The sequence below is a fragment of the Cervus elaphus genome, chromosome X, assembly GCF_910594005.1.
Source record: "Cervus elaphus chromosome X, mCerEla1.1, whole genome shotgun sequence".
NCBI classification, from domain to species: Eukaryota; Metazoa; Chordata; class Mammalia; order Artiodactyla; family Cervidae; genus Cervus; species Cervus elaphus.
The window spans coordinates 88,599,841-88,744,019 of NC_057848.1; the positions used below are offsets into that span (position 1 = coordinate 88,599,841).

General features: G+C 36.9%; 1 protein-coding gene across 1 annotated transcript; it reads right to left on the reverse strand.

Annotated features, from left to right (window-relative positions):
• Positions 1–112,716: 112,716 nt before the first annotated feature.
• On the reverse strand, positions 112,717–113,814 carry LOC122690151 (lysM and putative peptidoglycan-binding domain-containing protein 4-like). The gene has a single exon (XM_043897166.1). It carries the CDS (start codon positions 113,785–113,787, stop codon positions 112,894–112,896), a length of 894 nt encoding a protein of 297 aa, XP_043753101.1. The 5' UTR covers positions 113,788–113,814; the 3' UTR covers positions 112,717–112,893.
• Positions 113,815–144,179: the final 30,365 nt, after the last annotated feature.

Here is a 144,179-nt window from a genome sequence, read left to right on the forward strand (position 1 = left end):
GGATTGCTGGGTCATATGGCAGTTCTATTTCCAGTTTTTAAGGAATCTCCACACTGTTCTCTATAGTGGTTGTACTATTTTGCATTCCCACCAACAGTGTAAGAGGGTTCCCTTTTCTCCACACCCTCTCCAGCATTTATTGCTTGTAGACATTTGGATAGCAGCCATTCTGACTGGCGTGTAATGGCACCTCATTGTGGTTTTGATTTGAATTTCTCTGATAATGAGTGATGTTGAGCATCTTTTCATGTGTTTGTTAACCATCTGTATGTTTTCTTTGGAGAAATGTCTGTTTAGTTCTTTGGCCCATTTTTTGATTGGGTCATTTATTTTTCTGGAATTGAGCTGCAGGAGTTGCCTGTATATTTTTGAGATTAATCCTTTGTCCATTGCTTCATTTGCTATTATTTTCTCCCATTCTGAAGGCTGTCTTTTCACCTTGCTTATAGTTTCCTTTGTTGTGCAAAAGCTTTTAAGTTTAATTAGGTCCCATTTTTTAAATTTTTGCTTTTATTTCCAATATTCTGGGAGGTGGGTCATAGAGGTTCTTCCTGTGATTTATGTCGGAGAGTGTTTTGCCTATGTTCTCCTCTAGGAGTTTTACAGTTTCTGGTCTTACATTTAGATCTTTAATCCATTTTGAGTTTATTTTTGTCTATGGTGTTAGAAAGTGTTCTAGTTTCATTCTTTTACAAGTGGTTGACCAGTTTTCCCAGCACCACTTATTAAAGAGGTTGTCTTTTTTCCATTGTATATCCTTGCCTCCTTTGTTGAAAATAAGGTGTCCATAGGTATGCAGATTTATCTCTGGGCTTTCTATTTTGTTCCATTTATCTATATTTCTGTCTTTGTGCCAGTACCATACTGTCTTGATGACTGTGGCTTTGTAGTAGAGCCTGAAGTCAGGCAGGTTGAGTTCTCCAGTTTCATTCTTCTTTCTCAAGATTGTTTTGGCTATTTGAGGTTTTTTTGTAATTCCATACAAATTGTGAAATTATTTGTTCTAGTTCTGTGAAAAATACTGTTGGTATCTTGATAGGGATTGCATTGAATCTATAGATTGTTTTGGGTAGTATATTCATTTTCACAATATTGATTCTTCCAATCCATGAACACGGTATATTTCTCCATCTATTTTTGTCCTCTTTGATTTCTTTCATCAGTGAGAAGTTTCTTTTTCTTTTCTTTTCTTTTTTTTTTTTTTTTGGTAAGATATTGGCCTATATAATCTTTATTTTATTTTTTCATTTATTTTTATTAGTTGGAGGCTAATTACTTCACAACATTGCAGTGGGTTTTGTCATACATTGACATGAATCAGCCATGGATTTACATGTATTCCCCATCCCGATTCCCCCTCCCACCTCCCTCTCTACCCGATCCCTCTGGGTCTTCCCAGTGTACCAAGCCCGAGCACTTGTCTCATGCATCCAACCTGGTCTGGTGATCTGTTTCACCCTAGATAATATCCATGTTTTGATGCTGTTCTCTCTAAACATCCCACCCTCGCCTTCTCCCACAGAGTCCAAAAGTCTGTTCTGTACATCTGTGTCTCTTTTTCTGTTTTGCATACACGGTTATCATTACCATCTTTCTAAATTCCATATATATGTGTTAGTATACTGTATTGGTCTTTATCTTTCTGGCTTACTTCACCCTGTATAATGGGCTCCAGTTTCATCCATCTCATTAGAACTGATTCAAATGAATTCTTTTTAATGGCTGAGTAATATTCCCTGGTGTATATGTACCACAGCTTCCTCATCCATTCGTCTGCTGATGGGCATCTATGTTGCTTCCATGTCCTGGCTATTATAAACAGTACAGCAATGAACATTGGGGTGCACATGTCTCTTTCAGATCTAGTTTCCTCAGTGTGTATGCCCAGAAGTGGGATTGCTGGGTCATATGGCAGTTCTATTTCCAGTTTTTTAAGAAATCTCTACACTGTTCTCCATAGTGGCTGTACTATTTTGCATTCCCACCAACAGTGTAAGAGGGTTCCCTTTTCTGCACACCCTCTCCAGCATTTATTGCTTGTAGACTTTTGGATAGCAGCCATCCTGACTGGCGTGTAATGGTACCTCATTGTGGTTTTGATTTGCATTTCTCTGATAATGAGTGATGTTGAGCATCTTTTCTTGTGTTTGTTAGCCATCTGTATGTCTTCTTTGGAGAAATGTCTGATAATGTTCTAAAGCATCAAGATGCTCTATGAGAAAGACCCTAATGAGATGTACTAATAATTGTTTTGTCACAATGATTCAAAGCTTTTTACATTACTGTATCAAAGTTAGTCTTGACTATAAAATAAATGTTTGCTTATAGATGAATTACCAGTGGAGAGCGATTAAGAATTTCGTTTTTCATGGAAGTATTCATTGCTATCAAGATATTGAGATTCATTCTTTTACCTCCTATTTATTGTAAATGAAGAAGATGCACCACAATGCGTAATATTCCTTTTTTCCATTTATTCATTCACTCGACAAATACTTGAGTTCCTACTGTTTATCAGGCAAACTAGAGATACAGTGTCAAGAAAATAATGCACAACTCCTGTCCTCGTAGTATTTAAAAATAAAGTGGTGGAGATCAAAAAAATCAACTAATTACATAAATAAAGCAAAGTTACAACTCAGATAATGTCTAGAAAGTTTTTCACAGACCTCTGAGAGCAGTTAATGGTGGATTTGGCCCAGGCAATGACACTGAAATGACAAGAGTTAAGTGCACAAGTGAGGGAAGAACATTCTATATAGAGGTCAAGTGCATTGCTCCATTAGACAAAACAGAAAAAAAAAAAAAAAAAAAAAGATTATGAGAGGATGAGACAGGGTCATTGTGGTTTGAGTATGGTATAGTATGTTGCTGGCCAGTAGGTAGAAACCAAAATATTTAGGGATTTTACACCTAAGTGCAACAGTTCTCTCTTGAAACTAAGAGCAAAGGGAAACCAAAATCATCCATAGACCATTCTCCTGAGTTTCAAGACTGACATACTTCCACATCAAAATGGCAATGCTCCTCAAAAACTTATCAGGGAAACCTCTGGGAAATTGAGTAAGCTTATCAGCTTGAAAAATGACAATGACAAATAATAGCATGGAACTTGCTGTTGAGGTACTGTTCTAAATGTTTCATATACATTAATTTAATCTTCTCAATAATGCTCTAATATAGGTCCTATAATCATTACCATTTCACAGATGAATTGACAAAAGCACAGAGACATTTAGTAAATTGTCTCTGTTCACAATGATATTAAGTTGCAGAATTTGTCATTTGAACCCGAGTGGTCTGTCTCCTGAGATTCTGTTTTTAACAATTATGCTTTTTAAGCTCTTCATACAAGTAAATGTATTTTGGCACTAGTATTCAACAGCACTAACATAGTTGTCTGGAGAAGGAAATGGCAACCCACTCCAGTATTCTTGCCTGGAAAATCCCATGAATGGAGAAGCCTGGTAGGCTATAGTCCATGAGGTCACAAAGAATCGGACACTACTGAGTGACTTCACTTTCATTTTCAGCATGTATGTCAGTTTATTACTGTTTTTGTACAAAGAGGATGATGATACAAGAATCTTTGGAACATGAATTTTTCATGCTCAGCTGCTTTGCTTCCAAATTTTGAAGTGGATTAACATCTAGCATTTAAAGAAATGCCTGTGATTAGTTGAAACAGAGACTACATGAAAAATAATACTTCATGGGCACATTTAAAAAGAAGTTAAAAGCCAGAGTAGCAAACAGATGAAACAAATACATTTCAACATTCATAAAATTAATTGCTTGTGATAAGATTAAGTTGTACTGAGAATTTAATAAGTTATGAAAATGTATTAATATGTAGTATTATCATCAAGTATCTAATACAGTGAATATGTGCAGAACCTTATTGATAATGCTTTGCTATGTTAAGTGCAGTTTCAGTTTTGTGCTGATATTTTTGAAAAACAGTTATATAGGTTATGGTAACTGTCTTTCCATTATCATGTTATCTGTATATTATAATTAAAATAATTCATATTTTCAGAGCACCACAATGATTAGAAAGTAGAACCTAGAAATCTGTTTATCACAATTATGACAATACAATTGCATTTGGATTTTAACCTGTAAAATTGGTTTACATGCTCACTTTATAAGATAGAAGGTTTTTTTTTTTAATTGGACATTAAAAACTATAAACTATGCTATTTTAGATAACATTTTAGTGGCAGTATAGAAAAGAGATCTAGATCACATGTTGATTAGTTTACAGAACTGACACACACCAACAAAAATAAACTCTGGTACCCAATTATTTGGGACTGTATGGTGGGAGATTTCTTGACTGTATTATTGTTCTTTCTTTCACCAACCAAAGGTCTCATTTGGGAAGAAATTTCATGTCAACTACTGATAATCAGTTACCTTGGTGAAAATGGGGGAAAAAAAAGATGACCTGCTTTCACCTGGTAAACTTACAAGTGCTGTATCAATGTTTGGGGGGGCAGGGTTAAAGTATGAAACATTATGAAATGAGTTTGAGCAAGCTCTGGGAGTTGGTGATGGACAGGGAAGCCAGACATGCTGCAGTTCATGGGGTCTCAAAGAGTGGGACACGATGGTGTATTGAACTAAATTAAACTGATGAAACGTTATATTTTTACTGCTTTGTTCTGTCTCTTCCTCTGTCTCCCTATCTCTGCAGTTGTTCTACATGGTGGTAAGTTATGTGTAACTATATTTTAATGCTGCAACACATTGGATCAATGGTCGAACAGATTGGTATGAACTGATACCTGGTATGTTGTGTTTAAATATATGAATCCCTAGAGATCTATACTCTAATTGCTGCGAAATGTCTTTGAATAACTTACTAGTTATTCATGAAAATGTTCTCACAGTAAAATGTGTAGTTTACATTGCTACATAATAATCTGTACCTATGGATTATCCAAGAGTGTTTGGAAATGGAGACCCAACATAAGGGTGTCATGGATCTTGTAAGATGCTAAATGCCAGCTATGCTTTCTCTACTACATCATTATGGAGAGTGCAGCCTCATATGTCTTTCAGGTGTCTCATCTCTCAGCCACATGCTTGAGTCCTCCACAAACTCTTGTTCACAGCATCACATCCTGAGTTCTGGCAGCAGGCACCAGTCCAGATCAGCAAAGGAAACGGAGTCAGAAACTGTATTCATTTCTTCCTTCCAACTGCCGCTTTCATTAAATTGCAGCCTGTGAAGCCTGTCCTACCTACACACTTACCTGCTCTGGGGTCTTGGTCTAATTCCCTCTGTTCCCATGCCATTTCCAGGGCTTGGGATATATTTAGGAGAAGCAAATTTGGAGGCAACTCTGACCTAGGGAGTATGAGTGAGGTGAATTAGTCCTGACCCACTAATGTGCTCAACAGTGCCAACCTTCCCACAAGTGATAATGGAATCAAAGAAGTCGTGAAAGTGGGGCAGAGTTAGAGAACATGGATAGCAACCCTGTTGCCAATTTTCTTCTCTAAATTATCTTCCTCCAGTTCCTCTCCCTATATTCTAGAACATTAAAATCCTGTTTCATTAAATTCATGAATATTGGAAGACAGGGATTCAAGTAGAACCTTTTATAAAGATAATGTAACATAAGGGGAAAATTACATTAGATCACATGAACTTGATAAAATTTTGAAATATGTCAATTATATAATTCTCTCCAAAGGGAGATTTTAGACAAGGACTATAGACACTCCTTTTTATATTTCCCTTTGTTGTTTATCTTGCTTTTATCTCCTATAAAATAGTATTCATTGTTTAGATAAATTAAGCACAATGTGCTAGTCAATGACCAACAACCCATTAGAAAAACATCCATAAGAATGAAACTAGGACATTTGCACTAATTAAAGAAAAATAAGTAGTTTGAAACAACCCTGAATAAAAATCAGTTAAAAGACTTAAAATACATTCATAGTACCAACTTTTTTTCTATGTTTTATATTTAATATGAAACTGGGGTTGTAGAAAAATTCTGAATATAATTATTGAAGACAAATTGTTTACATTCTCTTCCTCTAATAATGTGGTGTGGTGATCACTTGACAGTGCACATGTAGTAATGAACAAATGAATATTAATTGATCAACTATGTGTGCCCAGCACTATTGGTACATTTATGAAACTTATGCTTTGAGCAAAGAGATAATACATACAATAGGTAATAATTAAAGTAAATAATTAAAATAATTAAAGTAAAGTAATTAAAACTAATTTAATACACTATACTCAGAGATTCTTAATTATAAAGTGATCTTTTTAGGAAGTTTGAGTGAATTTGCAGGAAATTGCTTAGAGTTTCAGGGTATTGTTAGGTCAGTGGACATGGCTGTTCAGGATGCTATGAAATTTGTACTCTATACTGAATAACTTTTTATAGGTGAGGAGAAAGACACTCCCTGGAAAATCTAAGGCCAAATATTTTTGGAGTTGATGGGAAGTCACAAAACAAAATTGCATAGTGAAAATAGCATTGAACCAAGAACTTGAAATTTTGGGTTCTAGTGTTTTCTCTTTTACTAAATATTGTGGGACTCTGCATAAATTATTTTTTCTGTGATTTCAAGAAGGTATTTTGAAAGTTTCTGACTTACATAATGAAGTATTCTAGAGAGAGCAGTGTGGTTACCAAGCTGGCCTAAAAATGGCGTGAGAGTCCAGGGAAAGGAGTTTGGCTTGGGGTTTTTATGTGATTAGAGGTCGAGGTACGGGTTAGGGTTCTTACAAGCAGTTCGGGGTTTGTGTCGTTTTAACTTCCTGCTGGCACCAAAAGGGAGAGAGAACTCCACTATTCTCAGCTTGCTCAGATGTAGGACAGAAGGACAGATGTAGGAAAGAAGAATGGTGGGACTTGAAAGCTGTCAGAATTGAAACATCAGAAATGATATCAGCCTTTTTTATTACACAGAAGAATGTGTGCATGCTGAGTAGTTTCAGTCATGTCTGACTCTTTGTGACCCTGTTGCGAACCTGTAGCCCACCAGGCTTCTCTGTCCATGGGATTCTCCAGGCAAGAATACTGGAGTGGGTTGCCATGCCCTCCTTTGGTGTATCTTCCCCTCCCAGGGATCGAACCCATGTCTCTTATGTCTCCTGCATTGGCAGTCAGGTTCTTTACCACTATCACCCACACGGGAAGTCCACACAGAGGAATGGCGCACACTAATGTCATGCAACTTCAAAGTGCTGAATTTATTTTTTTTTTAATGTTTTAACTTATATTTCTATAGTATTTTGTCTACATGTGGACTTTTTAGTCTCATCTCCTGATTTTATAGATGATGATACTGAGTATTTAAGAGGTGAGTTTCTCATCTATAATCATAGCTAGTATTATAAATGTATCAAGCACTTATTACAAATGCTCCTCAGGTCTGGAATTATTATGTTTGTATATGCAAATATTACATTATCTAGAAAACAAACAAATATATAATTTTTCACCCAAATACTTTAGTTATAGATCTAAGCAACATGCTTTTCTACTTTTGCAGTTTATTTCACAGTACTTTAATAAAATTCTATTGTATTCAAAGCACTTTGCTAGGTGCTGAGGGAATACAGAAATTCATAAAAAGATACTTCTAGGAGCTTATTATATAACACATTGCTTGAATAATCATTTAGTGATGAATTTTCTTAGTATAGGATACAAATATAGATAATCCAAGCCCACAGAAAAGATCCTATTATGTTAATTCGTCATAAATTTAGTTAAATTTAGTTTTTGATTCCACATTACTTGCTTGGAGTATATTGATTACAAGGCCTATGCCCACGGTAAATTTGCAACCCAAATATTTTGAAGTTTGAGTGAAGCCACAGTTAATTATTAGAAACTGTACTTTATATTACAAATTATAATATAGTGTTCAGTATAATGGGCTTCCCTGGTGGCTCAGACAGTAAAGGATGTGCCTGCAATGTGGGAGACCTAGGTTCGATCCCTGGATTGGGAAGATCCCTAGAGGAGGGCATGGTAACCCACTCCAGTATTCTTGCCTGGAGAATTCCCATGGACAGAGGAGCCTGGTGGGTTACAATCCATGGGATTGCAAAGAGTCAGACACAACTGAATGACTTAACACAGCATTGAGTATAATACAGTCTTAATTTGTTTGTTTCAAGAGATAGATATTATCTGATAAATCATTTTAATTATTGTCTGCATTTTTATGGTAAATGTTAATCTATATTTCCAAATGACATTTTGATGACAAATGAAATACAATAAAACTCTTATTTTTTTTTTATCATTGCCATTTTGTTACATTTATTTATTTATTTTATCATTGCCATTTTATTACATTTATTTATTTATTTTTCTCTGCCAAAATAAAATTTAGGACCAAAGTTAAAATGTTCTTCATGATATAATTTGGATTTGTTTGCCACTGGCAAATTAAAATACTAACACTTAAAAGAAAAAAAAAATAAAATACTAACACTTGTGTGGTGCTAAAGAAGCTTTCTGTAATAGACAATAGAGGAGTTGTTTTAGCAAAAAAAAAAAAAAAAGAAACTATCAAAAAAACTATACATAAGAAATCAAAAGTATCATAATTGATGCTTCTGTCAATCTAGTCTAGTCAATAAATATCTCAGACTGAGGATGTTGCATGACAATCCTTACAGTGTTTTAGTTTGTATGAAAGAGAATTGCACCAAAGTAACATGAGATTAAATCATGACTATTCACAAGGAAAGATATTAAAATAACATTATTATTTCAGTATTTAGGAAGTTCTTAAGGCAGAAACTTCCCATTCTTGGAAACTTCAATAATCAAAAGTAAAAAATAAAGTACATATTAATTTAAATACAGTAACAATACAAGGCAATACCATATTTTATCAAATCTAGAATTCCACCAATTAAAAGTTGCATATATATTTACACCAAGAAAGAAAAAGATTCATCTTGCTAAACTCTGATATACCGTCAATTTTAAGGGGCATCTTGATTTTGGGAATACTAAAATGTGAAAAAAAATCAAAGAAATATGGTTTATCCTGTAATTTTAGAACATTTTAAAGTTTAGCAACATCATGTAATGTAGCTCTGTACTCGATCCTCTACAGGGTTTGATGATGATAGTACCATATGGATCTTATTAAAGTAAATATTTCTTGCAAGTCTGTACAATACAACAATGTTCCAATTAAATTTTTAGCGTAAACAAGAATGGGATTCATAATATGGTTTCATTGTATGTTGAAAATCTTGCTTTCTTTCCCGCCCCCATTTCCTTCAATAGTGGTTTTTCATATTATAACTTCTGAATAGATTACTTGAATTTGCTTTAACTACTTGATTTATAATTTATCTTTTCTACATTTTTGGTATGAGATCACAGCATATGCTCTTTATGCCCCTAGGCTTTAGAAATACAAGGAGAAGCAAGGGGCACATGAGTTATGGCAAAAGTTCACTCATTATGATGTGATAATTTTACAGGTTAAGGTTAGGGTCTAAAGGGAAGAAAACATAATAGAAAGTAATGAGGAAAGTTACATCTTCTTTCCTCTCAAGAATTCTCAGACTGGATCTCAAAGCTATGATATTTATTGAATGAAATGATCACTAAGGAGTATGTTTCCAGAAGTAATATCTGTCCCCTACACAATGACTAGGGTAGAAATTGCCTGTTTCCTGGCCCCAGGGCAATTAGGTTACAATCTATATTTAAATAATATAGCTTTTATTTTTTTTTAGCATTTTATTTTATTTTATTTTATTTCCAAATGTTTCTTTTTTTTTATTTTTGGAGTTACATGTGTTCCCACAGAATAATATAGCTTTTAAAAGAAAATTAATTTGAGAACTAATTGGTTTTTAAATACGGATGTTCACAGTACAACTTGTAGCTTTTCTAGAGGTAAACATTGAATCCCCTCTGGCTTAGAAAAAGAACAAACTCAAAAATAAGAGGTTTTCAGAAATACTTAACTCAAAAAAAAAAATGCAAGAGGAAAATGTGACAGTTTCCATTTTATGTCTTTGGTGTAGGATATGTATCATTTTTCATAGCTTATCTTTCTTTTCCTTTCAAAGAACTGTATTCTCATGTGACTTTTAGGAAGACAAAAAATTATAAGTATAGCCCATTTGAATATTAGAGGTGTTTATTATGTATGCTATCATTTTTCTCTTTCCAGTGGTAGCCCATATGCTATACTATCAGTGTCATTTTATGTCTTATTTTTCAACTGAGTTTACTATTGAGTTGAAGAGATTATGCAAAATGAACTGTGAAAGGAAGCAAAATGAACTGTGAGAGGTATAGATCTAGATCTCGCAGTTCGTGTAGGAAGCAATTTGAAATTAAAACCACTAGGGACTAGTAGATATTGAAAAATAACTAAGAGAAGAAGTGAAAGAATATAAAGGAAGGAAAATAAGTTTCTCGTTGCAACAATATAGGAATGATTCTCTACTGTTCATTTACTGATGTTCCATGCATCCCTGGTGGCTCATATGGTAAAGAATCCGCCTGCAATGCGGAAGACTCGGGTCCAACCCTTGAGTCGGAAAGATCCCCTGGAAAAGGGAATGGCAACCCACTCCAATATTCTTGCCTGGAGAATTCCATGAATGCCTGGTGGGCTACAGTCCATGGGGTCCCAGAGTTGGACACAACTGAGCAACTAACACTATCTTAAATAGAAATGTCTCTTTTTGAGGAGGTGAATCATGAAATTGCAAACATGAAATAATTGTCCCTTAATGAATTTTATTCCTTTAGAGTTTTACTGAAATATAACTTCTATTTCTGCTGTCCCTAAAGCAACACGAAGTCTCTTGTTTTGTTAAAGACAGCTAAGCTGAGGACATTTTGTTCTCTGAATTTCATTGCTACTGTGCTCTTTTTTTTTTTTTTTTTAAAGAAACATGCCAGAGTTAAAAATAACATGGCCACAGGAGAAGCATTAGATAAAACTGCACAGCTGAAAGTAAATTAAAAAAAATAAATAAATTATGAGCACAACATAATGCTAATACCCAGTATCTGTTTCTATACTCTGTGCCATGCCTACAGGTGAAGACCAATCTCTTTTTCAGCCTGGTAGTTCCCCCTGTTCAAATTGGGAAATGAGTCTCCTGTGATGTTACCTAGAAATACCATCACCCTTCACTTAATTATTTTTAAGGCATCTTTTCCCTCCTGAAATGACGTCTGCTGTGTCCTTTGTTACCAATGAGCCATTGAATGACTTGCCATTCTATTATTTCCTGATCAAAGAGGAAACTGTGTATGTCAGGGTGTGTTGCTCTCAAGAAATCATTACAAAAAAACTGGAGCCTATTATACAGAGTGAAGTAAGCCAGAAAGATAAACACCAATACAGTATACTAACACATATATATAGAATTTAGAAAGATGGTAACGATAACCCTATTTGCAAGACAGAAAAAGAGACACAGATGTATAGAACAGACTTTTGGACTCTATGGGAGAATGCGAGGGTGGGATGATCTGAGAGAATAGCATCAAAATATGTATATTATCAAGTGTGAAACCAATCGCCAGTCCAGGTAGGATGCATGAGACAAGTGCTCAGGGCTGGTGCACTGGTATAACCCAGAGGGATGGGATGGGGAGGGAGGTGGGAAGGGGTTTCAGGATGGGGAACACATGTAAATCCATGGCTGATTCATGTCAATGTATGGCAAAAACCACTACAATATTGTAAAGTAATTAGCCTCCAACTAATAAAAATAATTGGGAAAAAATACTCAGAATTAACTGCATTAGAGGATGTTAAATAAATATATCAGATCACACACTGGCCAACTTTTAGACCTGTCTTTCCCCAGTGTTTATGAGAAAAAAAAAAAAAACACTTTTTATATAAGGTCAGACTCATATTTAGGTTTAATAGACAGCAGCCTTCTTACATTTTGAGTTGCACAAAGGAAGATTCATCTTCCAATTACCCCTCATAATTTTCCTTAACTTTGCTATGCTGTCTTGAAAATTTCACATAATCTATTTGGGGTGAAGCACTGAAAGCTAATGTCAAAGTACAAACCATATAAAACATGGGAAATATTTTAAGCCATTATCAAACAATAATTTGCCTTGTATGAGGTTTGATTTCCAAAATGGGGCAGAAGATAAATCTGTATTGATTGGGAAAGAAAGTAAGTCCTATAACTTGGATTAACTGTTGTAAGTGAGGTTTCTGGATGGTGGAAAACAGATTAAAAAAAAAAAAAAAAAGATTAGAGGGAAACCTCTCCTCCTCAACAATCCTGCCTAGGGCTAATCTTAAATGTGCATGTGTTAAAAACAAAGCACAGGCTTAGCTAATTCCCAGGTTTTCTAAATGATCAATGATATTAACCTAAAGGGCACCTAAAGGCCAAAATACTCCAGGGAAAAATAGGTCATAATGAAAGGCTGAAACTGAGTGCTGAGAACACCAGTAAGTGGGATGGGAATTTCCTACCTAATCATAAACCTATCTTTAACCTATAAGAACACATACTTGAGTTTATAACATGTTTGTAAGGGTTATTTTGTAGATATGGCTAATGCACCTTGAGTTGTCAGATTGAACTTCCTGTTCTCTAAGTGGAGATGAGGGTATTTCTGCCTGAGAGCCTTGAGAGTTAGTAAGCATTCTCTCTCTCTTTTTTCTTTTTCTTTTTTAATTGTGGCTAAATATATATAATGCTTCCCGGGCAGCTCAGATGGTAAAGAATCTGCCTGTCAATGCAAGAGACACAGGTTCAATCTCTGGGTTGGGAAGATCCTCTGGGGAAGGGAATGGACCCACTCCAGAATTCTTGCCTGGGAAATTCCATGGACAGAGGAACCTGGCTGGCTACAGTCCATGGAGTTGCAAAAGAGTCAGGCATGGCTTAATGACTAAATAACAACAACAAATATAAATACATAACATACAATTTACCAATTTGACTGCTTTTAAGTGTGCAGCAAGCAACCTCCCATCCCCCTAACACCTAACCATCACCATTCTACTTTCTATTTCTAAATTTGACTGCTCTAGACATTTCATATAAGGTACAGCATTTGTCCTTTTGTGATTGGTTTATTCCACTTACACTAATATCTTCATAGTTCATTCATGTTGTAGCACATATCAAAATTTCATTCCTTTTTAGAGATGAATAATATTCCACTATACATATATAATATATTTTATTCATGCATTCATCTGTTCAAGAACACTTGGGTTGTTTTCACCTTTTGACTATTGTGAATAATGCTGCTATGATTGTGATTGTACAAATATCAGAGTACCCGCTTTCAATTCTTTTAGGGTATAGACTTAGGGATAGGGAGGCCTGGTGTGCTGCAGTCCATGGGGTTGCAAAGAGTTGGATGTAACTTAGTGACTGAACAACAACAACAACATAGACTAAGTGGAATTACTGGATTATATAATAATTCTATGTTTAATTTTTGAGAAACTATCATACCATTTTCCATAGCAACTGTACCATTTTACATTCCCACCAGCAATGCATAAGAGTTATCATTTCTCCGTATCCTCCATATCCATTTCTCTGTACCATTTCTCCAATCCTTCATATTGCCAACACATGATTTTCTGCTTTTGTTGTGGTGGTAGTGGTTGTGCTTGTGGTTGTTTGGTAGTAGTTCTCCAAATGAATTTAAAGTAGCATCTCATCGTGGTTGATTTTAACTCCCCTAATGATTAGTGATGCTCAGCAGCTTTTCATGTACTTATTGGCCATTTGTATATCTTTTCAAGTTCTTTGTCCATTTTTTAAGCATGATGTTTTCTATTCTGTTGTTGAGTTGTAGGATTTATTTATATACTGTAGACATTATCCTCTCATTAGATATATGGTTTTCAAATGTTTTCTGCCACTCTGTGGGTTTCCTTCTCACTGTGTTAATAACGTCCTTTGATGCACCAAGCTTTTAAATTTTGACGAAGTCAATTATCTGTTTTTTCTTTGGTTGCTTGTATTTTGATGCAACATCCAAGAAATAATTGCCAAATCCAAAGTCATGAAGCTTCCCTGTCTTTTCTTCTAAGAGTTTTATAAGTTTTCACTCTTACTTTTATATCTTTGGTCCATTTGAGTTAATTTTTATATATGGCTTGCTCATCATGCACCTTGAGAAAGTTATTTGGGAATATTCTAATGGTTGAGCATTTAGTGTATGTTGGACATTATGTTCAACACCTTATGTCTATGATCTCATTTAATCCCTCAAATTGTCTTATTAGGCAAATATGGTGTATCCCAAGTTTGGAAATGCAGAAAGTATGCAGAAAAGTTAGATAAGTTACCCAGAAACACAAACCTACCTACTAAGTGGAAGAACTGGGATTCAAGTCATTTCTGTTTAACTTCTAAGACCATGCATTTAAGATGTATGATACATTGATAAAATATACATAAATTTAACCATATATATATTTATATGCCTAGATTTTATTTATAATTTTTCAGCTTAATAGTGTTGCAGGATATATCTTGAGACAAGTATGTTGTTTGGCTTTCCCTCACCTCATTTCAGTCAGAAGACCAGAATTTTGTGAAGCAGAAAGAACCTCAGCCATTTGTAAAAGTCTTAATACACAAATAATAATATCAGTGCCCCTAAGTGACAGGTGTGATGGAAAAGTGACATGTAAGTTCAAAGAGAAGAGGAAAAGAGATTCCTGGAAATTCATATCAAAATCATGAAATCCATGTACAAAATGATAGCAGCACCTTTAGGGTGTCATAGCAACTGGATGGGTTGGATGCTTAGTACAACTGGAGAAGTTGAACTTTAGGACTAGGATGTGAGTCTCTTTCATATCCATATGCCACAAATGTGACATTGAAAAAATATAGCCCAAAGACATGAATCAGGCATAAAACTAGCCCTATGGGCAGTAATCAGTAAAAATTGATATGAACAAACACTGTTAAATTTGATGCATAACCCACCAAAGCCTGCAGATACCTAAAACAAAGGCAATGGACACTTCATCTCTACAAATCTCAGTGTTCTCCTATTTAAAATATGAATAATAACTAAATCATAAGACATTGATGAAGATAAAAGACATACAAAACACCTAATGCAGGTCACCTGTAGGTACCATTAATGTTCATACTCTTCCTATCACCTCTTACATCCCTACTGAGTTTGGGCACTCTCATCTTATAGAAAGACAGGGAAACACTGCTACTTTCAATATTCCCAGTCTAAGAATCTATGTAATTAATTCTTTTAGAATGTAGTCTGGGGAGAAAATTTGCTCCTGGAGTGCAGGCATGTTTCCTTTGATCAGACCATGAATATTATATAATTGCTCACACTTCTCTCTCTTTTATTTGCCAAGAAGTTCATTTAAGCCTAATACATACTCACAATGATTATATTCACCTTTGCTAACCTTTCTTCCATATTTAGTATATGTATCTACTTTCATTTTAGCAACAGTATTGCACTGAGTTACATTTTATTACTAGCTTCCTTATGTTATTTTTGGAATAATCAAATACAACTACAGTTTTTTTTTTGTAATAGCACCAATAATAATAAACAAAATGCTATTTGAAATTTTAAAAAAATAGAAATTTAGAATATTAGCAAATTGATTGATTGTTGTTAAAGAAAGGTAACAAAAAGGCATGCAACTTTAGTATCCAGAAATCTGATCCACAATAGTTATGGTTTGATTTTTATTAGTCAAATAACTGACTTTAATATCCCAGATGTCATATTCTACTTGTTGTTGTATTCCTAATTTAAAGTAGCAGTTAGCTCTGGGCCATTCCTTTAGGAAATAAGAGGAAGTGGAATTGCATGATTAGAATATGAAAGTATAAAAGTTATATCTTGCCCTTGGCTTGATTTTTTAAGCACTTGTAAAATCAAATACTTCATAGATAGTACAGGTACCTTATTTTTGTAGATCATATTGTTCAACTTCCTCAATTTGCAGTTGAAAAAATAAAGTCTCAAAAAGGTGAATGTATTACTAAAGACCACATTGCTGATTGGTGATAAAATCAAGGTTAGATTTCATAACCTAAGAATTGGAAGAAAGCCAAAAAGTTCATCCTCTTTATCCTCATAGTACATTTATTCCTATATGGTACATTTCTTACATTAATTCAGCTTTTTAAAATGTGACCAACAAAATGAAATGAAACCATGAGGCTGAAGAAATCAGGCTCTCTGGCTTCAGACTATACTACAAAGCTATAATAACCAAAACAATATGACATTGGCACAAAAACAGATACATAGATCAATGGAATAGGATAGAAAGCCCAGAAATAACCCCCCAACACACCTGTGGTCAATTAATCTATAACAAAGGAGGTAAGACTATACAATGAAGGAAAGACAGACTCTTCAATAAATAGTGCTGGGAAAACTGCACAAGCACATGTTACAAAATGAGATTAGAACATTCTTCAACACCATACACAAAAATAAATTCAAAATGGATTAAAGACCTAAATGTTAAGACCAGATACTATAAAACTCTTAGAGGCAAACATAAGCAGAACACACTTTGACATAAATTGCAACAATATCTTTTCCAAGCCATTTCCTAGAGTAATGGAAATAAACAAATGGGGCATAAGTAAACTTAAAAGTTTTTGTGCAGCAAAGGAAACTATGAACAAAATGAGAAGAAAACCTACACAATGGGAGAAAATATTTGCAAATGATGTGACTGACAAGGGTTTAATCTCCAAAATATACAAACAGCTCATATAACTCAATAACAAAAAAGCAAATAACCCCATCAAAAACTGGATGAAAGACCTAAATAGACATTTCTCAGAGTAAGACAGAGAGATGTCCAACAGGCACATGAAAATATATTTAACATCATAATCATCAAGGAAATGCAAATAAAAACTCTACTGAGGTATCATCCCACACCAATTATAATGACTATCATCAAAAAGCACACAGATAATAAATGCTAGAGAGGGTGTGGAGAAAAAGGAACCCTCATTGGTGGGAATGTAAATTGATACAGTCACTAAGGAGAACAGTAGGCATGTCCTTTAAGAAACTAAAAATGCAGCTATCATATGTTCCAGCAATCTCACTCCTAGGCATATATCCGTGTTGTTGTTCAGTCGCCCAGTTGTGTCCAACTATTTGTGTTCCCATGGACTGCAGCAAAACAGGACTCCCTGTCCCTCACCATCTCCCGAAGTTTGCCCAAGTTTATGTCCATTGCATCGGAAATGCCATTTAGCCATCTCATCTTCTGATGCCCTCTTCTCCTTCTACCCTCAATCTTTCCCAGAAACAGGGGCTTTTCCAATGAGTCAGCTGTTCGCATTATCTATTCACAAAATACTGGAGTTTCAGCTTCAGTATCAGTCCTTCTGACAAATATTCAGGGTCGATTTCTCTCAAGATTGACTCGTTTGAACTCCTTGTTGTCCATGAGACTTTTGGAGTGTTCTCCAGCACTACAGTTAGAAAGCAGCAATTCTTTGGCATTCAGCCTTCTTTATGGTCCAGCCCTCACAGCCCTAGTGACCACTGGGAGACCATAGCCTTGACTATATGAACCTTTGTTGGCAGAATAATGTCTCTGCTTTTCAACACACTGTCTATGTTTGTCATAGTTTTCCCAACAAGAAACAATTGTCTTCTGATTTCATGGCTGGAATCACCAATTGCAGTGATTTTAGAGCCCAATTAGAGAAAATCTGTCACTACTTCCACCTTTTCCACTTCTACTTGCCATGAAATAATGGGGCTGGATGCCATGATCTTAGTTGTTTTAATATTTAGTCTTAAGTCAGCTCTTTCGCTCTCCTCCTTCACCCTCATCAAGGGGCTCTTTAGTTCCTCTTCACTTTCTGCCACTAGAATGATATCATCTGACTATCTGAGGTGGTTGATGTTTCTCCAGCCTATCTTGATTCCAAAATGGTTGTCTGAGGAAGCCTTACAAATAGCTGAGAAAAGAAAAGAAGCTAAAGGTAAAGGAGGAAAGGAAAGCTATATCCATCTGAAAGCAGAGATCCAAAGACTAGCAAGGAGAGATAAGAAAGCCTTTCTAAGTGAACAATCCAAAGAAATAGAGGATGGAATAGGAAATACTAGAGATCTCTTTAAGAAAATCAGAGATATGAAGGTAATATTTCATGCAAAGATGGGCACAATAAAGGAAAAAAAAATAAACAATATGGACCTAACAGATGCAGAAGATAGTAAGAGATGATGAAAATACACAGAACTATACAGAAAAGATCTTAATGGCCTAGATAACCATGATGGTGTGACTGCTCACTTAGAGCCAGCCATCTTGGAATGTGAAGGCAAATGGGCCGTAGGAAGCATTACTACAAACAAAGCTAGGGCAAGTGATAGAATTTCAGGTGAGCTATATCAAATCCTAAAAAATGATGTTGTGAAAGTGCTGCACTCAATATGCCTGTGGATTTGGAAAACTCAGCAGTGGCCAAAGGACTGGAAAATATCAGTTTTCATTCCAATGCCAAAGAAGAGCAGTGTCAAAGAACATTCAAAAAACTGCACAATTGCACTCATTTCACATGCTAGCAAAGTAATGCTCAAAATTCTCCAAGCTAGACTTCAACAGCATGTGAACTGTGAACTTCCAGATGTTCAAGCTGGATTGAGAAAAGACAGAGGAACCAGAGATCAAATTGCCAACATTCGTTGGATCATAGAAAAAGCAAGAGAATTCCAGAAAACAAAACAAAACATCTATTTCTGCTTTATTGACAACACCAAAGCCTTTGACTGTATGGATCACAATAAACTGGAAAATTCTTCAAGAGTTGGGGATACCAGACCACCTTACCTGCCTCCTGAGAAACCTGTATGCAGGTCAAGAAGCAACAGGTGGAATCAGATATGGAGCAACGGACTGGTTACAAATTGGGAAAGGAACGCATCAAGGCTGTATATTGTCACCCTGCTTATTTAACTTATATGCAGTGAAGATCATGCAAAATGGATGAAACACAAACTGGAATCAAGGTTGGCAGGAGAATTATCAACATGCAGAGGACACCACCCTTATGGCAGAAAGTGAAGAGGAACTAAAGAGACTCTTGATGAGGGTGAAAGAAGAGAATGAAAAAGCTGGCTTAAAATGGAATATTCAAAAAACTAAGTTAATGGCATCTGGTCCCATCACTTCATGACAGATAGATGGGGAAACAGGGACAGATTATGTTCTTAGGCTCCAAAATCACTGAAGATGGTGACTGCAGCCATGAAATTAAAAGATGCTTGCTCCTTGGAAGAAAAGCTAAGACAAAACTAGACAGTGTATTAAATAACAAAAAAACTTCACTTTGTCGACAATGGTCCATAGAGACAAAGTTATGTTTTTTCTAGTAGTCATGTACTGATGTGAGTGTTGGACCGTAAAGAAGGCTGAGTGCTGAAGAAGTTATGGTGATGTAAAAGACTCTTGAGAGTTCCTTGCACTGCAAGATCAAGCCAGTCAATCCTAAAGGAAATCAATCCTGAATATTCATTGGAAGGACTGATGCTGAAACTGAAGCTCCAATACTTTGGCCACCCGATGTGAAGAGCTAACTCATTGGAAAAGACCTTGATGCTGGGAAAGACTGAAGGCAGGAGGAGAAGTGGACAACAGAGGACGAGATGGTTGGATGGCATCACTGAATCAATGGACATGAGTTTAAGCAAACTCTGGGAGATGGTGAAGGACAAAGAAGCCTGGTGTGCTGCAGTCCATGAGGTTGCAAAGTGTCAGACATGACTGAGAGACTGAACAACAATCTTGATTCCAGCTTGTAATTCATTCAGCCCGGCCTTTCTCATGATGTGCTCAGCATATATGTTAAACAAACAGGGTGACAGCAGACAGCCCTGTTGTATTCCTTTCTCAATCCTGAACCAATCAGTTTTTCCATACAGGATTCTAACTGTTGCCTCTTGACTCGCATACTGGTTTCTCAGGAGACAGGTAAGATGGTCTGGTATTCGCATCTTTTTAAGAGCTTTCCATAGTTTGTCATGAGCCACATAACCCAAGGCTTTAGTGTAGTCAGTGGAATAGATGTAGATATTTTTCTGGAATTCCCTTGTTTTTTTCTATTATCCAGCAACTTTGAATGTTGGCAATTTTATCTCTGATTCTTTTTCCTTTTTGAATCCAGCTTGGACATCTCAAAGTTCTTGATTCACGTAATGCTGAAGCCTAGCATGAAATATTTTAAACCTGACCTTGCTAGCATGGGAGATGAGTGTAGTTGTTCAATGGTTAGCATATTCTTTAGTACTACTCTTCTTGGGAATTGGGATGAGGATTGACCTTTTCCAGTCCTGTGGCCACTGCTAAGTCTTCCAGATTTGCTGACATATAGAATGCAACACCTTGATGACATTACCCTTTAGAGTTTTGGATAGCTCTATTGGAATTCCATCACATTCACTAGCTTTATTAACAGCATTGCTTCCTAAGGCCCATTTGACTTTGCACTCCAGAATGTCTGGCTCTGGGTGACTGACCATACCATCATAGTAATCCAGTTCATTATGACCTTTTTTTGTACAGTTCTTCTGTGTATTCTGGAACATATTATATGTTCCAGCAATCCCATTCCTAGGCATACTTCCATAGAAAGCCATAATTCAAAAATACATTCACCCCAGTGTTCATTGCAGCACTATAACAATAGACAAGACATGGAAGCAACCTAAATGTCAACAGACAGATGAATGGATAAAGAATATGTGGAACATATATACAACGGAATATTACTCAGCCATAAAAAAGATGGAAATAATGTCATTTTCAGCAATATTGATGACCTAGAGTTTATCATACTAAATGAAGCAAATCATACAAGACAAATACCATATGCTATCACTTATATGTGGGATCTTTAAAAAAATGACACTGATTAATTTATATACAAAATAGAAATAGATTCACAGACAGAGAAAACAAATTTATGTTTACAAAAGAGTACAGAGGGGATAAATTAGGAGTTTGGGATTGACATATACACACTACTATATATAAAATAACCAGCAAGGACCTACTGTATAGAACATAGATCTATACTCAATATTTTGTAATAACCTATAAGGGAAAATAATCTGAAAATAGTATATATGTATATGCATACATACATATATCTGAATCATTTTATTATACACTTGAAACTAACAACACTGTAAATCAACTATACTTCATTTGAAAAAAATTATAAAAAAGTGACATATCTTTTTAAATTCAAAATGAACTCACATAGAACATATCCAAAATGGAATATATGCTATCTCTACTGCCAACTTGGTTCTTTTCAGTATACCATAACTCAGTGAATGGCACAATTGTTCACAAAGTTCTACAAATCAAAAAATTCGTGACTTTCTGGGAAATTTCACTCATATATTCAATCCATCATCAAGTCTTGCTGATTTTACTATTTAAATTAATCCACTATTTTCAATCTTCACTGCCATCACTCTAATCCAAGTGAACATCATTTGTTCCCTGAACTACTGTAATAGCCTCCTAATTGGTCTGTCTTTATCTACCTTACATCCTCACAATGAAGTTAATGCTTTTTTTCCAAAATACAGTGAGCTTTACACACACACACACACACACACACACACACTTAAAACCTTCCATAACTTCCTATTTCCATTAAGACAACAGCAAATTTTTAAATATTTTGTTCAAGGCCCTATATTGTCTAATCCTTAACTACATTTCAACCTTGATTTTGCTCTCTGCTATAACCAACTGGGCTTTCCCATTCATTCATATTCATTATTCTTTTCCCTTCATGGTATCTGTACTTGCTTTTGCATTTTTAAAATCTTTTTTCCTCTTTCTCTAATTGGTATCTAGTCTTCTTCAGAAGTAGGACTCCTCTGTGATTTAATCATATGATACCACACAGTTCTCCTACATGGTGTTTATTACATTTACTTGTGACTGTGATTTGTGATTACCTTTATTTGTCCTTGAATTTTTGCCTCTAGAGCTAGACGTTAAGTTACATATAAGTAGGGATCATTTGTTGTTTTCTTCAGCTTTTACTCCCAGGCACAGCATAGTGCTTAACACATAGTAGGAACTCAAGATTCATTAAATGGATGGATTCATAGATTAATAAATATCCTAGGTGTTAATAATGGCTAGCACCTATTTATGTTACCATGTACTATGTTAAGTACTTTGGATGACTACTTTATTCAGTCATCATAAGAACTCTATGAGGTACTGTTATTATTCTTCTTTTCCAGATGATGGAACTAAGACTTATGATGGTAATAAAAGTATCCAAAGTTACATGATTAGCAATCAACAGAATCACAGTTAAAATTCTGGTGGCAAACAACCTCATTTTACACCTAAAGCAACTAGAGAAAGAACAAACAAAACTCAAAGTTAGTGGAAGGAAATAAATCATAAAGATCAGAGCAGAAATAAATGACAAGGAGATGAAGAAAAAACAATAGAAAAGATCAATGAAACTGGTTCTTTTAAAAGATAAGGAAAATTGATAAACCTTTAGTCAGACTCATCAAGAAAAAAAAAGAGAGCTCAAATAAGTAAAATTAGAAATCAAAAAGAAAACATTAAAACTGACACCACATAAATACAAAGGATCATAAGAACGTACTACAAGAAACTATGTGCCAATAAATTGGAAAAACTTGAAGAAATGGACAAACTTTTAGAAAGATATAACCTTCCAAGACTGAAACAAGAAGAAATAGAAAATATGAACAGACCAATGACAAGTACTGAAATTGAAACTGTGGTTAAAAAAACTTCCAACAAAAGTTCAGGATCAGATGTCTTCACAGGGGAATTCAACCAAACATTTAGAGAAGAGTTAACACCTATCTTTCTGAAACTCTTCCAAAAATGGCAAAGAAAAGAACACTCTTAAGCTCAATCTACAAGGCCACCATCACACTGATATCAAAAGCAGACAGACATACCACAAAAAAGAAAATTATAGGCCAATATCACTCATGAACTTAAACATAATAATCCTTAACAAAATATCAGCAAACTGAATCCAACAACACATTAAAAAGATCATATACATGATCAAATGGTATTTATCCAAGAGAGGCAAGGATTCTTCAATACACACAAATCAGTCACTCAGATGCACCACATTAACAAACTAAATAATAAAATTTATGAGATCATCTAAATAGATGCTGAATAAACTTTTGGCAAAATTCCACACTCCTTTATAGTAAAAACTCTCCAGAAAGTGAGCATAGAGGGAACCTACCTCAATGTAATAAAGGCCATATATGACAAGCCCACAGCAAGCACCATTCTCAACGGTGAAAAACTGAAAGCCTTTCCTCTAAGATTAGGAGCAAGACAAGGATGTCCACTCTCACCGCTTTTTTGCAAAATAGCTTTGGAAATCTTAGCCATGGCAATAAGACAAGAAAAAGAAATAAATATGTCTAAACTGGAAAAGAAGGAGCAATGTGGTCACTGCAGATGACATGATGCTATACATAGACAATCCTAAAGATACCATCAGAAAACTATTTGAGTACATCTGTGAATTCAGTAAAGTTGCAGGATGCAATATTAATATATTGTAATTTATTGCATTTCTATACACTAACAACAAAAGATCAGAACAAGAAATAAAGGAAATAATCCCATTTACCATTGCATCAATATGAATCAAATGCCTAGGTATAAACCTATCCAAGGAGGCAAAAGGCTTGTACTCTGAAACTATAAGATAATAATGAAAGAAATTGAAGATGATGCAAACAGATTGAAAACATATGATGTTCTTAGGTTGTCAATATTTTGAAAATGACTAGACTACCAAGGCAATCTACAGATTCAATGCAATTCTATCAAATTATGAAAATCATTTTTCACAGAACTAGAACAAAAAGTTTTGCAATTTGTATGGAAGCACAAAAGACCCAAAATAGCCAAACAATCTGAAGAAAGAAAGAAAAATGGAGCTAAAGGAATCAGGCTCCCTGACTTCAGATTATATCACAAAGATACAGTAATTAAAACAGTATGGTACTGGCACATAAACAGAAATATAGACCAATTAAACAGGATAGGAAGCCCAGAGATAATCCCATGCACCTGTTCAGTCAAAAAATCATGTCCAACTCTTTGTGACCCCATGGACTTCTCTGTACTTCACTATCTCCTAGAGTTTGCTCAAACTCATGTCCACTGAGTCAGTGATCCAACCATCTCATCCTCTGTCACCCTTTCTCCTCCTGCTCTCAGTTTTTCCCAACATCAGGGTCTTTTCCAATGAGTCACATCTTTACATCAGGTGGCCAAAGTATTGGAGCTTCAGCTTCAGCAACAATCCTTCCACAATGAATATTCAAGGTTGATTTCCATTAGGATTGATTGGGTTGATCTTCTTGCTGTCTAAGTGACTCTCAAGAGCCTTCTCCAGCACCATAATCCCAAAGCATCAGTTCCTCAGCATTCAACCTTCTTAACAGACGAACTCTCACATCTGTACATCATGACTACTGAAAAAAGCATAGCTTTGACTATACAGAGCTTTGTTGGCAAACTGATGTCTCTCCTTTTTAAAACACTGTCTAGTTTTGTCATAGCTTTCCTTCCAGGGAGCAAATGTCTTAATTTCCTGGTTGCAATCACTATTTGCAGTGATTTTGGAGCCCAAGAAAATAAAATTCACCACTTTTTTCTCATTTATTTGCCATGAATTAATGGGACCAGATGCCATGATCTTAGTTGTTTCAATATCAAGTTTTAAATCAGAGTTTTCACTCTCCTCTTTCACCCTCATCAAGGGACTCTTTAGCTCCTCTCTGCTTTCTGCCATTAGAGTGGTATCATCTGCATATCTGAGGTTGTTGATATTTCTCCTGGCATTTTTGATTCCAGCATGTGACTCATCCGGCCTGACACTGTAAATGATGTACTCTACATATAAGTTAAATAACCAGGGTGCCAATATACAGCCTTGATATACTCCTTTCCCAATTTTGAACCAGTCTATTGTTCCGTGTCTGGTTCTGTTGCTTCTTGACCTGAATACTGCTTTCTCAAGAGACAGATAATGTGGTCTGGAATTCCCATCTTTTTAAGAATTTTCCACAGATTTGTGATACACATAGTCAAAAGTTTTAACATTCTGATAAAGCGTGGTCCACTGGAGAAGGAAATGGCAAACCACTCCTGTATTCTTGCCTTGAGAAACCCACGAACAGTAAAAGGAAAAAAAGATATGACACCAGAAGTTGAGCCCTCCAGGTTGGTAGGTGTCCAATATACTACTGAGGAAGAGTGGAAAAATAGTTCCAGAAAGAATGAAGAGTCTGGGCTAAAGCAGAAACGATACTCTGTTGTGGAGGTGTCTGGTGGTAAAGTCAAGTCCGATGCTACAAAGAACAATGTTGCATAGGAACCTGGAATGTTAGGTCCATGAGTCAAGGTAAACTGGACCTGGTCCAGCAGGAGATGTAGTTAACTAATCTGTGACAAAAGAGGCAAGAATATACAATAAAGAAAAGACAGTCTCTTCATTAATGTATGCTGGGAAAACTAAATAGCTGCATGTAAAAGGGTGAAATTAGAATACTCCCTAACACCACACACAAAAATAAACTAAAGTTTATTTAAGACCTAAATGTAAGGCTGGATACAATAAAATTCTTAGAGGAAAGCATAAGGTGGAACGTTTTCTTGTATAAATGGAAGCAATATATTTTTTGATCCACCTTCTAGAGTAATGAAAGTAAAAATAAACAAATGAGACCTAACTAAACTTAAAAGCTTTTGCACAACAAAGGAAATCATAAACAAAATGGAAAGACAACCCACAGAATGGGAGAAAATATTTGCAAATAAAGTGATTGACATGGGATTAATCTCCAAAATATACAAACAGCTCATGCAGCTCAATTTAAAAAAATCCAATCAAAAAAATGAGCAGAAAATCTAAATAGACATTTGTCCATCGAAGATGGATGACCAAAAAACACATGAAAGGATGCTTGATCACTAATAGTTAGAGAAATGTAAATCAAGACTATAATGAGGTATAACCTCACACTAATCAGAATGGCCATCATCAAAAAATCTACAAGCAATAAATGTTAGAGAGGGTGTGGAGAAAAGGGAACCCTTCTACACTGTTGGTGGTCATGTAAATTGGTGAAAACACTATGGAGAATAGTATGGAGGTTCCTAAAAAACTAAAAATAGAACTACCATATAATCCAGAAATCCCACTCCTTGGCATATACCCAGAAAAATAACATACTTCCAAAGAATACATTCACCCTAATGTTCATTGCACCACTATTTACAATAGCCAAGATAAGGAAGCAACCTATTAATAAATGCCCATTAATAGACAAATGAATAAATATGTGCTACATGTATGCAATATAATACTATTCAGTTACAAAGAAAGAATGAAATATGCCATTTGCAGCAACATGGATGGATGTAGACATTGTCATACTGAGTGAGTGACATCAGACAGAGAAAGACAAGTATCATATGAAATCACTTATATGTGGAATCTAAAAATTGGCACAAATGAACTTCTCTAAAAAACAGAAATAGAGTCACCTATGTAGAAAAAAATCTTAAGATTACCATTGGGGAAAGGGAGGAAGGATAAATTGGGAAATTGGAATTGACATATACACACTACTATATATAAAATAGTACATATATACATATACACACTATTATATATGTGTAGCATAGGGAACTCTCCTCAATACTCTGTAATGGCTTATATAGAAAAGAATCTAAAAAAATAGTGGATATGTTGTGTATGTGTAACTGATTCAATTTGTTGTACACCTGAAACTAACAAAACATTGAAAATCAACTATGCTCTAATAAATAAAATTTCTGGTGACATGACTTTAATCACTATACTAAACTGTCTTCAACAATATAAAATATAAAAATTTGTAACATATATTTCCTATCAATAGTCTATTGATAAATTATTTTATAGGCCTTCCTTGAATGATGAGAGGCATGGTGAGTTGTTAAGTCAGAAAACATTTATGTTTTCTGTGGATATGTAAGTAATTAATAATAGAATTGAAATCCCAAACAGTGCTTTTCTGGTTATATGATGAAAGCCAAAAAATAAATTTCTAACGACAGAATGTCAGACACTATTACAAGATAATGTATCACCAGAATGCTGGTGGAAAATAGCACTGATAATCTTGAACTAATCTGTAATTAAATCATTTCAGGGATTTTAATAAAGGGCCTACTTGCAAAGTGATAAGCATGTCATACAAAAGTCCAAAGAGATGGTGCAGGATTCTAGGATTTGTAACATTGAGTTAGGGGTGAAAGTGTCAGTTACCTCCTTAGATCTGAAAGGGCAAAGGAGAAGAACAGAGACAGAGGGAACTGTGTGGGGAAAGAATCCTGATAGGAGCTGTGACCTTAATCAAGGGTACACCTAGCCCATGGAATTAGAGGGTGAAAGACAAGAGGGTAAGTTTGCCACCTTCATTCTCCTCACACCTGCTAGTCTTCTACGAGTACTCCCCATTAATCAAGCCTAGTCCAAAGCTAGAAGACAAGGGGGCTCTGTTTATATGATTCTTGTAAGTAAGTTTCCTGGAACACAAGGCAGGGTAGAGGATGAGTGCAAAGGACGAATGGAAGATATCCAGAACAGGTGGTCGTGTAAAAAAAAAAATTAAATTTCTATAGCATCTATTCACATCATTCTTTTGCTCATGTAAGGCCAACTCTGCTTCTCAGTAGTGCCAATAAGAAAAAGAATATATAAAAGAGGGTCATGGTTTGGGATTTAATTTGTTTGTTTCAATAAATACCCCACTAAAATTCCATACTTTCTTAGTCTTTAAGACATATACCATGTCACACTTATTTGAACTCTTGGAAGATGAGTGAAGCCTCAAGCTTCTCATCAGAAAGGTGCTATTAAAATTCAAGGCATTGGACTAGCATCATTAAAATGATGCCTCTGGCCTCCACTCTCATTTCTGACCCAATGTGCATTGAATAAATAAGTAAAACTAGTGCTCCACCTGGTTCCCCTTATATTTGTATGTTGTGGAGTAGCTCTAATATTATGTAATGCTTTTCTTATGCAGAGTTAGAACACAAATGAAGTTTCAACCTCCACCATTTTGTCATACACAGAAGGTCACTTTCTTATTTGCTGAGCATAGTAGAACTGGCATGGCATAAATTAAATTGGCTGATGCTTTTTGATACCCTGTTAGATCACACTATATTATAAGTGCCAATTTCAACACTTGGAGAATGAGAAAGTATATTATAAAATATTAATGAAAGTTACACACCTTAAATCTCCAATCTCCAAATGAATATTTACTCCAGGTCTTCACATGCTGTGATCTGAGCATTCCATCTTGATTAGTTCTCAGTTTTTTTCTGCTGAATTTTATATTGCTGAAATTAATAATGCCAATAATTATATAATCAAGCAGGGATACTAATAATGGCTGTCAGGCATAATGTTTTTAGAAGGCTGACGAGAAAAGATGAGGATATAAGACAAAGGATATAAAACTATTACAATCTAGACTAAAAGGAAACTGAACATGGTTTTAGAAATTATTTCAAGTGAGGGAGTTTTGAGGAAAAGAATTTCAAAAGCCAAAACATTTTCCATCAGTTAATCTTAGTAGTGAAAGTTTAATTATATCTAATTTTACTTTGTTGAGCACTGGACATTTCATTTACATCTAAAACTAATTCTTAAGAAAGATTGTTTCAGAATCAGAAGATATGCTTTCTTTATGTAATTATCTATAAAATTAATATTTGCTTATTTTGGCTACCTTTCTAGTGAATAGAGCATAAAACAATAAAATAATGATGAACATAATTATTTAGGAATTAGACACTCTGAAGTTTATGTCATTTGCTAACTCTTTGACATTTCAAATTATTTAACTAATTTAAGCTTCACCTCAGATATGCAGATGACACCACCCTTATGGCAGAAAGTGAAGAGGAACTAAAAAGCCTCTTGATGGAAGTGAAAGAGGAGACTGAAAAAGTTGGCTTAAAGCTTAACATTCAGAAAACTAAGATCATGATATCTGGTCCCATCACTTCATGGGAAATAGATGGGGAAACAGTGTCAGACTTTTTTTGGGCTCCAAAATCACTGCAGATGATGATTGCAGCCATGAAATTAAAAGACACTTTCTCCTTGGAAGGAAAGTTATGACCAACCTAGATAGCACTTTAAAAAGTAGAGACATTACTTTGCCAACAATGGTCCGTCTAGTCAAGGCTATGGTTTTTCCAGTAGTCATGTATGGATGTGAGAGTTAGACTGTGAAGAAAGCTGAGCATCGAAAAACTGATGCTTTTGAACTGTGGTGTTGGAGAAGACTCTTGAGAGTCCCTTGGACTGCACAGAGATCCAACCAGTCCATCCTGAAGGACATAAGTCCTGGGTGTTCATTGGAAGGACTGATGCTGAAGCTGAAACTCCAATACTTTGGCCACCTGATGCGAAGAGTTGACTCATTGGAAAAGACCCTGATGCTGGGAGGGATTGGGGGCAGGAGGGGAAGGCGACGACAGAGGATGGGATGGTTGGATGGTATCACCAACTCGATGGACAGGAATTTGAATAAATTCCACAAGTTGGTGATGGACAGGGAGGCCTGGCATGCTGCGATTCATGGGGTCACAAAGAGTTGGACACAACTGAGTGACTGAACTGAACTGAAGCTTCTGTTTCCTTATATGTACCATTAGGATGACTATACTTACCTCCTTACAATGTAATACTGATTAGGAGAGACAAGATACATAAAATGCTTAACCCAGTGTCTGGCACATAGCAAGTACTCACTAAGTAATAATTGGCTATTTTCATATTTTGATATGTACATTGACTTAGACCCTAGAATCACTTTATGAGTAGAAAGAATAATGACTTTTTTTGTGTTTTGATTTAATGGATATTGGGAAATCTCCTAGACCCAAAATATTTTTCTATACTGATATCACATTGCCAGAAATTTCAACAAAGTAATTTGTTTTTGAATAATTCTTCTGTAATCATATTTTAAAATATCAGTAAGGATAACATGTTACAATATTATTGAGTACTGCTTCCCTGGTACCCCATTCAGTAAAGAATCTGCCTACAGTGCAGGAGACCTGAGTTTGATCCCTGGATCAGGAAGATCCCCTGGAGAAGGAAATGGCAAACCACTCCAGTATTCTTGTTGGAAAATCCCATGGACAGAGGAGCCTGGTGGGTTACAGTTCATGGGGTCACAACAGTCAGACATGACTTAGTGACTAAACCAACACAACCACTTCTCCAAAAGGAGGCACCTTAAGATAAGGAGAAGGCAAAAGTATTAGAAGTAGAGGACTAAAGCACAGTGCCTGTTTCACTGGTCTCCCTAGGAGTAGGATTTCCTTTTAGTTCACCAGACAGTGAATAGTTGATTCTAAGGCCAGAGGATGATTAAGACTCCGGGTGGGATGAGATATTCTGGTCCCTTTCTGGAGGGTTTGGTTTCCTCCAGACGGTATAAGAAAGGGCTACATAATACCTGAAGCTAGACTCCCAGTTATTCATTTAAAACAGCTGATTGCAATCCTCAATTTTCTTACCATCCACCCATCTAGTGTATGTATGTATGTATATATACATGCATACATATATGTATATATATGTATGATCTATATGTAGAAAAGTATAAAACACTGATAAAAAATCGAATAAGATCTAAATAAGTGGAAAAATATACCATGTAGATGGGATGGAAGATTCCAGATTGTTAAGATGTTATTTCTCTCCAATTTCTCAATAGGTTCCACACAATCTCAATAGAAATCTCCACAACTTTTTTTTTTTTTAATGACAAGCTGAATCTAAAATTTACATGGGAATTCAAAGGTAGTGGGATAGTAAAAAAAATTCTAATAAGTAGGAAAAATTGGCGTAATTCACATTACTTAATTTCAAGACTTGCTATAAAGCTATCATAATCAAGACATTGTGGTATTGGTAAAAGGATACATGTAGATCAATTGAATAAAATAAAGATTCCAGAAACAGAAACACAAATAAACTGATTTTTGAAATAGATGCAAAGAAACTCAGTGGGAAAAGAGCAGTCTTTTTAACAAGTGGTATTAATAAATTGGAGGACCATGTGGAAAAAAATTCCTACAACTATACCTTATACCTTTTGAAAAATTAACTCAAAGTGAATCAAAGACATAATTACAAAAATAAAAGAATATAAAGCTTCTAGGATAAAATCTACATGGCCCTCTATTTGGCAATGAACTTTTATACACAGCAAAAGTGTGACCTATGAAGGAAAAACCTCATCATATTGGACTTTATCAAATCTAAAAGCTTTGATTTGAAAAATATGTTGTTAAGAAAATGACAAGACCAGGGAGGGAAAGACTAGGAGAAAATATTTTCAAATTATGTATCTGATGAAAACAATCAAATTTGTGTCCAGAATATACAAATAACTCTTAAAACTCAATAATAAGGGAAATAAATAAAACGATGAATGAAAGATCTAAACAAAGATATCTAATGACAAATAAATATATGAAAATATGCTCAATTTCATATGTCATTAGATAAATGCAAATTAAAAAATATAACCGATAATACCAAATACTCACAAAATTGTGGAGTAAGAGAAATTCTCATCCATTGAGGGGGGGAATGAGAAGTGGGACAGCCACTTTGAGTACATTCTGGTAGTTACTCATGCAGTAAAAACATCAATTACACCCCTAAGTATTTACTCAAGTGAACAAAATACTTATATTCATACAAAAACCTGTACATAAATGTTTATAGCAGCTTTATTCTTGATCACCAAAAACTGGAAGCAACCTAGATGCCTGTTTTTTACTTTAATAGGTGAATGGAAAAGCAAATTGTGGAACAATTATAAAGAGCATATTATTCAGTAAAAATAAAAAAGAATTAAGTATTAATTCATGCAATAACATGAATAAAACAAATGCAGTTTATTAAGTGTGAAAAGTCAGATCTAAAAGGCTACATATTAAATGATTCCATTCATATGACACTCTGGAAAAGGCAAAAATATAGAGACAGAAGACAAACATGGTTTCCAGGGGTTTGGAAGGGGAGTGGTCAATTACAAGGGAATGCACAGGAGATTCATTAGGGTAATAGAATTTTTCTGTGAGGTACTGCTGTAGTAGATACATAACACTAGTATTTGTCAAGCCACAAAGTACTTTACATCACAGAGTAAACTTCAGTGAATGCAAAAAAGAAAGAAAAAGAAAAAAAGCAGTAGGTCAGGGATCCAGGATGAAATGCAGAATCTAACTGTCTCAAAACAGCATGACTTCACTGAAGGGAATGGGGGGAAAAGCTGACCTACTTAAATTTTGAAACTAGTGATTTGACTAGAAACTTAAAGGCTAAATACAAAAAGACTTATACATAAATGTTGTACTCCTGTTGGTAAAGTTGTTTCTCATAGAAGTACAGGTTAAAAATTCTGAAACTACTTTACATGAACATTGGAATTGAAACTAATAAGTAAGTGGAAAGCTCATGATAGGAGCTAGGTACTTTATGGTTGGAGAGGGAAGATAAGCAAGGGGAGAAAGGCCAGAATGGACCATATACTATTGCACCGTGATCAAAGATATCAGCATGATTATGTATATAGCTTAATGTAGATACAGATGAAGAGATATGGAAATAATTATAGATAGGTGTGGGTAAGCAAGTGTTGGTATACACACATGTATTTCCCAAATCTGTCAACTGAGAGGACTTGGAAAAATTACCCCAGTAGCATTGAGCACAGCAGCACTCTAAGTTAGCATATCTAACTTAGAGCAGCACTAAGTTAGGAGGTACCATCCCTCCAATAAAAGAAAAGCATATCTAACTTAGTTAGGAGGTACCTTCCCTCCAATAAAAGAAAATCAAGGCTCCTAGAAAAATTATTAGAGCTAGGGTAGGAAATATATTCAATGAAAATGAGCCTGGAACATCTTGTAGGATCAGAAAGTAAGGTAGTATTCAGAAAGTAGACTAGTGTTCAGAAAATAAAAGTATAAAGGAATATCAAAGGGACACAGGAGTCAACCTAAAATATGTCCTAATAACTGAAGCTGGAACAATCTGTACAACATAGGACATACTATAATATCTGATTATAATGCAAATAATAAAATAAATCTCACAAGTTTATATTGATATAAATGATTGAAAAAAAAAATAAATGTGGGAGTAGTGGGAACAGTTCTTCACAGAAAAGTTTCAAATAATTTTTCCTTCCAAGAAGTAGAGCTTAATCATTCTCCTCCCATTGCATGTGCGTCTTGTTTGGTGACTTTTTTTCTAAAGAGAGTATAGGCACATAGATGAGATGATGAATGACAGATATCAGTCACCAATAAATTCCTAGATTCTGTTAAAATAAACAAAGAGTAGAGTATAAAAGTGGGGGAAAAAAGCAAATGCTTTTAAGAAACCTGAAGAACACTAATTAGAGCAGGATATTATGCTTAAAATCATCAGTAATAAATCATGTTGATATTATGTATACCTGAGGTGGTGTGATAAAAATATCACTTTACCTGTGTGGTATTATATCTCCACTCAAAAAAAAAAAAATCACTCCAGTCTAACACTGAGAAAAATAACAAACAAATTAAAATTGAGATGTTTTTCTACAAAATACACGATGAGTATTCTTTAAAACTATCAAGTTAATCAAAAACAAGGAAAGTCTGAGAAACTCTCACAGCCAAAGAGCTTAAAGAGATGTAATGACTAAACATGATGTGGTTTCCTGGATGGCAGTTTCTGGAACAGAAAGAAGACATTAGATAAATCTAAGGGCATCTGCACAAAGTATAGACTTTATATAGTAATAGTTCATCAACAATGGTTTGTTAGTTGTGGCAAATGTACCATACCAGTGTAAGAGGCTAGTAACAGGAGAAATTAGGCCTGGGGTTTATATTAATATAAACTCTCTATACTATCTTTGACACTTTTCTGTTTATCTAAAACTACCCCTAAAAATTTAATTTTATCCTATTCTTAGAAATTAATTAGATAAACTAGAGACTCCCTATTTCTGGTTCAGCATGCAAGAAGTTTAAAAGTCACCACTCAATCCTAGCAACAAATAAAAAGTTGAACAAACTGAAAAAACAACTCTTTTTATGTTCACCAAAACATGAGGTCACAGGGCAAACAAATGTACCAAAATTGGAGAGACAAACAGGCAGATACAGAGAATCATAATTTATAGAGCAGAAATCCATGAGCAGGAACTTCTATGGGAACCAACGCCAGGTAGGAAAACCTGAACTGTAATTGACAAATGGCTAGAGGCTTAATGTGGACAGCTCTGAGAGTTAAAACTCTAGGAAGATACAGTCATAGAAGGGCCTATAAAGTTTTGTTAGATTTACCTAGAGGAGTTCTTCCAGGTCCTTACAGTGAATACAGGAGAAAAATTCCCTCATATTTCTGGCTGTAAGAGGGGAAAACGAATCATTTTGAAATATGGTAGAGTTTTCTTCTTAACATGGCATGCCCCAAGTAGAGACTATTTTAACAGAGCATAATTTGCTGGGCTTCTATCAGGAAAGAAGTTCAGTTTTGGAAAACTTAACTCTAGCTATCTTAGCCTATTACATGGGAGAAAGGAAACACCCAAATCCAGTCCCCATCCTGTCCTACCTAATGGTGGGAATGAAGGACTGAGAACAGTGGTAAATTTCACAGTTCAGGGGCACTTGAAACTAATATAATGTTGTCAGTCAACTGTACCTCAATAAAAAAGAAGAGGAAAAAACCATGATTATTACGCTAAGGGCTATAATGTATAAGAGTAGAGAGCATATAAGAACAGTTGAAAAATCTAAACAGAAACATGGAATTCTAAGAATCAAAAAGAAATTCTATATATCAAAAACACTGTAACAGATATGAAGAATGTCTTTGATGGGCATATTAGTAGACCAAACACAGCTGAGGAAAAATCTGAACTTGAGGATGTTTTAATAAAAGAATTCCCAAACTGAACAGCAATGAAAATAAAGACTGAAAAAAAAATGTCCAAGGACTGTGGGATAACTACTAAAGGTGTAACATATGCATAATGGAAATACCAGAAGAAGAAAAAAAGCAAAGGAACAAAATAAATATTCAAAACAATCATGACTGAGAATTTTCCCAAAATTAATATCAGACACCAAACCACAGATATAGGAAGCTTAGAGAAAGTCCCACAGGATAAATTCCAAAAATCATATATAATTAGGCATATCATATGCAAATTTCAAAAAAATAAAAACCAAAGATAGAAAATACTGAAAGAATCTACAGGGTAAAAATACCTTCCTTGTAGAGGAGAAAATATAAGAATTACAATGAACTTTTCAGAAACCATGGAAGCAAGAAGAGAGTGGAGTGGAATATTAAAAGAGTTGAGAGAAAACATTACCAACTTAGAAACCTATATTCAGTGAGAAAATTTCTCAGATAAACAAAAACTTTCTTAGAGAAACAAACAAGGGAATTTATTGACAAAATGGGACTTCTCAGGTAGTGCTAGTGATAAGAACTCACATGCCAATGCAGGAGATTCAGGAGATGTGGATTCAATCCTTAGTTGGGAAGACCCCCTGGAGAAGGGCATGGCAACTCACTCCAGTATTCTTGTCTGGAGAATCCCATGGACAGAAGACACAGTTCATAGGGTCACAAGGAGTTGGACACACTGAAGCGACTTAGCACACATGCACACACTGACAAAATACCTGCTTTGAAAGAAAAATTAAAAGAAGTTATAGGTACAAAACTTGGATCTACATAAGAAAGGAAGACCCACAAAGAAGGAATAAGTAAAGATAAAACAAAAACATTTACTTTTAATTCTTTATTGATCTAACAGATAATAATTTGTCCAAAATGACAACAGCAACAATGTATTTGATTTTATATACACACACATATATATAATTAAGTATGCCTATGTATGAGTGAAATGAATGATAACAATGATACAAAGAACAAGATGGAGGAAATAGGAATACTTTGTACTTTCATCACCTTTGAAGTATTATAGCATAATTTAGAAGCAAATTTCTGTTATTTGCAAATGGATATTGCAATTGAAAGAAAATCACTAAAAAAGTTTTTTAAAAGTATAATTGATATGCTTAGCAAGGAGAGAAAATGCAATCACAAAGAAAAGTCCATTAATGCTACAAAAGGTACAAAAGTGTGGAAAACAAATAGGAATAGAGAAAAAAGACAGGCAATCAATAAAGATAGCAATAAATCTGCTATTAATTCAAGTATATCAAGAATCGCTTTAGTTTTTGCTCTGAAGTCTCCTGCTGGCCTGGGGGCTCCCTTGGTTGATCATCTTTGTGAGCCCAACCCTGGCATGGGCTCTGACACCCCCAAACCCACACCTACTGTTGAATTTCCCTCATTTGGAGTGCAGGTTGAGAGGTACAGGGAGATCAAGCCCTGAGCCTTTGGAGTGGGAGCACTTACTCAAGACCCTAGGCTACCAGAGAACCAACCCTAGGGAGTATCAAACAGTGAAAAATAACACAAAATAAGCCACTGGAAGTCAAGACCCAGCATCACTCAACCACCAGGAGCACCCTGTGCAGGATGCCTCATCTAAACAACAATCAACACAAAAATACAAACCCAATCATCAGCAGACAGTATTACCACATCACTCAGCCTTGCCCATCAGGGGAAAAACAAACAAACAAACAAACAGACAGAAACTCATCACAAATCTCACCCTATAGGAAGCTTACATAAACCACTGGACCAACCTTAGGAAGGCAGAAACCAAAAGGAAAAAAGAATTCAACCTTGAAGCCTGGGAAAAGGAGACCTCAAACACAATAAGTTAAAAAAGAAAAGAAAAGGCAGAGAAATACTACACGAATGAAAGAACAAACTAGAAACACAGAAATCCAAGTAATGGAGGAAATAGGCAAAATCCCTGAGAAATAATTTAGAAAAATGACAGTAAGGATGATCAAAACCTTGAAAACAAAATGGAGAAAATGCAAGAATAAATTTAAAAAGACCTGTAAGAATTAAAGAATAAAAATATAGACACAAACGACACAATTACTGAAATTAAAACTACCTCTATAAGGAATCAATAGCAGAATATCTGAAGCAGAAGAACGAATCAGTGAACTGGAAGATAAAATGGTGGAAATAACTTCTGAAAAGCAGAATAAAGTAAAACCAATAAAAATAACAGAGGATGGTCTCAGAGACCTCTGGGACAGTATCAAACACACCAACATTCGAATAATAGGTGATCCAGAAGAAGACGAGAAAAAGAAAGGATATGAAGAAAAGTTTTGAAGAGATTATAGTTGAAAATTTCCCCAAAATGGGAAAGGAAATAGTGAATCAAGCCTAAGAGGCACAAAGAGTCCCATACAGGATAAATCCAAGGAGAAACATGCCAACACACATACTAATCAAACTAGCAAAGAATAAACACAAAGAAAGAATATTAAAAGCAGCAAGGGAGAAGCAACAAGTAATATACAAGGGAAATCCCATGCACTTAACAGCTTATCTTTCAGCAGAAACCCTGTAGGCCAAAGGGGAATGGCAGATATATTTAAAGTATTGAAAGGGAAAAATCTACAACCAAAATTACTGTACCTGGCAAGGGTTTCATTCAAAACTGATGCAGAAATAAAAAATTTTCAAACAAGCAAAAGTTAACAGAATTCAGTACCACCAAACCAGCTTTACAACAAATGTTAAATGGACTTCTATAGTCAAGAAACACAACAGAAGAAAAAAAGATATAAAAAATCAACCCCAAACAATTAAGAAAATGGCAATAGGAACATATATATCAATAATTACTTTGAATGTAAATGGATTAAATGGTTCAACCAAAAGACACAGATGGCTGAAAGGATACAAAAACAAGACCCATTTATATGCTGTCTACAAGAAACCCACTTCAGACCTCAAGACACATACAGACTGAAAGTGAGAGGATAGAAAAATATGTTCCATGCAAATGGGAAGCAAAAGAAAGCTGGATTAGCAATCATCATATCACACAAAATAGACCTTAAAATAAAGATTACAAGAGATAAGAAAGGACACTACATAATGATCAAGAGATCAACCCTAAAGGAAGACATAACAATTGTAACTATCTGTGCATCCAACATAGGAGCACCTCAATACATAAGACAAACACTAACAGACATAAAAGGAAAAATTGACAGTAACACAATAATAATAGGAGACTTTAACACCACACTCACACCAATGGACAGATCATCAAAACAGAAAATTATACTTTTCTAAGAATTTGTCCATTTCATCCAAGTTGTCCATTTTATTGGCATAGAGCTGCTGGTAGTAGTCTCTTATGATCCTTTGTATTTCAGTGTTGTCTGTTGTGATCTCTCCATTTTCATTTCTAATTTTGTTAATTTGGTTCTTCTCTCTTTGTTTCTTAATGAGTCTTGCTAATGGTTTGTCAATTTTGTTTATTTTTTCAAAAAACCAGCTTTTAGCTTTGTTGATTTTTGCTATGGTCTCTTTAGTTTCTATTGCATTTATTTCTGCCTTAATTTTTAAGATTTCTTTCCTTCTGCTAACTCTGGGGTTCTTCATTTCTTCCTTCTCTAATTGCTTTAGGTGTAGAGTTAGGTTATTTATTTGGCTTTTTTCTTGTTTCTTGATGTAAGCCTGTAATGCTATGAACCTTCCCCTTAGCACTGCTTTTACAGTGTCCCATAGGTTTTGGGTTGTTGTGTTTTCATTTTCATTCATTTCTATACATATTTTGATTTCTTTTTTGATTTCTTGATCTTAACAGACCCATCACAGGCAAGGAAATCGAAACTGTAATCAAAAATCTTCCAGCAAACAAAAGCCCAGGACCAGATGGCTTCACAGCTGAATTCTACCAAAAATTTAGAGAAGAGCTAACACCTACCTTACTCAAACTCTTCCAGAAAATTGCAGAAGAAGGTAAACTTCCAAACTCATTCTATGAGGCCACCATCACCCTAATTCCAAAACCTGACAAAGATGCCACAAAAAAAGAAAACTACAGGCCAATATCACTGATGAACATAGATGCAAAAATCCTTAACAAAATTCTAGCAAACAGAATCCAACAACATATTAAAAAAATCATACACCACGATCAAGTGGGCTTTATCCCAGGAATGCAAGGATTCTTCAATATCCGCAAATCAATCAATGTAATACACCACATTAACAAATTGAAAGATAAAAATCATATGATTATCTCAATAGATGCAGAGAAAGCCTTTGACAAAATTCAACACTCATTTATGATTAAAACTCTCCAAAAAGCAGGAATAGAAGGAACATACCTCAACATAATAAAAGCTATATATGACAAACCCACAGCAAGCATCACCCTCAATGGTGAAAAATTGAAAGCATTTCCCCTGAAATCAGGAACAAGACAAGGGTGCCCACTCTCACCACTACTGTTCAACATAGTGTTGGAAGTTTTGGCCACAGCAATCAGAGCAGAAAAAGAAGTAAAAGGAATCCAGATAGGAAAAGAAGAAGTGAAACTCTCACTGTTTGCAGATGACATGATCCTCTACATAGAAAACCCTAAAGACTCTACGAGAAAATTACTAGAACTAATCAATGAATATAGTAAAGTTGCAGGATATAAAATTAACACACAGAAATCCCTTGCATTCCTATATACTAACAATGAAAAAATAGAAAGAGAAATTAAGGAAACAATACCATTCACCATTGCAACAAAAAGAATAAAATACTTAGGAGTATATCTACCTAAAGAAACAAAAGACCTATACATAGAAAACTATAAAACACTGATGAAAGAAATCAAAGAGGACACAAACAGATGGAGAAACATACCGTGTTCATGGATTGGAAGAATCAATATTGTCAAAATGGCTATTCTACCCAAAGCAATCTATAGATTCAATGCAATCCCTATCAAGCTACCAACGGTATTTTTCACAGAACTAGACCAAAGAATTTCACAATTTGTATGGAAATACAAAAAACCTCGAATAGCCAAAGTAATCTTGAGAAAGAAGAATGGAACTGGAGGAATCAACCTGCCTGACTTCAGACTCTACTACAAAGCCACAGTCATCAAGACAGTGTGGTACTGGCACAAAGACAGAAATATAGACCAATGGAACAGAATAGAAAGCCCAGAGATAAATCCACGAACCTATGGACACCTTATCTTTGACAAAGGAGGCAAGGATATACAATGGAAAAAAGACAACCTCTTTAACAAGTGGTGCTGGGAAAACTGGTCAACCACTTGCAAAAGAATGAAACTAGAACACTTTCTAACACCATACACAAAAATAAACTCAAAATGGATTAAAGATCTAAATGTAAGACCAGAAACTATAAAACTCCTAGAGGAGAACATAGGCAAAACACTCTCCGACATAAATCACAGCAAGATCCTCTATGACCCACCTCCCAGAATATTGGAAATAAAAGCAAAACTAAACAAATGGGATCTAATGAAACTTAAAAGCTTTTGCACTACAAAAGAAACTATAAGTAAGGTGAAAAGACAGCCGTCAGATTGGGAGAAAATAATAGCAAATGAAGAAACAGACAAAGGATTAATCTCAAAAATATACAAGCAACTCCTGCAGCTCAATTCCAGAAAAATAAATGACCCAATCAAAAAGTGGGCCAAAGAACTAAACAGACATTTCTCCAAAGAAGACATACAGATGGCTAACAAACACATGAAAAGGTGCTCAACATCACTCATTATTAGAGAAATGCAAATCAAAACCACAATGAGGTACCATTACACACCAGTCAGGATGGCTGCTATCCAAAAGTCTACAAGCAATAAATGCTGGAGAGGGTGTGGAGAAAAGGGAACCCTCTTACACTGTTGGTGGGAATGCAAACTAGTACAGCCACTATGGAAAACAGTGTGGAGATTCCTTAAAAAACTGGAAATAGAACTGCCATATGACCCAGCAATACCACTTCTGGGCATACACACTGAGGAAACCAGATCTGAAAGAGACACATGCACCCCAATGTTCATCGCAGCACTGTTTATAATAGCCAGGACATGGAAGCAACCTAGATGCCCATCAGCAGATGAATGGATAAGGAAGCTGTGGTACATATACACCATGGAATTTTACTCAGCCGTCAAAAGGAATTCATTTGAACCAGTCCTAATGAGATGGATGAAACTGGAGCCCATTATACAGAGTGAAGTAAGCCAGAAAGATAAAGAACATTACAGCATACTAACACATATATATGGAATTTAGAAAGATGGTAACGATAACCCTATATGCAAAACAGAAAAAGAGACACAGAAATACAGAACAGACTTTTGAACTCTGTGGGAGAAGGTGAGGGTGGGATGTTTCAAAAGAACAGCATGTATACTATCTATGGTGAAACAGATCACCAGCCCAGGTGGGATGCATGAGACAAGTGCTCGGGCCTGGTGCACTGGGAAGACCCAGAGGAATCGGGTGGAGAGGGAGGTGGGAGGGGGGATCGGGATGGGGAATAAGTGTAAATCTATGGCTGATTCATATCAATGTATGACAAAACCCACTGAAATGTTGTGAAGTAATTAGCCTCCAACTAATAAAAAAATTAAAAAAAAAAAAAAAAACAAAAAAAAAAACAGAAAATTAATAAGGAAACACAAGTGTTAAATGATACATTAGATGAGATGGTTCTCATTGATATCGTCAGGACATTCCATCCAAATGCAGAAGAATACACCCTCTTCTCAAGTGCACATGGAATATTCTCCAAGATTGACCACAACTTGGGTCACAAATCAAACCTCAGTAAATTTAAGAAAATTGAAATCATGTTAAGCATCTTGTCAGACCATAATGCTATGAGAATAGATATCAATTACAAGAAAAAAATCTGTAAGAAACACAAACACATGGAGAATAAACAACATGGCTATTAAACCAATAGCCAACACGTTGTTGAAGAAATCCAAAGGGAAATAAAAAAAAAAATCTAGAAACAAATGACAATGAAAACATGAGAACTCCAAACCTATGGGATGCAGCAAAAGCAGTTCTAAGAGGGAAGTTTATAGCAATACAATCCTACTTCAAGAAACAAGGAAAACATCGAGTAGACAACCTGAATATACATGTCAAACAACTGGAAAAAGAAGAACAACAGCAACAACAAAAAAAAAACCCTCAAAATTAGTAGAAAGAAAGACATCATGAAGGACCGAGCAGATATAAATGAAAAGAAATCAAAGAAACAATAATAAAGATTAATAAAACTAAAAGCTGGTCCTTAGAGAAGATAAAGAAAATTGAAAAGCCATTAGCCAGACTCATCAAGAAAAAAAGAAGAATCAAATCAACAAAATTAGAAAAGAAAAAGGAGAGGAAACAACAGACAGTGCAGAAATACAAAGGATTATAAGAGGCTATTATGAACAACTATATGGCAATAAAAGGGATAGCCTGGAAGAAGTGGAAAGATTCTTAGAAAAGTTCAATCTTCCAAGACTGAACCAGGAAGAAATAGAAATTATGAACAACCCAATTACAAGCACTGAAACTGAAGCTGTGATCAAAAATCTCCCAAAAAACAAAAGCCCAGGACCAGATGGCTTCACAGGAGAATTCTATCAAACATTTGGAGAGCTAATGTCTCAGTTCAGCCACTCAGTTGTGCCCGACTCTTTGTGACCACAAGGACGGCAGCATGCCAGGCCTTCCTGTCCATCACCAACTCCAGGAGTTTACTCAAAGTCATGTCAGGTGAGTCGGTGATTTCATCCAACCATCTCATACTCTGTTGTCTCCTTCTCCTGCCTTCAGTCTTTCCTAGCATCAGGGTCTTTTCCAATGAGTCAGTTCTTCATATCAGGAGGCCAAAGTATTGGAGCTTCAGCTTCAGCATCAGTCCTTCCAATGAATATTCAGGACTGATTTCCTTTGGATTGACTGGTTTGATCTTGCAGTCCAAGGGAATCTCAAGAGTCTTCTCCAACACCACAGTTCAAAAGCATCAACTCTTTGGCACTCAGCTTTCTTTATAGTCCAACTTTCACATCCATACATGACTACTGGAAAAACCATAGCCTTGACTAGAAGGACTTTTGTTGGCAACATAATGTCTCTGCTTTTTAATATGCTGTCTAGGCTGGTAATAACTTTCCTTTCAAGGAGTAAGCATCTTTTAATTTCATGGCTGCAATCACCATCTTCAGTGATTCTGAAGCCCAAAAATAAAGTCTGTCACTGTCTCCATTGTATCCCTATCTATTTGGCATGAAGTGACGGGCCCACATACCATGATCTTAGTTTTTGGAATGTTGAGTTTTAAGCCAACTTTTTCACTCTCCTCTTTCACTTTCATCAAGAGGCTCTGTAGTTCTGCTTCACTTTCTGCCATAAGGGTGGTGCCATTTGTATATCTGACGTTATTGATATGGTCTCCTGGCAATCTTGATTCCAGCTTGTACTTCATCCAGCTCAGCATTTCTCATGATGTACTCTGCATACAAGTTAAATAAGCAGGGTGACAATATAAAGCCTTGATGTACTCCTTTTCCTACTTGGAAACACTGTGTTGTTCCATGTCCAGTTCTAACTGTTGCTTCTTGACCTTCATACAGATTTCTCAGGATGCAGGTCAGGTGGTCTGGCATTCCCATCTCTTTAAGATTTTCCGAGTTTGTTATGATCTGCACATTCAAAGGCTTTGCCATAGTCAATAAAGCAGAAATATATGTTTTTCTGGAACTCTCCTGCTTTTTCAATGATCCAATAGATGCTGGCAATTTGATCTCTGGTTCCTCTGCCTTTTCTAAATCCAGCTTGAACATCTGGATATTCATGGTTCACATACTGTTTCAGGTATGGTGATGGACCAGTGGCTGCATGGCGCTGGAGAGTCTGTAAGGAGATGCCCCACGTCCAAGGGCAAAGGAGAAGCCCCAGCAAGTGGTAGGAGGGGCAAAATTCCATTTAGAATCAAACCCCATACCCACCAGAGATGCTCAGAGGGCTCTAACAAACCTTATGTGCACCAGGACCCAGAGACCCCACAGAGACTGAGACAGAACTCTGTTTGTGTCAGCATTGGAGTGCCACAGAGGCAGGGGCTCTGGGTGCAGCAGACATGGGTATGGCATAAGCCCTCTTGGAGGAGATCACCATTAACCCCACCACAGAGTCACCAGAAATTACCCAGGACTGGTGAAACAGACTCTTGGAGGGCACAAAAATAATGTTGTGGGCACCAGGACCCAGGAGAAAGGAGCAGTGACCCTAGAAGAGACTGATTCAGATTTGCCCATGAGTGTCCAGGAGTCTCTGGCAGAGGTGTGGGTTGGTGCTGTCCTGCTGCAGGGTTGGGGGCTCTGAGGGTGCGTGCATGGGACCTTTTGAAGGAGGTCACCATTATCTTCATTACCTCCACCATAGTTTGGCCCCAGGTAAGTAACAGGGAGGGAACACATGTCCACCCATCAACAGAAAATTGGATTAAAGCTTTACTGAGCATGGCCCTGCCCATCAGAACAAGACCCAGTTTTCCCCTCAGTCAGTCTCTCCCATCAGGAAGCTTCCTAAGCCTCTTACCATTCTTCATCAGTGGGCAGAGAGCCTGAAAACCACAGCCAATGCATATCCTTCTAAAACTCTCTCAAAAAATTGCAGAGGAAGGAACACTTCCAAACTCATTCTATGAGTCCACCATCACCCTGATACCAAAACAGATAAAGACAACACACAAAAAAGAAAACTACAGGCCAATATCACTGATGATATAGATACAAAAATCCTCAACAATATTTTAGCAAACAAAATTCAGCGACACATCAAAAAGCTCATTCACCATGATCAAGTTAGGTTTATTCCAGGAATGCAAGGATTCTTCAGGATAAGCAAATCAATCAATGCAATAGACTATATTAACAAATTGAAAGATAAAACCATATGATCATCTCAATAGATGCAGAAAAAGTCTTTGAAAAAATTCTGCAACCATCTATGATTAAAACTCTTCAAAAAATGGGCATAGAAGGAACATACCTCAACATAGTAAAGGCCATATATGATAAGCCTACAGCAAACATTATTCTCAATGGTGAAAAATTGAAAACATTTCCCCTAAGGTCAGGAACAAGACAAAAGTGTCCACATTCACCACTATTATTCAACATAGTTCTGATAAATACAGCAATCAGAGAAGAAAAAGAAATAAAAGTAATCCAGATCAGAAAAGAAGAAGTAAATCTCTCACTGTTTGCAGATGACATGATACTGTACACAGAAAACCCTAAAGATAGTATCAGAAAGTTGCTAGAGCTAATCAGTGAATTTAGCAAAGTTGCAGGATACAAAATCAATACATAGAAACCACTTTCATTTCTATATACTAACAACAAAATATCAGAAAGAGCAATTAAGGAATCAATCCCACTCACCATTGCAACAAAAAGAATTAAATATCTAGGAATAAACTTACCTAAGGAGACAAAAAAACAGTATACAGAAAATTATAAGACACTGATGAAAGAAATCAAAGATGACATAAACAGATGGAGAGATATTCCATGTTCCTGGGTAGGAAGAATCAATATTGTGAAAATGACTATACTACCAAATGCAATCTATAGATTCAATGTGATCCCTATCAAATTACCAATGGCATTTTTCACAAAACCAGAACAAAAAATTCCACAATTCATATGAAAACCCAAAAGACCCCAAATAGCCAAAACAGTCCTGAGAAAGAAGAATGGAGCTGGAGGAATCAACCTTCCTGAATTCAGGTTATACTACAAAGCTACAGTCATCAAGACAGTATGGTACTGGAACAAAAACAGAAATATAGGCCAATGGAACAAGACAGAAAGCCCAGAAATAAACCCATGCACCTATTGGTACCTTATTTTTGACAAAGGAGGCAAGAATATACATTGGGGCAAAGACAGCTTCTTCAATAAATAGTGCTGGGAAAACTGGACAACTACATGTAAAAGATTGAAATTAGAACACTTCCTAACACCATAGACAAAGATAAACTCAAAATGGATTAAAGGCTTAAATATAAGACCAAAACCTATAAAACTCTTAGAGGAAAACATTGGCAGAACACTGGATGACATAAATCAACACAAGATCCTCTCTGACCCATCTCCTAGATTAATAGAAATAAAAACAAAAGTAAACAGGTGGAAACTGATTAAATGTAAAAGCTTTTGCACAGGAAAGGAAACTATAAGCAAGGCAAAAAGACAATCCTCAGAATGGGAGAAAATAGTAGCAAATGAAACAACTGACAAAGACTTAATCTCCAAGATACACAAGCAGTTCATACAGCTCAATGCCAGAAAAACAAACAACCCAATCAAAAAGTGGGAAAAAGACCTAAACAGACATTTCCCCAAAGACATACAGATGGCTAACAAACACATGAAAAAATGTTCAACATTGCTCTTTATTAGAGAAAGGCAAATCAAAAGTTCAATGAGATATCACCTCTCTCTGGTCAGAATGGCCATCATCAAAAAGTCTACAAGTGATAAATGCTAGAGAAGGTGTGGAGAAAAGGAAACACTCTTGCACTTTTGGCGGGAATGTAATTTGATACAGCCACTATAGAAGATGGTACGGAGATTCCTTAAAAAAAAAAAAAACCTAGGAATAAAACCACCACATGACCCAGATATCTCACTCCTAGTCATATACCCTGAGAAAACAAAATTGAAAAAGAGGCATGTATCACATTGTTCATTGAAGTACTATTTACAGTAGCTAGAACATGGAAGCAACCTAGATGTCCATTGACAGATGAATGGATAAAGAAGTTGTGGTACATATACACAATGAAATATTACCCATCCATAAAAAGGAACACATTTGAGTCAGTTCTGATGAGGTGAATGAAACTAGAACCTATTATACAGAGTAAAGTGAGTCAGAAAGAGAAAGATAAATATCATATACTGACACATATATATGGGATCTAGAAAGATGGTACTGAAGAATTTATGTGCAGGACAACAATGGAGAAACAGACATTGAGAATAGACTTATGGACATGGGGAGAGGGCGAGATGTATGGAAAGAGTAAAATGGAAACTTGCATTACCATACGTAAAAGAGATAGACAATGGAAATTTACTGTATGGCTCAGGAAACTCAAACAGGGGCTCTGTATCAACCTAGAGGGGTGGGATGGGGCAGGAGATGGGAAGGAGGTTCAAAAGAGAGGGCATATATGTATACCTATGACTGATTCATGTTGGAGTATGACAGAAAACAACAATATTATGTAAAGCATTTACCCTTCAATAAAAAATAAATTAAAAAAAAGAATTACTTTAACATCAATGGTCTAAATATGTCAATTAAAATACAGAGATTGCTGGAGTAGATTAAAAAAATAAGACAAGTCTAAGCTGTGTTTAAGAAACTCACTTTAAATATAAAGACACCTGTTTATTAAAGAGATAGAAAAAAAATTGCCATCCTAATACTAAATCAAATAAACCAGATCTATATTAATTTCAGACAGAAGATACTTCAGAATATGGAAATCTTTAGGGGCAAACTGGAGAATTGCATAATGATAAAGGAATAACTATTCCGAGAGGATATAATAGTCCTTAATGGGTAGTTGCCTAACAACAGTATTAAATTAAGTAAGGCAAAAACAAAATAGCATGAATAAATAGATGAATCCACTATAATAGTTGGAGACCTCAATATCACTCTATAAAAAATGGATAGATCCATCAGGCAGATAATCAGCAAAATGAGCTCAAGGGCACAATTAATCAACTGCATATAATTGACATGTACAGTCAGCCCTTCATATCCATGAGTTGTGCATCTAATTCAACCAATCAAGAATTGAAAATATTTTTTGTAAACTTCAGAATGTTCCAAAAAGCAATACTTGAATTTGCTGTGTGCCAGCAACTATTTACATAGCGTTACACTGGATTTACAACTATTTATATAGCATTTGGGCTTCCCAGGTAGTGCTAGTGGTAAAGAGTTCATCTGCCAATGCAGGAGAAGCTAGACATCTGGGTTCGATCTCTGGGTTGGGAAGATACCCTAAAGTAGAAAATAGCTACTCAGTCCAGTATTCTGGCCTGGAGAATCCCATGGACAGAGAAGCCTGGTGGGCTACAGTCCACAGGATCTCAAAGAGTCGGACATGATTGATCACACACACACACACACAATGTTTATAAATAATCTGGAGATTATTTACAGTATATGGGAGGGTGTACATAGGTTAAATGCAAATTATACACCATTTTAAATAAGGAACTTGATCATCCATGGCTTTGGTTAGGGGTCCTAGAACTAATTTCATGCAGATACTGAAAGGAAGTGAAAGTTGCTCAGTCGTGTCCAACTCTTTGAGACTCCATGGACTGTAGCCTGACAAGCTCCTCTGTCCATGGAATTCTCCAGGCCAGAATACTGGAATGAGTAGCCATTCCCTTCTCAAGGGGATCTTCCCAACCCAGGGATCAAACCCAGGTCTCCCACATTGCAGGTGGATTCTTTACCTCTGAGCCACCAGAGAGGATATTGAGGTATGCCTATATAGACTTCTTCGTCCAACAACAGCAGTTCTTCTCAAGCTCACATGGAACAGTCACCAAAATACACCACATTCTGGGCCATAAATGAAAACTTAACTTTTTTTTTTTTTTAATAGAAATCTTGCAATGTCTGTTCTCAGAACACAATGAAATTAAATCAGTAACCAGTAACAGAAAGATAACTTGGAAACCCCCAGATATTTAGAGATTAAGCAAAACATGTCTAAGTAATGCATGGGTCAAAGAAGAAATCTCAAGAGAAATTTAAATTATTTTGAACTAAATTAAAATGAAAACAACTTAATCAAAATTTATGACAGTCAGTGAAGCAATGCTTAGAGGGAAATTAATTGCTTTGAATTAATGTATGAGGAAAAAAGATCTAAAATCCATCATCTAAACTTCTAGCTTAGGAAACAAGTAAAAACCCACAAACAAAATCCATAGTGAACAGAAGAAACAACAAAGATTAGAGCAGATGTCAATGAAATTAAAAACAGAAAATCAAGAGAAAATTAACAAAATCTGGAACTGGCTCTTTGAAAAGATCAATAAACCAATAAGCTTCTAGCCAGGCTAAGAAAAAAGAGAGACAAGGCACATATTAGCAATATCAGAAATGAAAGAGAGAATATCACTTGAGAGCCCCATGGGCTTTAAAAGGATTATAAAATAAATAACACTTTGAACTCTGAGCCTATAAATTTGATAACCTAAGTGAAATTTAGCAATTCCAAGAAAGATATAATCTTTCAGAGAGAAGAAATAGATAATCATAATAGGCCTGTGTCTATTAAAGAAACTGAATAAATAACTACCTGCCAAAAGAGAAAGCACTGGGCTTAGATGGGTTCTCTGGTGAAATTTACCAAACATTTAAGGAAAAAAAATACACAATTTCTCAACAATCTCTTTCAGAAGATAGAATCAGAGAGAATACTTTCTAGTTCAATCTGTGAGGCCAGCATTATTTTAATGCCAAAACTAAACAAAGATACTATTAAAAAAGAAAACTACTGAACAATAGCTCTCATAAACATAGATGCAAAAATCCACAATAAAATATTAGAAAATTAAATAAAAATATAAAAAGAATTATGTACCATGATCAGTGGGATTTATTCCAGGTGTGCAAGTCTGGTTCAATATTCAAAAATCAATTAATGTAATTCATCATGTCAAAAGCTAAAGAATAAAAATCATATGATATTAATAGATGTAAAAAAGCATTTCATATAATCTAATATTGAATCTTGATTTAAATAAATCACAATAAACTAGGATCAGAGAGGATTTTCCTCAACTTGATAAAGAACAGCTATTTAGATCCTGCAAGCTAACATCATACTTAGTGGTAAAAAACTTGAAACTTCTGCTATTGGTCAGGAACAAGGCAAGGATGCTCCCTCTCACTACTGCTTCTGTGCATCATACCAAAATTCTTGTGTGCTTAGTCACTCAGTTGTGTCTGACTCCTTGAGACCCCATGGACTGTGGCCATCTAGGCTCCTCTGTCCATGGGATTTCCCAGGCAAGAATACTGGAGTGGGTTGCCATTTCCTACTCTAGGGGATCTTCCTGAAGGATACAGATTAATATACAGAAATCTGCCACTTTACTGTATACTGGAAATGAACAAGTGGAATTTGAAATTAAGATAATATTACAATTTACACGATCACCCTAAAAATCAAATACTTAGGTATAAACTTAATAAAATATGTTCTAGATCTATATGAAAAAAACTGCAAAACTGTGATGAAATCAAAGAAGAGCTAATAAATGAAGTGATATTCCACATTCATGGATAGTGATTTTCCTCTCCTCTAAGGGTTCATTTTGCAACATTTTCTTAGTAGCCACTGCACATAGATTCTGATAGTCCTCTGCTTTGTAGTACTTCCCTCACATACAAACAGATCAAATATCACCCAGTAAAGCCTGCATATGCTACTGAAATCTCATGGTCATATTTTTAACTTAATCGATCCTCAAGTCCCTTGAATCTCCTGTGCTATGCTGTGCTCAGTCATGTCTGACTGTTTGCAGCCCCATAGACTTCAGCCTTCCAGGCTTTTCTGTACATGGGATTCTCCAGGCAAGAATACTGGAGTGGGTTGCCATGCCCTCCTCCAGGAGATCTTCCCAACCCAGGGATTGAACCCAGGTCTCCCACATTGCAGGCAGATTCTTTACCATCTGAGCCACCAGGGAAGCCCCTTGACTCTCTCACCATTATTTGAATTTCAGTATATCAATAATAACATTAAGTATGAAAAATTTAAATAATGGTAAGAGAGTTAAGTTTTACCATTAGTTATTTTTAAAATCAAATTCTTTATTTTAATTGGAGACTAATTACTTTACAATATTGTGGTAGTTTTGCCATACATCAACATGAATTAGCTGCAGGTGTACATGTGTTACCCCCATTCTGAAACCCCTCCCATCTCCCTCCTCACCCTATCCCTCTGGGTTGTTCCAGAGCACCAGCTTTGATTGCCCTGCTTCGTGTATCAAACTTGCACTGTAAAATATGCATTTTACATATGGTAATATACATGTTTCAATGCTATTCCCTCAAGTCATCCCATCCTTGCCTTCTCCCACAGGGTCTAAAACTCTCTTCTTTACATCTGTGTCTCTTTTGTGGTCTTGCATATAGGATCGTTGTTACCATCTTTTAAATTCCATGTATCTGCATTAATATGCAATATTGGTGTTTCTCTTTCTGACTTACTTCACTCTGTATAATAGGCTCTGGTTTCATTCACCTCACTAGAACTGACTCAAATGCATTCCTTTTTATAGCTGAGTAATATTCTGTTGTGTAAATGTACCACAACTTCCTTATCCATACATTTGCTTATGGACATCTAGGTTGCTTCCATGTACTAACTATTGTAAACAGTGCTACAATGAACATTGGGGTACATGTGTCTCTTTCAATTCTGGTTTCCTTGGTTTGTATGCCCAGCAGTGGGATTCCTGGGTAATATGGCAGTTCTATTTTCAGTTTTTTAAGGAATCTCTACACTGTTCACCATAGTGGCTGTACCAGTTTGCATTCCCACCATCAGTGTAAGAGGATTCCCTTTTTTCAACACCCTCTCCAGCATTTATTGTTTGTGGGGTTTTTGATGGCAGCCATTCTGACCGATGTGAGATGATACCACACTGTGGTTTTCATTTGCATTTCTCTAATAATGAATGAATTGCAAAAAGTCAAAATAGTTGTCTGAGGAGGCCTTAAACATAGCTGTGAAAAGAAGAGAGGCAAAAAGCAAAGGATAAAAGGAAAGATATTCCCATTTGAATGCAGAGTTCCAAAGAATAGCCAGGAGAGATAAGAAAGTCTTCCTCAGCAATCAATGAAAAGAAATAGAGGAAAACAACATAATGGGAAAGACTAGAGATCTCTTCAAGAAAATTAGAGATACCAAGGGAACATTTCATGCAAAAATGGGCTCAATAAAGGATAGAAATAGTATGGACCTAACAGAAGCAGAAGATATTAAAAAGAGGTGGCAAGAATACACAGAGGAACTGTACAAAAAAGATCTTCATGGCCCAGATAATCACAATGGTGTGATCACTCACCTAGAGCCAGACATCCTGGAATGTGAAGTCAAGTGGGCCTTAGGAAGCATCACTACGAACAAAGCTAATGGATGTGATGGAATTCCAGTTGAGTTACTTCAAATCCTGAAAGATGATGCTGTGAAAGTGCTGCACTCAATATTCCAGAAAATTTGGAAAACTCAGCAGTGGCCACAGGACTGGAAAAGGTCCGTTTTCATTCCAATCCCTAAGAAAGGCAATCCCAAAGAATGCTCAAACTACAGCACAATTGCACTCATCTCACATGCTAGTAAAGTAATGCTCAAAATTCTCCAAGCCAGGCTTCAGCAATATGTGGACCGAGAACTTCCAGATGTTCAAGCTGGTTTTAGAAAAGGCAGAGGAACCAGAAATCAAGTTGCCAATATCTGCTGGATCATCGAAAAAGCATGAGAGTTCCAGAAAAACATCTATTTCTGCTTTATTGACTATGCCAAAGCCTTCGACTGTGTGGATCACAATAAACTGTGGATAAGTCTGAAGGAGATGGGAATACCAGACCACCTGACCTGCCTCTTGAGACACCTGTATGCAAGTCAGGAAGCAACAGTTAGAACTGAATATGGAACAACAGACTGGTTCCAATTAGGAAAAGGAGTATGTCAAGGCTGTATATTGTCACCCTGCTTATTTAACTTATATGCAGAGTACATCATGAGAAACGCTGGACTGGAAGAAGCTCCATCTCTTCATTCTTTCTGGAGTTATTTCTCCACTGATCTCCAGTAGCATACTGGGCACCTACCAACCTGGGGAGTTCATCTTTTTAGTGTCCTATCTTTTTGCCTTTTCATACTGTTCATGGTCTTCTCAAGGCAAGAATACTGGTAACAAGACTTACTTAGCTTTCAGCTAACATTTACTCTACTTGCAATTTAGAAAATTCTTAACCTTGTCACTTCATTTTATTCTTGTATATGAAAAACACAAGTGGGAATATAAGTTGATGATTTCCTATACTCTAAGTAAAAGAATATCTTTAAAAAATTTTTCATATTGAAGTATAGTTGATTTACAATGTTGTGTTAGCTTCAGGATATAGCAAAGTGATTCAGTTACACATGTACCTATTCTTTATCAAATTATTTTTCCATTTAGGTTATTGTAGAATATTGAACAGAGTTCCCTGCACTATACAGTAGGTCCTTGTTGGTTAACTATTTTAAATAAAGCAGTGTGTTCATGTCAATCTCAGAGTTTGACATTATTTACCACTATTAACAATCCTGATGATTTTTTTGAACTCTTAAATAAATCTCCTCCTACTCTAGTCTCAAGAAGCTCTCTTGGTCATGGATGAATATTTTCAAGGCACATTAAGATTTTCTGTATTTGAAACAATTCCTGGGCATACAGTGTAGTTCTGGAGAAATGTGATGTTGGAGTATTAGATACTGACCATTATTAATCCACAGTTAATGAGAAGTTTTCTACATGTGAGACATTTTTCTCTGTGTTTTATTATGATACTTTGTTTCTGACACATACCCTATGCTCAGTTTTCAAATGGGGTATTTGAGGCTTAACAATTTATTAAGCTTCTAAATGGTGAATTCAAATCTACCTACTGAGACTCCAAACATAGATTCTTTTTACTGTATCACTTTCCCTTCCTATATAATTATAAACCCATACCTTCAAATATCTGTGCCGTTTTCCCCATTTCTATACCTGTTCTAACACAAAATAGCTGGGAACTAAAACAATAGTGTCCAATTATTGTAATCTCATTATTTAACCTAAATTGCACTCATCTCACACTCTAGCAAAGTAATGCTCAAAATTCTCCAAGCTAGGCTTCAACATTACATGAACTGGGAACTTCCATCTGCTGGATAATAGAAAAAGCAAGAAAATTCCAGAAAAACACTTCTGCTTCATTGACTACACTAAAGCCTTTTACTGTATGGATCACAGCAAACTGTGGAAAATTCTTAAAGAGATAGGAATACCATACCACCTTACCTACCTCCTGATAAATCTGTATGCAGGTCAAGAAGCAAGTTAGAACTGGACATGGAACAATGGATTAGTTTAAATTGGGAAAGGAATATGACAAGGCTGTATATTGCCACCTTGCTTATTTAATTTATATGCAGTGTACATCATGTGAAATGCCAGATTGGATGAAGAACAAGCTGAAATCAAGATTGCAGGGAGAAATATCAATATCCTCAGATATGCAGTTGACACCACCCTTATGGCAGGAAGTTAAGAGGAACTAAAGAGCCTCTTGATGAAACTGAAAGAGGAAAGTGAAAAAGCTGGCTTAAAAGTCAACATTCAAAAAACTAAGATTATGGAATCTGGTTCCATAACTTCATGGCAAATAGATGTGGAAGCAATGGAAACAGTGAGAAACTTTATTTTGGGGGCTCCAAAATCACTGAAGATGGTGAATGAAGCCATGGAATTAAGATGCTTTCTCCTTGGAAGAAAAGCTATGACCAACCTAGATAGCATATTAAAAAGCAGAGATATCACTTTACTGACAAAGGTCCATTTAGTCAAAGCTATGATTTTTTTCAGTAGTCATGTATGGATGTGAGAGTTGGACTATAAAGAAAGCTGAGTGCCAAAGAGTTGATGCTTTTGAGCTGTGGTGTTGGAGAAGACTCTTGAGAGTTCCTTGGACTGTAAGGTGATCAAACGAATCAATCCTAAAGGAAATCAGTCCTGAATATTCATTAGAAGGACTGATGCTGAAGCTGAAGCTCCAATACTTTGGTCACCTGATGCGAAGAGCTGACTCATTGGAAAGACCCTGATGCTGGGAGAGACTGAAAGCAGGAGGAGAAGGGGAAAACAGAGGATTAGATGGTTGGACAGCATCACTGACTCAATGGACATGAATCTGAGCAAGCTCCAGGAGTTGGTGATGGTAGGAAAGTCTGGTGTTCTGCAGTCCATGTGGTCACAAAGAGTCGGAGATTACTGAGCAACTGAACTGAACGGAACCTAAATTTGGATGTCACCCAATGTGAGGATTGTGTTTTTCGTGAAAACAAGAAAATGATAGCTATCATTTATGGTAAGTACTCACACATTGGGACATTTTGCCCCATCAGTCAATTAACAGCATTAATAGTTATATTTAGTGAGAATCCCCTATGATGCACTCTGTATTAATCAACCCCTAATCTCATAATAGCCTTCCATTGTAAAGATTTTCCCTGCTATTTTATAGTTGAGCCAGCATAAGTTTTATATATATATATGATGTAAAACTGCTAGTTAAGCAAAAAAGCCAGTATTCAAACACAGATCCCTTTCACCTCAAAATTCCTGTTCTTTTCCCACTACATCATCCTGATGACACTACCCATCACCCAAAACACTGATAATTTCATTCCCCTGAATTATCTTTCTCCAACTCTACTTTCCCCATCAATGACAGCTTTATTTATTAAATGGCTATTCATTTATTATATTTTCTTCACGTGTCAACTCTAATTCGTTTCTACATCTTTTAAAACCACCGTCTTTCCAGATAAAATGGAGTAAGAGTTCCACCACTCTACCCTACCATCACAGCTCACATCACACCACTAAGAGTGAGTATCTATAATAATTGTAGTTTCATAAGAAGATAAAACTGATATATCTTTTCTGTACCATTGTACAATGACTAAGTAGGCATATCAGAATTTTGAGGCATGAAAAGCAAATTTAAAATATTGGTCATCTAGGTTTTTGCTGTCTGAAGAACTATATGCAAATATGTAGAATTAAGAGAAATGAGTTGTTTTACATACACAGTTGCACATTAAGTAGAAAAATAAGTATAGATGAAACAGTCTGAGTTTACTTGGTATCAAGGGTAAGTTTCTGGGTAGACAGCATGTGTACATGCAACTATTTGGCTAACCATTCTCCTTTCATACTTTCCTCCTTATTTAGTTAAGAATGAGTTACTTACAACTTCTTGTTTGGCAAATAGCTTTCCCAAACCATTTAGAACAATAGCACTGTTACTTAGGAAAGCTACAGTATCAGGTACTCAATGGCTTAAAAGTATCAATACAAGATATTCTCTCTTCTTTCCCATCTGAATTTACCCCTTAAATGAAATCCAGCCATATACCTATTAGAGGCCACCATAGGTAGGTGATTACCAATTTCTTTATTTCCTAAATTTTAGACTTGTCATAGGACAAGAAGATTAAAAAATAAAATGTGTATTTATTTCTTCTTCTTACAAAATGCGTTGATACATACTCTTATCTCCATTACTACCACAAAACGGAAGCAGGTTTTAACATAATACAAAGGCAAAGACGTGCTATGGAATGCTGAAATGCTCCATGGAGCTTTAATGGTCTTTTTAAATCGCACTCGACCATTTATAGCTAAATTTAACACTTGCTGTCATTAAGAAAAATGTGCAGCTCCTTCCTCCATGTGAGAATCACAGTAGCCAGTGAATGGTTATTGATCTGAGATAGCTAAAAGGGTAAAATGCAGGAACTGAAATTTGGATTAGCCTCTTTTTATTGGGCTTTACTTTAAAATTTCCCAGAGCAGAGGTCACATCGTTGCAAAACAGAGGTCATATAATTTCCCTGATAGCATCAATCAGGTATAAAACAAACGACATCTAGGTGATCTTGTTTGGCCAACTGCAGCTATGAGCCTGATTGTCCCTTCTGCATCAGGAAACAAAGCACTGTCTGAGGGCAGAGGTGATATTACTCATTCTCAGCTCCTCTCTGGTATTTCTCCCAAGCTCCCAAAGCACACTGACATTTATGTGAGAATTCCTGTCAGCCCAGGCACTTATCTATCTGCACATTATGTGAGAATTGGCTCCTGGGGATTCAAGCTGTTCACATATGGAAGTATGCAAACCTCCTTTCCCCTAGTCAGCCCTCGCTTTCTCAACATTATGGCAGTCTCATCACTCTTGCTTGATATTTCATAACAAATAGCTACTCATGATCTAAATTTACTTAGTCCTCTAGCTGCAATCAGTCATTTCTTCTTTTCACCTCATCACTAGGTTTCTGGCAAGGAAGTGCTAGTATAGGGTTAATACTCACTAGGGCATTACTCCAGCCTAATGCCTTACCCTTTTCAGTGATGCTTATAATTTTAAATAGGATTCTCAGACAGATAAATATTTGAAGTCTAAATATTATGCCACGTTGCCAACTATGTTGAAGAAACATTTTCATTTGTTTAAGGGAGTAAGATTTACTGTGAATTAGTATACAGAGATAACAATTTACTTGTACAAGAAACATGGAATGGGAAATTCTTACTATTAACAAAATCATTCAAGCTAACAAAGTATTTAGATTAGAATCTTCTTTGGAAATCTTCTTCACTTAGAATTGGCCAGAGTTGACTGGAGCCAATAAATGAAAAATTATACTGGTACTCAAGGTTGCATGAACACAGAACTCTATAATATACTATGTTGAAATGTCTAGTTATCATGAATAAAGAAGTATTACTATTCAGATATTTTCTTCTATTGGTTTTCAGGTTGAATCCATGACTATATATTCTTTTTTTCACTTAATTTTCATAATCCTTCTTATTTCCCAAAGAACAAGCTGAGTCAGCCTTTACAAGAAATGAAATTGTTCTAACAAGAATAAATAACCATTGTCTGTTATGCAATGATACTATTATGAGAAAACTGTAACTTTCCATTGCTGAAATGCCAAACTACATAGGCAAAATATTATTGGGCAAAATATTATTTGAGAAAAATATTATTTTCATTTTTTTTCTACAAAATGAGAATTATGTTCATCAACACTGTGGTATTATTAATTCCAAGAGAATGGAAGATTCATAATTGAATTATTGCAATGCACCATAGTGCCAATGTAAGATCAAGATTTATGAAGTAAAAAAGAGAAAAAAAAATCAATAAATGAAGGCTTAAAGTTTTTCACAAAAATATAATAATCTGAGTATTGCCTTGTCTTTTTTATTCAATAATTCTAAGAATAATCTAAGCACAACCAATTTTTACTGTGCAACCAATGAATTGAAGGATAACATGTAAAATATTTAGCTTTCTCCTATAGAATCAAAGTCAACAATCAATAAGTGAATGTGGGGCATTTTTTATTTTGTTCTTTTTTTCTGATTTTCTTTTTTAACTTTTGGGCAGTTTAAGATCCTCAAAATGTTTTAAAAACTACAAAAAAACATATCTGGCACTCATTTTGCAGGCAAGCTAGATCCAGGTAGTTATTGCAAATTATTTGCATGAGAAGATATTTTAAAATAGTGAATGCTTATGGCACATCTGATTAAGTAGCACTCAAGGAATAAATTCTCATGATCTAGATTATATATACTGGTATGTCACAGGACAAATATATCAGCTTAAAAGGGCAAACTTCTGTGGGCATAGTCCTATAGCAATTTGATCTCTGGCTTTCCTAAAACCAAGGATTAGATAAAACTAGGGGTATTTTGTTTGATAATAACAGAAAAACAAATGTTAAATTTTAATGAGTTAGTCTTTATAAAAAGTAATAGATTTTTAGTTTATATTAAATGATATTAAATTTTTCCAATTTGACATTGAGGAAGTTATGGTAATAGAAAGCAGTAATGATATTTGAAAGTGTTAAGGTTTATAGTACAGTGGTTATCAAACTTTAGCATGTTTCAGAATTATCAAGAGTGCTTGTTTGAACAAAAAATGCTTGTAGACTTTTGGATAGCAGCCATCCTGACTGGTGTGTAATGGTACCTCATTGTGGTTTTGATTTGCATTTCTCTGATGATGAGTGATGTTGAGCATCTTTTCATGTGTTTGTTAGCCATCTGTATGTCTTCTTTGGAGAAATGTCTGTTTAGTTCTTTGGCCCATTTTTTGATTGGGTCATTTATTTTTCTGGAATTGAGCTTCAGGAGTTGCTTGTATATTTTTGAGATTAATCCTTTGTCTGTTTCTTCATTTGCTATTATTTTCTCCCAATCTGAGGGCTGTCTTTTCACCTTGCTTATAGTTTCCTTTGTAGTGCAAAAGCTTTTAAGTTTCATTAGATCCCATTTATTTAGTTTTGCTTTTATTTCCAATATTTTGGGAGGTGGGTCATAGAGGATCTTGCTGTGATTTATGTCGGACAGTGTTTTGCCTATGTTCTCCTCTAGGAGTTTTATAGTTTCTGGTCTTACATTTAGATCTTTAATCCATTTTGAGTTTATTTTTGTGTATGGTGTTAGAAAGTGTTCTAGTTTCATTCTTTTACAAGTGGTTGACCAGTTTTCCCAGCACCACTTGTTAAAGAGGTTGTCTTTTTTCCATTGTATATCCTTGCCTCCTTTGTCAAAGATAAGGTGTCCATAGGTTCGTGGATTTATCTCTGGGCTTTCTATTCTGTTCCATTGATCTATATTTCTGTCTTTGTGCCAGTACCATACTGTCTTGATGACTGTGGCTTTGTAGTAGAGTCTGAAGTCAGGCAGGTTGATTCCTCCAGTTCCATTCTTCTTTCTCAAGATTATTTTTGCTATTCGAGGTTTTTTGTATTTCCATACAAATGCTGGAGAGGGTGTGGAGAAAAGGGAACCCTCTTACACTGTTAGTGGGAATGCAAACTAGTACAGCCGCTATGGAAAACAGTGTGGAGATTTCTTAAAAAACTGGAAATAGAACTGCCATATGACCCAGCAATCCCACTTCTGGGCATACACACTGAGGAAACCAGATCTGAAAGAGACACGTGCACCCCAATGTTCATCGCAGCACTGTTTATAATAGCCAGGACATGGAAGCAACCTAGATGCCCATCAGCAGATGAATGGATAAGGAAGCTGTGGTACATATACACCATGGAATATTACTCAGCCATTAAAAAGAATTCATTTGAACCAGTCCTAATGAGATGGATGAAGCTGGAGCCCATTATACAGAGTGAAGTAAGCCAGAAAGATAAAGAACATTACAGCATACTAACACATATATATGGAATTTAGAAAGATGATAACGATAACCCTATATGCAAAACAGAAAAAGAGACACAGAAATACAGAACAGACTTTTGAACTTTGTGGGAGAATGTGAGGGTGGGATATTTCAAAAGAACAGCATGTATACTATCTATGGCGAAACAGATCACCAGCCCAGGTGGGATGCATGAGACAAGTGCTCCGGCCTGGTGCACTGGGAAGTCCCAGAGGAATCGGGTGGAGAGGGAGGTGGGAGGGGGGATCGGGATTGGGAATACATGTAAATCCATGGCTGATTCATATCAATGTATGACAAAACCCACTGGAAAAAAAAAAATGCTTATCCTTACCCCAAATGTTTATAAGTCTGGGTTGGGGCCTGAGACTTTGTGTTTCTAACACAGTTCCAAGGTGATATCATGCCATCTTCCCAGGGGCCACATTTGAAGAAACACTAGAGTAGCACAAGGAATGAACCAGAAGGGAAGAACTCTGGGTCCTAATTTATCCCAGTCACTGAGCAGATGCGCTTCCTTAGGCAAGTTATTTACCCTCTTTATATATTTTCAGAAAACTAGTGAACAGCTATTGAATTTTTATTTTTGAATATATTAGTTCAAAACTCTTAATATTCACTCATTAATTTGATAAATATTTGAATAACTTCAATGAGATAAACAGTGATACTAGGGGGATTTTGTGATATGTAAAATAAATCCCTTTCCTCATGGCATTCACCTATTTGTGGGAGGACAAAAATGAACAAATTTTAAAATTTGCAATATAATGTTAAATGATGATAACACTATTAGAGAAATAATAGAGGCAAGTTGGGGGACTAGAGAGTTATACTGAGGGAGGTGAAGTGTTAAATTTGAAAATCTAATTTGATCATAAAACAATCTTTTTGTTAGATAGGCATTTCAATTTTCATGCTATTGCTGAGGAAACTTCAGCTCAGAAAAGAAATCTTCCCAGTGTTACACAGCTAGCTGGTTAGTAGAATTAGGAACTGAATTCATATTTGACTCCAAATGTTACTCTCTTAACTAATATACCATGTCTTAAATAGACAAAGCCCTAGGCACAGTGACTGGCACTGAGGAATGATGCAATGAATGTAGTTAGTATCACTGCTTCCATAACTGAATTTCTTTATCACATAGCAATTTTGGTTCAAAGGTGGAGAAACAAGGTCTCAGATCAAATGATTTGCCTAAATTCATCAAGTTAGCAAGCAATAAATCTGGCATAAGAATTCTAGTATGTTTGATGACAAAATGCATCCTTTTTCTACTATGAGTATCTGCCTTTCAGGCTTTCCTGGTGGCTCACTTTTAAAGAATCCACCTGCCAGTGCAGATGACATGGATTCGACCCCTGGGTCAGGAAGATCCACTGGAGAAGAAAATGACAACTGACTCCAGTATTCTTGCCTGGGAAATCCCATGGACAGAGGAGCCTGATGGACTACAGTCCATGGAGTCCCAAAGAGTCGGACATGACTTAGTGACTAAACAAAAACCATCAGCCTTTTATCCATAAAATGAGGACAACAGGATAATTGCACAGGAAAGTCCACCTAAGGCTTATGAGTAGGCTTTGAAAAATTACAGAGTGGTTTGTGTTTGTAAGCTGTATGTTTATAGTAATTTTATTTGCTTTTGCACTAATAATTGTTAATATTTTGGATGTTGGGGAATCCAGAGTATCAAAGAAGGAGACATTTCTTATATGGTTTTGTTGGGATCATTAAAAAGTTCACCTAAACCTTTTAGCCTAATTCAATTATAAATAATTTTTTGGAGAGATATGATTTTAATTAAGGTATTCCTTTGCTGAGTATCATGAGGGAAACACACACACGGGAGCATTTAAATACATTTTTTTCCGAGTCATTCAGGCTGAGGTTCCAAATCAGAATGCTCCTTCTACTTAAGATCATGCTCAATGTATTGCAGGAGTCAAGAAAACTGGTTTAGCAGCAGTATTCAGGAGGGTGATACTTCAAAAGAATGGGTAGGCTTCCATTATATATATGGGAAGTTCAAACGACTCTGGGCATCCTATTTATGGTTTTCAGCCAGCCTTTGGAAGTACTTATTGCCAATTTAAGATGGAAGTTGAAAGACTTCCCTTTCAGTTTTGATCAGTTTACCTTTTTCATTATATAGAGGCATTGATTTCATTGAAGCATTAAGCTCTATTAAATCTTCTAGGAAATACTGTATTCAAGATAAACCCAAGGGTCATCTTTGCAATTGTCTTTCACTTGCAACATCCATAGTTTTGCTGTTGTTCAGTTGCTCAGCCTTGTCGATTCTTTAATGACCCCATTGACTGTAGGAATGTCAGGCTTCCCTGTCCTTCGCCATTTCCCAGAGTTTGCTCAAACCAAGCTCCACTGAGTCAGGGATGCCATCCAACCATCTCTTCTTCTGTTGTCCCCTTCTCCTATCGCCTTCAATCTTTCCCAGCATCAGGGTCTTGTCCAATGAGTCAGCTCTTCATATCAGGTAGCCAAAGTATTGGAGCTTCAGCTTCAGCATCAGTCTTTCCAATCAATATTCAGGTTGGATTTCCTTTGACTGACTGGTTTGATCTCCTGGCAGTCCAAGGGACTCTCAAGAGCCTCCTTCAGCACCACAGTTCCAAGGCATCAATTCTTTGGCACTCAGCCTTTTTTATTGTTCAGATCTCACTTCTGTACATGGCTACTGGAAAAACCATAGCTTTGATAAGATGGACCTTTGTCAGCAAAGTAATGTCACTGCTTTTTAATATGCTGTCTGGGTTTGTCATAGTTTTTCTTCCAAGGAGCAAGCATCTTTTCATTTCATGGCTGCAGTCACCATCTGCAGTGATTTTGGAACCCAAAAAACTAAGTGTGTCACTGTTTCCCTTGTTTCACCATCTATTTGCCATGAAGTGATGGGACCAGATGCCATGATCTTTGTTTTCTGAATGTTGAGTTTCAAGCCAGCTTTTTCATGCTCCTCTTTTACCTTCATCAAGAGGCTCTTTAGTTCTTCTTCGCTTTCTGCCATAAAGGTGGTGTCATCTGTATATTTCAGTTTATTTCTATTTCTCCCTGCAATCTTGATTCCAGCTTGTGCTTCATTCATTCTGGCATTTTGCATGATGACCCTGCATATAAATTTAAAAAGCAAGGTGACAATATACAGCCTTTACCTACTCCTTTCCCAATTTTGAACCAATCTGTTGTTCCACGTCTAGTTCTAACTGTTACTTCTTGACCTGCATACAGGTTTCACAGGAAGCAGATAAGGAGGTCTGGTGTTCCCCTTTCTTTAAAAATTTTCCACAGTTTGTTGTAATCTACACAGTCAAAGGCTTTAGCATAGTCAATAAAGCAGAAATAGATGTTTTTCTGGAACTGTCTTGTTTTTTCTATGATCCAACAGATGTTGCCAATTTGATCATTTTTCTCTTCTTTTCTAAATCCAGCTCATACATCTGGAAGTTCTTGGTTCACATATAGTTGCAGCCTTGCTTAAAAGATTTTGAGCATTACTTTGCTAGCATGTGACATGAATGCAACTGTGAAGTAGTTTGAACATACTTTGGCACTGCCTTTCTTTGAGATTGGAATGAAAACTGACCTTTTCCAGTCCTGTGACCACTGCTGAGTTTTCCAAACTTGCTGGCATATTGAGTACAACACTTTAACAGCATCATCTTCTAGGATTTGAAATAGCTCAGCTGGAATTCCATCACCTCTACTAGCTTTGTTCATAGTGATGCTTCCTAAGGCCCACTTGGCTTGCACTCCAGGATTTCTGGCTCTAGGTGAGTGATCACACCATTGTGATTATCCAGGTCATTAAGATATATATATATATATATATATATATATATATATTATATATATATATATTTTTTTTTTTTTGTATAATTCTACTGTGTATTCTTGCCACCTCTTCCTAATATCTTCTGCTTCTTCTAGTTCCATACCATTTCTGTCCTTTATTGTGCCCATCTTTGCATGAAATATTCCCTTGGTATCTCTACTTTTCTTAAAGAGATCTCTAGTCTTTCCCATTCTATTGTTTTCCTCTATTTCTTTATATTGTTCATTTAGGAAGGTTTTCTTATCTCTCCTTGCTATTCTCTGGAACTCTGCATTCAGATGGGTATATCTTTCCTTTTCTCCTTTGCGTTTCACTTCCCTTCTTTTCTCAGTGGTTTGTAAGGGCTCAACAGACAACCATTTTGCCTTTTTGCATTTCCTGTTTTCTTGGGGATGGTTTTGATCACTACCTCCTCTACAATGTTAGGAACCTCTGTCTGTAGCTCTTTGTGTACTCTGTCTATCAGGGCTAATCCCTTGGAGCTATTTGCCACTTCCACTGTATAATCATAGGGATTTGATTTAGGTCATACTGAATGGACTAGTGTTTTCCCCTACTTTCTTCAATTTAAGTGAATTTTTCAATAAGGAGTACATAATCTGAGCAACAGTCAACTCCCAGTCTTGTTTTTGATGACTGTATAGATCTTCTCCATCTTCAGCTACAAAGAATATAATCAATATGATTTCAGTATTGATTATCTGGTTATGTCTATATGTAGAGTTGTCTCTTGTGTTGTTGGAAGAGGGTATTTGCTATGACCAGTGTGTTCTCTTGGCAAAACTCTGTTAGCCTTTGTCCTGCTTCATTTTGTACTCTAAAGCCAAACTTGCCTATTACTTCAGGCACCTCTTGACTTCCTACTTTTCATTCCAGTCTCCTGTGATGAAAGGACATCTTTCTGTGGTGTTAGTTCTAGAAGGTCCTGTAGACTTTCATAAAACTGTTCAACTTCAACTTCATCGGCATTAGTGGTTGGGGCATAGACTTGGATTACTGTGATATTGAATGTTTTGCCTTTCAAATTCTATTAAATCTCCTAGGAAAAACTGTATTCAAGCTAAACCTAAGGGTCATTCTTGCAATTGTCTTTCACTTGTGACATCCATAATTATAAAATAATAAAACTATGATATGCTTAGTGGTTTGAAGTACTTGAAATTTGAATTACTATTTTAATAGTCACTAAGAGTTATGCTCTTAATTTCCTCAACTGGAAAGCACAAAACAATATACTATTGGGGATTAGTATTCTGTTTGCAACTCAGGGTGTCTAAGGGAAAATATAGCAATGTGATATGTTTATAGTTAAATCATAGGGTAATCAGAACAGTAAAGTGAATTTCAAACCCATTGAATGATTTTCCAGTGGGTTTTATATGATGTTCTTGATTTTATGATAAAAATTTATTATTAGGTTACTTACATAGAAGTAGGAGAGAACTTATTTTGACCAAAAATGTGAACTTTAAAGGAATTCTCTAATAAACCCATCCTCAACAAAATTTTGTACTCCCTCAGAAAGCAACATAAAGTTTGAACTTAAAAATAATACTTTTCCATTTTCTCATCTTGATATGATTTAAACTTTCATCAGTAAAGAACAAGACATGTTATTTCAAATCAAAATAAAACACCAAAAATGAATTCTAAACAATAAAGTCTATGCATTGAAAAGTAACTGAGCTTTTCATTTGAATCACTGAAGTTTTCTGTTTCAACAATTCTGTTTTGAATCTTCCTGTGTTTCCAATTCAGATGTTGAATATTACCCAAAACAATGTAGTATTTTTGATTTTCAGAGATTTATTGAGCCAAATATTTGACAAAGATAGTGCCTATAAGTGCTGAGATGCAGGTGTGCATGGCTATGCTTGGCACCCAGCAGTGATCTTTGATGCCAAACCCAAGTCCATTGTACTTATTTTGCTGCAGGCACAACAGATGCAAGTGGAACTTGTTTTGGAAATCTTTCTTATTTTTCTGTAAATTTAGTTAGTGCTTCAACAACATTCTCCAATTTTGAAACCAAACCAATTTAGAAAGTCACCACTGGTAAATATATAGGATTATAAAATATGAACCTCATCACAATTTGGTGATCATGTATTCATTAGTCATCTAGATCAAATTCAAGGCTGCAAGGTTTTAGAATTCTCACGTCTTTGTTATATAGCAACTGGCCACATGCTAGGCTTTAAATAATGAGTGTGACTTGAAAAATTGCTCATCTGTGCTTTGATGAAGATCTTAAGACAGGGTTAGCATGTGTTCAGTTGCTCAGCTGTGTCTGATGCTTTACAACCGCATGCACTGTAGCTCACCAGGCTCCTGTGACCATGGGATTTTCCAGGCAAGAATACTAGAGTGGGTTGTCATTTCCTCCTCCAGGGGCTCTTCCCAACCCAGAGATCGAAAAGGCATGTCCTGCATCTCTTGCACTGCAGGCTGATTCTTTACTGATGAGCCATCGGGGAAGCCCTCAGGGGTTAGCATAGATGGTGCTTATTTGAATTCATTCTTATTCGTAATCAGAGGCCAGTTGCAATCAGCCTTATGATTTGAATATCATTTTCAACTCTTCTAAATATGTAAATCTTTCTTTTTTTTCATATATTTCTCTGAGTTATCACACTATTGTGGTTATCTGGGTCATTAAGATCTTCTTTGTATAGTTCTTCTGTGTATTCTAGCCACCTCTTCTTAATATCTTCTGCTTCTGTTAGGTCCTCTGTTTCTGTCCTCTCTATTTTACCTGTATATGATACTTGTATATTCTTTATATTTTAAAGAAATTTTTGTCAGACGTGGATAAAAGTGTTTCTGCTAAATTTGGCATATTATATATGACACATGCTGAATTTTTGAGACAGGCAAAAATGGTAGGAAGATATCTGAGCTTATTTATTAGAATGAGCAAATACTTTGATGTGTAAAGGCTACAAAAGAAATTGGCTTCATGTAAAGTATACTCCAGTTTGTGGGGTCATATCACAGATCTCTCTCTGATCCAGTTAGTCAATCTGACCATAGTATAGAGTAGCTAGAGCCCAACAAGTCTATGAGTTATTTTGATAGTACAGTTTAGAAAAGAGATCTTTCCTGAGAAATCATGTGAACTGCAGTTTTTAAGTTGATGTGGTTGGATGGATAAAAGATTGTTTAGTCAATGTTACTTGGGATCACTGGAAATCTATTTGAATAAGAAAAGGCATGAGTTTCTTTATGTATTATATCAACTGTTTTGATAAGTTCATATACTTTCAGATGATTGTTTTCTTTGTAGCTCTCATAGATTTGTATGGAAATGTCTTCAGCTTCAGAAGGAATGATAAGCTTCTTAAGGAAAATGGATGCATTTTTATTTCTATTAATGTCTATTAATTCTATTAATATCACCTGGTGCATATTTGGATCTCCATAACTATTTGTCAAATGGATATTGTAGAATGAATTTTGAGGAATTAGACATGTGAGCCTTTTAAAACTGAGTTATAATGAAGAGACTTCATAATCATCTTATTTGAATGAATGGAGAGGAAAAAGAATGATAATGAATTTGACCATAATTAAAAATTACATCAGCTTTCAATAGTATACAATCACTGCCCACCTGCTAAGTTGCTTCAGTCATGTCCAACTCTTTGTGATGCTATGGACCATAACCTTCAGGTTCCTCTGTCCATGGAATTCTCCAGGCAAGAAGACTGGAGTGGGTTGCCATTTCCTCCTCCAGGAGATCTTCCAGACCCAGGGATCGAACCACTGTCTCTTATGTCTCCTGTATTGACAGGTGGGTTCTTTACACTAGTGCCACCTAGGAAGTCCCTAATAAAATTATACTGATTTTGTGAAATCTATTAAAGGGCTTCTGTTCTACCAATACTAAAATCTAAAGCAAAGTGATTCTTTAAAATAAGGCTTTTCATTACATTGATCATGCCTATTAATGTTAACAACTAAGTATAGTATCAAATAATTGTCAACTTTATAATGTATGAGTTATTGATATAAATTTATGTTTGGTTTAAATGTGTACTATATTTTATATGGTTATATAGATTGTCATGTTAAATCAGTCATTTGTTCATATTTGCATTATGTGCTCAAAAAGACTATGTTGGTTCTTTCGTGGACATCATTACATTTTTTGAACTGTTGACTTGAGTTCATTAAAATCTTTTGAACTAATACTGCTATTTTATATGCCCATTAATTTTCTGATCTGCAGTAAAGATTGAAGCAGTTGTCATGTTGAAAGCCATGCCTGTATTTCTGATACTCAAGAAACAGAATTATCATGTTTATGTTACTGTATTATGTATATTTTATTTTTAAAGATTTGAATTTTGAAGATTTTATTTCAAAGCCAGAAAATGGGAATTTCATAGTAAGAAGCAAATTAACATTTTACTGAAGATCTTAGTATTTAAGTGAACTCCTTGTGATCTTTAGGGCAGTAGAGCTGGTTGGTTGCAGTTTATTTTAAGCCATATTGTCTTTACCAATATGAAACAATTAGAAAATTTATCCTTGAAATAGCACATTTGCTGAATTTCCATACACTGAGAATGTATATAGTTTCAGAATTTTACAAGTTTCCTGTGGTAGTTTATAATGAAATACCAACCTCAGAGTAACTGGTGGAGGTAAAGTGCTACAATATTATTTCAGACTATAAGCATTTTAGACAGGCTGCTGCATCACTGAATAAATCTCACTGTAGAAGGAGCTCAAAACTCTTAGTGCAGTCCATCACATCAGGTAATAATTTCTAGTTTTTTCCCCTTTTATTAACTTGTATTAAGCACAAGAGTAATATGTGATCATTGTAACTAGTGAAACAATGCAAAGATATATTTAGAAAATGCCAACAGCCCTTCTCATTCTCTCCTGATACATTTCTCCATGTTCCTATACACATAGACAAATTATATTTATATGAAATTTTGTGGTTGCCTATTAAAAAAAAACATATCCATAATGCATACATCATTCTGTAAAGCTTGCTTTGCTTCAGTTCAGTTCAGTCCCTCAGTCGCGTCTGACTCTGTGCGACCTCATGGACTACAGCACGCCAGGCTTCCCTGTCCATTACCAACTCCTGGAGCTTACTCAAACTCATGTCCATAGAGTTGGTGATAACATCCAACCATCTCATCCTCCGTCATCCCCTTCTCCCGCCTTCAGTCTTTCCCAGCACCAGGGGCTTTTCCAATGAGTCAGTTCTTGCCGTCAGGTGGCCAGAGTATTGGAGTTTCAGCTTCAACATCAGTCCTTTCAATGAATATTCAGGATTTATTTCCTTTGCTTTGCTTAGTCAACAATATATTATGGACATCTAGAAAAATATAGATCTAAGATTTTTTAAAATAATATGGATGCTCCATAATTTATTGAATTTCATTTTAATGGATAGTTAAAATGATTTACTTTTTCCTAGCATAGAATACAATGCTAAAAATAAATATTTTGCACACATATATTTATAGGCTTGTGACTTTTATTTCTGTAAACACAATGTATGCATAGTGGGTAATATTGCAGATATATTTTTCAAAAATATTATAGTAATTGATATGCCCCCAAAACAATGTGTGTGTAATTATTTTTCCATATTTATGCCAGAACAAATGCCACTAATTTGTTAATTTTGGCAATCTGATAAATAAAATATTGTTCCCATGGTTGTTTTAATTTGCATCTTCCTGTTAGTGACTTACTCCAAATTTTCATGTATATATGAAATATATACATATATATGTAACATTTTTTTCTTCCATTAATGCATAGTCTTAGTATTTTTTTTTTATTTGATCTGTTTCTTTTTCCTAATAATATATAGGAACTTTATGGGAAATTGATCCTTTCTAAATTTTATGCACTGCAAATATTTGAATACACGTTTCTTTTTTTTTTTGCTTCATTCTTTATGTCTTTTGCTTTATTATCTTTTACTATGAAATTAATTTTTTTTCTCTTCTTTATGTCTTCTTTTTCTGACATGCTTGGGAAGATTTCTCCCACCCCTAGATTATGAAAACATTTACTTAGATTTTAACATATGTACTAGTACCCATAAAATTCTCCTCAAATGTATTTTTTAATTATATTACCCAGAGAGGAAATCTGTCTTTTTTTATTCAAAATGATTGATCTATTATGCTAATTACATTAATTAAATGAAACATTACTTTCTCACTAAATTTAAATAGTGCTGTAGCAAAATTTAATTTCCCATAGACATTTAGACTTATTTTAGATCAGTCTATTCTTCTTAAATGATGTGTTGATCTATTTGTTTAGTTCTTCAGTTGTGAAATTTTTGTGTGTGTATCTACATATCTACATGTATGTGTATACATATATATGTATCATATTACCGTATATACAATACAGGCTGTCATTGTTTAGTCACTAAGTCATGTCTGACTTGTTTGTGACCCCACGGACTGTATAGCTGGCCAGGCTCCTCTGTCCATGAGATTTCCCAAGCAAGAATACTGGAGTGGGCTGCCATTTCCTTCTCCAGAGGATCTTCTCAACATAGGGATCAAATCCGTGTCTCCTGCATTGGCAGGCAGATTTTCTATCACTGAGTTACCAGGGAAGTCTATACAATAGAGACAGTTCTATCTAAATTATATTATCACATGTGTTGCCACATCAATCTTTAGATAAAATAACTATGTATATGTTTACATATTTTCATTGATTATTCCAAATCTTTCTTCCATAGTAACTTAGCTCAATTAAATTACAAAATAAGATGAAAAATGATCATTGAGCTTTTGAATAGTATTAAATATGTAATAAATTTTGGAAAGACTGACATTTTATACTGTCAAATCTTCCCATCCATGAACATACATTCCCATATTTTAGGGCTTATTTTACGTTCTTTTAAAGTTTTAAATAGATTTGAAATGTATATTTGATTTCCTGTGAAATACATTCCTACGTATTTTATAATTTTACTCTAGCTTGTAAATGGAGTATTATTACTAACATCATATTAGTTGCTTATTGATAACATGAAGACAAGTTATTGATTTTTGTATACTTATCTTTTATCTATTAACCTATCAAATTATATTAACTCTAATAGTTTTCCTAAAAGTTACATCTCTCTTTTTAGTATATGATTATATAATTACCAGAGTTATTTCTTATTTTTTAATTATTTATCAAGTGTTTTAATTTCAATATTTTCTTACATTAGCTAGAACTTATAAAATAGTGTAGAATAATAACAAATATGCCTGTCTTATTTGTAATGAAAATACTAGCATTTCATCATTTACTGTGATCTTTGTAGTAGGTTCTGTGTAAATGTTATCCAGAGTTTTCACTTCAGTACATTTTGTAGTTTAAGTTCTCCAGATTTGTTCTTTTTAAGATGATATTAGATATTTTTGGCTATTTTAAAATTTCCACATAAATGTTTGAATATATTTTTCATTTTTCATAAAAACAGGTTCTTGAATTTTGAATGAAACTTCATTGAATATATCAATTTGAGAAGGATTGGCATCTTTTAAATATTGAATATTCTAATTCAAAAACATGGTAAATCCCTGTAAATAGGTCTTCTTTTTTTCAATGATTTTATTTTTGCAGTTTACTATGTAGGGCTCTTGCACATCTTTTGTTTGGTAATTTTTAGATCTTTTAATTTTATGTTCCTGCAAATACACTGTTATTAAATTTGATTTATTTTTTGCTTGCTAAATAACAAAAAAATAACAGAAGTATAATTGATTGTTGTTTTTCAACCTTTTATCCACAAATGTCAAAATTATTTTTACTTCTAATAATTTATCAAATAAATTTTGATTTTTGATAAGCTATCATGTTGACTATAAATAATGATAATTTTATTTCAGCCTTTCCAATTCTCATACTAGCTAGAATCTCCAGTATAAGCTGACTAGATATGGTGATATCTGATATTTTTGTCTCATATCTGATCAAAAGTAGAGCACTTTCATTATTTCACTATTGAGTATCATCCTTGCTATACATTGTATATAAATGCCCTCTATCAGATTAAGAAATCATAAACATATATTAAATTAATCATGCACTTATTTTTTAATCTTTTTCCTATTGATATATAAAATTACATTGATTTTTTAAACTAATGTCATATTCCTTGAGTAATACTTAAACATTGGAATGTTAACCTAGTTATATATTTTAAGGTTTTATATAATACCATATTTTTTAGGAAGCTCACATTTAAGAGTAGGAGATAAGTTGAGTTATTATTCCCATCTCCCCCTTGTCAAAAAATAATTAACTTCAAGGCTGAAAATAACAAAGAGCTGTATTTGAGCTCTTAGAAATTGCAATTAGGAGATCCAGATTCAGGTAAAACCAAGAGATTTTCTGAAAAGAGACAGTCAGGGGCTTATAAAGACAAAAGCCACAAGGTTGACAAAGTTCCCTGGTGACTGACTCTGAGACAAGTCAGGAAATATTTGTTCTTAATGAATCACAAATTATTTTAGGGTAAAGGTCCAATAAATAAGTTGATGTTCTGGTACATGTTCTGGATGCCTTTCTTAGAAAAATAGACTGAGACATGCATAAGTCACACCTCCTCAATGGCCTCCTGGCTCCATTTTAAAGTGCTCTTTTACCAGTATTAACTCCATTTTGATTTTCCTTCTACAGCCTTCAAATGTTCTTGTCAGGTTTTCAATCAAAGTTATCTGATTCATAGAACAATTGGAGAAGATTTCTTCTTTTTTTTTCTCTCTCTAGAATTGTATGTAATATTAGAACTATTCATTAAATATTTGGAAATATTTGCCAGTAAAGCCATCTGAAGCTTAAGTTTTCTTTATAAGAAGATTTAATTAAGGATTTAGTGTCTTTATTAGATATAAGGCTATTCAGATGGTCTACTTTATCTTATGTAAGCTTTAGTAAGTTATGTTTCACAATTTTTTTCATATATCATTCAACTTTCAAATTTATTTTCAAAACATTTTTCTTAGTGTCCTCTTGTCTTTTTAATGTTTGTAGGATTGGGAGTGCTGCCCTCTTTTTCTCTCATGAGCTAATCAATTATAGCATCACTTGCTTTTCCTTTTCTCCCCTTGATCAAATTTTCTAGGATTTTATAAATTGTACTCATATATTTTTTTTAAGTCTTATACTTTATTTCTTTAAAATTTTTTTAAGATTTTAATTGAAGGATGATTGCTTTGCAGAATTTTGTTATTTTCTGTCAAACATCAACATGAATCAGCCATATTTTCAAAGAACTAAATTCCTTTTTTATTGATTTTCTCTAATTAATATTTATTTACTATTTCAGTGATTTCTAATCATATCATTATCAATTCCACATTGTACTATTTGGCGGGTTTAACTTGATGTTCTTTTTCTAACACTATGAGATACATGCTTAGATCAGTATTATTTAGTGCTCTTTCTTTTCTTATCTATCCACTTAAAGCTATGCATGTCTTAAGCAAAATTTTGCTGCATTTCACAATATTTAAATATTACATTTCCTAAAAAATAATTTCTAAGATATACTGTGAGTTATTCCTGGATTTGTGAAACAAAATTTCTTGTTCTCAATTTCAAAGATACACATTTACAACATTTATTTAGATAATTGATAACTAGCTGAATTTCACTGTTGTCAGAAGCAGACACTGTATGACATCAGGCTTTTCAAACTTGTGGCAACATGCTTTAATGTCAAACATATTGTCAATTATGGTAAATATTTCATATACACTTGAAAAGCTATGGATTTTGTTACTGCTGAATGCAGAGTTCTATCCATGTCAGTTAAGTCACAATTGCTACTTGTGTCCCTCAAATTGTTTATATGCATAATAGTTTGTCCCTGTCTACTGTATTGGTTACAGAGAAAGGTAAATTATCCAGCTACCATGGGGGTTTATTGATTTTTTTTCAGTGCTTTATTTCTAATTTTGAATGACTTTAAGCTTTTCAAAGTTTTATTTTCAAGAAAAAAAAATTACTGTTTATCCATTTTACTATATTTTTGATTATTTAATTAAATAACTATTTATGCACCTTATTCCAGTTTCATTTGTTTAGTATCTTATGTTAATATTTAGTTAATTTATTTTCAGCTTTAAAATGCTATGTAAATTTCAAATTTAGGTGTGTCTCAAAGTTATAATGTTTCTCTTTTTCATGAGCTTACAGATAATTTGTAATCTTTGTTTCTATTTGCTTGCTGTCAGGCATTATTGGGTATGTGTCTATTAATTTTCATATAGTTTAAGTTGTTTTTATTAATTTTAAATTCTACTATGATTAGAGAATACAACCCCTAAAAATTTTACTTAGCTGAATTTGTTAATCTTTTAAATAAATACATTAACTTATGTAACTTTCAGTATTATAAGAAAAATGTATATTTTCTGTTTATAGAATAAAAATGTTTGCATATTTGAGCTTATTTCATGTATTTTAAAATCCTTATATTCTTATTTGTTGATTGCTTTATTTCTCTCTTTTAGTTTATATTTTGTATGTATGAAGTTAATGTCCATCTTTTTCTCTTTAATGCTGTTTGACCATGGAAACAACTTTTTATGATAATAATGGTAACACTTCTGCTGTCTTTTCATTTACATTTGTTTGTAATGTAATGTTTCATTTAAAAATTTTAAACTGTTTCACTTTGTTTTATACATATTTCTTGAAAATATGCTTTGGTAATATGTTTTTAACTCCACCTTTAAAAAAACAAAGAAACATATGAATCAACCATTTCACATTTAAAGCAATAGTTGATATGTTTTATTTTTTTCCTATATTTGCTAGTTTGTTGTTATTGTTTTCCTCTGTTCTTATTTTTGCTGAGTTGATCAAGCTTTTTTCATTACTCCTTCCTTCTTGTTAAATTTGAAATTCTACTATGCTTTTTAATTCCGCAGGTGGTTACTTTTCCATTCTTAAAAATGGTTTTCAAACAAACATATATACCTAATTTCAAAAGTAATAAATTATCATTCCACTGAAATGCCTTACTTGCCCATTTCTCCTTCCCAGATGAAACTTAAAGTTTAGAAGTATTTACTTCCCAGATGTTACATTTTTCTAATCTTCACACAACCTTAGGGCATTTCTAAGATAGTTTAAAAAAAATAGTTCTAGGTTATTATTATATTTTATTTTACATGTTTCTTTTCGGTTTCAAGAATCCTATTAAACTTGCATGTTGTAAATTTTCAATTACATAAAAAGTTTTAGTATAAATTATAATCAACTTATGAAATACATTCATCACTCATTTTTCTTTCCCCTGTGTTGATTTCTGTTCTAACTAAATTAGCTATTGTAACATTTTCTAGCATAGTTTCTTAGTGTTCTTGCTGTTAATGATATATGAATGTTCATGTGTTCTTAAATATTTTTTTTCCCTCTACAGATGAACATAATTGGGTTGAGGTATTATATGCTCTTTGATTGTAAACTTTTTCTCTCAGTTGTTTGTAAATCTCTCCTCTTGTCCTTTAACTTTGTCTCATCTTGCAGCTGAGAAGTCCTATAATGGCCTTATTTTGTTTCCTTTGTAAGTAAGCTATTCTTTCCTATGATAAGCTTGTAATATTTTTTTTTCATCTTTAAATTCAGAAGCGTTCTTTATGTTATATATATATATATATGTTTATATATATATTTTTTCTTATAAATCTTACTTGATATTCAGTGAAAATTTTCAACCTATTCTCTGGTCTTTCTTCAGCTTGGAATAATCTTTCACTCTGTGTTTAATCACTACTCCACCTCAATTTATTATCATGTTTTATTTCATTTGGGGAATTTTATTATTTTTATACTTAATATCCTGTATCTGTCCTCTGAGACTCTTATTTTCTTTTTATTGAGATGAGATAGTGTGTGTGCATGTTTCTGAGCAAGAGAGGAAGATAGAGATTGGAAATTTAGTTTCTTGTATTCGTTGAAGCTTTTGTGCTTTGGGGACTCAAAGTGAAGGAGCTGAATACCAGGTTTGCTTCTCCATGAGGAGAAATAAGTGAAATTTAGGACTTTCAGATTGTCCAAAGAACTTTGTTTTGCTGATGTGCATGAATCTCCTTTAGTAACTGATGAACCTACAGATTCCTTGACTTACTTTGGTATACTTAGAACTTCCCAATATTTTTACCTGAGTAAACCTGTAGGAGACCTGCACTCATAATGCAAATGGATTTTTGTTCCTGTGATTATGAGAAAGCTCCAACTTGAACCTGGAGAGAACTGAGAATAGGATATTTTTCTCAGAGCCTTAGCTGAGAGAGTGGTTTGTTATATGTATTTGGTCAAATCATAGAAGTAGCAATTGCTCTACCTTCAAGCACTTGCTTGTGTAGTGCATCTTGAGAGTGCCCAGTAACCTGACTTATGGGTAATAAAATAACACAAATACATTAGCTGGCAAAGAAAAAAAAAAAACAACTGCAACCCACTTAAGAGTACTCAGACACTTGAGGGAAAAAAGCAAAGCTCAACATAGAGCAAATGGTTTCCACTGAAGGTGGAAGAAAGACATGAGAATTTTAACAACAGTGATGCAAGGATAATTCTAGAAGCACTTAATAACACACATACATAAAAGCATTTAAATGCTTTTTGAAACAAAACATGTTATTTTAGTTACAAAAATCAATCAGATATATATATGCATCTGTCTCTAGATAATCAAATCAACTTAGAGTATTCCTTATACAACTAAATGGCTAGACCTGTGGGAAGCACTACTCATAGACAAATTATGTTCTCTTTGTCTAGATCTGTCAGAACAGAGGTAAATTTTGACTAAATTCTGGTTTAACATTACATATATATTTCATGGCCTTCTCATCACAGCTTGTCTTTGTGTAAAAGAGAAATGTTAGATGATCAGTGTATTTGCCACATTTAACCTTTAATCTTACTGGGGTCATAAGAATAGTGCTATAAAGGAGAATAATTTTTTTTTCACAGACATAGGCTATGTGTAAATAATCCTAAACAAACTGTCATGCACATATGTTTCCATTTCTGTTAAATGATTGAGAGTAAATAAGAGAACATCATCAGTTGATTCAATTATTTTTACATGGTATTTGTCATATTCTAGTGAAGGACAAAATTTTATCTATTTTGCTATGTAATTGAACTTAAATGTCTTTCTGCTAAACCCTGAATGAAACAGGTATGAATTTATATTGATATTATTCTCTATAAATTTATAAACTCAGTTTACTCTTGTTTCTTAGGTTTTGCCTGTTTAATCTACTTATCAGTGTTTAGACAAATGGCATATGGAAAAATATACTTTGAATGTGTATTTTTAAAAATTGGTTTCCCTCATTTTACATAGGTGAATAACAACATTACTGTTGAATACATTAAGGCAACTATATTAAGATTTCTTTATGTGCTGTATGAAGAATTTTTTGAACTGCACCATCTGTTATATATTTAACTTATGTTTTCCACTTATGCAAAAGTATTTTTAGATATTTTATGTGAAAATTTATCCTGATCAAAACCTTCCATATATTTTTCCTACCTATTTCTATTGGCATGTCTTTCTTTTTTCAGTTATTAGATACAAAGTGATAAGTGTACTTTAATTTGTACCTGGTGTCTTCCAAGAAATTACTGATTATATGTTTCTGTGAATTATTCTTTACTCTTTTACTTGGTTCTGTCTAATTAAAAACTATTGATAGACTGCCTGCTGTATGTTAGGCACTGTTATGGAATAAAAAAGATGCATTATTCCTACCTTCATAGAACGTATATTCTAGTGTAAAGTGTACCTAGTAAGAATCTAAACATTTAATCAGATCTATATGTGCTAAAAAGTATAGGTTCTAAGAAATCAACACACATTTAGAACATTATTCCTATAAACAAGTAAGTAATTAGATTGGGGGTAATCAAAATTACATAAGATGCAGTCCCAAATATTAAGGACTTCTCAAGTCTAATTGGAAGACAGACTAGTAACAGACAATGAAAATAGGTACAACAGTTGCTCTGGGAACACATAAGTGGACCACCTAGTCCCATATTTGGAGCTCAAGAAAGGCCTTTTAAGAAAAGAGGACAGCTAAATTGAGTGTCCTGAAAGAGTATGATTAGTAGATATCCAGGTGAGGATGGGAAAGAGGGTGGTAGAATTATTCCAGGGCCTAGAATCTAGGAAGTGAAGAGAGAGGCCAGAAAGAGAATAAATAATTGGGGACCAAAGTAGTTAACTATGACTAGAGTATCACATTTTGTCTAGTTTTTAATATACTGTGTTTCCAAAGGAATAGAGGGTTCATAGCTTCCTATTTTTGTTGAATTAATTCATGCAGTGTTACGAGTTTAAACTTCAGGGCAAGAGTCTCTGAGTTTGAAAACCATCCCTTCCTGGTTATGTGACCTTGGACAAGTGATTTACTGTCTCTGTACCTCATTTTCTTTATAAGTAATTTGATAATAACAAGACATTCCATATATGCTTCTCATGAGAATTATACATCTCTACATCAAAAGTTCTTAGAAGAATTAATGGTACATAGGCAGTACCAATTATGTATTCAGTTCAGTTCAGTTCAGTCACTCAGTCGTGTCCAACTCTTTGCAACCCCATGAACCACAGCATGCCAGGCCTCCCTGTCCATCACCAGCTCTTGGAGTCTACCCAAACCCATGTCCATCAAGTCAGTGATGCCATCCAACCATCTCATCCTCTGTCGTCCCCTTCTCCTCCTGCCCTCAATCTTTCCCATCATCAGGGTCTTTTCAAATGAGTCAGCTCTTTGCATCAGGTGGCCAAAGTATTAGAGTTTCAGCTTCAACATCAGTCCTTCCAATGAACACTCAGGACTGATCTCTATTAGGATGGACTGGTTGGGTCTCCTTGCAGTCCAAGGGACTGTCAAAAGTCTTCTCCAACACCACAGTTCAAAAGCATCAGTTCTTCAGTGCTCACCCCTAATTAAGTATTAGGCATTATTATTTTTTAAATAGATATGCATATTAATGGCAACAGATGAGGATAATCTAGTATAAGGCATTGTGATAGAATAGAAAGGGGGTTGTTGTTCAATCTCAAAGTCATGTCCAACTCAGTGGCACAGGCCAGATATACAGGACCCTGTAGGTGAGGAAGAAGAATCAGAAAGAGAGATAAAGCCCAGATTACTTTTGAGGCAAAGGCTATTGTGATATTTTCATTGTTGTTCAATCAGTGAGTCATGTCTGACTCTTTGCAACACCATGAGCTGCAGCATATCAGACTTCCCTGTCCTCCAATATCTCTGGGAGTTTGCTCAAACTCATGTCCATTGAGTTGGTTATGCTATCTAACCATCGCATTCATTGGTGTCCCTTCTTCTGCTGTCAATCTTTGCCAGCATCAGGGTCTTTTCCAATGAGTCAGCTCTTTGCATCAGGTAGCCAAAGTATTGGAGTTTCAGCTTCAGCATCAGTCCTTCCAAAGAATATTCAGGACTGAGTTCCTTTAGAATTGACTGTTTTAATCTCCTTGTAGTCCAAGGGATGCTTAACAGTATTCTCTAGCACCACAATTCAAAAGTATCAATTTTTCAGTGATGTCTCTGCTTTTGAATATGCTGTCTAGGTTTGTTATAGCTTTCTTTTCAAGAAGAAAGTGTCCTTTAATTTCATGGCTGCAGTCACTGTCCACAATGATTTTGTGATCTCCACAGTCAAAGGCTTTAGCATAGTCAATGAAGCAGAAGTAGATGCTTTTCTGGAATTCCCTTGCTTTGTCTATGAGTCAATGAATATTGTCAATTTGACCTCTGGTTCCTCTGCCTTTTTTAAACCCAGCTTGTACATCTGGAAATTCTCGGTTCACGTATTGCTGAAGTCTAGCTTGAAGGATTTTGAGAATAAACTTGCTAGCGTGGGAAATTAGCAAAGTTGCATTCTTTGGCATTGCCCTTTTTTGATATTGGAATAAAAACTGACCTTCTCCAGTCCTGTGGCCATTGCTCAGTTTTCCAAATTTGCTGGTATATTGAATGCAACACTTTAGCAGCAGCATCTTTTAGGATTTGAAATAGCTCACCTGGAATTCCATCACCTCCACTAGCTTTGTTGGCCCACTTGACTTCACACACCGGAATGTCTGGCTCTAGGTAAGTGACCACACCATCATGGTTATTTGAGTCATTAAGACGTCTTGTATACAGTCCTTCTGAGTATTCTTGTCACTTCTTCCTAATCTCTTCTGCTTCTTTTAGGTCCTTAGCATTTCTGTCCTTTATTGTGCCCATCCTTGCATGTAACGTTCCCTTTATATTTCAAATTTTCTTGAAGAGATCTCTAGTCTTTCCCATTCTATTGTTTTCCTATAGTTCTTTGCATTGTTCACTTAAGAAGACTTTCTTATCTCTCCTTGTTATTCTTTGGAACTCTGCATTCAGTTGGGTATATCTTTCCCTTTTTCCTTTGTCTTTCACTTCTTTTCTTTTTTTTAATGTATTTATTATTTTACTTCACAATATTGTATTGGTTTTGCCATAGATTGACTTAAATCCTCCATGGGTGTACATGTGTTCCCCATCCTTTCCTCAGCTATTTGTAAAACCTCCTCAAACAACCATTTTACTGTTTTGCATTTCTTTTTCTTTGGAATGCTTTTGGTCACTACCTCCTGTACAATGTTGCAAGCCTCCATAATTCTTCAGGCACTCTGTCTACCAGATATAATTCTTTGAATCTATTTGTCACCTTCACTGTATAATTATAAGGGGTTTGATTTAGGTCATACCTGACTGGCCTAGTGGATTTCCCTACTTTCTTCAATTTAAGTCTGAATTTTGCAATAAGGAGCTCATGATCTGACCTATTTTCAGCTCCCTGACTTGTTTTTTACTGACTGTATAGAGCTTCTCTAACTTTAGTTGCAGATATAACCAATCTGATTTCGATATTGACCATTTGGTGATGTCCATGTGTAGAGTCATTTCCTGTGTTGTTGGAATAGGGTGTTTGTTATTACCATCGTGTTCTCTTGACAAAACTCTGTTAGCCTTTACACTGCTGCATTTTGTATCCCAAGGACAAGCTTGTCAGTTAGTCTGGGTATCTCTTGACTTCCTACTTTTGTATTCTAATCCCCTATGATGAAAATGATACACACACACACACACACACACACACACACACACACACACATTTGATGTTAGTTTTAGGAGTCTTGCATGTCTTCATAGAATAATTCTACTTCAGCATCTTTGTCATTCGTAGTTGGGGCATAGACTTGGATTACTGTGATGTTGAATGGTTTGCCTTGGAGACAAACCAAGATCATTCCGTTGTTTTTGAGATTGCACCCAAGTACTGCATTGCAGACTCCTTGGTTGAGTATGAGGACTACTCTATTTCTTCTATGGGGTTCTTACCCACAGTAGTAGATATGTGTGTATGTTAGTCACTCAGTCATGTCTGATTCTTTATAACCCCACAAACTGTAGCCAACAAGGCTTCTCTGTCCATGGAATTCTCCAGGCAACAATACTGGAGTGGATTGCCATTCCTTTCTCCAGAGGATCTTCCCGACCCAGGGATAGAACCCTGGTCTCCTGCATCACAGGAAGAATCTTTACCATTTGAGCTACAGGGAAGTCCTGTAGCAGATATAATGGTCATCTGAACTAAACTCGCCCATTTCCATCCATTTTATCAATAGTTCACTGATTACGAAGATGTCAGTGTTCACTATTGCCGTCTCCTGCCTGACCATGTCCAATTTACGTTGATTCATGGACCTAACATTCCAGGTTCCTGTGCAATATTGTTCTTTACAGCATCAGACTTGGCTTTCACCACCAGACATATCCACAACTGAGCATCATTTCTGCTTTGTCCCAGCTGCTTCATTCCTTCTGGAACTATTAGTAATTGCCCTCTGCTCTTTCCCAGTAGCATATTGGATACCTTCTGACCTGGGCGGGGTGGGGGGGGGGGGGAGCTCATCTTCCAGTACCGTATCTTTTTGCCTTTTCATACAGTTCATGGGGTTCTTGTAGCAAGAATACTGAAGTGGTTTGCCATTTCCTCCTCCAGTGGATCACATTTTGTCAGAACTCTGTACTATGACCCGTCAATCTTTGGTGGCCTTGCATGGCATTGTTCATAGCTTCATTTAGTTATGCAAGCCTCTTTGTCACAACAATGTTGTGATCCCTGAAGGAAATAGAAAGGGTATGGGATCAGTATTCAAAAGACATGGCACATAAGACCAGGTAAATTAGTTAACCTCTTTGAGCCTTAGTTTCCTCATTTATAAAATGGAAATAATAACATCCCATCTTCCTTACTAAATCAGTATAAAATAACAATTGCTGGTGGTTTTTCTAACAATATTAATTACAGAGGAGGAACACACACATTTTGGAAGACATTATTTATCATAAAGAACAGCTATTAACTTGGACCCCCTTAGTATTTTCACTGAGGATCAGTTTTAGTTATAAATGTGATCTTTTGTCCTTATGAGAATTATCATCCTGCAAACATAGGATAGGATAAACTAGTTTAAAACGCATCAAGTTCATATATATATATATATATATGTAAAACAGGACCTCAATAATCCCCAGTGATATGTAGTAGGAAATACCTCATTTAAGTGTATTAATTTATTTTATAAAATATTATAGATATTTTATATTTTATCAATATGATTCTGATGAATAATTTGCTTATATTTTCAATTTGTAGACTTCCGATTTATGTCAGTTTTCATCTTGATACAAATCAGAAGTATCTTTTTTGCTGAGATTCTCTTGTAGAACTTATAGCATGCCATGTTTTTCATTTGCCTTCTTGTTTTTGCTACTGTATAGTACACTTAGAGAAGGAAAGGTGCCATATTTCTTGTCAAATCTCTATAATACCTAAATAAACTCATTGAATATAACACCTACATAAATGCTTATTGAATAAATGAATGAATGAAGAGCATGCATGGACTTTCATCTGTTTGTTCTCATCAATATTATAAAATACTGACAATCATGCTTCAGGATACATCTTGTATTTGTGTGTATAGTGACTGAGATTGAACACCAATTTTAGGATAAAATATGATTGACTCTCCTCCTCTTCCCTACTGTAGGAGGGGACTACTACATATAGCTAACTCCTACATATTTTTCAGATCTTATTCTAAATGTCTGTCCCTAGCATTGGTCATTTTGCTTTGTCACATACATTCACAATAGTCTACTTCCCCTTTGCTGGACTTATTATTATTATAATGAAATAATTAAAGAATATCTATTTGGTTAATGTCTCTCTTACCTGCTAGACCATAAACTCCATTAGGAGGCTGTCTTGTGTTTTTCTGATATAGCACTGTAAACTTACTCCCTTGAATAATGGCTTATGTTGTTTAGTCGTTAAGTTGTGTCTGACTCTTTCGTGACCCCAAGAACTGTAGCCCGCTGGGCTCCTCTGTTCATGGAATTTTCTAGGGGCAGGGGGTGGATCTCCAGGGGATTTCCCGGACCCTGGGATCAAACTCGCATCTGCTGCATTGGCAGATAGATTCTTTACCACTGAGCCACCTGGGAAGCTTCAATGGCTTATATAAGTGCTCAATTAATAGTGTTGGTTAAGTGAATGTATGAATACAGTGTTCATGTCTATGTAGGCCACTATATTACGTACTTTTCTATGTAGTAGTTACAACTTCTTTATCTTACAATCTTTGTCTAAATTTCAGATAGATTCAATAAGAGGATAAGCAAAACTATAATGCTATACTGTTTATGTTACAAGTGGAATTCTCCAAGAACCAAACTCTGAAATGGACAATTACTTGCAGGAAGTTCATTGGGTTGTACTTTTTGAGTCAATATCTGTGAGTGAATGAAGAAAGAAGGGTTGAGAAGAGAGGGAATTTAGGTGTAATAAAGTCCCAACAAAGACCTCATCTCATTCCATGTGGGCTTTGTAGTTGGGAAAACACTTCATATTTGTCCTGAACTATGGCAAGGAATTTTGAGAATTACTTTACTAGTGTGTGAGATGAGTGCAATTGTGTGGTACTTTGAGCATTCTTTAGGATTGCCTTTCTTTGGGATTGGAATGAAAACTGACTTTTTCCAGTCCTGTGGCCACTGCTGAGTTTTCCAAATTTTCTGGCATATTGAGTGCAGCACTTTCACAGCATCACATTTCAGGATCTGAAATATCTCAACTGGAATTCCATCAACTCCACTAGCTTTGTTAGTAGTGATGCTTTCGAAGGCCCACTTGACTTCACATTCCAGGATGTCTGGCTCTAGGTGAGTGATCACACCATCGTGATTATCTGGTTCGTGAAGATTTTTTTGTACAGTTCTTCTGTGTATGCTTGAAACCTCTTCTTAATATTTTCTGCCTCTGTTAGGTCCATACCATTTTTGTCCTTTATTGAGCTCATCTTTGCATGAAATGTTCCCTTGGTATCTCTAATTTTCTTGAAGAGATCTCTAGTGTTTCCCATTCTGTTGTTTTCCTCTATTTCTTTGTATTGATTGCTGAGGATGGCTTTCTTATCTCTCCTGGCTATTCTTTGGAACTCTGCATTCAATTGGGTATATCTTTCTTTTTCTCCTTGGCTTTTCGCTTCAGCAATACGTGAACCGTGAACTTCCAGATGTTCAAGCTGGTTTTAGAAAAGGCAGAGGAACCAGAAATCAAATTGCCAACATACACTGGATCATCAAAAAAGCAAGAGAGTTCCAGAAAAACATCTATTTCTGCTTTATTGACTATGCCAAAGCCTTTGACTGTGTGGATCACAATAAATGGTGGAAAATTCTGAAAGAAATGGGAATATCAGACCACCTGACCTGCCTCTTGAGAAACCTGTATGAAGGTCAGGAAGCAACAGTTAGAACTGGACATGGAACAACAGACTGGTTCCAAATAGGAAAAGGAGTACGTCAAGGCTGTATACTGTCATCCTGCTTATTTAACCATGCAGTGTACATCATGAGAAACGCTGGGCTGGAAGAAGCACAAGCTGGAATCAAGATTGCCAGGAGAAATATCAATAACCTCAGATATGCAGATGACACCACCCTTAGGTAGAAAGTGAAGAGAAACTAAAAAGCCTCTTGATGAAAGTGAAAGAGGAGAGTTAAAAAGTTGGCTTAAAGCTCAACATTCAGAAAACTAAGATCATGGCATCTGGTCCCATCACTTCATGGGAAGTACATGGGCAAACAGTGGAAACAGTGGCTGACTTTATTTTTGGGGGGCTCCAAAATCACTGCAGATGGTGATTGCAGCCATGAAATTAAAAGACCCTCTCTCCTTGGAAGGAAAGTTATGGCCAACTTAGGTAACATATGATGGAGATGGCAATGGCACCCCACTCCAGTACTCTTGCCTGGAAAGTCCCATGGACAGAGGAGCCTGGTAGGTTGCAGTCCATGGGGTCGCTATGAGTCGGACACGACTGAGCGACTTCACTTTCACTTTTCACTTTCATGCACTGTAGAAGGCAATGGCAACCCACTCCAGTGTTCTTGCCTGGAGAATCCCAGGGACGTGGGAGCCTGGTGGACTGCCGTCTATGGGGCCGCACAGAGTCGGACACGACTGAAGTGACTTAGCAGCAGCAGGTAGCATATTAAAAAGCAGAGACATTACTTTGCCAACGAAGGTCCATCTAGTCAAGGCTATGGTTTTTCCGGTGGTCATGTATGGATGTGAAAGTTGGGCTATAAAGAAAGCTGAGTGCCGAAGAATTGATGTTTTTGAACCGTGGTATTGGAGACGACTCTTGAGAGTCCCTTGGACTGCAAGGAGATCCACCCATTCCATCCTAAAGGAAATCAGTCCTGAATGTTCATTGGAAAGACTGTTGCTGAAGCTGAAACTCTGATACTTTGGCCACCTCATGCAAAGAGTTGACTCATTGGAAAAGACCCTGATGATGGGAAGGATTGGGGGAAGGAGGAGAAGGGGACGACAGAAGATGAAATGACTGGATGGCATCACCGACTCAATGGACATGAGTTTAAGTAAACTCCGGGAGTTTGTGATGGACAGCAAGGCCTGGCGTGCTGCAGTTCATGGGGTCACAAAGAGTCGGACACAGCTGAGCGACTGAACTGAACTGAACTGATGGCAAGGAAACAAACCTTTGTACTTATGCATCAATTAATCATTGGATTTGTGGACCGGGCTTGGGGAAGGAAATGGCAAACCACTCCAGTATTTTTGCCAGGAAATTCCCACGGCCAGAGGAGCCTGATTGGATCCAGTCCATGGGGTCACAAAGAGTCAGACACAACTGAGTGACTGAGTTGTTGATCTTCAGTGCAAGACCATCTTAAGCTGAGGGCAAATGCTAGAAGAGAACACTCAACTGTGATCTTTCAGCTTTCAACCTATCAGAGAATGGGTGCATCAGTGGGGGCAGGGTGATATAATCCAAGAAGCACATTTTAGTGCCCATTATAGTCTACTCTTTGTGTCAAATGAATCTATTTACTTCATTTCAGTTATAGATGCAGCTCCTTCTGCATTCTAGTGGGCCTATGTGATGATGTGAATTTTACAAGATGAAGGTTAGCTTAACCACCTACAGTCTCCACCATAACAGGTGGTCTTGATGCCACAAGTGATATTAATTTTCCTTCATTACCTTCTTTACTATTTATTTTAGATATCTTTTACCTAGTACCTCTGCTGTACTAGATGACTTCCTCAAGGCATGACACATGCCCTCATTCATGAAGGGTCCTGGGCTTCTACTTACTATGTCCCTTCTAAGGCTATGATGTTTTGCTTTCTTTGTTCATTTACCTTCAAAATTAGGCAAAAGAATTCTAAGAGATAATCAAATGGATTATCTGAGTGCAAACATATTTTTCCATGTCCTCACTGAGTAATGGCATCCCTATTCCCTCTTCGATGATCAGAGTCAATTATCCTGCTATGATGGTGACCCTTTTCCTTTCCTGATGATCTCTTGTCAGAATAAGCCCAAAGTAAAAAGGTGGCAACCATAGTTTGAAACTGAAATGGGAATTTTTCTCTGGCTCTTAGTAGATACATTTGGATCTTTGAGTCAGACTCCTAAACCTACAGAGTACAAAGTTATCATTTAGCGAGACATTGATTCTACAGATTAGTTCCTGAAAGTGTCAGTAAGCAAGTTCACTCCCATTTTTTTTCTCATCTTTGTCCTTAGATATATATTTTTTACCAATTTGGGACACCAACTTATGTAATGATTATTAATTTAGAATATTCCCTGTGTTGTGGAATATCATAACACCCTATTCTCACATGGTCTTCCCTGGTGGCTCAGATGGTAAAGAATCCACCTGCAATGTGGGAGACCTGGGTTCGATCCCTGGGTTGGGAAGATCTCCTGGAAGAGAACATGGCAACCCACTCCAGTATTCTTGCCTGGAAAATCCACACAGACTGAGGAGCCTGGTGGGCTACAGTCCATGAGGTCACGAAGAGTCAGTCATGACTGAGAAACTAAGCACATACATACACTATTCTCACAGGGTAACAGTTCTAAATGAGTGTCTTAGCTGTGTCTTTAATGGATTATTTCATTGCTTTATCAGACCAGTGGATTTGGGGTAGTGTAGTGTGTAATTAGAACCAGGTTACCACTGCTGCACCTTCTTTACTTTAAAGTGGGCCCGTCTCTTGGTTTGATGTCACATTAGGTGATGTTCAATATCAGTGAAACACTCAATAAGCCTTTGCTTTGGATTTTGTATAGAGAAAAACCAAACATTTACCCAGTCAGGATGAATTATTTAGTGCATTCATGGACTTCTCAGGTGGCACAGTGGTGAAGAATCCACTTGCCAAAGCAGAACACACAAGAGATGCAGGCTCAGTCTCTGGGTTGGGAAGATCCTCTGGAGAAGGAAATGGCAACCCACTCCAGTTTTCTTGCCTGGAAAATTCCATGGACAGAGAAACCTGGTGAACTATAGTCCATGGGGTTGCAAAGAGTAGGACACAACTGAGCATGCATGCACACACACACATATTCAAGTTACTACTAAGTGGGTGGTTGGTCTCCTCAATTATAAGGCCGCATCAGTGATTCAAAAATAGTCTTTGCTGCTGGCATGTTGGATATTTGGAAGCTATAGTTGCAATATCATCTTTGGTGTATGTCACCTTATGTTGTTGGCCACTATAGGTACTTGGTCCTTTTTTATTCTGGTTTTCATCCAGCCCTAAATATATTTTTAATTCAGGTATAGCTGATTTACAATATTAGTTTCCAGTTTACAACATAGTGGTTCAAAATTTGTGTATATTATACTCCATTTATGGTTATAAAATATTGGCTATATTCCCTGTACTGTAAAATATATTCTTATACCTCATTTTATTCATAGCATTCTGTACCTCTTAAACTCCTACACCTATTTTTCCCCTCTGCCCTTCTCTTTCCTCACTGATAATCACTAACTTGTTTTCTATACCCGTGAGTCTGTTTCTTTTGTGTGTATGTGTGTGTATGTTATATCCATGTTTATTATTTATATTCCACATGTAAGTGAGATATTCCTCTTTATCTTTTGAGTTATTTCACTAAGAATAATACCCTCTGGGTCAATTCACATTGTTGAAAAATGAAAAAATGACATATTTTTATTCTTTTTTAGATGAGCAATATCCATTGTGTGTGTGTGTGTGTGTGTGTGTGTGTGTATCATATATATCACATGTTCATTATCCACTCATCTGTTGATGGACATTTAGATTGCTTCCATATCTCGGTTATTATAAATAATGCTGCTATGAACATTGAGATGCCTGTATCTTTTCAAATTAGTGTTTTCATTTTCTTCAGATAAACAATGGATACTCTGTTCTTCTGCACATTGTGCCAGTACTATGCAGGTGATGAGAAATACTTGCTGTTTCCAACTGGAAAAATCATCCTATTTGGTTGTTTAGTGACACTTTTATAATAGGTGCATTCTGAAGGATATCACCATGAGATATAAACATCTTTACAGCTTGTTTCTATTTCCATAGGACCAACCACATGATTCTTCCCCAGGCTACCTGATCCTTGATCTTGCAGCCTTCCTTCTTTCAGGCTTCCAACCAACTAGCCAGAACACTATCTATGAAGCTGAACAAATTCTAATCTTAGGCTACTTCTGTTTCTACAAGCAGATAACCCAATGTACTGACTAACACTCTGGATAATTTGTGATTATCCAAATTCTGGATTGGTATAATCTCCTCCACATGGCTTTCTTTCATCCCTAAGTGGGCTTGTAGTATAGCCATTGCCCATTTTCTGCTTCTACCCACATGCCCAGCCAACTCATCTGTAAACTGAATTCAGTCTTTCTCCTCCATTACCAGCTGGTTGAATGTGACCCACCTCTTCCAATAGCCATTAAGTATAAGCTGAAGGAGAAAATCCAGGGTTACAGTGGCAGATGGCAAGGGAGTCAAGGGCCTATTTTGTGATTTATTCTCCTACTGAGACTTTCCACAATCTGTACATAATAACATACAATAGAGTCTTATGCTAGCAGAGTGGTAAAGAATCCAGCTACCAATGCAGGAGATGGAGGTTTGATTCCTGGGTCAGGAAGATCCCCTGGAGAAGGAAACGATAAACAGCTCCAGTATTCTTGCCTGTGAAAACTTATGGACAAATGGACTGAGTGGGTTACAGTCCATGGAGTTACAAAGAGTAGGACACAACTGAGCATGCATGTATACACAGAGTTTTATGGATCAGCTCAGTGCAGTCGCACAGTTGTGCCCGACTCTTTGCAACCCCATGGACTGCAGCACATCTGACTTCCCAGTCCATCAACAACTCCCAGAGCTTAGTCAAACTCATGTCCATTGAGCCGGTGATGCCATCCAACCATCTTATCCTCTGTCGTCCACTTTTCCTCCTGCCTTCAATCTTTCCCAGCATCAGGGTCTTTTCCAATGAGTCAGCTTTTTGCATCAGGTGGCCAAAGTATTGGAGTTTCAGCTTCAACATCAGCCTTTCCAATGAATACTCAAGACTGATTTCCTTTAGGATTGACTGGTTTGATCTCCTTGCAGCCCAAGGGATTCTCAAGATTCTTCTCCAACACCACCATTCAAAAGCATCAATTCTTTGGTGTTCAGCTTTCTTCACAGTCCAACTCTCACATCCATACATGACTATTGGAAAAACCACAGCTTTGACTAGATGGATCTTTGTTGACAAAGTAACGTCTCTGCTTTTTAATATGCTATCTAGGTTGATCATAAGTTTTCTCCTAAGGAGAAAGTGTCTTTTAATGTCATGGTTGCAGTCACCATCTGCAATGAATTTGGAGCCCCCCAAAAGTAAAGTCTGTCACTGTTTCCATTGTTTCTCCATCTATTTGCCATGAAGTGATTGGACTGGATGCCATATTCTTTGTTTTCTGAATGTTCAGCTTTAAGCCAACCTTTTCACTCTCCTCTTTCACTTTCATCAAGAGGCTCTTTAGTTCTTCTTCACTTTCTGTCATAAGGATGGTGTCATCTGCATATCTGAGGTTATTGATATTTCTCCCAGCAATCATGATTCCAGCTTGTGCTTCTTCCAGTCCAGCATTTCTCATGAGGTACTCTGCATATACATTAAATAAGCAAGATGACAATATACAGCCGTTAAGTACTCCTTTCCCAATTTGGATCACAGTGGTACAAATAGCAGGGTTACTTACACTACAGCCTGGGCCTACTGCAGGGTGCTTTATTGATCTGAAGTCAACCCAGAACTGCAGAATTTTGTGTCACCCATTATATGGGTCAGAACAGTATTCCCAATTATACAATATGCTTTTCACAGAACCTATAGAAGCCTATCAGGATTTGTGTTTCTTTTTTAGTGGTTCAAAATGTTGGTTGCAATAATTTGTCCTTTATATTGGTAGAATATCCTGTCATGATGTGGACCTCTAGACCTTTCAAAATTCACCAATGTGGTTGGCTCTTGAATCTTTGTATGTTTATCTCCCATGTTGTGGAATGCATGCTTCCTACCAAGGCTACTAATGTACTTTTCACTTCTTGCTAAGCCAGTCTGATTAGCATCATATCATGATATGCTGGATCAGTAGAATGTTCTGCAGCATATTCAGGTTGTCTAGATATCTTCAGACTATTTTATGATAGGGAGCAGGAGAGTTACCACTGCCATAGGGTGTGTTCCATCCCAAATAGACCATCTAAGTGGATGAGATTAGCTTCTATTCTAACTTCTGACTAGGATTGAAGAAGAACACATTTGCCTTATCTGTTACTACATGCCAGGTACCTGACAGCCTTGCTCACCTGCTCTAGCAGTAATATCACAGCTGGCACAGCAGCTAGAAATGGAGCTAGTACATAGTTGAGTTTGTTATAGTCCACTGCCATATTTTAGGATCCAGCTAGTTTTCATATGGGCTAAAGAATCCATTCCAGTATTCTTTCCTGGGAAATCCCATGGATAGAAGAGCCTGGTGGGTACAGCCCATAGGGTCACAAAAGAGTCAGACATGACTTTGTGACTAAACAACAGCAAACTCAGACTAGCTAATTAAATGCAAGTACTATGAGGATTACCACCCCTCTACCCTTTACGTCTGTATGGTTTGCATTAATTTGTACCACTCCACAGGAGACAACATTGTTTTACTATATTATTTGTAGGAGTAGACAGCTTCAGAGACTTTCACTTCGCCTTCTCTACTATAAGAGCTCTATCCCAAGGAACCAATATGGAGCTACCTGCCAACTACTGAGTATATTCATTCCAATTTTACATTCGTGGCTCGTGAAAATGACTACTGGCTGGAGATGAACCCAGTAGACTCACTGTGAACAAGACCTAGACCAAGACTCCTCCATTTATTACCTACTCACACATACCCCCAGTCCATTTGGGGGCCATAAATTACACCTTGTGTCCCTGAGTATCAGTGTCAATTCAGACTCTCTGCCCAGCAGTCCTCAAAATGTTTGGTGTTCCCCTATGCATTGTACAGTCTTACACAAGAAAGTGGTTGTAGGTTTTTTCGAGGAATGATTATCAGAATCATTATTACCTACTTTCCATGGCATGGCAAGTTTCTTCCTCAAGGAGACCTGAACTCTTCTTCAAATAACGGGTTGTAGGCTCAGTTCTAGAAACTGGGCAACAGCCCTCAGTCAACCTCGATTTCTTTCAACTTCATAGCTTGAGCAATACAGGGCACTGTATTCTATTAACCATTTCCATTGTTCTCTGAAGAGTACACTCCCCTCCAATACTGTTCTGACCCTGCTGCTCATAGTTATTATACTTGCCTTGCTTCTGATGGCAAAGCAGGGAGTCCATTCTTACTAGCATCTCCCACTGTCACAACTGAGCTTCTCAGTGATGCTTGTGCCCATCTCACAATAAAGTTCTTCATTGTTTGATAAACGATGTCTTTTCCGAGCCCTCCAAGAAAAACAATTATCTGGTAGTTTTTCTATCCTTAACTAATATATCTACTCTAACATGATCAATTCTCTAAACTTTTTGATCTATTATTTCATGTTCTTCCATGGCCATTTTGTCATTTCTGCTTTACTTAGTAAGGCTGGATGAAGCACAAGTTGGAATCAAGATTGCCAGGAGAAATATCAATAATCACAGATATGCAGATGACACCACCCTTATGGCAGAAAATGAAGAACCAAAAAGCCTCTTGATGAAAGTGAAAGAGGAGAGTGAAAAAGTTGACTTAAAGCTCAACATTCAGAAAACAAAGATCATGGCATCCAGTGCCATCACTTTATGGCAAATAGATGGAGAAACAGTGGAAACAGGGGCAGACTTTATTTTTCTGGGTTCCAAAATCACTGCAGATGGTGATTGCAGTCATAACATTAAAAGACACTTTCCCCTTAGGAGAAAAGTTATGATCAACCTAGACAGAATATTAAAAAGCAGAGATGTTACTTTGCCAACAAAGGTCCATCTAGTCAAAGCTATTGTTTTTCCAGTAGTCAAGTATGGATGTGAGGGTTGGACTATAAAGAAAGCTGAGCACCAAAGCATTGATGCTTTTGAATGGTGGTGTTGGAGAAGAATCTTGAGACTCCCTTGGACTGCAAGGAGATCAAACCAGTCCATCCTAAAGGAGATCAGTCCTGAGTGTTCATTGGAAGGACTGATGTTTAAGCTGAAGCCCCAACACTTTGGCCACCTGATGCAAAAAGCTGACTCATTGGAAAAGACCCTGATGCTGGGAAAGATTGAGGGAAGGAGGAAAAGGGAACGACAGAGGATGAGATGGTTGAATGGCATCACTGACTCATTGGACATGGATTTGAATGGAGTCTGGGAGTTGGTGATGGACAGGGAGGCCTGGCATGCTCCGGTTCATTGGGTTGCAAAGAGTCAGGCATGACTGAGTGACTAGAACTGAACTAGAAGGTTAATTGCTTTCTCTGTATTTCTAAGAGTCATTCTAGTAGCCTAGTAGTATCATCTATTGTGACTCCATTTTATAGATTATGAGTTAGCAATTTTTTTTCTTTAAAGGGTCAGAAAGTGAATATTTTAGGCTTTTCAAGCAATATTGTCCTGGCTGAAGAAAACTTTGTTGACAAAAATAGGAGTATTCTGTATTTAGCTGACTGTTGATATAGGTTATATTCTGGGAATTCTCATATTGATATTCTCTCATATTGATAAGCTCTTTCTCACCCAAATTTATCTTTTCCTTAAGCCAGTATCCTCAGAATCCAGGGTAAAATATACTGTCTTCGCCAGTGCCAGCATATACTGCCTAGGTACTAGAGCTCCTTTGGGCATATATCTGTTTTCTCCTAACTAGCACAGCACTTTGTCAAAATCATGTCATAATGTAACACTAACAATTGGCATAATGGTCAAGAGGACAGATGGGAGAATGAATGTTTCAGTCCTGATGAGAGAAAATCTTAATAGCACATTCACATCATCTACTATAATTCAACATCTTTCTAGTCATGACGAGCACCTACAGATGCAAATGGATAAACAGCTACGAATAAAATCTAATTCAAGCATTCATCATACAAACCTCACTTTGGCACATAGATTCATCAAATTTGTTATGTACATAAATGTGTTGTTGGAAGATGACTCTATCTTCATTTCTATTTCAGAAATATATAGCACCAATCTTACTCAAACAGCAAAGCCAGGAACCCCAATTTTGCAACATTTCCCTATCTTGAGAATAGGAAATTCCTATCCCAACATTCCCCACATCTTCATCTCTGGTACTCAGGGACATTTATGCTTCCTTTTCTTTTTTTCTCACAATAAGGAATTTAATCAACAGAACATCACTGAGATGTAACTGACTTATAAAGCTTCTTTCCTTTCAAACATAGTTAATATATTTGAGTACCTAATCTATGATGGATTTTTATGTGCTAGGACTACAACATTGAGCAAATTTAGAAAACCCCTACCATATTAAATCTTACATTCTAGTGTATATGGAGGTGACATAAAATTGTAAAAATAACATAGTTCAGAGAGCAAAATGTGTTATAAAGCCAATGGGAATAGTGATGGGAATTGGAGGTCAACTTTAATTAAACTTATTAAGCAAGGCTTGTTAGCTGAAGCCTTAAAGTTGCTAAGGAGCTAGTCAATTTAAATTCTGAGGATATTTTTTCCAAAAAGTAGGATAGAAAAAGAAGTAACCTTGATGCTGGAGTATATTGAGCATATTTAAGGCCTATGAGGTCACTATGGTTAGAGTGAAGAAAGTAAGAACATGAGAAATGAAACTAGAAAGACTGGAGCCAGATCATGTTAAAACTTGTTAATAAAGAATTTGAATTTTATATAATAAGCCTTTTAAAGATTTTTCCCATGGAAATAGTATCAGATTACCATTTGAAAAGATTATTGTTTCTACCCTATAGAGAATCAAAGCAATAGTAAAAGCAGAGTCCTGGGAAGATGCTATTGTAGTCTCAGTGAGAGATTTTGGGACCCTGCAACTAGGATGGTGGCATTTGAAATGGAGGGAAGTAGATGGGTATTTTCAGGAATATTTTCACTGACAATAGGAATCAAAGCTCTAAGTATGGTGAATAAAGCAATAAGGGTATAATATATAAAGAATTAGCCGCTGGTGGATGGACATTTTGGCTAACAGAAAATCCCCAATCCCTTGCAACCTCACCATAGAAGTAGCTACACAATGAGCTAGAGTGTAAATAAAACCTTGAGAATTTTAAAACAAAGGCATGAATCTAGAAACTTCTGAAAATATATTGCTGGTCACTTTTTGTTACTCCTTAGAAGAAATTCATGTCTAGATTTGAAGTAGGAACATTGTATTACAAAATATTTATAGTTTCATTGTAGAACTAACTTTGGATAACCAACTTTTTCCTCTGTGAAATGAAGTTCACCCTTTGAAAATCATTAAATTGTTATGAAAAAGTTTCCAAATATTATCTCAAAATGCAAAATGTCTATAACTTTTATCTACTGTTCTTGCTATGCTTTTAATCCTAAATCTTTCTTTCTTTTTTATTTTTTATTTTTTTTGAGCTCCCAAAATTAAAGTTTGCCCAAATTTCTAAAAGGACTTGTTATATCATATTACATTTCCAAAAATATAATTTGTTTTCTCTAGATGTGCTACTTTTATCAGGCAGGCTTCCCTGGTAGTTCATCTGGTAAAGAATCCACCAGCAATGCAGGAGCCCCTGGTTCAATTCCTGGGTCGGGAAGATCTGCTGGAGAAGGTATAGGGTACCACTCCAGTATTTTTGGGTTTCCCTGGTGGCTCATGTGGTAAAGAATTTGCCTGCAATGTGGGATACCTGGGTTTGATCCCTGGGTTGGGAAGATCCCCTGGAGGGCATGGCAACCTAGTATTTTTGTCTGGAGAATCCCCATACACAGAGGAGCTTGGCAGGCTTCCATCCATGGGGTTGCACAGAGTTGGACATGATTGAGAGACTTTTACACATTTAATGCTAAGTTCAGATATCTATCTATAGTGTGGAATCTTGGCTCATATCCTAGAATTTCATTGCAAAATGACTCTGGGACAAGATGGAGGAGGAGTGGATGAATGTGGAATACATCTCTCTCCATGGATGCATCAGGAATACACCTTCAGGTGCAGATCTCACAGAACAGGAGCTGAAAGCAGGCAGGAGTCCCTGAGTACCAAAAAGGAATATATAGATACACATAAAACTCAGTAGGGTGAAGGAAGAAAGGGAAAAAGAGGGGGAGAGTGGTCAGGACTAGACCTGCAGCTGGGGTGGGTGGGGGAACTGAAGCAGAGGTGAGATACCCACATGAGGGCAATTGTTTGGGCCAGAGGAGAGGCATTTGGGGCTGTTGGAGAGTGAAGCAACTGATCTGTGATAGTCTGAATGGAGTGAGAACCACACAGACAATCTGTGATGCAGCTTTACATGCCCCAGACATGGACATCCCCTAGGACACATTGAGCCTAGGCACTGGAGCATAGGGATTGAGAGAAGTCCCAGGTTGAGGACTGCTGTTGACTGTGGGGAGATGGCCCAAGGGGACGTGAGGGAGGAGATTGCTGCAGGAAAAGCCTTTGGAGGAAAGTTGGGAAGCCATGGAGGCAGGGCGATACTGCTGAGTCATATACAGGGGGTGGGGTCATCATTGTAGCCTCTCTGTCCCCACAGGCCAGTACTGGCAGCTCACCAAGAGAGAAAGATCCTAGAGAGGGTGGCCCTTTGAATGCCTGCTATACTAAGAACAGAGAACGACCAGCCAGGGAGACCTTTTGAATGCCAGCTGCCAGAGGCTAGAAAAAAATCTCTAATGATACCATAGCTGCTGTGCCCATGGCCACTGGATCTCCTGCATACCTGGCAGTGCCAGGACCCCTGTGATCCAAGCAGCCATGACACTTGCATGCTTGATCCTCACTGGGGCAGAGCTGCCATAGGCTAGGAAAAAAAAAAAAAAAAACCCTAATAGTGCCATATCTCCTGTGCCCATGGCAGCTAGCATACATGCACACCTGGCACCACCAGGTTTCCCATGATCCAAGCAACTGCACCACCTTCACACTTGATCCTCATTGGGGCAGAGCTGTCAGAGGTTAGAGAAAAACCCTAATAGGACCATATCTCTGGTGCCAGTGGCCACTAGCTCCCCTGTGTATTTGGTGCTGCCAGGGTCCCTGCAATCCAAAAAACTGTGCCATCTTAAGACATGGTCCTCAATGGGGCAGGCCCAAGTCAACCAGGGAAGCCTCAGGAGCAAACTCCTATGGATAACTTATATGCAGAGGTACGGATAAAACCACAATTGAACTCCAAGGGCACAGTGTCTAAGGAAGGAGACACAAGCTACAAATTAGATCCACACAATAAACTAGGTAGACTGTGTCTATGGAATATATAAAGGGACAATGTGTTGGCACTTTTCTTTGGTCTAGTTTTCTGGTTTGTGCTTTAGTTTTGTTTTTAACTGGTCCATATTATTTATGGTTTCTTTGGTTTACTAGGTCAACTCTTTTGTACTATGTTTTCTTTGGGCTGTTTTGGTTTTTTTTTTTTTTTTTTTTTATTTTTTTAAATTTTTTTATTAGTTGGAGGCTAATTACTTCACAACATTTCAGTGGGTTTTGTCATACATTGATATGAATCAGCCATAGATTTACACTTATTCCCCATCCCGATCCCCCCTCCCACCTCCCTCTTCACCCGACTCCTCTGGGTCTTCCCAGTGCACCAGGCCCGAGCACTTGTCTCATGCATCCCACCTGGGCTGGTGATCTGTTTCACCATAGATAGTATACATGCTGTTCTTTTGAAACATCCCACCCTCACATTCTCCCACAGAGTTCAAAAGTCTGTTCTGTATTTCTGTGTCTCTTTTTCTGTTTTGCATATAGGGTTATCATTACCATCTTTCTAAATTCCATATATATGTGTTAGTATGCTGTAATGTTCTTTATCTTTCTGGCTTACTTCACTCTGTATAATGGGCTCCAGTTTCATCCATCTCATTAGGACTGATTCAAATGAATTCTTTTTGACAGCTGAGTAATATTCCATGGTGTATATGTACCACAGCTTCCTTATCCATTCATCTGCTGATGGGCATCTAGGTTGCTTCCATGTCCTGGCTATTATAAACAGTGCTGCAATGAACATTGGGGTGCACGTGTCTCTTTCAGATCTGGTTTCCTCAGTGTGTATGCCCAAAAGTGGGATTGCTGGGTCATATGGCAGTTCTATTTCCAGTTTTTTAAGGAATCTCCACACTGTTTTCCATAGCGGCTGTACTAGTTTGCATTCCCACCAACAGTGTAAGAGGGTTCCCTTTTCTCCACACCCTCTCCAGCATTTATTGCTTGTAGTCTTTTGGATAGCAGCCATCCTGACTGGCGTGTAATGGTACCTCATTGTGGTTTTGATTTGCATTTCTCTAATAATGAGTGATGTTGAGCACCTTTTCATGTGTTTGTTAGCCATCTGTATGTCTTCTTTGGAGAAATGTCTGTTTAGTTCTTTGGCCCATTTTTTGATTGGGTCATTTATTTTTCTGGAATTGAGCTTCAGGAGTTGCTTGTATATTTTTGAGATTAATCCTTTGTCTGTTTCTTCATTTGCTATTATTTTCTCCCAATCTGACGGCTGTCTTTTCACCTTACTTATAGTTTCCTTTGTAGTGCAAAAGCTTTTAAGTTTCATTAGATCCCATTTGTTTAGTTTTGCTTTTATTTCCAATATTCTGGGAGGTGGGTCATAGAGGATCTTGCTGTGATTTATGTCGGAGAGTGTTTTGCCTATGTTCTCCTCTAGGAGTTTTATAGTTTCTGGTCTTACATTTAGATCTTTAATCCATTTTGAGTTTATTTTTGTGTATGGTGTTAGAAAGTGTTCTAGTTTCATTCTTTTGCAAGTGGTTGACCAGTTTTCCCAGCACCACTTGTTAAAGAGGTTGTCTTTTTTCCATTGTATATCCTTGCCTCCTTTGTCAAAGATAAGGTGTCCATAGGTTCGTGGATTTATCTCTGGGCTTTCTATTCTGTTCCATTGATCTATATTTCTGTCTTTGTGCCAGTACCATACTGTCTTGATGACTGTGGCTTTGTAGTAGAGTCTGAAGTCAGGCAGGTTGATTCCTCCAGTTCCATTCTTCTTTCTCAAGATTACTTTGGCTATTCGAGGTTTTTTGTATTTCCATACAAATTGTGAAATTCTTTGGTCTAGTTCTGTGAAAAATACCGTTGGTAGCTTGATAGGGATTGCATTGAATCTATAGATTGCTTTGGGTAGAATAGCCATTTTGACAATATTGATTCTTCCAATCCATGAACACGGTATGTTTCTCCATCTGTTTGTGTCCTCTTTGATTTCTTTCATCAGTGTTTTATAGTTTTCTATGTATAGGTCTTTTGTTTCTTTAGGTAGATATACTCCTAAGTATTTTATTCTTTTTGTTGCAATGGTGAATGGTATTGTTTCCTTAATTTCTCTTTCTGTTTTTTCATTGTTAGTATATAGGAATGCAAGGGATTTCTGTGTGTTAATTTTATATCCTGCAACTTTACTATATTCATTGATTAGTTCTAGTAATTTTCTGGTAGAGTCTTTAGGGTTTTCTATGTAGAGGATCATGTCATCTGCAAACAGTGAGAGTTTCACTTCTTCTTTTCCTATCTGGATTCCTTTTACTTCTTTTTCTGCTCTGATTGCTGTGGCCAGAACTTCCAACACTATGTTGAACAGTAGTGGTGACAGTGGGCACCCTTGTCTTGTTCCTGATTTCAGGGGGAATGCTTTCAATTTTTCACCATTGAGGGTGATGCTTGCTGTGGGTTTGTCATATATGGCTTTTATAATGTTGAGGTATGTTCCTTCTATTCCTGCTTTTTGGAGAGTTTTAATCATAAATGAGTGTTGAATTTTGTCAAAGGCTTTCTCTGCATCTATTGAGATAATCATATGGTTTTTATCTTTCAATTTGTTAATGTGGTGTATTACGTTGATTGATTTGCGGATATTGAAGAATCCTTGCATTCCTGGGATAAAGCCCACTTGGTCATGGTGTATGATTTTTTTAATATGTTGTTGGATTCTGTTTGCTAGAATTTTGTTAAGGATTTTTGCATCTATGTTCATCAGTGATATTGGCCTGTAGTTTTCTTTTTTTGTGGCATCTTTGTCTGGTTTTGGAATTAGGGTGATGGTGGCCTCATAGAATGAGTTTGGAAGTTTACCTTCTTCTGCAATTTTCTGGAAGAGTTTGAGTAAGGTAGGTGTTAGCTCTTCTCTAAATTTTTGGTAGAATTCAGCTGTGAAGCCATCTGGTCCTGGGCTTTTGTTTGCTGGAAGATTTTTGATTACACTTTCGATTTCCTTGCCTGTGATGGGTCTGTTAAGATCTTCTATTTCTTCCTGGTTCAGTTTTGGAAAGTTATACTTTTCTAAGAATTTGTCCATTTCATCCAAGTTGTCCATTTTATTGGCATAGAGCTGCTGGTAGTAGTCTCTTATGATCCTTTGTATTTCAGTGTTGTCTGTTGTGATCTCTCCATTTTCATTTCTAATTTTGTTAATTTGGTTCTTCTCTCTTTGCTTCTTAATGAGTCTTGCTAATGGTTTGTCAATTTTGTTTATTTTTTCAAAAAACCAGCTTTTAGCTTTGTTGATTTTTGCTATGGTCTCTTTAGTTTCTTTTGCATTTATTTCTGCCCTGATTTTTAAGATTTCTTTCCTTCTGCTAACCCTGGGGTTCTTCATTTCTTCCTTCTCTAATTGCTTTAGGTGTAGAGTTAGGTTATTTATTTGGCTTTTTTCTTGTTTCTTGATGTAAGCCTGTAATGCTATGAACTTTCCCCTTAGCACTGCTTTTACAGTGTCCCATAGGTTTTGGGTTGTTGTGTTTTCATTTTCATTCATTTCTATACATATTTTGATTTCTTTTTTGATTTCTTCTATGATTTGTTGGTTATTCAGAAGTGTGTTATTTAGCCTCCATGTGTTTGAATTTTTAACAATTTTTTTCCTGTAATTGAGATCTAATCTTACTGCACTGTGGTCAGAAAAGATGACTGGAATGATTTCAATTTTTTTGAATTTTCCAAGACCAGATTTATGGCCCAGGATGTGATCTATTCTGGAGAAGGTTCCGTGTGCACTTGAGAAAAAGGTGAAGTTGATTGTTTTGGGGTGAAATGTCCTATAGATATCAATTAGGTCTAGCTGGTCCATTGTGTCATTTAAAGTTTGTGTTTCCTTGTTAATTTTCTGTGTAGTTGATCTATCCATAGTTGTGAGTGGGGTATTAAAGTCTCCCACTATTATTGTGTTACTATTAATTTCCTCTTTCATACTCGTTAGTGTTTGCCGTACATATTGCGGTGCTCCTATGTTGGGTGCATATATATTTATAATTGTTATATCTTCTTCTTGGATTGATCCTTTGATCATTATGTAGTGTCCTTCTTTGTCTCTTTTCACAGCTTTTATTTGAAAGTCTATTTTATCTGATATGAGTATTGCGACTCCTGCTTTCTTTTGGTCTCCGTTTGCATGAAATATTTTTTTCCAGCCCTTCACTTTCAGTCTGTATGTGTCTCTTGTTTTGAGGTGGGTCTCTTGTAGACAGCATATATAGGGGTCTTGTTTTTGTATCCATTCAGCCAATCTTTGTCTTTTGGTTGGGGCATTCAACCCATTTACATTTAAGGTAATTATTGATAGGTGTGGTCCCGTTGCCATTTACTTTGTTGTTTTGGGTTCACGTTTATACAACCTTTCTGCATTTCCTGTCTAGAGAAGATCCTTTAGCATTTGTTGAAGAGCTGGTTTGGTAGTGCTGAATTCTCTCAGCTTTTGCTTATCTGTAAAGCTTTTGAGTTCTCCTTCATATCTGAATGAGATCCTTGCTGGATACAGTAATCTAGGTTGTAGGTTATTCTCTTTCATTACTTTCAGGACGTCCTGCCATTCCCTTCTGGCCTGGAGGGTTTCTATTGATAGATCAGCTGTTATCCTTATGGGAATCCCTTTGTGTGTTATTTGTTGTTTTTCCCTTGCTGCTTTTAATATTTGTTCTTTGTGTTTGATCTTTGTTAGTTTGATTAATATGTGTCTTGGGGTGTTTCGCCTTGGGTTTATCCTGTTTGGAACTCTCTGGGTTTCTTGGACTTGGGTGGCTATTTCCTTCCCCATTTTAGGGAAGTTTTCAGCTATTATCTCCTCGAGTATTTTCTCATGGCCTTTCTTTTTGTCTTCTTCTTCTGGAACTCCTATGATTCGAATGTTGGGGCGTTTCACATTGTCCCAGAGGTCCCTGAGGTTGTCCTCATTTCTTTTGATCCTTTTTTCTTTTTTCCTCTCTGCTTCATTTATTTCCACCATTTTATCTTCTATCTCACTTATCCTATCTTCTGCCTCCGTTATTCTACTCTTGGTTCCCTCCAAAGTGTTTTTGATCTCATTCATTGCATTATTCATTTTTAATTGACTCTTTTTTATTTCTTCTAGGTCTTTATTAAACAATTCTTGTATCTTTTCAATCTTTGTTTCCAAGCTATTTATCTGTAACTCCATTTTGTTTTCAAGATTTTGGATCATTTTTATTATCATTATTCTAAATTCTTTTTCAGGTAGATTCCCTATCTCCTCCTCTTTTGTTTGACTTGGTGGGCATTTTTCTTGTTCCTTTACCTGTTGGGTATTTCTTTGCCTTTTCATCTTGTTTAGATTGCTGTGTCTGGAGTGGACTTTCTGTATTCTGGAGGTCTGTGGTTCCTTTTTATTGTGGAGGATTTACCCAGTGGGTGGGGTTGGACGTTTGGCTTGTCAAGGTTTCCTGGTTAGGGAAGCTTGCGTCAGAGTACTGGTGCGTGGAACTTGATTTCTTCTCTTTGGAGAGCAATGGAGTGCCCAGTAATGAGTTTTGAGTTGGGTCTATGTGTTAGGTGTGACCTTGGGTAGCCTGTATGTTGACATTCAGGGCTATGTTCCTGTGTTGCTGGAGAATTTGCGTGGTATGTCTTGCTCTAAAACTTATTGGCTCTTGGGTGGTGGTTGGTTTCAGTGTAGGTATGGAGGCTTTTGGACGGTCACTTATCACTTAAAGTTCCATGTAGTCAGGAGTTTTCTGGTGTTCTCAGGTTTTGGGCTTAAGTTTCCTGCCTCTGGATTTCAGTTTTATTCTTCCTGTAGTCTCAGGACTTCTCCAACTATACAGCTCTGATAATTAAACTTCTAGGTTAATGGCGAAAAGATTCTCCCCCGTTAGGGACACCCAGAGAGGTTCACAGAGTTACATGAACAGGAGAAAAGGGAGGAGGGAGATAGAGATGAGTAGGAGGAGAAAAAGGGGGACTCAAGAGGAGAGAGACAGATCTACGCAGCTGTCTGTTCCCAGAGTGTTGTCGTATCTCAGACACCTACAAGGATTCACAGAATTGGATGGGGAAGAGAAGGGGAAAAGAGGAAATAGAGGTGTTCTGAGGTAGAAAACAGAGAGTCAAGATTGGGAGGGAATAATCTTCGGTTTTAAGATAGGGCTTCTCTTTTTTTTTTTTTTTTTTGTAAGGTTATAGTGTAGTGAAGATGAAAATGAAGAGTAGTAGAGGAGTACTAGAGGACTTTAAAAGAAATAAGAGAAAAAGAAAAATAGAAAATAGAAGAGAAAAAGGAAAGAAAAAAAAAGAAGAAAAAGGAGAAGAAAAAAAAAGAAAAAGAAAAAAAAAAAAAAAAGAAAGAAAAAAAAAATTTTTTTTTTCCCCTAATTAAAAAAATCGTAAAAATCTATGAAAATGAAAGTTAAGGAGTAATGGGGGAGTAATAGGGAATTTTAAAGGAAAATAAAAGAGAAAAAATAAAAAAGAAAAATATAAAAAGAAAAAAAAATTTTTTTTTTTTTTCCTTACTTAGAAAAAACAGAAAAATAAAAAAAAAAGTAAAAATATGTCTAGGAATTTCTCTGGAGCTGTTGCGGTCAGTGTGGGTTCGGCTCAGTTTCAGATAGCTCCTCGTTCCAGCTTGCACTTCTCGATATCTACAGGGCCCTTCCGGTGAAGTCGGTGTTTTCTTCAGGGATTTTAATCTGTTGCACCAGTCCCTTCTGAAGCGGTTCCCTTTGTTTATTTGGCTTCTGTTTGCCGGTCTCTTCAGAGGCTCATTTCCGCCCTGACACAGGCGGCCGGAGGCGGACTCTTATTCAGGTAGCTAGTTCCGTTGCGCTGCTGGGAGGGGCTGACGCTGCGGGGCGGGGCTGGCGCTGCGGGGCGGGGCTGACGCTGCGGGGAGGGGCTGGCCCTGCGGGGGCGGGGCTGACGCTGTGGGGAGGGGCTGGCCCTGCGGGGGCGGGCTGGCGCTGCCGGAAGGGGCTGACGCTGCTTTCTCCGTCTGCGCTGCTCAGGCTCCCGGCTGTTCTATATGGAGCGCGCCCCGCGCTGCGCGAGGTTCCAGCCCTCGGGTGTTACACAAAAGCGCGGAAGGAAAAGCTGCGCCTGCTCTCTGTGCCTTCCCCGTCAGAGCGGTCCAGGCAGCCAGGGGCTTGGTGGGCGCGCTATCCCCAGGTGTGGCGCACCCACTCCCTTCCGCGGACCCAGTCTCAGTTTCCGCTGGCGCCAGGCGGGTGCGCGCGCCTTCCGCCCTCCGCGTCCCCAGCCCCAGTCCCCGCCCCGCGCCGGTCGGGTGCCTGCGCCCTGTGTCTCGCCGCGACCTTCCCCTCCCCCCTGCCTCCTGCCTCCGGCGCTGGGCCGGTCCGCAGCCTGCGAGCTCTTCTCGGGACTTTCCCCGTCCCTTTGTTCTGCGAACGGCCGGCAGTGTGTTCCGGCCGGTCAATTTTCTCTCTCTCCTTTGGTCTCCCACAGTTCAAGTTGGCACCTCACAGAAGCTCCCCCCGATTGTCCTCAGGGCACTCAGGCCCGGACCCTAGCCCAAGCAAGGCCGCCTAAGACTCCCTTCCCGGGACGGGTCTCCGTCCTTAGCTCTTTTGTCTCACTTTTTATCTTTTATATTTTGTCCTACCTCCTTTCGAAGACAATGGTCTGCTTTTCTGGGCGCCTGATGACCTCAGCTAGCGATCAGAAGTTGTTTTGTGAAGTTTGCTCTGCATTCGGTTATTCTTTTGATGAATTTGTAGGAGAGAAAGTGGTCTCCCGGTCCTACTCCTCCGCCATCTTGGCTCCTCCCCCCCTGTTTTGGTTTTGTTTGTGTGTGTTTATATGTGTACATTCCTTTGTTTATGTTATTATTTCTCTGATTTTGCATTTACCATTTGTCTGGGGTTTGTTTTTTGTTTTTGTTTTGTGTGTGTGTGTGTGTTTGCTTTAATCTCCTCTAATGCTATAACAAACATCTTGTGGCATCTTGATTCCCTGGCCAGAGGTTAGGCCTAAGCCTCTGGAATGGGAGCTCTGAGTCCAGGACACTCGATTGGACTGCAAGAGAACTCCTGACTCCAGGGAGTATTTATTAGTGAGAACTCCCATGAAAGCCCCCACCTGCATCCAAGACCCATCATCACCCAACTGCCAGCAGCACCCAGTGCAGGATGCCTCACCCAAACAACATGTAAGACAAAAACACAAACCAAATCATCAGCAGAGAGGCTTCCCACAAACACCCTAAAACACACCACCTCACACAACCCTGTCCATCAGAGGGGAGAAGACTCACCTTCCCCCACAAGAACCCAGGCATAAGTCCCTCCCAACATAAAGCCTACACAAACCACTGGACCAACCTCACTGACTGATGACAGAGGTCAAAGAGAAGAACTAGGATCCTAAATCCTGGGGAAAGGAGACATCAAACAATAAGTTAGAAAAAACAAAAAGACAGAAATGTATTTTGCAAATGAAGGAATAAGGTTAAAAACTCACAAGACCAAATAAAAAAAGTGGAAATAGACAAATTACCTGAAAAAGAATTCAGAGTAATGATAGTAAATATGATCCAAAACCTCAAAAACAGAATGGAGAAAATTCAAGAATCAATTGACACATTTAACAAGGACCTAGAAGAAATAAATAGAAATGAACAACACAATTAATGAAATTAAAAACACTCTAGAAGGAATCAGTAGCAGAATAACAGGCAGAAGAATGGATAAGTGAGCTGCAAGATAAAATGGTGGAAATAACTGAAGTGTAAAATAAAGGAAAAATAATTAAAAGAACTGAGGACAATATTAAATGTACCACCATTTGAATTATAGGGCTCCCAGAAGAAGAAGAGAAAAAGAAAGGGTCTGAGAAAATTTTTGAAGCAATTATAGTAAAAAAAACTTCCCTAAAATGGGAAAGAAAATATAGTCAATCAATTCCAAGAAGCACAAAGAGAGTCCAATAAAGGATAAACCAAAGGAGAAACACATCAAGATACATACTAATCATACTAACAAAGATTAAACACAAAGAATATTAAAAGCAGCAAGGGAAAAGCAGTAAGTAACATACAAGGAAGTGAAGTGAAAATCATGCAGTCATGTCCAACTCTTTGCTACCATGGACCATAGGCTGCCAGGCTCCTCTGTCCATGGGATTTCCCAGGCAAGAATACTGGATTGGGTAGCCATTGCCTTCTCCAGGGGATCTTCCTGACCCAAGAATCAAACCGAAGTCTCCTGCATTGCAGGCAGATTCTTTATAATCTGAGCCACCAGGGAAGCCCAGTAGGAAAATATATATTATTAATTACTTTAAATGTAAATGGATTAAATATTCCATCCAAAAGACACAGACTGGCTGAATGAATACAAGACCAATTTATATGCTGTTTACAAAAAACTCACTTCAGACCTAGAGACACATAGACTGAAAGTGAGAAGATGGAAAAAGATATTCCATGCAAATGGAAATCAAAAGAAAGCCAGAGTACCAATTCTCATATCAGACAAAATAGATCTTATAATAAAGAATATTATAAGACATAAGGAAGGACAATACAAAATGATCAAGTGATCAATCCAAGAAGAAGACATAACAATTGCAAACATTTATGCCCTCAACATAAAAGCACCACAATAAATAAGGCAAACACTAAGAGACATAAGAGGGAAAGTCAACGGTAACACAAAAATAGTATGGGAATTTAACACTCCACTTATACCCATAGACAGTGCATCAAAACAGAAAATTAACAAGGAAACACAAGTCTTAAAATATACATCAGACCAGATGGACCTAACTGATATCTTCAGGACATTCCACCCACATGTAAAATATACATTCTTCTCAAGTGCACATGGAACATTCTCCAGGATAAACGACATCTGGGTCATAGATCAAGTTTCAACAAATTTAAGAAAACTGAAATTGTATAAAGCATCTTTTCTGACAACAATGTTACGAGAATAGATAAAAATTACAGGAAAAACAAAGGGTAAAAAAACACAAACACACAGAGATTAAGCAATAAATTATTAAATAACCAACAGGTTACTGAAGAGGTGAAAGAGAAAACCAAAAAATTCCTAGAAACAAATGACAATGAAAACATGATGACTCAAAAACTAAGGGATGCAACAAAAGTAGTTCTAGGGAGGAGGTTTATAGCAATACAATCTTCCGTTCAGTTCACTCGCTGAGTCGTGTCCAATTCTTTGGGACCCCATGAACCACAGCACGCCAGGTTTCCCTGTCCATCTGGAATTCACCCAAACTCATGTCCATTGAGTCAGTGATGCCATCCAATCATCTCATCCTCTGTCGTCCCCTTCTCCTACTGCCCTCAATCCTTCCCAGCATCAGGGTCTTTTCAAATGAGTCTGCTCTTTGCATCAGGTGGCCAAAGTATTGGAGTTTCAGCTTCAACATCAATCCTTCCAACGAACATCCAGAACTGATCTCCTTTAGGATGGACTGGTTGGATCTCCTTGCAGTCCAAGTGACTCTCAAGAGTCTTATCCAACACCACAGTTCAAAAGCATCAGTTCTTCAGTGCTCAGCTTTCTTTTTTTTTTTTTTTTTTAATTATTTTATTTCTGGCTCATAAGATATTTTACTAATGAACCTCTATTTGTTGACACTTTCTGAATTTTGAATTTCTTGTTAGCATCACTGTACAAAAGATGACATCAAGCCACTGACACAACAAATATGACCCCTAAACATTTCTGTCTAATAGTTATTAGATAGATTTATTTAAATTGTGTGGGTTTTCGTGGCTCCCTCCTGACATTCTCCATCAGTAATAAAAACCAAATTCTAATATCCAGTCCTGTTCTTTATGGGAGACAGGTGATATAATGTAGAAAAAACTCACTTTGGAGTGAGCTTTCTTTATAGTCCAACTCTCACATCCATACATGACTATGGGAAAAATCATAGCTTTGATTAGACAGACCATTGTTGGCAAAGTAACGTCGCTGCCTTTTAATATGCTACTTAGGTTGGTCATAACTTTCCTTCCAAGGAGTAAGTGAAAGTGAAGTAGCTCAGTCGTGTCTGATTCTTTGCGACCCCGTGAACTGTAGCCTACCAGGCTCGTCCCTCCATGGGATTCTCCAGGCAAGAATACTGGAGTGGGTCACCATTTCCTTCTCCAAGGAGTAAGCATCTTTTAATTTCATGGCTGCAGTGATTTTGGAGCCACAAAAAATAAAGTCAGTCATGTTTCCACTGTTTCCACATAAAATTGCCATGAAGTGATGGGATGGATGCCATGATCTTAGTTTTCTGAATGTTGAGCTTTAAACCTGCTTTTCCACTCTCCTCTTTCACTTTCAACAGAAGGCTATTTAGTTCTTCTTCACTTTCTGCCATAAGGGTGGTGTCATCTGCATATCTGAGGTTATTGATATTTACCCTGGCAATCTTGATTCCAACTTGTGCTTCTTCCAGCCCAACATATCTTTTTTTTTTTTCGTTTATTTTTATTAGTTAGAGGCTAATTACTTTACAATATTGTAGTGGGTTTTGTCATATATTGACATGAATCAGCCATGGATTTACATGTATTCCCCATCCCAATCCCCGCTCCCACTTCCCTCTCTACCCGATCCCTCTGGGTCTTCCCAGTGCACCAGGCCCGAGCACTTGTCTCATGCAACCAACCTGGGCTGGTGATCTGTTTCACCCTAGATAATATACATGTTTCAATGCTGTTCTCTCGAAACATCCCATCCTCACCTTCTCCCACAGAGTCCAAAAGTCTGTTCTGTACATCTGTGTCTCTTTTTCTGTTTTGCATATAGAGTAATCATTACCATCTTTCTAAATTCCATATATATGTGTTAGTATGCTGTAATGGTCTTTATCTTTCTGGCTTACTTCACTCTGTATAAGGGGCTCCAGTTTCAACCAGCTTATTAGAACTGATTCAAATGAATTCTTTTTAATGGCTGAGTAATATTCCATGGTGTATATGTACCACAGCTTCCTTATCCATTCATCTGCTGATGGGCATCTAGGTTGCTTCCATGTCTTGGCTATTATAAAGAGTGCTGCGATGAACATTGGGGTGCACGTGTCTCTTTCAGATCTGGTTTCCTTGGTGTGTATGCCCAGAAGTGGGATTGCTGGGTCATATGGCAGTTCTATTTCCAGTTTTTTAAGGAATCTCCACACTTCTCCATAGCAGCTGTACTAGTTTGCATTCCCACCAACAGTGTAAGAGGGTTCGCTTTCTTCCACACCCACTCCAGCATTTATTGCTTATAGACTTTTGGATAGCAGCCATCCTGGCTGGTGTGTAATGGTACCTCATTGTGGTTTTGATTTGCATTTCCCTGATAATGAGTGATGTTGAGCATCTTTTCATGTGTTTGTTAGCCATCTGTATGTCTTCTTTGGAGAAAAGTCTGTTTATATTTTTTGATTGGATCATTTATTTTTCTGGAATTGAGCTGCAGGAGTTGCTTATGTGAAATTATTAGTTCTAGTTCTGTGACAAATACCGTTGTTAGTTTGATAGGGATTGCATTAAATCTATATATTCCTTTGGGTAGTATACTCTTTTTCACTATATTGATTCCTCCAATCCATGAACATGGTATATTTCTCCATCTATTTGTGTCCCCTTTGATTTCTTTCATCAGTGTTTTACAGATATTATATATATATATATACACATATATATTGTATATATGTATATATATATAGGGTTTTTTGTTTTTTTAGGTAGATCTATTCCTGAGTATTTTATTCTTTCATTGCAGTGATGAATGGAATTGTTTCCTTAATTTCTCTTTCTGTTTTCTCATTGTTTGTGTATAGGAATGCAAGGGATTTCTGTGTGTTATTTTTATATACTGCCACTTAACTATATTCATTGATTAGCTCTAGTAATTTTCTGGTGGAGTCTTTAGCTTTTTCTATGTACAGGATCATGTCATCTGCAAACAGTGAAAGTTTTACTTCTTCTTTTCCAATCTGGATTGCTTTTATTTCTTTTTATGCTCTGATTGCTGTGGCCAAAACTTTCAAAACTGTGTTGAATAGTAGTGATGAGAATGGGCACCCTTGCCTTGTTCCTGACTTTGGGGGAAATGCTTTCAGTTTTTCACCATTGAGGATAATGTTTGCTGTGGGTTTATTGTAGATGGCTTTTATTATATTGAGGTTTCTTCCTTCTATGATTGCTTTCTGTTTTTTTTTCTTTTTTTCATAAATGGATGTTGAATTTTGACAAAGGCTTTCTCTGCATCTATTGAGATAATCATGTGTTTTTTTTATCTTTCAATTTGTTAATGTGGTGTATCATATTGATTGATTTGTGGATATTGAAGAATCTTTGTATCCCTGGGATAAAGCCCACTTAGTCATGATGTATGACCTTTTAATATGTTGTTGGAGTCTGTTTGCTAGAATTTTATTAATGATTTTTAAAATTTTTTTTTTATTTTATATTTTTCCTTCACAGAAGAAATTATTTTATTCCACTTGAAAAAAGTATACAGTTCTTTGCCTGGCAAAAATCTTTTTCTCATGAGTCTGCATCCTGCCTTGTGAATTTAATGGTAACAAAATGTTAGAGAAACTTGTGGTCCTTGGGCACAGCACACAAACACTTGACTAGAAAGGCATTTATATGATCAAAACATTTCCTGTAGCAATGATTCACAAGTTCACTTTAAGACCAGCTTGACTTTTAGTTTTAAGATTTAAATTTGCTAATTGAACCCAGGGCAAAACAGTTTTTCACATAATTGAGAGGAGAAACTGAAAACCCATCTCAAGTACTCATCCACCACATTCCCCTTTTCTTACATGAGCTCTCTTAAATTGATCTCTAGGCTGAAGGTGTCAAATGCCTTAAACCTACCCAAAGCTCAGCATTTGTGCATCATGTTTTTCTCCCTGGAGGCAGACCTTTCCAAGGCTCAGCCACCCTGGCCAATTTCCACTCCTCCATGGGACCAAGGCTCCTACCCTCACCCCAGTCACCCTTACTACAACAGTAAGGCCTCAGAGGCCAACCAGGCCCTCCACGAGCTTCCAAACTTAACACTGCTGTGGCCTCGTCAGAGAAGATGGGCAAACCTCAGGCCTCTCTTTTTATGGTCTTCCACAACAAGGGTCACCTCTAGGCTCTTCATTGTGTTCAGTATTTTAACATCATGAGCTACATTGTATTCACCCAAAGAAAGGTGACTGAGTCCTAATCCTGTTCTATGACTCTAGAAGTCCTAAGAATGGGGTCAAGGAAGCAGAGCAAGTACATCCATTCTCCCTGCACCACTCTGCCAGGAGCATATGGGGGCCAGCAGATGCTGGGCTGGTGACTGCTCAGTCTTAGAAATGTCATGTGTTGGGACCTGGGTGATAAGGCACTCATCTTTCTCCCTATACCTACTTCACTCGACACAGATCAGAAACAGCTCCCTCCAAGGATGCTGACTTGGGGAATCCAGTTAGCAATCACCATGGAAAAGGTCCTCAGGTGAAACTGGGCCATGGCCTTAAAATGTTCTGGCCAGGAAGTGCCGGCTGCACCATGAAGAACTTAAAATGTGCCTGTGTGTCAGATTAAGGAGCGCTAAAATTATGAGGAACAGAACTGCTATCTACTCAATATTCAACAGTTTAGATCCAGGGCTTTCAAAATTCTAGATACGACATAAAAAAGCTATCTGGGTATAAATGTGAAGCAGGGCTTGTTACAACTGCAATGTATCATGCCCTGAAACAGGGCGGCACCTCATTATTGCACACTGTCTTTGCTGGAGAGATACAAAACATCATTTTTCAGAGCCAGTCAACCCACTCCAGTGTTCCTGCCTGGAGAATCCCAGGGACGGGGAAGCCTGGCGGGCTGCCGTCTATGGTGTTGCACAGAGTTGGACACAACTGAAGTGGCTTAGCAGCAGCGGCAGCATCCCTCCATAGTAGACAGTGGACAAAGCAACACAGACAGACAAAGCTGACACCAGGGTCTCCCATATGCAGGTCCATCTGCCAAGGCCATTCATCTCCCTCCAAGCATGTCCAACTTGAGGGCCAACAGTGCTATTGTGAAGACACACAAGTCCAGTCCACTAAATGCCTTCAAGGAGTAGCATTTGCCATGTGTAAACGTCTCTCCTGTCGCTCTTCTCTGGATGTAAGAGGCTGAGAATGCTGATGTTTTGGCTCCCACAGGCTTGGATGAGTCCACTCCCCATGATGAATGTGACTGAGAACATAATGGTGACTACTGAAATCTGTCCATATTTCACAGAAAAAAAAAATGCAGCATGCTAAGATATGGACAACATCAGTGGAAGCCTAAGTGCTAAAGCTGGCCTGATTCCTTAGAAACAAGAGCTAGATCCCCCCATGAGTGGTCTGACTGAACTGGCTGTCTGAAGAGGGGATGGTTGGCATTGGAATTGCTAATCTGGGGGCTTGCCCTGGAACTGCATTCCCTGCCATGGAGCCATTAGGGATAGCAGTTGTGTTCAAGATACTAGGGGTCTCACTAGTAGCTTGTATTTTAAAATAGACTAAATAAAACACTGGTAAAACAACTCCAATTAGAAGCATGATAAAAACAGCATTCCACCACTGAATCCCACAGTCTGCACCATTTGTCAGTGTCTTTGGAGGAGCAGGAAGCAGTGGCTGACTGGAGGTCTCTATGGAGTAACTTTCACTCAAAAACATTTCTGACTGAACTGCATGTTCAATATTCTGGTCAATGCCCTTAAAGAAATCTGTCAGTGAGCTAGATGAGGCACTGGCATTGACAGCTGCTCTGTCTGGGTCTGGCTGCTCCTCGAAGGTCACTCTGGTCTCTGAAGATGAGTTCAGGAGGGGTCTGAGTTCTTTGTGGGTCTCTGTTAGGATCCCATGGTTTTTCACTGGAATCTTAATAGATTTTAAAGCATATAAGTCTTGTTCTCTGATGAAGTTGTTGACTTTCTTGATATCTGCAACTTTGCAGCCATACTGAAGAGCGAGCTTGTTGAGGTTGTCCCCCTGGGCCAGCTCCCACTGCAGCAGCACCACATCCCCTGATCCTGACCGGCGAGGGTGGTGGGCACCCTTCTTCTGGCCCTCCTTGCCCTGGGGCCGCAGGGCCACTCGGTGGGACTCTTCCTCAGAGGAGTCCTCGGAGTCCTCAACACCATTCTCAAACATGTAAATGTGGCTTGTCGGAGTCCTACAGACCACAGCTGGGCCTTGGAAGGTCTTGGTTATCACCTCCTTCTGCCTCATTTCCTTAACTCAGCACCCGGGATCCACCGAGACCCGCCGCTGCCGCCACCTGATTTTTTTTTTAAATCTATGCTCATCAGTGATACTGGCCTGTAGTTTTCTTTCTTTTCTTTTTTTTTTTTTTTGTGGCATCTTTGTCTGGTTTTGGTATTAGGGTGATGGTGGCTTCAAAGAATGAGTTTGGAAGTTCACCTTCCTTTGCAATTTTCTGGAAGAGTTTGAGTAGGATATGTGTTAGCTCTACTCTAAATTTTTGGTAGAAATTCAGCTGTGAAGCTGTCTGGTCCTGGGCTTTGGTTTGCTGGAATTTTTTTTTTTTTTTATTACAGTTTCAATTTTCATGCTTATGATGGGTCTGTTAAGATTTTGTATTTCTTCCTAATTCAGTTTTGGAAAGTTGTACTCTTCTAAGAATTTGTCCATTTCTTCCAAGTTGTCCATTTTATTGGCATATAGTTCCTGATAGTAATCTCTTATGATCCTTTGCATTTCTGTGTTGTCTGTTGTGATTTCTCCATTTTCATTTCTAATTTTGTTGATTTGTTTCTTCTCCCTTTGTTTCTTGATGAGTCTGGCTAATGGTTTGTCAATTTTATTTATCTTCTCAAAGAACCAGCTTTTAACTTTGTTGATTTTTGCTGTGGTCTCTTTTGTTTCTTTTACATGTATTTCTGCCCTAATTTTTAAGATTTCTTTCCTTCTACTAACCCTGGGATTCTTAATTTATTTCTTTTCTAGTTGCATTAGGTGTAGAGTTAGGCTATTTATTTGACTTTTTTCTTGTTTCTTAACTCTCTGGCATGCAATGAAGTGTCCAGTTGTGAGTTTTGAGATGTCAATGGGTTTTCGTGTGACTTTGGACAACCTGTAAATTGAAGCTCAGGGCTATGTTTCTGTGTTGCTGGTGAATTTGCGTGGTATGTCTTGCTCTGGAACTTGTTGGCTCTTGGGTGGAGCTTGGTTTCAGTGTAGGTATGGAGGCTTTTGATGAGCTCTTACTGTCTAATGTTCCCTGGAGTCAGGAGTTCTCTGGTATTCTCAGGTTTTGGACTTAAGCCTCCTGCCTCTGGTTTTCAGTCTTATTCTTGCAGTAGCCTCAAGACTTCTCCATCTATACATCCCCAATGATAAAACATCTACATTAATGATGAAAAGCTTCTCCACAGTGAGGGACACCTGGAGAGGCTCACAGTTACATGGAGAAGAGAAGAAGGAAGAGGGAGATAGAGCTGACCAGGAGGAGAAGAGCTGGAATCAAAAGGAGAGAGACAGACCCAGCCAGTAATCAGTTCCCTAAGTGTTCTCCACAGTCTGGAACACGCAAAGAGATTCACAGATTTGAGTAGAGAAGAGAAGGGGGAGGGAGGAGATAGAGGCTGCCTGGTGGAGAAAAATGAGAGTCAAAAGGGGGAGAGAGCAATCAAGCCAGTAATCTCACTCCCTAGTAAAAATGGGTACTGAAGATTGGGTTCTTAAAGGTACAAAATTGATAACAAATACCAAAAAGCAAAGATTAAAAATCTAGAGCTTAGATTCTCAAAAATACAATACAAAAAAAAATGTCACAAAAAATTTAAAATGTATTTATGAACTTTGCTTTAAAAATATGGTATTTTTTGCAAAGTAATAGTAGGTTATAAAAATGAAAATTAAAGGAGTAATAAAGGACTTAAAACTTAAAAAAAAATAATTTAAAAAATGATAATAGTAAAAATATATCCAGTACTTTCCCAGGAGCTGTTGCGGACAGTGTGGGGTCAGTTCAGTTTCAGATAGTTCCTTGATCTGGCTTATACTTCTCAAGATCTATAGGCCCCTTCCTATGTAGTCAGTGCTAACTACAGGGTTTTAATCTGTTGCACCTGTCGCTTCCAAAGCAGTTCCCTGTGTTTATTTTAGCTTCTTCTGTTTGTTGGTATCTTCAGTGTCTAATTTCCACCCTGACACAAGGGGGCAAAGGTCGTAACTTATTTAGGCTCACTTGTTCCGTTGTGCTGCGGGGAGGGAGGAACACTGAAAAAAAATATCACTGGCGTGTGTGGGGAGTGCTCACAGTGTTTCAGCCGCACTGGGTTTGCCCCTGCTCAGGGCATGTGTACTTTCATGGTCTACACTTCTCAGGCTCTAGGTTGCTCTGCCAGGAACTGTCTGAGGTGGGCCCTGGGTTGCGTGCACTTCCCAGGTGTAAGCCGCTCAGGTTCAGGTTCTCGGGTACTCCACAAAGGGGCTGACTCTGGTGGGCCTGCATTTTGTGCCCTTCCCAGGCCCAAGCAGCTCAGTTGGCCAGGTGTTTGGTGACAGCAGTCACCCCCAGGTCGGGGGGTGTGTCTTATCCCCTCCCCTTTCCCAGCTGCTCAGTTTTCTGCGTGTACAACGGGTGCACCTTCTCAGATGTGCTGTGTGTTTCTTCTGGGGAGCTGATCTGTGGCTGCGACCCTCCCAGCAGTTGTCAACCATTCAAAATCCCAAGAAGTCTTGGTTAACAATGAAGCCTGCTTGCAGTTTGGTAAAGGATGCCTCTCTGGGGCCGCGATTGCTCCCTTCCAGCTCTGGCTGCCCTCACATGTCTGTCTCCAGCTGGGGATGGATCAGTCCTCAGCCGGCTAGCTCTGCTCAGTCCTTTGTTCTGTGAGCAAGTCTTGCAGTGTCTTAGGTTAAGGCTTGTTGCGGGATAGTTCTTTCTCTCTCTCTCTCTCTCTCTTTTTTTTCCTCTCTCACTGGCTATCCCACAGTCTGAGTTGCTATCTCAAGTTAGTTCCCTCAGATTGCTCTCGGGGTCTTCAGGCCTGGTCCTTGCCCTAAGCAATGCCGCCCAAGACTCCCTGTCCAGCCTCCACTTGCTAGTTGTGGATCCAAGCATCTAGGCTGCCTTTCCGCTGGGAGTTGCTATTAGGCACGTAATCTGTGGTTTTTAACTATTTATTTATTTATTTTTCCTCCTGGTTATGTTGCCCTCTGAGATTCCAAGATTTGCCACAGACCCGCCAGTGAGAGTGTTTCCTGGTGTTCTCTCCTTTTTAAGACTCCCTTCCCAGGATGGATCTCTGCCCCTACCTCTTTTGCCTCTCTTTTTATCTTTTATATTTTGTCCTACTTCCTTTTGAAGACAATGAGCTGCCTTTCTGGGTGCTTCTTGTCCTCTGCCAGCATTCAGAAGTTGTTTTGTGGCATTTGCTCAGCGTTCAAATGTTCTTTTGGTGAATTTGTGGAGGAGAAAGTGGTCTCCCTGTCCTATTCCTCTGCCATCTTAGGCCCGCCGCCTCCGGAATTCTTGATTTGAAATATAATTTGTGTCTTATTACATTTTTATAAAGTCTTATTTATTTTTAAAAATCTATTCATATATTTGTTTGTCTTATAATGTAAAAATATGGCTATTTTGAGTATTCTAGTAAGGTTTCCCCACACTCAAAACCCTCCATCATTTTCCATTTCATTTAGAAAAAAGTCAAAAGTCTATGCATTAGTCTAGTGTCCAATCTCACCTAGTGCCTGCCAATTTCTTCATCATTATCTCTACTCTTTGCTTACTTGGTCTTACTTGGTCTTCCTACTATATGTAAAATATGCTTCTGGGCTTTTGTATTTTCTGTTCCTTGTACTTGAAACACTACTCTCAAGTATTTTCATTTCTGTTTTGCTTCATTCACATTTCTGATAAAGTGCTATCTCCTCATAGGAGCTCTTCCTGAGTACTTTGTGTAAAATAACTCCTGGTCACCCTCTATCCTCTTACCCTTGCTTATATTTTCATAACACTTGTCACCACACTCCCTTATGTATGTATTTGTATATATATATATATATATATACACACATATGTGTTATGCATTTATATATTTGTCTATTTATCTATTGTGTCAATCATCATATCACTAGATTGCTGGAAAATTGCCTGGTAGGCACTAAGTATAAAATATTGGAAATTAATATAGAGTTGAATGAAAAGAAGAGTGAACTTCTATTTTCCTTACTGTTATTGCCTGAAAAATAAAACTGTTGTACTAGGTATAACAATACACAAATGTGTTGGTAACAATATATAAATGTTATATATTGTTTGATATAATGCAGAGATAACAATATATAAATGCAAAATTCATCAGCATCTAAGAGGTAGGAGTTCAACTCTGTTTTAGTAATGCTTGTCTCTCAGGTTTCCTCTTCTCATGCCTCTATTTTCCTATGCAATTAAAACTTTTGTATACTCTGTTCAGTGCACATGCTAAAGTCATTTAAACTGGACATTTTGTTTAGGTTCTATCTGTCAACTCCATGGGGTTTTCATTAAAATTTCTAAATAAAGTTCATTTATGTGGTATCTCTCAAAGTTAACACATGGCTTAGTGATTGTGCTTGGGAAATTTTTACAGCTAGATAATCTCATAAAGACACATTTAATAGTAATTGGTATCTACTATTTTCTATTTTTTGTTTTGTTTTGAGGTTGACTTTAAAGTTTTATACATTCTGAACTTATTTTCTCATATTCTAGGCTAAGCTTTGTCTTTGAAAGCACAGCCAAACACATGTCTTTTAGGTTTTTCCCAAAATATATATTATTTAATATATAATTAGCCTGTTTCTTTCATTCTCTGCCTTTCTGTATCTTTCTTAGTGATTTTAAGTATGGGAAATGGGTCAAATGTCTTAATCTATAGGAATATTACAGTTTGAACAGTAAAATTAATAACATAGTGATGCAAGAATTTAAAAAATAAGAATTAGAAAAAATATGCAAAGAAAATCACCTAGGTTTTATATCTGAATTCAGTACATAACAGCCATGTAACCTTAGATAAATTGCTCAAACTTCCTGAATCTTTGTTTCTTTATCCATAGAAAAAGAATGATATCTTTCTTACCTAACTCACTAGGTTCTTATAAATTAAAAGTGTAAAATACATGAAGGGTTAATAATGCAGTTTAAGGCAATGAAAATGGCAAATACGACTTGATGTACATATATAAAAAAGGCATATTCTATTTTACATAAAGGTTTGAAAACAAACTTACTGTCTTTATAAGTATTTTTGATGCTTATCCTCTGTATGAACATAATACCATGTTTCAATCTCTGTTCTGATTTTGAAGGATTAGAAAAGAGGAGCTAATTTTAAAAAATAAAAAATAAAGATCAGAGAAATATGAGAAAAATTAGATGAACCTGAGGTCACAGAAACCAGGAAGAAAAACAGTTAATGAAGTTATCAATGTCAAGTAATAGAAAGAGGATAATCAAGAAAAATACTAGAAAATGCCCATTGAATTTGGCAATTATGGGGTTATTGCTGAGTTTACCTAGGCTGATTTCAATAGAATGTTGAAAGTAGAAACAGAATTAAACTAGATAGAGAAGCCAGGTAAGTGTAAGGAAATACAGGCATTGTATGCTTATCATTCTTTCCAAAAGCTTAATTATAAAGGGTAAGTAAGCTTGAGGAGTGTCCCAAGAAGAGATAAAGGATCAAGAGATGTCCACCAATCTTAGCATTTATTTTGGGTAATTTGTAGTGATAGGCGTCTTGACCTTTGCATAGAAGTAGAGAAACCATTAATCTTTGATCTGGAGAAGTGAAGTGAAGTCGTTCAGTCATATCCGACTCTTTGCGACCCCATGGACTGTAGCCTACCAAGCTCCTCCGTCCATGGGATTCTCCAAGCAAGAATACTGGAGTGGGTTGACATTTCCTTGATATGGAGAAATCTATATTAATTTCATTGGTTGGAAATATTGGGTCAATATTAGAGAAATATGAGCTTGAGAAAATCATCTCTTAATGCTGCGTATTTCTCAGTGAATTACAAAATTTAACACTCGCTTATGATAAAAAAAAAAATAAATAAATAAACTATCCAGAAAGTGGGCATATAGGGAATACACCTCAACATATTAAAGGCAATGTATGACAAACCTAAAGCTAGCATCATACTCAATGGTGAAAATCTGAAAGCATTTCCTTTAAGATCAGGAACAAGACAAAGATGTCAACTCTTACCAATTTTATTCAGCATAGTTTTGGAAGTTCTAGCCATAACCATCAAAGAAGAAAAATAAATAAAAGGAAACCAAATTGTAAAAGAAAAAGTAAAACTGTTATTATTTGCAGACAGCATGATACTATACATAGAAAATCCTAAAGATGCTGCCAGAAAACTACTAGATCCCATCAATGAATTCAGTAAAGTTGTGAGATACAAAGCTAATGCACAGAAATCTGTTGCACTTTGGCTTCCCTGATGGGTCAGTGTAAGAATCCGCCAGCAATGCAGGAGACCTGGGTTTGATCCCTGGGTTGGGAAGATCCCCTGGAGAAGGGAAAGGCTACCCACTCCAGTATTCTGGCCTGCAGAATTCCAAGGACTGTGGGGTCTCAAAGAGTCAGACACGGCTGAGTGACTTTCACTTCACTTCTATACTCTAACTACAAAAGATCAGAAAGAAAAATTCTTAAAGAAACGATCTCATTTACCATCATATCAAAAAGAATAAAATACCTAGAAGTAAACCTACCTAAGGAGGCAAAGGGTCTGAACTCTGGAAACTATAAGATGCTAATGAAAGAAATCAAAGATGACACATATGGATGGAAAAATGTTCAATGTTCTTGAATTGGAAGAATCAATATTGTCAAAATAATACATTACTCAAGGCAGTCTAGAGATTCAATGCAATTTCTTCAAATTATTAATGGCATTTTTCACAGAACTAGGACAAAAAAAATCTTAAAACTTTTATGAAGACACTAAAGGTCTCAAATTGCCAAAGCAATCTTGAGGAGGGAAAAAAAAAACAGAGATGGAGGAATCAGGCTCCCTGACTTTAGATTATAGTATAAAGCTACAGTCATCACAACAGTATGGTAGAGACACACAAACAGAAATATACATCTATGGAATAGATAGAAAGACCAGAAATAAATCCACAAACCTATGGTTAATTAATCTATGACAAAGGAAGCAAGGCTATACAATGGAGGAAAAACAGTCACTTCAATAAACTGTGCTGAGAAAACTGGATAACTATATGTTAAAAAAATGAGATTAAGACATACTTTAACACCATACACAAAAATAAACTCAAAATGGATTAAATATCTAAATGTTAAGACTGGATACCATGAAACTCTTAGAGGAAAACATAGGCAGAACACTCTTTGACATAAATCACAGCAATGTCTTTTCCAAGCCTTCTTCTAGAGTAATGGAAATAAAGACAAAAAATAAATAAATGAGACTTAACTAAAGTTAAAATCTTTTGCAAAGAAAAGGACACCATAAACAAATTGAAAAGATAACCCACATAATGGGAGAAAATATTTGAAAATGATACAACAAAAAGGGATTAATCTCCAAAATTTATGAACAGTTTATGTGGCTCAGTATAAAGAAAAATAACCTAATAAAAATCAGTAGGATACATAAATATGATGGGCTTCCCAGGTGGTGCTAGTGGTAAAGAATTCATGTGCCAATGAAGAAGACATAAGAGACCCGGGTTCGATCCCTGGATCAGGAAGATCCCCTGGAAGAGGGCAAGGCAACCCAATCCAGTATTCTTGCCTGGTGAATCCTGTGGAAAGAGGAGCCTGGCAGGCTATAGTCCATAGGGTCACAAAGAGTTGGACATGACTGAAGCGACTTAGCATCATGCATGCATGCACCTAAATAAATATTTCTCCAATGAAACATACAGATGGCCAAAAAGCACATGAAAACAAGGTCAACATCACTATTTCTTGTTGTTTAGTCACTAGTGCAAAGTGCACGTTGCTCATTTATGTCTGACTCTTTGTGACCTCATGGACTGTATAGTCCATGGAATTCTCCAGGCCAGAATACTGGAGTGGGTAGCCATTTCCTTCTCCAGGGGATCTTCCCAACCCAGGAATCAAGCCCAGGTCTCTCACATTGCAGGTGGATTCTTTAAAGCTGAGCCACCAGGGAAGCCCAAGTTTAGTCACTAAGTCATGTCTGAATCTGTAGCCAGCCAGGCTCCTCTGTCCATAGAATATCCTAGGCACGAATACTAGAGTGGATTGCCATCTCATTCTCCAGGGGATCTTTCTGCCCCAAGGATCTAACCTGCATCTTCTACATTGGCAGGTGGATTCCTTGCCACTGAGCCACTAGGGAAACCTCACTACTTGTTGAAGAAGCAGCTCATATGGCTCAATACCAGAAAAAACAAACAAACAAACAAATAAAAATCAAAATGTGGGCAGAAAACCTAAACAGCCATTTCTTCAAAGAAGACATACAGATGGCTATTATATACATGAAAAGATGTTCAACATTGCTCATTAGTAGAGGAATGCTAATCAAAAATACAATGAGGTATCACCTCATACTGGTCAGCATGGCCATCACCAAAAATCTATAAACAATAAACTCTGGAGAGGGTGTGGAGAAAAGGGAACCCTCCTCCACTGTTGGTGGGAATGTAAATTGGTACAGTTACTATGGACAATAGGATGGAGGTTCCTTAAAAAACTAAAAATAGAGATACTGTGTGACCCAGTAATCCCATTCTTGGGCACATATTGAAAAAATACATGCATCCCAATATCATTACAGTGTTGTTTACAGTAGTCAAGATGTGGAAGCATACTAAATCTCATTGGTAGATGAATGGATAAAGAAGATGTGACACATGTGTGTATATATATATGTATATATATATAAAAATAATATATTATATATATATTTATACAATACATAATATATATACACACATATATATAATGTAATATTACCCAGCTTTGAAAAGAATGAAATAATGCCATTTGCAGTAACATGGATGGGCCAGAGATTATCATATTAAATGAAGTAAGTCTGAAAGAGGAAGAAATATCATATGATATTACTTATATGCAGAATCTTAAGAAATGATACAAATGAATTTACCCACAAAACAGAAACACACTCACAGAGTTAGAGAATAAACTTATTGTTACCCAGGGTGGGGGGAGGGGTAAGAGGGAGGATAGATTGGGAGTGTGGGATTGACATGCACACACTCCCATATTTAAAGTAGATAATCAACAAGGATCTACTGTGTGGAACAGGGAATGCTGCTCAATATTTTGTAATAACCTAGATGGGAAAAGAATTGGAAAATAACAGACACACATATGCATGCATGCATGGGTGCATACTGTCACTTCAGTCATGTCCAACTCTTTGCCACCCTACAGCCTGCCCAACTCCTCTGTCTATGGAAATTCTCTAGGTAAGAGTACTAGAGTGGGTTGCCGTGCCCTCCTCCAGGGAATCTTTCTGACCCAAGGATCGGACCCGTATCTTTCATGTCTTCTGCATTGGCAAGCGGGTTCTTTACCACTAGTGCCATCTGGACAGCCCAAGATACACATATATGTATAACTGAATCACTTTGCTGTACACCTGAAAATAATAATCAATTGTTTACTTGATTAATCAATTATGCTTCAATATAAAATAAAAATTAAAAAAAATAAAGACATTAAGGTAACATTAGGCCAAAAGTCATGTCTAGATGGCTGTTTTATATGAGTGGAATATTAAGAGTTTATAATGCTTTTAGTTAAATAGAATTTTCAGCTCTAGGTCTTAGGAGAGATATTTCTGAAATAGAATGGAGAAGTTCACTGGTGTGAAAATTCAGGCATTTCAAAATTTGGCTGTCAGATGAGCATACTAAATGGACTTTGAAATCTCTGAGGATTGTGGCAAGAGTTGAATTAGGAAGACATTGAGTCAAGCATGAAAATACTGAATGACTAAGAGTTGAGAGAGGGGTTTTCAAAAAAAATTTTTTTTTCTCTATGTCCTCTAGGTAAGAGACAGGAAGAATAAAAGAAAAACAGGCCCAGCAAGGGTCACAAAAGAAATTTGTAATTATTGATAAACTGGATGCTATAAGGCATGAGACTCTTGGAACAGGTCCAGAGTTCATAGTCTTGAGAATAAGATATGATCCTGGGGTTGGGAAACCGACCTGACTTTTTCCCAACTGGCATCTCAGAGTCACATGTTTTACATATCTGGAGGAAAATCTTCAGGTGGAAAATCTATAGATGAGAATATTTGTCTTAGTTACTGATTTGTTATTGATTACTGTTTCTTAGTTACTCAATGGTTAATGATCACTTTGTTCTTTGGCCCTGAAGGCCATGTGAGTTATAGCTTAACTCCCTGCATATTCTTTCCTTCACAGCCAAAAGTATAATAAAGTTGGCTTGGATTCAGTTTCTGCATCTTCACCTTGGAGCGGTGTTGGTCACCTGATCCTCACTTTTCACTTAATTCTTGTGTCTTGTTTCTTATTCTCCCTCCATATCGTGCTTTTGGAAACCTTGCTTGTCAAGCCGGTCTCAAAGCTCTATACACTTTTCCAGTAAAGGGCAGGTTTTGTATCTCTTCTTAAGAATTTCTACTCTCTTTCTTATGATGTTACCAGCCTGCAAGTAGAAGTGTTTTAGACCAAGAAAACATTTGAAAAGAGAGAAAGAATAATTTTATCTTTCATTTACGTGAACTTATGAACTTTATCCACAGCTAATAAAACTAGCTTTAATTACCTACTTGGATACAGAAATCACAAATGATAAGGTCATTTATCTCATGAAAACAATTCTTATACTTTAAGTACAATTTAAGTAAGGCACATAGAATTTCAGGGATTGTGTATATCTCCAAAGTTTCGTCTTAATCTTAGTTTGTTTTTTTTTTTTCATTTTTAACTTCTTCATCTTCTAGATATTCACACAAAATAGAATAAATGTGTTACTTTATCAAGTGGAAATGAATACTAAATCTTCAATAAATGTACTGACAACTCTGTAAGTAGATCTTTTCTTCAGTAGATATTTAATGATAATAAAATTTCATTGGGTAGGTAGGAAAATTATTATCAGTTTGCATGCCTGTTCATTTAATATAATGCCATTTGAGGGAAAAAATTTGTCATATTAATAACACATGAACTGCCTTTAAATCTACTTGTTATCCTGAATGAGTTTAGCATTCAATTAAAAAAAAAATTAGTCCTGGAAAAAAAAACAGCAAGTCACATTTTAATCTGTTTCTTAACTTATCACTTGGTTCTATTCTAATGTTTCTGACTCTCATAGTTTCCCATTAGATTTAGTCTGGACTGTGGCAAACAAACAAACAAAAAAAACTAACAATAAATCTTAATGATTACTATTCAGTGAATCTAGAGTATTTAATTTTATTCTAAGGCTGTCGCTATAATATAAATTTTATTTAAAAATAAGTTAATCAGATCTTTCTCAGCTTGGAAAATATAACATCTATAGAAGTGATTCTGTCAAACAGTCACTGAAATGCAGATTAGCTAGGCATCTGGCACAGTTAATCTATTTATAACTCAAAAGTAAGAATGTCTATGGATCACATGGTTGATCCCACAGAGTTTAGTCAGCAAGACTGAATTAAGTCTGAGAAAATTTCAGCAAATCCACACTATTCTCAGAGATTCATGATGGTGGCTCTAGAGCCGATCTGAAGGCCCCAATATGTTATCAGATATGTCTAGAGTATTAGTAATTTCTTTGATAATTGTTATAGTGTGGACTGAAGTCTTACTTTTATGATGAGTTTATGAATTCTAGAGCATCCTACACTGTAGAAGAGAGAAGTGTCTTACAGGTATTGCTACAGTCCATGGGGTCTCAAAGAGCTGGACATGACTGAGGTACTAAGCACACGCACACACATAACCCGTTACCAATTTTCCACATGTGCTATTGAATAGGAAGCTGAGGCAGTAATTCTAAGGAACACATTTTAATACCTTTATATACTTTAGTACCATATTTCCTCTTTTGTCTTAAAGAAATTGTACTGGACTTGCACATCCATCTAAAACATTCAACTTTTGTTTTCTTAGCCATCTGTGTTTGGTTAAGAATAGAAAAAAAATTCATTTAAACTATGTATGAAAAATTAGTAAATTGAAGCTGGACTTCATTAAAATTAAAAACTGTGAAAATGTTAAGAGAAAAAGACAACAAACCATAGACTGGCTTTTGCAAACCAGTTTTTTGCAAAAGACACATTTTAAAAAGGACTATTACCCAAAATATACAAAGAATTCTTAAAATTCAATGAGAAAACAAACTTGACAGAGACCTTTGTAGACACCTCACCAAAGAAGATATATAGATGGCAAGTAGCATATGAAAAGATGCTCCATAGCAAATGTAACCAGGGAAATGGAAATTTATATAACAATGATACAACTACACACCTATTAGAATGGCCAAATCTAGAACACTGACAACAGCAAATGCTGATGAGGATTTGGAGCAACAGGTTCTCTCATTCATAGCTGGTGGGGATGCAAAATTGTACGCCACTTTGGATAAAGGTTTGGTGGTTTCCTATAAAACTTAATATACTCTTACCATACGATCCAGTAATCCTTAGTATTTACCCACAGAACCTGAAAACATGTCCAAACAAAAACCTCTACATGAATGTTTATAACAGATTTATTCATAACTGCCAAAACTTGGAAACAAATGAGATGTCCTTCAGTAAGTAAATGGATAAATAAACTGTGGTACTGTACTGTACTGCATGTGCTTAGTCAAGTCCAAGTCTTGCGACTCCATAGACTGTAGCCTGCTAGGCTCCTCTGTCCATGAGATTCTCCAGGTAAGAATACTGGAGTGGGTTGCCATTTCCTTCTCCAGGGGATCTCCCTGACCCAGGAATCAAACCTGGGTCTCCTGCATGGCAGGCAGACTCTTTACCTACTGAGCTATGAGGGAAGCCCCAATAAACTGTGGTATAACCAGACAGTAGAATATTATTCAGTGTTAAGAAGAAATGAGCATTCATGCTATGAAAACACATGGAAAAAAACTAGATGCATAGTACTAATTGAAAGAAACCAATCTGAAAAGGCTACATACTTTATGATTCTGTGTGCCACTTTAGAAATGGCAAAAGTAGGGAGACAATGAAAAATTCATTCCAGTAGTCATGTATGGATGTGAGAGTTGGACTATAAAGAAAGCTGAGCACTGAAGAATTGATGCTTTTGAACTGTGGTGTTGGATAAGACTCTTGAGAGTCCCTTGGACTGCAAGGAGATGAAAACAGTCAATCCTAAAGGAAATCAGTCCTGAATATTCATTGGAAGGACTGATGCTAAAGCTGAAACTCCAATACTTTGGCCACCTGATGCAAAGAACTGACTCATTGGAAAAGACCCTGATGCTGGGAAAGACTGAAGGCAGGAGAAAAAGGGGATGACAAAGGATGAGATGGTTAGATAGCATCACCAACTCGGTGGACATGAGTTTGAGCAAGCTCCATGAGTTGGTGATAGACAGCGAAGTCTGGTGTTCTGCAGTCCATGTGACCCACAAAGAGTCGGACACGACTGAGCCATTGAAAACTGAACTGAACCACTGGAGTTAGGGAGTGGGGTAGAAATGACTAGGGAAAGCAGAGGATTTTTAGGGCAGTTCAAATATTCTGTATTATATTATAATGATGGATATATACCATGATAGATTTTTCCAAACCCATAGAATGTACAACACTAAGAGTGAAACTGAAGGTTAAAAAAAAGATACTTCAGTTGAAAGGGTGTTGATAATAGGGGGGACTATGCATATGTGGTGGCTCAGACTGCAAATAATCTGCCTGTGATATAGGAGATCCGGGTTCAATCCTTGGGTCAGAAAGATCCCCTGGAGAAAGGAATGGCAACTCACATCAGTATTCTTGGCTGGAGAATCCTATGGACAGAGGAGCCTTGCAAGCTACAGTCCAGTCCAGTTCAGTTCAGTTCAGTGGCTCAGTCGTGTCCGACTCTTTGCGACCCCATTAATCGCAGCACGCCAGGCCTCCCTGTCCATCACCAACTCCCGGAGTTCAATTAAACTCATGCCCATCGAGTCGGTGATGCCATCCAGCCATCTCATCCTCTGTCGTCCCCTTCTCCTCCTGCCCCCAATCCCTCCCAGCATCAGGGTCTTTTCCAATGAGTCAACTCTTCGCATGAGGTGGCCAAAGGATTGGAGTTTCAGCTTTAGCATCAGTCCCTCCAATGAACACCCAGGACTGATCTCCTTCAGGATGGACTGGTTGGATTTCCTTGCAGTCCAAGGGACTCTCAAGAGTCTTCTCCAACACCACAGTTCAAAAACATCAAGTTTTCGGTGCTCAGCTTTCTTCACAGTTCAACTCTCACATCCATACATGACCACTGGAAAAATCATAGCCTTGACCAGATGGACCTTTGTTGGCAAAGTAATGTCTCTGCTTTTTAACATGCTATCTAGGTTGGTCATAACTTTCCTTCCAAGGAGTAAGTGTCTTTTAATTTCATGGCTGCAGTCACCATCTGCAGTGATTTTGGAGCCCCCCAAAATAAAGTCTGACACTGTTTCCACTGTCTCCCCATCTATTTCCCATGAGGTGATGGGACCAGATGCCATGATCTTAGTTTTCTGAATGTTAAGGTTTAAGCCAACTTTTTCACTCTTCTCTTTCACTTTTATCAATAAGCTTTTTAGTTCCTCTTCATTCTCTGCCATAAGAGTGGTGTCATCTGCATATCTGAGGTTATTGATATTTCTCCTGGCAATCTTGATTCCAGCTTGTGCTTCTTCCAGCCCAGCGTTTCTCATGATGTACTCTGCATAGAAGTTAAATAAGTAGGGTGACTTGACGTACTCCTTTTCCTATTTGGAACCAGTCTGTTGTTCCATGTCCAGCTCTAACTGTTGCTTCCTGACCGTCATACAGGTTTCTCAAGAGGCAGGTCAGGTGGTCTGGTGTTCCCATCTCCTTCAGACTTTTCCACAGTTTATTGTGATCCACACAGTTGAAGGCTTTGGCATAGTCAATAAAGCAGAAATAGATATTTTTCTGGAACTCTCTTGCTTTTTCGATGATTCAGTGGATGTTGGCAATTTGATCTCTGGTTCCTCTGCCTTTCTAAAACCAGCCTGAAAATCTGGAAGTTCTTAGTTCATGTATTGCTGAAGCCTGACTTGGAGAATTTTGAGCGTTACTTTACTAGCGTCTGAGATGAGTGCATATGTGTGGTAGTTTGAGGTAATTACATCTTCAAAGTCCCTTTTATCTTGTAAGATAACACATTCAATGGTCCCAGGTTCTGCATAAACACACCTGACTAACCTGAGTGAATTCTGCCTCTCTACCAATAGCAACTATATCTTTGTTCTAATCTGACCATTCCTATTGTAATGCTTATTAAGAAGATACCCAATCAGAAAATTGCCCCCAGTCACTTAAACTCTCAGTCTATACCAAAGCTTCACTTTCTTAACCACTCAACCCAACTTCATAATACCTAACAGGAGCCTGAACTCTTTGACTATAAATATTTAGTAATATTTGTAACACTCTCTTACTGTGACTAGGTGTCTTAGTCCATTTGGACTTCTATAATAAAATGCCACAGACTGGGCAGATTATTAACAAAAATTTATTTCTTATAGTTCTAAGGCTGGAGATCCAAGATCAGGGTTTCAACATGGTCAGGTGAAGGTCCTCTTCTGAGTTCCTGACTTCTAATTGTATCCTGTCTTAGTGGAAGGGACTAGAGAGTCTGTGGGGTCTCTTTAATAATAATACCATTTATGCAGGCTTCCACTCATGAACAAATCACCTCCCAAAGGCCCCACCTTTAACACCGTCACATTAGATTTTCAAGATTACAACAACATACAACTTTAAATAAATAACTTTTTAATATAAGTATATTCCAAATATTGCATCATAACATAGTTCTAGAACATCATTTTTATTGTTTATGTGAAGTTAAAATTTGAGTATTATGTATTTTTATTCACTAAACCCAGCAAATCTATGAGGTGTCCCATAGTTTCAGAAGGTTCATAGTCTCTCACTGAAATGAGTAATAAATTCAACTTTTTCTACTAACTTTGTGTTCCTGATAATTTTTGGCTGAAGAAAATTGACATACCCAATAGGCCACGTCCATATTTGCCAATGTGCTAGGAGTTTTAGGGAAAATAAAGATTATTTCAGTTCATTTTGTGTTTGATTTAGAATAAAGCTATTAATGTGTTGAGGATTTTGCTTCTAGTTAAAATGGAGTAATAGGAATTATATCTATCTTCCCCTCTTAAGCAACTTTGTGTGTGTGTGTGTGTGTGTGTGTGTGTGTGTGAAACAATTGTTTTTAAGACACTTGACATCAGGAAATAAAGGACAGTGATCCATGAAAGACAAGAAAGAAATGAAGTGGGAACTGAAATTGCCTCACTTTACTGCTTTGGGTTTGTTTCTGGCAAACAGCAGAGGGAACAGCCTAGTGGAATGCTCACATGAAAAAAAAAAAAAAAAAAAGTAGGTATCTCAGTTCTCAGGGAGAAAACTCACAGATAACAGTACCAGAGTTATCTTGGCAGAGGGTGAACCTTGAAGATCTGTTGAGAGTCTCTCTTGGTATTCAGCAGAGTGCTGATCACAATAGGTGTGTGAGGACACCAGGTGAGGCAAAGAATTGGACACAGCTGAGTCACTTTCACTTTCAGAATTAACACAAATAGTACAATCAGCAGACAAGGGTATTAACAAGTTATTATAACTGTATTGGCAGTGGTAATTTAGTTGCTAAGTAATTTCCAACTCTTTGCAACCCCATGGACTGTAGCCTACCAGGCTCCTCTGTCCATGGGATTTCCGAGGCAAGGATACTGGAGTGGGTTGTCATTTCCTTCTCCAGGGGATCTTCCTGACCCAGGGACCCAACCTGGGTCTCCTGCTTGGCAAGCAGATTCTTTACCATTGAGCTGCCTGAAAAGCCCATTATAACAATATTGCATATGTCAAACGTTAACTAAAGACATGACAGATATAAAAGATCCAAAACAAACTTTAGAAATGAAAATTATTCTGCCTTATGTAAAAATGCATAGGTTTGGTCTTATATAGAAATGTGGTTCTGCTCAGTTTAATGCTATTAATATACTAAACAAAGCAAAGATTAGTGAACTTGAGAACCTAACAATGGAAACTGTCAAAAATGAAACAAAGAAATAAGAATAAAATAAAATGAACACACCAGCAGTGACCTGTGGTATAATTTCAAAGAGCTTAATATGCATAAAATTTACATCTTAAATAGAGGGGAGAGATGTGGGTACATACAAAAGTATTGATATTTGAAGAATAATGGCTGAAAATTTTCAAATTTGATGAAAAGTGTAAGTTCATGTAGGGCTCCCTGGTGATTCAGACTGTAAAGAATCTGCCTGCAATGCAGGAAATCTGGGTTCAATCCCTGGGTTGGGAAGATCCCCTGGAGAAAGGAATAGCAGTTCACTTCAATATTCTTGCCTGGAAAATCCCATGGAAAGGGGTGCTTAGCAGGCTATGTCTATGGGGTTCCAATGTGTCAGACATGACTGAGGGACTAACACTTTCAGTTTCTTCATAAGTTCACTTATTCCAGGTGTTCAATAAAACCAAACAAAAAACATGAAGAAAACAGCAAGGCATATCACAGTCAAATTGCTCAACCCACTGATAAAGAGAAAATTTTGAAAGCAGGCAGGGAGGACAAAAAAAAAAAAAAATACACGCTTGAACAGAGGAACAAAGTTAAGGATGGTATCACATACTTGTTGGAAAAAATGCTAACGAGAAGTGTTGCAACATCTTTAAAGTACTGAAATAAAAAATAAAATTGTCAGCCCAGAATTTCTTTTATCCAGGCAAAATATCTTTTTAAAATGAAGGTGAAATAAAGACATTTTGCTTCAAGAACTAAAATAATTCATCTCTGTAGACTGCCACAGCAAATAAAATGTTAAAGGGAGTTTTCAAGATGAAGAAAAATACCAATGAGAAATCTGGTTCAACACAAAGGAATGAAGAGCATCGAGAATGTTAATTATGTCAGTAAATATACAATTATTTTATTGTTATTTAAATCTCTATAAGAAGTAACTGTTTAAAAAAAGTGAAATAAAATAACAAATTTTAGTTGAAAATAATACCGCAAAGTCCAGAAAAGGAGAATTGGAAATAAACTATTGTAAGAAGTTTACATTATATGTGAAGTATTATAGTACCATTGGACTGAGAAGTTAACAATGTATCCTATAAGCCTTAAAGTCAACACAAAAATTAAAACAACAACAACAAACAACAACAACAACAACAACAACAAGGAACTACTGGTAATCAACTAAAACCTGGCAATAAATGTTAATTGCATAAATAAACAATCCAAAAGAAGACGGAAACGATTAGGTAAAGGACAAAGAACAGATGGGACAGATAGAAAACAAATTGAAAGATGATAGGCTCAAACCTAACCACAGTAATATACATGTTAACTGTTAATATATAAATACCTCCAATTAAAAGAAGAGATGAAAAATATAGATCCAACTATGTACTGCTTACATGAAACTTGCCTCAAGGAACTAGAAACAGAAGAGCAAATTAAACTTGAAGTAAGTGAAAGAAAAGAATAAAAATCAAAGAAGGAAACAATGAAATAGAAAACAGAAAACAACAGAGAAAATCAATGTAAACAAAAGCTGGTTCTTAGATAAAAATCAATAAAATTGATAAATATCCAGTAGAATGATCAAAGGGAAGAAAAAAAGAGTGAAGTCATACCTTAAAAATATTAGGAATGAAGAGATGATCTCACTTGTTTTTCAGTTGCTCAGTCGTGTCTGATTCTGCGACCCCATGGACTGCAGCACACCAGGCTTCTCTGTCCTTCACTATCTCCCAGAGTTTGCTCAAACTGATGTCGACTGAGTTGGTGATGCATCGAACTATCTCATCCTCTGTCACTCCCTTTCCCTCTTGCCCTCATTCTTTCCCAGCATCAAGGTCTTTTACAATGAGTCAGCTCTTCACATGAGGTGGCCAAAGTATCGGAGCTTCAGCTTCAGCATCAGTCCTTCCAATGAACGTTCAGAGTTGCTTTCCTTTGGGATTGACTGGTATGATTTCCTTGCTGTCCAAGGGACTCTCAAGAGTCTTCTTTTTTCTTACCACAGTAAGAAAATATCAATTCTTTGGCACTCAGCCTTCTTTTAGGTCCAACTCTCACATCTGTACATGACTACCGGAAAAACCATAACTTTGAATAGATGGACAATTGTCAGCAAAGTAATGTCTCTGCTTTTTACCATGCTGTTTAGGTTTGTCATAGCTTTTCTTCCAAGGAGCAAGCATCTTTTAATTTCATGGCTGCAGTCACTATCTGCAGTGATGTTGGAGTCCCCAGAAATAAAGTATGTCACTGCTTCCACTTTTTCCCCTTTTATTCGACATGAAGTGACGGGACCAGATCCCATGATCTTAGTTTTTTGAATGTTGAGTTTTAAGACAGCTTTTTCACTCTCCTCCCTCAACCTCATCAAGAGGCTTTCTTAGGAAGCATCATTATGAATGAAGCTAGTGGAGTTGATGGAATTTCAGCTGAGCTATTCCAATCCTTAAAAGATAATACTGTTAAACAGTTGCACGCAATATGCTAGCAAATTTGAAAAATTCACCAAGGGCCACATGACTGGAAAAGTCAATTCTCATTCCAATCCCAAAGAAGGTTAATGACAAAGAATGTTCAAACTACTGCATAATTGTGCACATTTCACATGTTAGCAAATTAATGCTCAAAATCCTTCAAGCTAGGCTTCAACAGTATGTTAACTAAGAACTTCCAGATGTACAAGTTGGATTTAGAAAAGGTGAAGGAACCAGAGATCAAATTGCCAACATCTGTTGCATCATAGAGAAAGCATGAGAATTCAGGAAATTGTTTAGTCACTAAGTTGTGTCTGGCTCATTGCCATCCCATGCTCCTCTCCCCATGGGATTTTCCAGACAAGATTACTAGAGTGGGTTGCCATTTCCTTCTCCAATGACTAAAATGCATATAGTCTTAATTCAGTTTGGTTGAATCCACATGTATATTTATGTTGAGATGAGTTGATAATCATTTAGAAGGAGAATGTCATTTGGTGGAACAAACATTGGGCTTAAAATCAAATAACCTGATTCTTCTAATAATTATCTCTACTGTTTAAATAAGTTCTTTACCCTATCTGAACATGAATGTCTCCATTCCACAAAATGAAAAGGGAGAACTAGATCATCTTCAAATTCATTCTCTGTTCTTACTGTGGGATGATAGCTGACTGTTTAATTAACATCTTTCTTTAACCACACAGTACTAAGCACTTTACATATATTATTTCACATTTTAAGGGCTGAAATTAACTGTTAAGTGTATTATTTGTCATATAAGTATGTGCAAATTTTAATCACACGACTTATTATTTGTACTGAGTTGATATATTTGTGTACCAAAAATCCAAATTTTTTGTTTCTTTGTTTTAAGTTTTTGTTTTACATTAGAGTATAGTTGATTGACAATATTGTGTTAGTTTCAGGTGTAGAGCAAAGTGATTCAGCTATACATATACTTATATCTGTTCTCTTTCAAATTCTTTTCCTACTTAGTTTATTACAGAATATTTAGCAGAGACCCCTGTGCTATACAATAGGTTCTTGTTGGTTATCTATTTTCAATATAGCATCATGTACATGTCAATCCCAAACTCCCATTCTATCCTTACCCCCTACTCTTCCTCCCTGGTAACTTGGGGTAACTTTGTTCTCTAATTCTCTGAATCTGTTTCTGTATTGTACAGAAGTTCATTTATATATATATATATATATATATATATAATATATATATATATATATATATAAAGATTCTGCATATGAGATATTATATGATATTTGTCTTTCTCTGTCTGACTTACTTCACTTAGTATGATAATCTCCAGATCCATCTATGTTGCTACAAATGGCATTATTTCATTCCTTTTAATAACTGAGTAATATTCCATTATATAAAATATATGTACCACCTCTTCTTTGTTCATTCATATGCTGATGGACATTTTGGATGTTTCCATGTCTTGGCTACTGTAAATATCAGGGCAATGAACATTGAGATGCATGTATCTTTTCAATATATGCCCAGGAATGTAATTGCTGGGTCATATGGTAGCTCTATTTTTAGCTTTTTAAGAAACCTCCATACTGTTCTTCAAGGTAGCTGTTCCAATTTATATTCCCCCTAACAGTGTAGGAGGTTCCTTTTTCTCCACACCTTCTCCAGGGTTTATGCCTTATATAAATTTTGATAATGGTCATTCTGACTGGTGTGAGGTGATATTGTAGTTTTGATTTCTCTAATAATTGTCAAAGTGGAACATCTTTTCAAGAGCTTGTTGGCCGTCTGTATGTCTTCTTTGAAAATTTGTCTATTTAGGTGTTCTGCTCATTTTTTGACTAGGTTGTTTGCTTTTTTCATATTGAACCACATGAGCTTTGTAAACTTTGGAAACAAATCCCTTGTTTGTTGCAAATATATTCTCCTATTTTGTGGGCTGTCTTTTCATTTTTTTATGGTTTTCTTTGCTGTGCAAAAGCTTTCGATTTTATGTCCCATCTGTTTTTTCAAATTATTTTGTTTATAATGTGTGTCAGTTCTGTCATATGGCAATGCGAATCAGTCATATGTGTGTGTGTGTGTGTGCATATATATATATATCTCACTTCCCTCTTGAGCCTTCTTCACCCCTCCAACCCACCGTTTTAGGTGGTCAGAGAGGCCCAGGCTAGGATCCCAGTGTTATATAGCAGCTTCCCACTAGTTAGCTAATTTACATGATGGTGAATACATGTCAATGCCATTTTCTCAATTTGTCCCACCCTTTCCTTCTGCAGCTGTGTCCACAAGTTATGTTCTCTACATATGTGTCTCCATACTTTGTCTGCTAATAGGTTCATCAGTATTAATTTTCCAGATTGCATATATATGCATTCAGCTCAGTTCAGTTGCTCAGTCGTGTCCGACTCTTTGTGATCCCATGAATCAGAACACGACAGGCCTCCCTGTCCATCACCAACTCCCGGAGTTTACTCAAACTCATGTCCATCGAGTCAGTGATGCCATCCAGCCATCTCATCCTCTGTCGTCCCCTTCTCATCCTGCCCCCAATCCCTCCCAACAACAGGGCCTTTTCCAATGACTCAACTCTTCCCATGAGATGGCCAAAGTACTGGAGTTTCAGCTTCAGCATCAGTCCTTTCAATGAACACCCAGGACTGATCTCCTTTAAGATGTACTGGTTGGATCTCCTTGCAGTCCAAGGGACTCTCAAGAGTCTTCTCCAACACCACAGTTCAAAAACATCAATTTTTCAGTGCTCAGCTTTCTTCACTGTCCAACTCTTACATCCATACATGACCACTGGAAAAATCATAGCCTTGACTAGAAGGACATTTGTTGGCAAAGTAATGTCTCTGCTTTTTAATATGCTATCTAGGTTGGTCATAACTTTCCTTCCAAGGAGTAAGTGTCTTTTAATTTCATGGCTGCAGTCACCATCTGCAGTGATTTTGGAGCCCCCCAAAAATAAAGTCTGACACTGTCTCCACTATTTCCCCATCTATTTCCCATGAAGTAATGAGACCAGATGCCATGATCTTAGTTTTCTGAATGTTAAGGTTTAAGCCAACTTTTTCACTCCCCTCTTTCACTTTCATCAAAAGACTTTTTAGTTCCTCTTCACTTTCTGTCATAAGGGTGGTGTCATCTGCATATCTGAGGTTATTGATATTTCTCCTGGCATTCTTGATTCCAGTTTGTGCTTCTTCCAGCCCAGCGTTTCTCATGATGTACTTTGCATATAAGTTAAATAAGCAAGGTGACAATATACAGCCTTGATGTACTCCTTTTCCTATTTGGAACCAGCCTGTTGTTCCATATCCAGTTCTAACTGTTGCTTCCTGTCCTGCTTATAGGTTTCTCAAGAGGAAGGTCAGGTGGTCTGGTGTTCCTATCTCTTTCAGAATTTTCCAGTTTATTGTGATCCACACAGTCAAAGGCTTTGGCATAGTCAATAAAGCAGAAATGGTTGTTTTTTCTGGAACTCTTGCTTTTTTGATGATCCCGTGGATGTTCACAATTTGATCTCTGGTTTCTCTGCCTTTTCTAAAACCAGCTTGAACATCTGGAAGTTCACGGTTCACGTATTGCTGAAGCCTGACTTGGAGAATTTTGAGCATTACTTTACTGTGTGTGAGATGACTGCATTTGTGTGGTAGTTTGAGCATTCTTTGGCATTGCCTTTCTTTGGGATTGGAATGAAAACTGACCTTTTCCAGTCCTGTGGCCACCGCTGAGTTTTCCAAGTTTGCTGACATATTGAGTGCAGCACTTTCACAGCATATATGATATTTGCTTTTCTCTTTCTGACTTACTTTACTCTGTGTAACAGGCTCTGGGTTTATCCACCTCAGAACAACTAACTCAAATATGTTCCTTTTATGGCTAAATGATATTAAACTGTATATATGTACCACAGCTTCTTTACCCATTCCTCTCTCAATGGACATCTAGGTTGCTTCCATGTTCTGACTATTGTAAATGGTGCTACAATGAACACTGGGGTACATGTGTCTTCAAAATTGTGTTTTTTCTCTGAGTATATACCCACAGTGCGATTTCTGGGTCATATGGTAGGTTTGTTCCTAGTTTGTTAAAAAATCTCCATACTGTTTTCCATAGTGGCTGTATCAATTTACATTTCCACCAACAGCACAGTAGGGTGCTCTTTTCTCCACATCTTTTCCAGAATTTATTCTGTGAAGTTTTTTTGGTGATGGTCATTCTGATTGGTGTGAGTTGATACTTCATTGCAATTTTGATTTGCATTTCTCTAATAATGAGTGATGCTGAATATCTTTTTCATGTGTTCATTGGACATATGTATGTCTTCTTTGGAGAAATGACTTTTTAGGTCTTCTTCTCAGTTTTGATTGGGTTGTTTGTGGCTTTGAGGAGATACCCCTCGTCCAAGGTAAGGAGCAGTGGCTGTGCTTTGCTGGAGCAAAGGTGAAGAGATACCCCATGTTCAAGGTAAGAGAAACCCAAGTAAGATGGCCTGTGTTGTGAGAGGGCATCAGAGGGCAGACACACTGAAGCCATAATCACAGAACAGTAGCCAATCTGATCACACTGACCACAGTATTGTCTAACTCAATGAAACTAAACCATGCCATGTGGGGCCACCAAAGACAGACGGGTCATGGTAGAGATGTCTGACAGAATGTGGCCCACTAGAGAAGGGAATGGCAAACCGCTTCAGTATCCTTGCCTTTAGAACCCCATGAACAGTATGAAAAGGCAAAAAGATAGGATACTAAAAGAGGAACTACAGGTCGGTAGGTGCCCAATATGCTACTGGAGATCAGTGGAGAAATAACTCCAGGAAGAATGAAGGGATAGAGCCAAGGCAAAAACAATACCCAGTTGTGGATGTGACTGGTGATAGAGCAAGGTCCGATGCTGTAAGAGCAATAAAGCATAGAAATCTGGAATGTCAGGTCCATGAATCCAGGCAAATTGGAGGTGGTCATACAGGAGATGCCAAGAGTGAACGTCAACATTCTAGGAATCAGTGAACCAAAATGGACTGGAAAGGGTGAATATAACTCAGGTGATCATTATATCTACTACTGTGGGCAGGAATCCCTTAGAAGAACTGGAGTAGACATCATGGTCAACAAAAGAGTCTGAAATGCAGTACTTGGATTCCATCTCAAAAATGACAGAGTGATCTCTGTTCATTTCCAAGGCAAACCATTCAATATCATGGTAATCCAAGCCTATGCCCCAACCAGTAATGCTGAAGAAGCTGAAGTTGAACGGTTCTATGAAGACCTACAAGACCTTTTAGAACTAATACCCATAAAAGATGTCCTTTTCATTATAGGGGACTGGAATGAAAAAGTAGGAAGTCAGGAAACACCTGAAGTAACAGGCAAATTTGGACTTGGAGTATAGAATGAAGCAGGGCAAAGGCTAATAGAGTTTTGCCAAGAGAATGCATTGGTCATAGCAAACACCCTTTTCCAACAACACAAGAGAAGACTATACATGGACATCACCAGATGGTCAACACTGAAATCAAATTGATTTTATTCTTTGCAGCCAAAGATGGAGAGGGTCTATACAGGCATCAAAAATAAGACTGGGGCCTGACTGGGGCTCAGATCATGAACTCCTTATTGCTAAATTCAGACTTAAATTGAACAAAGTAGGGAAAACCACTACACCACTCAGATATGACTTGAATCAAATCCCTTATACAGTGGAAGTGATAAATAGATTTAAGGGACTAGATCTGATAGGCAGAGTGTCTGATGAACTATAGACAGAGGTTCCTGACATTGCACAGGAGACAGGGATTAAGACCATCCCCAAGGAAAAGAAATGCAAAAAAAAACAAAATGTCTGTCTGAGGAGGCCTTACAAATAGCTGAGAAAAGAAGAGAAGTGAAAAGCAAAGGAGAAAAGGAAAGCTATAAACATCTGAATGCAGAGTTGCAAAGAATAGCAAGGAGAGATAAGAAAGCCTTCCTCAGCAATCAATGCAAAGAAACAGAGGAAAAAAATTAGAATGGGAAACACTAGATATCTCTTCCAGAAAATTAGAGATACCAAGGGAACTGTTCATGCAATAATGGGCACGATATAGGACGGAAATGGTATGGACCTAACAGAAGCAGAAGATATTAAGAAGAGGTGGCAAGAATACACAGAAGAACCATAAAAAAAAAAAAATCTTCATAACCCAGATAATCATGATGGAGTGATCACTCACCTAGAGCCAGACATCCTGGAATGCAAAGTCAAGTGGGCCTTAGGAAGCATCACTACAATCAAAGCTAGTGGAGGTGATGGAATCCCAGTTGAGCTATTTCAAATCCTGAAAGGTGATGCTGTGAAAGTACTGCACTGAATATATCAGCAAATTTGGAAAACTCATCAGTGGCCACCGGACTGGAAAATGTCAGCTTTCTTTCTAACCCCAAAGAAAAGCAATCCCAAAGAATGCTCAAACTACTGCACATTTGCACTCATCTAACATTCTAGTAAATTAATGGACAAAATTCTCCAAGCCAGGCCTCAGCAATATGTGAACTGTGAACTTCCAGATGTTCAAGCTAGTTTTAGAAAAGGCAGAGGAACCAGAGATCAAATTGCCAACATCTGCTGGATCATCAAAAAAGCAAGAGTGTTCCAGAAAAACATCTATTTATTTTTTCTTTATTGACTATGGTAAAACCTTTGACTGTGTGGATCACAATAAACTGTGGAAAATTCTTAAATAGATGGGGATATCAGACCATCTGACCTGTCTCTTGAGAAACCTGTATGCAGGTCAGGAAGCAACAGTTAGAACTGGATATGGAACAACAGACTGGTTCCAAATTGGAAAAGGAGTATGTCAAGGCTGTATATTGTCACCCTGCTTATTTAACTTACATGTGGAGTACATCATGAGAAACGCTGGGCTGAAGGAAACACAAGCTGAAATCAAGATTGCTGGGAGAAATATCATTAATCTCAGATATGCAGACGACACCATCCTTATGGCAGAAAGTGAAGAGGAACTAAAAAGCCTCTTGATGAAAGTGAAAGAGGAGAATGAAAAAGTTGACTTAAAGCTCAACATTCAGAAAACTAAGATGATGGCATCTGGTCCCATCACTTCATGGGAAATAAATGGGGAAACCGTGGAAACAGTGTCAGACTTTATATTTTGGGGCTCCAAAATCACTGCAGATGGTGAGTTCAGCCACGAAATTAAAAGACGCTTACTTCTTGGAAGGAAAGTTATGACCAACCTAGATATCATATTAAAAAGCAGAGACATTACTTTGCCAACAAAGGTCTGTCTAGTCAAGGCTATAGTTTCTCAAGTAGTCATGTATGGATGTGAGATTTGGACAGTGAAGAAAGCTGATCACTGAAGAATTGATGTTTTTGAACTGTGGTGTTGGAGAAGACTCTTGAGAGTCCCTTGGACTGCAAGGAGATCCAACCAGTGCATCTTAAAGGAGATCAGCCCTGGGTGTTCATTGGAAGGACTGATGCTGAAACTGAAACTCCAGTACTTTGGCCATCTCATGGGAAGAGTTGAGTCATTGGAAAAGGCCCTGTTGCTGGGAAGAATTGGGGGCAGGATGAGAAGGGGACGACAGAGGATGAGATGGCTGGATGACATCACTGACTCAATGGATGTGGGTTTGGTTAGAATCCGCTAGTTGGTGATGCACAGGAAGGCCTGGCGTGCTGTCATTCATGGGGTCGGAAAGAGTCAGACACAATTGAGTGACTGAACTGAACTGATCTGAACTGTTTGCTTTTCTGATATTGTGTTGTATTAACTGCTTATGTATTTTGGGAATTAATCCGTTCTTAGTTATTTCTTTTGAAATAATTTTGTCCATCTTGAGGGTCTTTTTTCATCTTGTTCATTGTTTCTTTCTCCATGAAAAATATTTTAAGCTTAATTAGATCTCATTTGTTTTTGTGTTTGTTCTCATCTAGGAGAAGACTTGGAAAAGATGTTGCTGCAATTTATGTCAACGATCAATCAGTCCATATTTTCCTCTAAGTGTTTTATAGCATTTGGTCTTACATTTAGGTCTTTAATCTCTTTTGAGTTTACTTTTGTGTATGGTATTAAAGAATGTTCTAATCTCATTTTTTACATATAGCTGTCCAGTTTTCACAGACATATTTATTGAAGAGAGTATCTTTCCTCAATTGTATAGTCTTTCTTCTTGACGTAGATTAATTGACCATAGATATATGGGTTTACATTTGGGATTTCTACCCTGTTCCATTGATTTATGTTTCTCTTTTCATGCCAGTGCCATACTGTTGTGGTGACTGTAGCTTTGTATTATAGTCTGAAGTCAGGGAGCCTGATTCCCCTAGCTCTGTTTTTCTTTCTCAAGATTGTTTTGACTATTCTGGGTCTCCATACAAATTTTAGGATTCTTTTTTGTTTTGTTTTAGTTTTGTGAAAAATGCCATTGGTGATTCAATAAGAATTGCATTTAATATGTAGATTGCATTGAGTAGTATATTCAGAAACTCTCAAGATTGCAGAGTAGGACATGAGTTCACACCTTCTTACAAAAACACCAAGATCACAACTAAGTGCTGAAAAATCATTGACCAAAACAAACAAATAAATTAATTAATTAAAAAGCTGAAAACTACCAAAAAGGATACCCTACACCTAAAGGCAAAGGAGAAGCAACATGTTAGTAGGGTAAATGCAATCATGATAAAATAAAATCTGATGCCCACCATTTGAGTGACCTACAACACGGAAAATAATTGTATCACAGAAGTTTTCCCACAGGAATGAAAGTCCTGAGCCCCATGTCAGGCTTCCCAAGCTGGGGGTCTGACAACAGGAGGAAGAGCCCCCAGAAAATCTGACTTTGAAGGCCAGGTAGATTTGTTCCCAGGAATTCCACAGCACTGGGGTAAATAGAAACTACACTCTTGGAGACTGCACACAAGGCTGTATGTGCAACAGGACCCAGGGAAAAATACAGTGAACCCATAAGAGACTGGACCAAATCCACCTGCTTGTATTTAAGGGTCTCTTGCAGAGGTGAGCTGCAGCTGTGACTCACTGCAGTGACAAAGATAGTGGTAGCAGTCGTTCTGGGAAGTACTCAGTGGCATGAACCCTTCTGGAGACTGCCATTTTCTCCCCAAGACCTATCCCCACCCAACAGCCTATACAATCCAGTGCTGGAATGCTTTAGATCAAACAGCAAGAGAAGATGCTGCCTAAAATATACCTGAGTATGGCCCTGTCCACCAGAGTGACAGGACTATTTCCACACACCATAGGATAGTAATCAATCCTTCTCACCAGGGTGCCTGCAAAAGCCTCTAAGACAGCTTCAAACACCAAAGGGCAGACAGCAGAAGTAAGAACTATGGTCCTGCAGCCTGCAGAATGGAAACTGCAAATTCCAGAAAGTTTGACAAAATGAAACAACACAGGAATATGCCCCAGATGAAAGACCAAGATAAGACCACAGAAGAACAACAAAGTGAAGTGAAAATAAGCAATCTACTGGAAGAAGATTACAGAATAATTATAGTAAAGATGATCCAAGATCTCAGAAAAGTTAATGGTGGCACAGATTAATAAGATACAAGAGATGTTTAGCAAAGACCTAGAAGAACTAAATAACAGACAGAGGTGAACAATAATATAACTAAAATAAAAAATATACTAGAAGGAATCAACAACAGAACAACTAAGGCAGAAGTGAGCTGGAAGATGGAATGGTGGAAATAATTGCCATGGGACAGAATAAAGATAAAAATAATGAAAAGAAATGAAGCCAGTCTAAGATACCTCTGGGACAATTCTTTTATTAAAGACTATTGTTGACATTGTCCCCCAAAACATTGAAATGTCCTAGATTTTGTTTATTCTAATGTACTCACCCTAAAGAAAATCAGTCCTGAATATTAATTGGAAGGACTGATGTTAAAGCTGAAACTCCAGTACTTTGGCCACCTGATGCAAAGAACTGAGTCATTTGAAAAGACCCTGATGCTGGGAAAGATTGAGAGTGGGAGGAAAAGGGGACTACAGAGGATGAGATGGTTGGATGGCATCACCGACTCAATGGGCATGAATTTGAATAAACTCCAGGAGTTGGTGATAGACAGGGAGGCCTGGCATGCTGCAGTCCATGGGGTCGCAAAAAGTTGGACACAACTGAGCAACTGAACTGAACTGAATTGAATGTACTTATTTGAAAAAAATATGCTAAAAATGATGTTGGTTCAGATTACAAAGTCTAGAAAGTTATTTGACAAAATTCTCCCTCTTAAACTATACACATTAAACAGTGGACAGATTGATTATCCTGTTAGGGGAGTGGTGACTTATGCCAACAATTCATGTACCCAAGTTTCTCTTATTGCTTTTTGCCAAGTTGATTTACTTTCAGAAAGTTTTAACAGAGAAAACCCTGGGAATGGAATACTGACATATAATAATTATAATAATACCTAATCAAGTTTAAGTGTGCTCAGGATATTTCTTTAAATATCTAACTTCTCTCAATTCATGTTAGTTATAGAAGAATCTGGAAAAAATAATATGTTTTTGTTATTGCTTTCCTTACCATCTATTTTGTAGAATTATCTTAGATGATATCTATGGGCCAATTCAGAGTCTATCTGCCAGAGTTTGCTCAAATTCATGTCCATTTAGTTGGTAATGCTATCTAACCATCTCATTTTCTGCTGCCCGCTTCGTTTGCCTTCAATCTTTCCCATCATAGGTCTTTTCCAATGAGTTGGCTCTTCACATCAGGTGGTCAAATTGTTGGAGCTTCAGTTTCAGCAACAGTCCTTCCTATGAATATTCAGGGTTGATTTTCTTTGAGATTGACTGGTTTGATCTCCTTCAAGGGACTCCCAA

What these genes read in the sequence shown, in the direction of transcription:
- LOC122690151 (XM_043897166.1), bottom strand. Translation starts at nt 113,787, where the DNA reads ATGAGGCAGAAGGAGGTGATAACCAAGACCTTCCAAGGCCCAGCTGTG.